This window comes from Solanum dulcamara, chromosome 8 (assembly GCF_947179165.1).
Source record: "Solanum dulcamara chromosome 8, daSolDulc1.2, whole genome shotgun sequence".
In the NCBI taxonomy this organism is placed as follows: Eukaryota; Viridiplantae; Streptophyta; class Magnoliopsida; order Solanales; family Solanaceae; genus Solanum; species Solanum dulcamara.
In genome coordinates this window covers 33,228,472-33,372,650 of record NC_077244.1, presented here as the reverse complement: position 1 = coordinate 33,372,650, position 144,179 = coordinate 33,228,472, and the positions used below count along the sequence as shown (strand labels likewise).

Sequence of the window (144,179 nt, the reverse complement as noted above, 5' to 3'; positions counted from 1 at the left end):
TCGCTAGGGTGTCCTTCATAACTGGCGTGGCAACAAATCCAAGTAAAGGCTGGGCTGGCCCCATACCCTCCGGCTAATGTAGAAAATGCTTAACCTCCACATCAGGCTCTAGTGATGATGCCCTCTCCTGACCTTAAGCTGGGGTTATAGCTCATGCCCTGCCTCAACCTCTAGGCCAACCTCGGCCTCGACCCCTAACTAAAGCTCCATCTACCAGAGCAGGAGGCTCTCACCCACCCATATATGATATCGTCCTAGGCATCCGAGAAAGAGTGAAACAAATGAAACTCAGAAATTGCTACATTCATGGATGCATGATACAAAAGAATAAGTGAATAATTCCTAACAATTCCCTATAGCCAATCCGCAAGACTCTACTAGACACTTGCTCTTGTACTGGTGAGATCAGTGAACCTAAGCTCTGATACCATTATGTCACAACCTAAAATCAATCCATGATGACGCCTACCATAATCCACTAAGTAGACAAGCCTAAAACCCAAGGACACAAGTTTGCGGAAGATAAAAATTTAAGTAAAATTAGTAATAATAATAAAAAATCAGAGGAATAACATATATAAGAAGCGGAACATATCATAAACCTGTAGTACGATATAAAATACATAAAAGAGGCCCAAAAGTGACCAGGAAGATGAACTAACACAAGAACCAACTTCCCAGATCTGGTGTCACTTATACAGGAGCTACTAAGTACAGAAAGGTCATATATACAATAGAACTCACTAAGCAAAATACAAAATATATGTTAGTATAAAAAAAGGGAAAGTAGCAAGTCTATGGATGCTAGGAGCTCACCATAATCCAAGTTGGTGATAGCTATGGGAGATTTAATGCTCAGGGATGGTGGCTCATATTAGGAGCTGCATTAGAAAGGATGCAGAAATATAGTATGAGTACCAAAATACGGGATACTCAGTACGCATCATAGGCCGACCGATCTCAAAAAGATTATATACATATATAAGCAGTAAGAAAATTATAACAAGATCTAAAGAGAAACATAATGGTAGTCCAAGCTATAAACATGTATAAAACCATAATCGAACTACAACGACAACTACCACACAATCCATAACTCACACAAAATAAGTGAAATGCATATGTGGCCAATGTAGAATAAATGCAAAAATTTCATGAGTTGTCTCACCGACTGTCTTGTAGACCCACAAGACTACTATGGACCTCGCCTCAGTTTATCAGAAATATAAAAACTTTTAATTTAATATGCGGGCTGCCGGAGCTCATCAACATATGAATAATTAGGTGAAAAAAGTATTATTTCCTCAAAACCAAGTTTCATAGGTAAAATTAGTCAAAAACCGGTATCTCGCTCCCTTGGAGCTCAAAACATGTAGAAAATATCATATATCTCAAAATATAGCTCAAAACCTTCTTATTTTTAGAAATAAAATATGAGTATGCCATGGTGATGCTTATACACCCATACAACTCAATCAATAATCTCAAAACAATCCAGCGCATGAATATAACCGGGTAGAAACATCCTCCAAAGCTCAAGGTACTAACCTGATAGTCCAAGGTCGCGTCATTAGGCCCAATAGATCCATCAAAATAGGAAACAACTAAACATAGCACAAAGGTGGCACACAACTTAAACATAATAATTGAAATACGTACGAGCTAAGTTCAACACCACCGAGGAGCAATCTAAGTATCAAAGCAACAACCAAGGCAAAAGTCACCCTAAATGAAGGTTATGAGGCTCAAACACTAAGCTAACTAACTCGAAATGGCCAATAAATATTACTAATGATCAAGCATACCAAAACCTAGTTCTAACACCATCCTAACCCTCAAATAACTCAAATATATACATAATCAACTAAGCCAAGTCTAAAATGGGTAAATTCTAACCCACCTCGAATCCAAAAATTGCACTCAAAATGTTAATAAGAACATTTTGCTATTAAAATTTCGAATTCAGAGATGAGCCAATTTCGGAGTCAAAAATTAGGATTTTATGGGGCCCTCTCTATAACACACAAAATTGACTTCAAAAATAGGTCCTAAACTCTATTCTAAGTTTATGTTCCAAAAAGGAACATATTTCACATAATAAAATCAGCTCACAACCAACATGCACCTTGCTTCTCAACTTATTCAACAAAACCACTAAAATTGTAGGGAAAAAGGAAAAGTTACCTCCCATAAAGACTCAAATCCAAGTTTTGAGCACATCACTGGAATCCCCTTGAAAAACAATGCAATTTTGCCCTTGGAATCACTTAAATAGCCCATTAAGAGAAAAATCGTATTAAAGTTTGGTGAAATAACTAAAATTTCATATTAAAACAAGACTCTGGTTTTACAAAAGAGGACACCCGTTGGTCTCTTAAGTGACCTACTCAAAGAGGCGGGCCTCTCTTAAGTGAGGACCCTGTCTTTTAAAATAGGGTCACTTTAGCGACACTCGCCCATGGGGCCTGATCACTTTAGAGACCTACTGGCTACTTTAACGAAAGTCGCTTTAGCGAGTAAGAGTCTTTTAAGTGATGGCCACAGACTTAGCTAGTGCAAAATGGACTTGACATGTCCAAATTCTCTGATGGGGTGCTCAGAATTTGTTCAAAACCTCGTGCGTGCAAAGTACATATGCTGCATATGTACTTTGCTACCCCACCAAATTCAGTGCTCCAAACTCAATGGAGCATTTGAAATTTCTTTACAAGGTCTTTTTATGAAAAGTGGGTCCTACACCCAAGTGTTATTTTGAGCCTATAACCACAACGGACCTCGGGATTAGACCGGAGGCCTCGAGAAGCAAATGAAGGGTCATTTCAAATTAAACTTAACATTCTGGAGTTAACCACACTATCAGAATTTCCATCCAAGCATGTTATCCAAGAATATTGATCGAAGTCAAATTTTAGCTAAAATATTAAAGTTAAAATGCCTAATCACACAAACTCAAAACGAAAAACCCAAAACCCGAACGAATATCATTCTAGACTAAAATGACCCTTTCAGATTTGATGGAACTGACAAAATTATCATTTGACATCAGAATCTTCGAATGTTGACTTAAGTCAATCCTTTAAGCCTTAAACCTCACAATTGCCCAAATTGCCTCAAAACTCATCTAAATGACTTGAGGAGCGTTCCACCCATCTCAACACCCCTTAAATGCTATAAGGAAGATACAAAAAGAGGATAAATGGTAAAATCATACAAAAACACAGGAATGACCATGAGGGTCATTACAATTCTTACCCAATAGCATCAATTAGGGGTTCGGCACCACCAACTAGAGGTTTAACCCTCTACAACTGGGGTCTTAGTAGGGGTCGTTTCAATAGAGATGGTCTTACCAGAGGTAGGAAAGTGGGTGATGATCCATCACAGCAGAGTGGTAGAGGAGTTGCCCATATAGGTGGCAGATGGAGAGCTTATTTCTATGTTTTTCTTGGTAAACCCGAGGCTGAGGCCTCTGATTTAGATATCAAAGGTTTCCAGTCTGCCATCACTCCGTATCAATGTTACTTAATCCTACTCCACTTATTCATATATGTTTGCATGTTTCTACCCTAGTAGGAGAGCCTTTAGTAGTAGATCAGGTGTACCAATTCTGTCTTGTATCCTTGGCAGGTTATGAGATGTGGGTGGATATGATTATCCTTGACATGGTTGACTTTACTGAAATTTTTGGGTATGGATTGGTTATCTCGATATCATGCTATTCTTGATTGTTATGTCAAGACTGTGACCTTAGCTATGCTTGGTAGGCCGAGGATAGAGTGGAAAGGTTTAAGTGGTTCTTATCCTAGCAAGGTTATTTCGCACATTCGGGCCCAAGAATTAATTGATAGAGATTGTTTAGATTATTTGACATTTATTGAGATACCATTGTTGAGCCACCTTCTATGGAGTCTATTCCTATAGTTTAAGAGTTCATGGATGTATTTCTTATCGATCTTCCAGGGGTTCCATCTGATAGGGATATTGACTTTGCTATTGACCTTGAGCCGGGCACCAAGCCCATTTCTATTTTTCCTTATCACATGGCTCTAGTCAAATTGAAGGAGAAGCTTTAGGATCTATTAAGTAAGGGGTTTATTAACCCTTGTATTTTGCCTTGGGGTACCCCGATCTTATTTGTGAAGAAGAAAGATGGGTCCATGAGGATGTGTATCGACTATAGACAGTTAAACAAGGTGACTGTCAAGAACAAATACCCTTTTCCCCATATCAATGATTTGTTTGATCAACTTCATGAAGCAACCTTATTCTCTAAGATTGATTTAAGATTCGGGTATCATTATTTGAGGATCCGTCCTTCAGATATTCCTAAGAACACCTTCTAGATCAGATATAGCCACTATGAGTTTCTTGTTATGTATTTTGGGATGACTAACGCCCCAACAACATTTATGGAGTTGATGAATAGGGTATTTCATCTGTATCTGGATTCATTAGTGATTACCTTTATTGATGATATCTTATTTTACTCCAAGACTAAGGGAGATCATGTGCAAAACTTGCGGATTGTGCTCTAGAGGCTTAGGGAGAAGAAGGTTAATGTCAAGTTCTCCAAGTGTGAGTTTTAGTTGAGTTCGATGGCGTTTTTAGGGTATGTGGTGTCCAATGAGGGCATTAGGGTCGATCCAGCTAAGATTGAGGCGGTTCGAGGATGGAGTAGACCCACCTCAACTACAGAGATTTACAGGTTTGTAGGCTTGGCTAAATATTATCATTATTTCATGTAGGGCTTCTTTACGATAGCAGCTCCATTGACTAGGCTCACTCAGAAAAATGTGGCATTTTATTGGTTGGATGAGTATAAGGAAAGCTTCCGAAAGCTCAAGGTATTATTGACTACCACACCTGTAATGACCTTGCCTGAGAAGGGTGTTGACTTCACCGTATATTGAGATGCGTTGGGGGTGGGTTTAGGTGGAGTGTTGATGCAAAAGGAGAAGGTGATTGCCTATGCTTCGAGGTAGTTGAAAACTCATGAAATGAATTATCCCACCCATGACTTAGAGTTGGCAGCGGTTATCTTTGTTTTGAATTAATGGCAGCATTATTTGTATGGAGTTCATTGTGAGATATTCACTGATCACCAAAGTCTATTATTATACTCGATAAAATCACCAAACTTATTTGTATGGTGTTCATTGTGAGATGTTCATAGGTTGTGTGTTAAAGTAGAGGGGAAAAATGATAGCTTATGCTTCTACACAGATTAAGAAACATGAGAGAAATTACACAACTCATGATCTTGAGCTTGCAGCTATGGTATTTGCCCTTAAAATTTGGCACTACTATTCGTATAGAGTGCATGTTGATGTGTTCACCAATCACAAGAGACTGCAATATGTCTTCACTTAGAGGGAGCTCAACCTGAGGTACAGGAGATGGCTAGAGTTGCTCAAAGATTATGACATGAGAATTCTTTACCATCCAGGTAAAGTTAATGTTGTTGCAGATGCTCTTAGTAGGTTGTCTATGGGTAGAACTGCCCATATAGAGGAGGGAAAGAAAGCATTAGCTAAAGAGGTGCATAGATTAACTCGATTGGGAGTTCAACTCGAGGAGAATAATAAATGAGAAGTTAATGTTTGGAATGGATCTGCATCATACCTTGTGGCATAGGTGAAAGAGAGGCAAGATCAAGATCCTGTCCTTCTTCAATTGAAAAAAGCTGTGTATAAACAGAAGGTGATGGTTTTCTCTAAAGGAGGAGATAGTGTGTTGAGATATCAGGATAAATTGTGTGTCCCAAATGTTGATGATGTTCGAGAAAGGATTATGGCCAAAGCTCACAATTCCAGATACTATATTTATCCTAGTTCCAAAAAGATATACCATGACTTGAGTGAATTCTATTGGTGGAGCAGAGTGTAGAGATATTATTGAGTTTGATTCCAAGTGCCCGAATTGTCAATAGGTAAAAATTGAGCATCAAAGTCCATGTGGGTTAGATCAGAATATAGAGATTCTAGAGTGGATGTCGGAGATGATTAATATGGACTTTATTATAGGTTTATCGAGGTACCGAAAGCAACATGATTTGATTTAGGTGATTATGGATAGAATGACTAAATCAGCCCACTTCTTGGCAGTCAAGACTACAGACACTGCAAAGGACCATGCAAGATTGTATATACAGAGATTGTCAGACTGTATAGGTTTCCTTGTCTATCATCTCAGACATAGGAACCCAATTCACTTCCCAATTTTGGAGATCCTTTTAGAAAGGACTAGGTTCAAAGGTGAATATTAGTACATCCTTTCATCCCTAGACAGATGGCCAGGTAGAATGCACCATTCAGACATTAGAGGATATGTTGAGGGAATATATACTTGATTTTAAAGGTAATTGGGATGACCACTTACCTCTTATTGATTTTGCATACAATAATAGCTATCAAGACAATATTCAAATATCTCCCCATGAAGCTTTGCATCGGAGGAGATGTAGATCACCAATTAGGTGGTTTGAAGTTGGTGAAAGTGAGTTAATGGGACCAGATTTTGTTGACCAAGCTTTGGAGAAGTGAAGGTTATCTAAGAGAGGCTAAAGACAACCAAAAGTCGCTCGAAATTATATACTGATATGAGAAGGAGAGACTTAGAGTTTGAGGTGAATGATTGGGTGTACCTAGAAGTGTCATCCATGAAGGGTGTCATGGGGTTTGGGAAGAAGGAAAAGCTTAGTCCCTGATACATTGGTCCTTATCAGATTGTGAGGAGGATTGGAAGTATCGCTTATGAGTTGGAGTTATCTTATGAGTTAACCGTTAAAGAAGTATTTGGGAGATCCTTCATTGGTAGTTCCCATTAATAGTATTGGAGTTAAAGATAGTCTATCCTACGAGGAAATTCTGGTTCAAATTCTTGATCGTCAAGTTCACAAATTGAGAACCAAAGAGATTGCCTCAGTCAAAGTCTAATGGAGAAATCAATTTGTTGAGGAAGCCATGTGGGAAGATGAGGATGACATGAAAGCTAAATACCCGTATCTATTCGTGCCTAATGATGAGAGTGATGAAGGTAATATCTCTACTCTTAACTTGAACTGATTTGTCTATTCTTAAGTCTAAATAGTTGATTGTCTAGATTGTTTGATTGGATTGATTGAGCGATTTAATTGAGTCTTGATTGTTATTCATGCCTTGAGTCCATTTATAATGGCTCTTTATTCGAGGATGAATGATTCTAAGAGGGAGATAATGTTATACTCGATAAAATTACCAAAATACCCCTAAACTAAAAGAAACTCGCATAACATACCTTTCTTAACTTTTTCGATTAATCCGAGGCTGGAATATCGATCAAGGAAAAATATTATCTGGGTAAATGGTCTTGGTTGAATTTTGGTCCAAACAAATCGAAAGATAAATTTTTAGAGTGAAATGACAGAAAGCAGAGGAGGCAGACCTGACTCGGACTCACACTTAATCTTATTCTGGTTATTTCTATGGGGTTAGAATTTAATCAAAAAAATTTTAGAAAAAAATGCACTATGATGGAACAAGTCTGCATCGTGAACTTGTTCCCCCACAGACTAATTTTTCTACCCATTTTTAATTTTAAGAAGGGGCATTCCATTTTTTTTCCGGCTCATCCTATACTTAACCCACGACTGATATAGGTTATTTTCTACCTTAAAGGATTTTCTAAATGCATTCCTAAGTCTTTTACGCTAAGTTAACTTAAGAGCTAGGGCTAAGAAGTGGAGAAGAGGCTAGGGTTCAGAAGATTCAAGAAAATTCTTGCTAGATTGATTGTCTTGTCTTCATCCCATATATGTAAGGCTAAACTAAAGCATGAACTTTGTTCTTCCATGTGACCCATTATTGTGATAGGTTGATTTGTAAATGAATTGAGTACCCATGATAGTGTTTTATGAGAATTTTGTTAAAGTTAACATATTTTTACACGGTATTGCGTAATTGATGTTTTTCTACGAACTTATTTCTTGAAAAAATAATTTAAAACTATTTACTTTATGAACCCTTATAAGATTTTGACTAATATTGGATGTATAAGCCTACAGATTGAGTCTAGAGCTTGAACTTGTGAGTGCATGATTGTGATTGGGATGTAAGCATGATGACAGTTTTGATGAAATGATAGTCCTTTATATCTTTATAATTGAACTGTAATGACTGGTCTTAACTGAATGTTGTCATAAATGAATTTCAAAAAACTACTCTTAAATAAATGATTGGGAATGATTGTATAATTGATTGGTTGAAAGGATTGATTAGATAGAACTCTAAACTGATAAGAGTCCATATGAGACTTATTAATTGATTTGGTTAGGATTGATTGTCTTATGAGCATTGAGTCTTGGGAGGAGTATTGAACATCAAATTGGGTAAGAGTATAGTCACTACTTGAATCCCATGAACTACGTAGCCAACGTAGGATGGAGGGTTAAACCCCTTAAGTCTCAAAATGATGGACTTTGCTAGATTGTGGATCCAATGATAGTGATTCGTCCCTTACCCTGGTAAAGTATTGGCCGGGTGTGACAATGACACCACTTTGTTGTATATCTCCAGCTCATAGGTGATGTTTTTCGCTTAGAGAAACTCCCAATTAGGATATGATCTTGCTTTATAGGATTGCTTGATTGAGATTGTGAGTGATTGTGTCGAATTTGTAAAGTTTTACTATATTATAAATTTACCTATCCTTGAGTTGAGCCCTTTGAGTTGATTGAGGAATGCGTTGTTGATTGTTCCTCCTTCCTGTCATTTTATGTACTCGTACATTCTATGTACTGATGCCTTTTGGCCTGTATCATTTTATAATGCAGATATAGGTGCTAGAGATCATCAACAGGCACTCCATTGAAGATTTACTTCTTTCCTAAGAGTGGTGAGACCTTTTTGCTATTCAAAGGGATCATATTTATTTCATCTTTATTTTAGTAATTTCTTTTGGGTAGCCATGAACTTGTCATTGGCACCATCTGGATAGTAATAGAGGCTGCATAGACAGATAGATGATAATGTCGAGTAGATGTTTTGAGTTTTAAAACTATCCTTATGATATAAAGTTAATTTGAGATTTGTTTTAAATACAATATCTCCTCTTGAAATATTGATTCTGTTTGCCCACTTGAATATCTTTTAAAGTTATTTTGAGTATTCTACTGAGTGATTGAATGTGTGATTGGACCAAGTAGTTTAGTTGGAGGTAGCAATGGTCTTCGAGTGTCGGTCATTCCTATGGTACCCTCTTAGGGCGTGACATCTACAATATATCTTCCGCCAGTATGACTTGAATTTGAGGCAAAGAAGGTGGATTGAGCTTCTGAAAGATTATGACTTGACTATTCTATATCACCCTATGAAGACCAATATGGAGGTGGATACATTGAGTAGGAAGACTTCTAGCATGGGAAGTCTTGTAGCTATTCGAGCAGAGGTGCAACCTTTGACTAGAGATGTTCAGAGATTGGCCAATGGGTTGGTGAGATTGTGGTTTTCTGATGAGGGCAGCTGATTACTTGCTTTTATAGAGGCCTACTCTTCTTTGATAGATCAGATCTGTGAGAGGTAGTCTGAGGATGAGAAGTTGTGCCTTATTCGAGATAAGGCGATGAGAGGTGAAGCTAAAGAAGTAGTACTTGATTCTGATCGCATTTTCAGGATTGGAGGTCATATTTATTTTCCTAGGGTGTGATTTGATCAGATTAATACTTGAGGAGGTACATTGCACTCGATATTCTATTCATCCTGGGACAACAAAGATGTATCACGACTTGAGTCAATATTTTGGTAGTGTGGTATTAAGAAGGATATCACCGAGTTTGTGTCCAAGTGTTTGATATGTTAGTAGATTAAGTATAAGCACCAAAGGCTCGGGGTGAGTTTCAAAAGATGTCCATTCCTACTTGGAAGTGAGAGAGGATCACTATGAATTTTTTGGTATGTTTGCCCACTACCATGGGAGGATTTGATTCCATTTGGGTTGTGGTTGACCGATTAACCAAAGCTGCTTATTTCATTCTGGTTAAGGATAAGTTCATGATGAAGAGGTTGGCTCAGCTCTATATTAGTTAGATTGTTAGACTTCACAGAGTTTGTATTTCTATTATATTTGATTGGGGTTCATTGTTCACATCTCACTACTAAAAGGCGCTGCAACATGGGTCAGACACTTGATTAGATTTGAGTATCGCATTCCACCAACAGACGGATGGACATTTTGAGAGGAAAATTCAGGTGCTTGAGGATATGTTACGGGTATGTATGGTTGATTTTGGTGCTCAATGTGATCAACACTTTCCTTTGGCGGAGTTTACTTACAACAACCGTTACCATTCCAACATCCAAATGGCTCCTTTTGAGGCCTTGTCTAGCCAGAGATGTAGGTACCCCATTAGATGGTTTGATTTTGTGGTGGTGGATATCCTAGACACTGATTTGCTCAGAGGTTCTATGGAGCAGGTCCGGTTGATTCTGGGTAGGTTATTGACAGCTCAGAGTCACTAAAAGATCTATGCTGGTAGCTATTTTGACCTTTTGTGTTCATGGTCGGTGATCGAGTATGGTTGAGGATCTCTCCCTTGAATGGTATCATGAAGTTTAGGAAGAAGTGCAAGCTCAACCCTAGGTATATTGATTCTTTTGAGATGCTATATCGAGTGGGAAAGGTGGCCTACAGACTTGAGTTGCTACCTATTCTATCTGCTATTCCATGTTTCTATGCTGCGGCATTATATCCCGAATGAGACTCATGTGATTTCCCTTGATTTTGTGGAGATGAGTCCAAGTTTGACCTATGAGAAGGAATCGGTGGTTATTCTGGACGGACAGGTCAGGAAGCTGGGGACTTAGGAGATATCTTCGGTGAAGGTTTAGTGGCGACATCGGCCCATGGGAGAGGCTACTTACGAGATAGAGTCAGACATGTGGGCCCATTATCCCTATCTTTTTGAGACTCCAGGTATGTTCCTTGCTTGATGTTCGAGGAAAAACATAATTTTTGGTAGTGGATGATGTAATGACCCTGAAGGTTATTTACCCCTCCTATTAGTTTTTCCGAGTCACTTTTGGTTGGGTCTCAAAGTTGGTTTTTTGAAAATCTTGTGAATATTTGAGGTTTTGCTAAAGAAATGAGTTTTAAATGCTTAAATTGTCAATTTTTGAGTTTCAGAGTCATTTGAAGTTTTGAGTCTCAGAATGAAATTCCATTAATTTCATAAGTTTCAGAATATAGAAATTGTTCTAGAAGATTGTCGAAATCAGATTTGGAGTTGAAACATAGATTTTAGGTCCGAAGTTGGATATTGAGTTAAAGTTGGATCCAAATTTGACTTTGGTTAACCTTAGGGTTCGGGTGCTTGGATTGTATTTTTGATGGTCCCAATGGATTCGGGGAGTTATTCTAATGCTAGAAATGACTTCTTTGTAATTTTTAGATGTTCCAAGGGTATTGTGGGTATTTCAAGTGTCGAAACTAGTTTAGTTGTGGCTTATTGTATTTTGGGACAAGGAGACCTCGAATTCAAATTTTCACCATTTGATTGAGTTTAAAACATTGAATATAGTAGGATTACATAATTGGTTTGTGTTCACGGGGTTCCGAACGAATCATGTGGGTTTGTATAGAGAATTAGGCCTTGTGGAATTTTGCTTTCATTTGGTGCTAGATAAGCCTTCGCGTTCGTGGTATTGTGCACGACGTTCGCAAAGGACGGTGAGGGAGACTTCTACGTTTGCGGTCTTGGGGCCCACATTCGTGAAAGAGAGTCAAATTAGACCCCCGTGATTGCGGCTCAGTCCCCGCATTCGTGAAGGGCAAAGTATGTTAACCTCCGTTATCGCGGAACTAGGCCTACGTTCGCGGAGAGTAGATTTAACCCGACATGTGAAAAGTGATTCAGTTCTAGGATTTCACCATTTTCACCATTTTAATGTTTTAAAGCATGGGTTGGGCAATTTCTTCAAGGGTATTCACAACAAAACTTTTGGGTAACGTATTTCTAACTATTTTCTTGAATTCTCATTGATTATTTATGGATTTGGTTTTAAAAGAACTGACCTTACCCAAGGATCTCACTCCTCGTGGCGGTCAGGGGTTGAGCCACACACCCCTAAGCCTTATCATAAATAAAAATAGAAAAATACATGGAGAGGGGAATAAACCTAACCACCAATCCTATGGTGGTTCATAAGTCAGCCATCCTTCTAAGGTCATCCAACTCATCCCCGATACAAGAAAATAAAACCTAAAAACTATGCACCTAAAGGAGAGGACTCCTTTTGATATAAAGAGACTTGGAAAACATAAATAAGGGAGACTCTCCCTTTACGTCATAAGGAAAAATCTAAACAAAATAACGAGGGTGAAACCTCATAAAAGCTATAATTACAAACAAGAATAGCTAGAACAAGGAGCACAAAGTAACATCACAAAAAAAGAAAAACATTGATGGGAACTGCATAAGCTGCAACTGGGTGCTCAATCTAAAGATGCAACAAAACATAAGAGATCATGGAGGCTTCTTGATGTGTTTGGTCTTCCTCTGTTTGAAACTAGTCAGGCCTACTCTATCTAGCATGTAGTATCCTCAAGCACCATAGTGTAATTGATGGAGAGTAGTGTAGTGGCCTAGAGTGGTGAGGGTGTGGGTATGCTTGGAGAGATCATCCGCAGTGTAGTTAGCTTCCCTATAGACGTGCCTGCAAGAAAAGAAGTGAAATAATCTAGAAATATAAATAAGATCATGAGCAACTCCGAGTCAACTTCTAGAATAACATGTTGGAAACCCCGTTGAATACACCATCTTAGTCCATAAATGGCTGCCTCTAGTTCTGCTTGATTGTTGGTTCCTGCGTAAGCTAATATGAATTTGCCAATATGGTATCTTAAGATGCCTCCCCCTCTGATGACCCTTGGATTACCCAAAGTGATACCTTCAGTATTTAGCTTAACAAAACCAAGCTTGGCTAAATTCACGAGACTTGGGTAATTTTCATCTCATGGGTACACTCATCCATGCAAGAAATAGTGTGATCCCAGTTTGAGGGCCAATGAATATAGGGAAAGGCAACTCTAAGAAGATTAGAGATATCCTTGAACACTACGAACAATCATTAAGGCAGTCTCTAATCTCGCTCGGCAAATTTCAATCTAGCAAAGTTAGAACTCTTTCCCCCGTATTTGCTCACGCACCTATTCTTCCATAAATTTCAACATATAAATATTGGGGTGGAGTGAAGGATAAGTTTGTGAGCTTCTGTGCGATACTTGCGTAGACACCAGCCCATAATAAGGGGTTTGAAGGGTGTTATTTCATGTCTTATGCCAAGAGGATCTGAGAAGTAGCGCTGAATATTTCTAGCAAAATGCCCTATGCTGAAAATATGTTCAATGGTGTCTGGCCCTAGATTGTGGAAGCAATAACATGAGGTGGAATCATGGCTGAATGCAGTGATTTATTCATCCGTTGGTGGCTTGCCTCTAAACTCTCTCCACAGCAAAAACGAGCATTTAAAGGGGATGTTTTTGTGCCAAGTGTAGTGATCGAAAAGGGTCTTGGTCCTGTGATTCCTCACAAGCGGCCATGCCGAAGAACAAGTGAAGTTTCCATTGGTATTCAGCTTCCAAATAAGCTAATCCGGTGTGTTTTCTTAAAGCTGAAGTCTAGTAGAGACTATAAGAGGAGTGAACTGCGCTGGAGCCAACTGATTAATCATATCGATGTTTCATTGTCCATCTATAAGAAAATCTGCCACTCAAGCATTGTTTTCTCTTTCCAACTCCTATCTATAGTTAGCTAACGGGCCAATTCCAAGCCAATCATCCCACCAAAAATAACAGGAACCCGAGTGTAGTCTCTATTGAATATGAGGTTCAACAATGTGTTTGTTGTGCATCATATGTTTCCACACAAACGACTGTCCAGTATCAAATTTTTTGATGATGGGATTGGCTCTCTGGCAATATTTGGCTTGAAGGAAAGCACCCCATAAAGTCGGTTTAGCTCTAAAGATCCACAATTGCAGGACCTAGAGATATTTGCACACATCTATGATTTGCCTCATCCCAATACCACCTTCGTCATAAGGGTAGTAAATATTTTTCCATGAAGACCAATGATATTTTTTCTTTTTATCCTTCCAACTCCAGGAAAAATCAGTAGTAACTCTCTCTATTTGTTTAAGAGTAGTGCTTGGAGGAGTAATAGCCAATAGAAGATGAATAGGGAGCAACTGAAGGACATATCTCACAAGTTTATCTTTACCACCATAACTGAGGATTTTAGAATGCCACCCTCTAATTCTGCTAACAACCTTTGAGACCATGTATGAGTAGTACATAACTCTTTATCAGCCAATGTAAAAGGGCCATCATAAGTAAGTAATGAGACTATGCTTCTAACTAAGCCTGTGATCTGTTTGAACGTATCCACGTTGTCTTAGAGTGCATCAGAAATCATCATGAAATGACTCTTGTCCTTGTTTATAAGCTGCCCCGAAGTCCTTTCATATAGAGTCAAGGTCTTCATGATAATCTGAAGGATTTTCTTTCTACCGGAGGAGAAGATAATAATATCATCTGAAAGGTCAAGTGATTAATTTGTGGGCCTTTTTTCTCCATATAAAAACCATGGTAGAAGTGATAATTATGAAGACTATTTAGTATTTGGGATAGTACCTCCGCTCCTAAAATAAATAGGGCGGGAGCAAGTGGATCACCCTATTTGAGCCCTCTGATCGAGTGGAAAAATCCATTCCTAGAACCATTAACAATGACGGAGTACCAATTATTAGCCATGATTCGCCAAATCATATCAATAATGGTCTCATCGAACCCCACTCTTCTTATTACCAGGCAGGTATAGGACCACGAGACTCTATCGTATGCTTTAGCCATATCTAACTTGATAACCATATTCTCTCTAATAGTAGGTTTCCTGATATCATGAATAATCTCCTATGCTAGCATTATATTTTTTGAGATGCTTCTTCCTTTTACAAACCCCAACTGATTCGGGGAAATGAGACCAGGAAGAATAGGGGCGGCCTGAGGCAAATAAGCTTTGATATGATCTTGTTGGTAAAGTTACTGAGGCTCATTGGTCTATAGTCAGAGAGTGTATTCGAGTGATCTACTTTTTGGAGTATGACCAAATAAGCATGAGAGAAGAATTTAGGCATAGAATGACCACAGAAGAATGAGTTACCACTACTAGGAGGTCCACCACAATAATTTCCTAGCAAGCTTGGAATATTTTTCCATTCATACCATCCGGATCGGCTACAGAATTTGGATTCATGAAGAAGACCACATGTTTCAGTTCCTCAAGGCTAGGCATGGCTTGGAGACTATCATTCTGAACATCTGTAACCATTCTAGGAATGTAGTTTAAAATATTCTCTAGAATTGGAGACTTTTCACTGGTAAATATTTTCTGAAAATGGTGACAAACGGCTCGAGCAATCAGTTTATCACCCTAAATCCAATCTCCCTCCTCATTGGTAACCTTGTGAACAAATAACTGTCTTCTTCTACCTCTAATTAAGGAATGGAAATACTTAGTGTTAGCATCCTCATCCTTAAACCAATGGAGCTAAGTTTTTTGCTTGAGGATATTTTTTTCTAATTTAAGAAATGTGATGTATCGGCATTGAGAGAATGCAATTTCATTTGTTCTCCTTATTATTGGACACTATCAGATTATCTTCAGCACTTTTCACCAAATCTTCACACTCTTTAACCTTGGCAAAAATATTGCCAAATTCTGCTCTCGACCATTTACTAAGGGTGGAGGATAACCTTTTTATTTTTGGTGGAAGGACCACATTGGATTCTCCGTCACTTATCTATCCCAACAAGACCTTACAGTTTCAAGAAAAGTAGGGTGATCCACCCAACAATTCAACAATTTAAAATATTTTATAGCGGAGTCTTGTCTAGCATTCATCTCTAGTAGCAAGGAATTATGATCGGAACCAGTATAATGGAGGTGAGTAACTGAAGTGTGAGTCATAGTAGATAACCAATTGTCTGACACCATAGCTCTATCAAGTCGCTTCTAGATTCTTTTATTTATATCCCGCTGATTACTCCAAGTGAAGTCTGAGCCATGATATGCCAAATCCATAAGACCACAAGCTACAATAATGTTAATAAATTCTAAACTTTTCCGCATATTGTATGGGATTCCACCTAATTTCTCAGTAGTAGAGGTAATGCCATTGAAGTCCCCAACTGTGCACCAATGGAGATTAGAGGAGGCATGATGTAGTAACCTATCCCAAAGTGGTCTTCTAAGAGTGTCTTTGCATTTTCCATAAACAAATGTCATGAGAAATGCATTTTGATATTCTACATATTTCATCTAACAAGTGATCTTCTGGTCGTCAACATCAATAACTCGACAATCAACATCATGAGTCCAGAAGATTCAAATCTTACCATTAGGATTTCAAGCGAATTTATCCATGGCAAGTTAAATTCTAAAACTTTGAAGATGTGCATTGTTGGAAAATAGTTCAAGAATGGAAATAATGGAAGTTTAGCTTAACACCTTTGGTATTGATACCTGTAGCATTCCATACAATTGTGTTAATCATTGATTGGATCTGAGGTTGTGGAGCCTAGTGTTTGGTTTTCTAGCAGGAGCAGGAATGTTTGCAATTTTTGGGTTATGGTGAATGCCTCCAGGAGATAGACCTTGCTTACCAGCTAACTGATTCATCTCATCATTCGTAATAGTAGTAGTGATTTTGGTGGGTGCAAATGCCCTAGTGAATTGTTCAGCATTCTCTTCCTCACCTTCCTGTTCAACTTCTTCTTGAAACTCTTTATCAAATTCATCTTCCGAATGTATAATACCATACTCATCAAGTTCATTTTCTAAAGTAGGAGTAGTATTTCGGGTACAGATAATGACATCGTCTTGCTATGGTTTCATAATAGGGCCTGACTGAATGTTTAAAGGAGTAACAGTTATAGGGTCTTCAGTATTAAAATTTGGGCTTCTGATTGGAGTAATCTGATCAAGTAAAACAAACTTTGAACAAGAAATAACAACTACATGACCAAAATTATTCTTTTTACTTGCGTAATCAACACTAATATCAGTGGTGGCTGCAATAGCTTGATGTTGTTTCCTCTTTCTAGCTTCCTTTCTTTTTATAATCCTAGAGTTAACGGTCTGATTGGAGTTACTTGAATCAGCTTGAGCACTTGGAGAGTGTTCCCCTCCACAATTACAGCACATATGTTGGTCGTTAGTAGCCTCCTTAGTAGATTCTATAACTTGTTCATTTTTATTCCCAAACTGGACTGAATCAACCTTCGAATCAGTAGCACCCTGTTGAGTTTTGGACGCAAAATTCGCATCAGAAATTTGAGTTAAAGATTCATAAAAGGCCTGCAGTTTAGTAGAGTTAAAGGTGGTACTAAGGCCATGCTAATCCACCCTTGTACCAGCCTGTTGAGGCATATTTTGGGGATGATTTTGCCCTAAATCCAAACTGTAAATCTGCTGCTCCTCAAGCCTCAAATCAAATTTGGAAACCAAAGGCTGCTGCTCACAAATTTTTTCATTTCCAAACCTCTCAATGTGTTCTACATCTTGCTTTTGGTGCTGAAATAAAAGTGGTTTATGGGCCACAGATTCGATGATTTGAATTGGTTGCCTAATCCAAAATTCTATCAAAATTGGGATTGTGAACTCTTTTTAATCCCGTTTTTGAAATGGTTTTCACAATTAGCTTTCTAATTACTTGAGGAACATTTTCATTCAAGAATTTTTAGATTTGAACCTCAATTTTTGGTGTCCAATTTTTTGACCATTTTATCCTTTTTGCCAGAATTAATTGATGTTGCTGTTATTTGCTTTGAAATATAATTGTAAGTCTATATTTGATTAGATTATGGTGATTTGGAGTATCGATGGAGAGGAAAATCTTTGGATTTAAGTTGACCATGACCTTGACTAAGTCAAGTGGACTTCTAACATTTTGTTAAGTATGTTGAACCTTGTATTTTCCTATGTGTGGGGTTATGGTGTATTTTGGGGTAGTAGATTGAGTATGATTCATTTATTATGAGGCGCTGATTGTGTTGTTTGGGTATGGATAATTGTCTAAGTGTTGAAAATTCCTGGGTTATTAATTGTTTGTGTGATTGTGGACTATACGATACTATATAATGACTATTTACTATATATTCACTCATTAATTATGCATATATCTATATGTGATGGATGCGAAAGTGATATGATTAAAATACTATATACTGGGACTAAGGTTTCTATTGGTCAAGGTGATTTACCGAGGTTTCTTTCGACAGCCGAGGTCTTTTTTGGTAGATATTATGGCCGAGGTCTCTTCCGACAATGATGATAGATACATGGTCTATGTGAGACCCCCATGAGTTCCGGTCTGAGGTGATTAGTGTATGTGTATTGTAGGACAAACATGCATCACGATTATTTGATATTGCATTTGTATCTATTTCATCTTGTTGTTTTATATGATTGAGATTTCCTATGTATGCATGAGTATGGTGATGAGAACATATATGTATTTTCTCCTTGTGGACTGTTTAGTATTTCCGAGATAATTACTATATAAACTGTATAGACTGGATAGTTTGAGCGCAGGTGTGTAATTGTGGCGGTATGTGGTTGGGATGTCAGGATTACCTGTGTTACCGCATTTCTTTACTTAGGGTTTAGTTCCATTTGCTGAGTACCATGTGGTTTGGTTCTAACCCCTTGCTTCTACATATGTATAGGATCTGAGCCTGGTGCCTCCTATTTTTAAAATTCTAGTTGATTGGAACAAGTTTCTGGACGCGTGAGAGGTAGAAACTTGTCTTCTTCCACAAACTCTCGCCGCCCATTTATCTTATGTTTTGTTCTACTTGAGGACTGAGACATTTGGACTTGTATGTTTTCATTTCTTTTGAGATACTGGCTTGTACATGTGAAACCAAGTCTCGTGTGGTTTAGAACCTATTTTTCTGATTATCCTTGTTTATATTGTATTAGACTTTACTCTTCCACTTCCATTTTTTTTATTGGCTTGTTTGGACTCTTAGGCTGACTTGTCTTTGGTGGGTTAGAAAAATTTCCATCACACCTGATTTTCGATTGTGACACTACCATCTGACCTTTATATTACTTCCCATAATGTTTTAGGATAATATAATGGCTAATGAACGAAACCATTAGACATTAAAGCTAACAACTTTCAAGTTAGAAGTTCAATCCAGTTCACAACCTGTATACCTATACCATCTAAGGATTACATAATTAGCTCCATCTTAGGGTGAGAAAGGATAAAGTACTCATAGTCATAGTCCAGCAGAGAGAAGTGATATCTTTTCTGCACTTTCAAAGTTGAATGCTCTAATTAGTTCTACATATTACTTGATCAGAATATTTATTTATCAGGTCAGGAGAAAAATATAATAGAGTTGTTATTAGTTTCTTAAAAAAAATTTAAAACATCTAGAAAATTCCATAACAAAAGAAAGAAAAAAAGAAGCACGACATATTTAAAAATTAGAAGACTTCATCTGTCCCCGGACCCTGCGCATAGCGGGAGCTTAAGTGCACCGGGCTGCCCTTTTTATTCTATTTCTTCAAATGTGCATTTTTCAGTTCTAACAATAAGGTGTAAGCTTCACTAACCTTTATACATAGTGTAGAGTTTTCTTGTATCTATTATGGGAAGGAATTTGGTGGCCTTTTAGGTTTAGTAGATCTTTCTTCTGAAGGATAGAGAATTTAGGATTTCTTTTGAATGCATTTCGAATGATCTCCTCTTACACAATATAATATGTAGAATGATCATCTGTATCTTCTATTGTAGGCGGAAGTAAGTATTAATAATTTGACATTTTTTGGAGTTGGAATGTCAGCAATGACTTTTGAGACATTTGATTTGGTTCTATCTCTTCTACCAGTTGGAACTTTCTAAAATGGACCTCTCAATCATGTGATATCAAAAAAAACACAAAAATAATTAAATGAATAGAAGGCAGAATACCTAAAGACCATCCTAAAGATGATGCATTTAATTCACTTCTCTTTAACTATTATTAGTCTTAATTATCCCCAAAATTTGATTATTCAAGAAAGAAGTAATTTGTTTTATCGAGTTTTACACTTACTATAACCACAATTGCCTTTAGGAACCAACGCGATAATGAGCCCGTTTGGATTGGCTTTAAGTTGGTCAAACCAACTTAAAGTCTCTTTTCAGCTTTTGGACGTGTTTGCCTAATGCTAACTTTAAGCTAGAAAGTTCTTAAAGTCAATCAAAAATGAAAAGTTAGGATTCCTAACTTTTTTTTTTCTATGTGCTTAAAGTCATTTTCTTTGACCATGGAAATTACTTTTATATCCCTTATATTTTAACTACATTCCCAAACTACCCTTTTTATTCTTTTTACCCTAAAATTCACATAATTTTCCTCATTTAAGCACTTTTATCCTAACACTCAACTGCTTATTTATAAAAATAACTTTCAACACTTTAAAGTTCTAAAAGCACTTCATACATAAAAGTTATTTTTTTTTAAGCACATCCAAACGGGCTCAATATCAACACAAGAAACAACTTCAGGGCATTCAACTTCAAGTAATATCTTTACATCATCAATGAATGAAAAGACTCTCAATGCAAGATTAGAATTGGCTTGCTTTTCAATCTGATTTCCAATACTTGAAGTGAAATTAAGAAGAACAAATTCATCATAACCCTGCAAAGACCAAACTTAAATAGAAAGAAGCAAAACAGAATCAGGAACAAAGCAAATTCAACAATCATATATGTGAATTAAGGCAAAAGTCATTACTCCCTCCATTTTATTTTATGTGTCATGGTTGGTCTGGATACTTAGTTCAAGAAAATAAGGACGGCTTTCAAATCGTATGATCTTAAACTAAATGTGTATGTAATACATTAAAATATCATTTGAATCTTGTGGTCTTAAACAGATCGCATAGGAGGTCTGAATTTAAGAGTTAGTTAATATAGAAAGAGATATTTTTTTTTGATTTCAAAAAGACTAAAAAGGAAAGTAAAACACATAAACTGAAATTGAGGGAGTAATACTCACCCAAACAAAGAAATCATGAAAATGCATTCTGAGTATGGCTGTTGCAGTATTTGGAGCCTTTGGAACTTGCTGCTGAACACAGTCTTTAATAATTTTCTATGCTTTTGGACATCTTTTGCCATAGAAATTAAGCTCAAATAAATTTCACCTCTTAGACAACTGAACCTTACTAGTCAAGAATAAAAGTTAATGGGCTCAATAACGTGTAGTAACTGAAATTAGAGACAAAAAGGGTGAGAATAAGACTTACTGCTATAATTTTTTTTCTTTTCAGAACTTACAACTTGAAAGGGAAAAAAAGTTGATTTAGGCATACTATCAAACAACACCAACTTCTTCATCAAAGAACCCATCCACCCTAAAAGAGTTTTTATTTTTTTTAACAAAAAAATAATTATCGATGCACCCAATTTCAAGAAGGTGAACAAACTCACTAGTTTCAATCTTGAGAAGAAGATTAGCAGCAACCATATGAAAAATTAGAAAGAGAGATGCATTCTAGACGAAAAAGAGGGAAGAAAACTTGAAGATGTAGATTCAACAATAAAAAAACAAAGAAGCGAAAGAAGCATAAAAAATTGAGAAACTTACCCCAAGAGCACGGAAGGAGAGAGAATTGGAGGAGATGATAATTTGATATGCATATACAGATGTATTGAATTCTGAAAGCTCCGAGAAAGAAAGAGACGAAGGAATGGTTTGCTAAAAATTAGTCATATATAATTACCATTTTACCCTTACTTGTAGTCAGATTTTCTAATCTGCCAGTGGCCATCTTTGCCTTCATGCTTTAATATAATAGAGTCTAGAAAAGGTCCCTTCTTAGAGAACTTTACGTGAGACTTCCGCCTCTATTTTTCTTCTTGTTCATCAATCAGAATCATGACGAAACTTTCCTCTTTCATTGCTTGTACCTTATCACATAGGATGAACATCTAAACTTCTCGACCAGGCTCCAACAAATGGGAAGAAAACTCGAAGATATAGATTCAAGAATAAGAAAACAAGGAAGCGAAAGAAGCACAAAATAAATCGAGAAACTTACCCAGAGAGTACAGAAGGAGAGAGAATTGGAGGAGATGATAATTTGATATGCATATACAGATGTATTGAATTCTGGAAGCTCCGGGAAGGAAAAGAGATGAAGGAATGGTTTGCTAAAAATCAGTCATATATAATTACTATTTTAGGAGGTTAAGGGTGTTGTTTATAGGTTGCGTTGGGGAAGAGTGAGCGGACCTGACGAGATTCCTAGGAAATTTTAGAAGAGCGCGAGCTCAGTATATTTGGACTGGCTGACTAGGTTATTTAATATCATATTTGAGATGGCAATGATGTCCGAAGAATGGAGTTCGAGCGTAATGACCCCTCTATATAAAAACAAGAGAGATATCCAGAGCTGCAACAACTATAGAGGTATGAAGCTTCTAAGCCATACTATGAAAGTGTGGGAAAGAGTGGTGGAGATGAGGGTCAGGAGAGGCGTTTCTATTTTAGAGAACCAGTTCGGATTTATGCCGAGACAATCAAATACAGAATCCATCCATCTTATGAGGAGATTGGTGGAGAAGTATAAGGAGAGGATGAGGGACTTGCATATGGTATTCATCGACCTAGAAAAGGCTTATGATAAAGTCCCACGAGAGATACTATAAAGATGTTTGGAGGCTAAAGGTGTACCTGTGGCATACATTAGGGTGATCGAGGACATATATGAGGGTGACAAAACTAGGGTAAGGACAGTAGGAGGGGACTCAGAGCATTTTCCTATTGGGATGGAGTTGCATTAAGGATCAGCTCTCAGTCCATTTTTATTTGCCTTGGTGATGGATGGATTAACACAAAAAATTCAAGGTGAGGTGCCATGGTGTATGCTTTTCGGGGATGACATAGTCCTGATCGATGAGACTTGTAGTGGAGTTAATGCTAAGCTGGAGGATTGGAGACATACCTTGGAGTCGAAAGGGTTTAAGTTGATTAGAACCAAAACAGAGTACTTAGAGTGCAAATTCAGTGAGACACCTCAGGACATTAGCGTAGAAGTAAGGCTTGGTAACTAGGACATCCAAAAGAAAAGTAGTTTCAAGTACCTTGGGTCTATCATGCAAGGCAGTGGGGAGATTGACAATGATGTCACACACCGTATTGGGGCAGGGTGGATGAAATAGAGGCTCGCTTTCGGTGTGCTATGTGATCAGAAGGTTCCACCAAAACTTAAGGATAAGTTCTAAAAAGTGGTGGTTAGACCGCCTATATTATATGGGGCGGAGTGTTGGCCGGGTAAGGTCTTTCACATTCAAAAGATGAAAGTTGCCAAGATGAGAATATTGAGATGGATGTGTGGGCACACTAGGAGCGACAAAATTATAAACAAGGCTATTTGAAATAATGTAGGAGTGGCCTCGGTGGAAGACAAGATGCAGAAAATATGACTGAAATGGTTTGGGCATGTGTAGAGGAGAGACACAGATGCCCCAGTGTGGAGGTGTGAGAGGATGACCATGAATGGTTTCAGGAGAGGTAGGGGAGGCTGAAGAAATATTGGGGAGAGGTGATTTTATAAGACATGGCGCAATTACAGCTTACCGAGGACATGACCCTAGATGGGAGGGTCTGGAGGACCCACATTAGGGTAGAAGGCTAGTACATAGTCTTGTTATTCCTCCTTATTAGTAGGCACATTAGAACATTATAATTTCTTGCGCTCTGATTTATGTTATTATCTATTACTTTCTATACTTTGATTAATCTATTTTATCCCTGTCGTTCTCATTATTTGTTTTCTCGTATATGCCTTATCTAACCTCTTTTATGCTTTTATGCTTTTATTGAGCCGAGGATCTTTTGAAAATAGTCGTCCTACTTTTGTAGGAGTCAGGTCTGCATACACTTTACCCTCTCCAGACTTCACATTATAGAATTTCACTGGGTTGTTGTTGTTTACATAATTACTATTTTACCCTTACTTGAAGATAGATTTTCTAACATGCCAATAGTCGTCCTTGCCTTCATTCTTCTATTTAATAGAAAAATATAAATGTAAATATAATTTTTTTTTTAAAAAATACAAACTTTAAAAATCATAAAACTTCTAAGACACTAGGTGTACTTAAAGTGTATTTAGTAGTCGCTTGTTCATCTTTTTTTCAGTATTCTTGTTCATATCTATAGGATTACAAAAAGAAGTAACCTTGAACAATGATAACAAAGATATATGATAAAAACTTATTATATATTAAAGGATAAAGGGTCAAAAATACTTTTATACTTCCATTTATCAGTTAAACTAGTATATTGGTCCTCGCTTCCCGCGATTATAAGAAAGGATTAAATATATATTTTTAAATAATTAATGTCACTATTTGATAAAATATTTTAATAAATAATGTAATAAAAGAAAGAAATACAAATTAAGTTACGATTTTGATATTGCCTATTCACAAAAAATGTGAAAGAAGAAAATTCTCATGCGACAATTTCAATTTTAAATTGCTCATAAAAAAGAAAAAAGCATAAAAGTTGATATGAAAAGCTTCAGTTAATTGACATTCTATTATCATAGTTTCATACTAAATTCAAAGATTTTATGGCCATATTATTAGTTCAACAAACAATATTAAATCTACTCGACCATAATTTATGTGACTTTCTTTTATTTTAAATGAATCTATATTAAAATAAATAAATAAAGATATGTTTGTGGTAAATCATGATGAGAAAAAAATACTTGAATTATATTTGAACATAGTTATGCACGAAATTTAAAAGTTAGAGAGATTTTTTTTGTATTCGATACTCGAACCGACACTCATCTAATGCATATTTGTGTCACATAAGAACCATTGATATTAAAGTTTTTATATTTGAACTCTCATTCTTAGAGAGAGCTTGTGAGAAGAGAGACTCAAAACATTACTGTTGAGGTTATACTTTTACAATAGAAAATTTAAGAAAAAATAAAACACATAATGTAAATGAGATGTAAACTCATGATATCATTTAGTGACTTGGTGATACTTACCTACTCCAATCATATAGAGATTATTAGAGAGTGGCAAAGAAATAATTTATTTAAAAAGCAAATGTGTATATTTAGGACAATGAAATGTTTGACAATATTAATACAATTATTGCTACAAGAGAAATATTTTTTGGCTTTAATAATGAAACATTTAACACACATTAATCATAGATTAATATCTATTATGGTAGAAAAAAAACAAAAAAAATATGAATCTTTGTTATCCCTATTCACACCTCATTTATGTTGTTAGAAAGAAAATAATTTTTATATATAATCTTTCTTTAATACCTTTAACATAAATTAGTTATTAAGGGAATTAAATGATAGAATTTAAAGATTTTTTTTGAATAAATAAGAGAGTTAAAAAAATTGTTTTTTCATTAATATATTCTCCCATCAGGGAAAAATATCTAAAAGTAGTATGTAAATACTAAGAAAAGATCTGATTAAAGATTTTCTTATGTAATATTTTCATGAAATAAAAGTTTGTTTGTATAACTCTTGTCTACTTCAATTATAGACATAAAAGAAGGTTGCGATCTTCTGCCTTGAAGGAGGAAAGATATGGTAGAAGTGGTGTCGCTAATGGTGAAATTATCTTTCATAGCCCCAAGGAAAACTACTGCGGTAGTGATACATCTATTATATGGAGGAATCAAGAGGTATACACATAAACTTTATATATCATGAAAATATTAATATATATGGTTTAAGTCCTATAAAGTACATTTTTCTACTATAGGATCAAATGACCATATTGTGACAACCCTCCAAATTATCACATCACGTAAGTACAACATGGTACAAAATTTCCCATGTGGAGGGCTTACATAAGAGAAAGACCAGTCTTTGCGGATGATTCTAGAGAATTATGGAGATTTCTCATAAAAGATAATAGAATTGAATAAAAGGTCCCTAGAATATTCTAAGCATGTACAGAGTTCTAGAGAGAAGACCTAAATGTAATTATGTATAAACTTATGTAAAAATTATTATTTACACTTTAGCCCCTAAATGAGTAGCATAAATAGAAGGACATCCATTTGAAAATTCATCAAACAAAAATCAGAGATATGTACAATACAACCTTACCTAGAAATCTTCTTGTGTTCTCTCTACCATTCTCTTATTCCTGTCTTAGGCTTACTTGGCCTAGAAAAATCGTGAGCAAATTTTCAAGTGTCTCACGTGTTTTTAGTAGAAGACTAAGTGACAACATGGTAACATAGCAAGTTTGCAGCTAAGGGAATATCAAACGACAGAGAAATCAATGCTTCTAACATCCAAGCCAACGTCACCCAAGATGCTACCAATAAGAAAGTTTATAGCAAAAAGAGGAATTTGGCTAACAAGAACCATGAGGTGTCGCTCGAGGTTGAGCCAAATGTAGGGCTTATATCTCAAGAACCTTCTACCACTGAGGCAAGTTAGGATGATGTAGATGTCTTGACCGAGAAAGTCTCCCTCAATAGAGACTTTACACGAAGGTTAATGTGGGGATGGATGCAGTCAAGATATACCACCAACACTTGGGGAAAGTAGAGGACACTCTGTCACGAACCAATTTTTTAAGTTATGATGACACCTACTATAACCCACTAATAGGTAAGACAACCCATAAACCAGAATGACAAGTAATGGATGTGAGGGCAAAAACTAATCAAGAATGGAAAATTCTAAAATAAATAGAATAGATAAGATGAAGCAAATCAAAACATGATATATACAACTAAAGATTCCTCCCAGAACTTGGAAGTCACACGTACAGAGCTACTACAAAATAAAAAACGAGTACAAGTCCCAAAAGTTAACCAAAATATATACAAAAATTAGCTAGTCTCAAAAAGGCAAAAGACAGGCCATCTATATTGAAGGACACAAAAATGATCTCAAAATGTCAAGTGCTCACCCTAGTCTCCGAAGCTGACTGCAACAAGCTTAATTTATCCACGATGGTAGCTGGTGCTCCATCCTGCATCAAGACAACAGGTACCTAGTAGGCATCATAGGCCGACAGAGTAGGAAAGGTAAAAAACAATATGACAAAAAGGAATAAGCCTAAATAGGAATCATAATAAGCATTTAAAGTGAAAAGGGTACCATCTAAGAGAACTATAGCTAATTATACCCAACTAGACCCCCATAAGACTAGCTTGGACACTCATGCACAAGTTTAAATAAAAATCCGAATGAACCCCTATAAGCCCGTCGGGTACACAGAGTAGCTACAACTAATGAGGCCAGGAATCAAGAATTTGTGATACCAAGAATTGAAGAACCATGCCGTGTCCGAACCAAAATCTCTAAGAATTGAAGAACCAAGAATGCTCTAGGGATCGAGGCTGGAACTGACTACCTAGGTGCTCGCCTGAGTTCCTAATGTGGTCAAGATTGGGGCAGGAACTTGGATGCTTCCCTGAGATGTTAAGGTGGTCAAGGCTGGGCCTGAAACCCGGACACTTTCCTAAATTCATTGGTACAGTCGAGGCTGAGATTGGGTACTCGGATGATTGCTATACTAGCAGGTCAGCAGAGGCCGAGACTGGTTACTCAGATACTCCCCAATGAAATCTTAGTACGGAGGCCAAGACTGGGTACTCAGATCTTCATAGATAATTTATTCGAGGGTGCCGATCATTCTCCTCTCCAACTACTTGCCAATACTTACAAAAAATCTCCTCCCAGTGCATCTACCGATACACCACCAAAGCATGAACTAGAGCCGAAATAGAAAAATGACAAACTCTAGTATTGTGATGCATATTGAAAGTTGCAATCATAACGAGCTATGGGTAAGGGTAATGATAAGAGCAAGGTTACCTCCTAGCTAAGGACAAACTACCAGGCACCAACCTACTACATTGCACCAGCCTACTACATCATTCTATAAGGATCTAAGCCCGTCGGAGCAACGTCGGGGAACCTAAAGCAAGTTTAAAACCTATACTAAGGCCAACATGCTCCACAATACCAACATCATATGCATTCAACTCCTCCGACAATACTAAGAAATAACGAAAAAGATCATATGCTTCTAATTACCCGAAGGACCCAATGAAAGCCTAAAACATGGTTTCTAACTCCTAAGATATAAAAATAAGCTACCCAACCCAAATTCCAACAATCTCAACATTCTTTCACATATTCCATCTCAATCTAAGAAGGGAAAGTCGTTACCTACCCGTAGGCTGAACACGCGCGCTCTAAATCATTATATTGAAGCTTTTCCTTTCCGAACGGCCTCAGAACACTACCATGCTGCCAAAAAAAGAATCACAACGTCATTATGGTCGTTTAGATACTAATTTTATAATTTTCAGACATGGACCAATTTCAGGGTATAAAACAAAAAATATGGGACCCACGTCCGAAATTCCAAGATTGACTCCAAAAATAGGTTCTAAATACTACCCACAACTTATGTTCCATAAAGGGGACACAATTCACACACAAAATCCGATAAACACTACACATGCAACACAAGCCCAAGATTAAGCTAGAAAATAAAAAGGAACAATATTTAGGGACGGAGAATTACCAAAAATGAAGCTCCCACGATCCAAACAAATTACACCATGATGTTCCTTGTGAAAAACCCTACAACTTAGCCCCAAGAATCATTAAAAAAAGAGCTAAAACGATTACAAACTAGCATTCAAAATCCAAAGAATTCTTAATTCAAAAATGTTAAGGACAACGGCTAAATCACCAAATTTACCTCCAAACAAGCTTCTATCGCCCTCCCCAATCTCACCAACACATTTCCCTGTAACTATTCTTGAACATAGACCCTTAAATCGCCAATTTTGAGCTGCTATTAAGAGAGATTTTAGCAATTGAACTTCCAAGTCCAAATCTAATCGCATCTGGTCTTTTAAATAAAGACCAGATGGAGTTGCTAATCGCGATCGCAAAAGAGGGAGTCGCGATCGCAACCTTCTGGGAAAAGTTCCCTCGCAATTATAGAGGTTGGACCTCACGATTGCAATGACCAAAAAGTGGTCAACATGGCCACTCCTCTTCGCAATCGCAAGAGGCTACAATGTGATCGCGATGGGAAAGGTACCAGACCCTTGCGAACGAGGCCAAAGGCCTTGCGAACGCGTAGGCCATGGTGTCCTGCACTAGCATTAGCTGCAACAACTGATTTTCACCAAGTTCATATACTCTGATAGGGTTCTCGAAATTCATTCGGAAAATTGTGCGTGCAAACAAGATATGCTACCCCACCAAATTCAATATTGCAAACTCAATGGCACCTTCAAAATTCCCAAATGAGGTCATTTTAATGAAAAGTGGGTCTCACACCCAAGTGCCATTTTGAGCCTAATTCCATTATGGGCCTCAAAATTAGATCGGAAGCCTCGGAAAGTGAACGAATAATTGTTCTAGACCAAACTAGACAATTTGAAACTAACCACACTGTCAGAATTTTTATTCGAGTGCATATTCCAAGAATGTTGAACAAAGTCAACCATAAGCCAAATTTCGAAGGAAAAATCGCCAAATGGTCCCACACTCATATCGATTGCTTTGATACTCATACCGACTATGCTACTAGCCTAATCTGGCCATTTTAGAGCTAATGGAATTGTTAGAATTTCGTTCTGAAGCCATTTCCCTAAATTTATGACCAAACTCAACTTTTCAAGTTATAAAGGCTTCAAAACAGAAAAATTGGGCTAAAACCCAAACGAATGACCAGGCGTCCGAGCAACCAGTGCCAGTAGGTCACAAGTAACCTGGGAAGCAGTATTAGGAAAATAACCTGGAGGGTCATTACAACATATACTACCAAAAGAACTTTCGTCTGCAAAAGTAAGGACAAGGATATACCTGAAGGCTCAAATAAGCTGGGGAACTGCTCTTGCAACTCCTCTCGGACTCTAGGTAGCCTCCTTGATCAGACGGGGTGCCACTGGACCTTAACCACATGTATGGACTTAGAACGAAGCGGGCGGACATCTCTGGATAGAATAACAATTGGCTCCTTAACAAAAGTCAGACAATCATCCAACTCAACAGAATCATACTGAAGTATATGGGACTCATCTGGGATGTACCAGCACAACATAAAAATATGGAAAATAGGGTGTATAGTTGAAAATCCTAGAGGCAAAGCCAGTTCATAAGCAACCTCTCCAACTCTCCTAAGAATATCAAAAGGCCTAATATACCTCGAGATAAGCTTACCCCGCCTGCCGAATCTCATTATTCCCTTCAAAGGCGATACCTGTAAGAACACTCTATCTCCAATGTCAAAGTGCAATGGATGGTGCTTATAATCAGCATAATTCTTAACCTATCATGAATAACCTAGACGAAGGTTAAGTTATTCGGAAGTAAATCTGTACTGTTGGCCCAGGATCTGAAGACTCAAACCAACCAACTGGAGTGAGACAACGCCTACCATTTAAGGCCTCAAACGGGGCCATATGAATACTAGAGTGGTTGTTGTTTTTGTATGTAAACTTTTCCAAAGGCAAGTACTGCTTCTAATAACCCTCAAACTCCAATACACAAGCTTACTGCATATCCTTCCTAACCTAAATAGTACTCTCTGACTGGCCATTGGTTTATGGATGAAATGCCATGCTAAGATCAACCTGGCTGCCCAACTCTCTCCGAAAGTCTCTCCAGAAACTAGACATAAACTGAGGTCCCCTATCTGATATAATGGAAACCAACACCCCATAAAGATGGACCACCTCTTAAATATAGATCCGAGCTAGGCGCTCTGCAGTAAAAGTGGACCGCACTAGCAGAAAGTGTGCTGACTTGGTCAATCGATCAATAATGACCCAAATACCATCATTACCTATGGGTTCCGGGGTAATCTATCACGAACTCTATGGTAATCGTCTCTAATTTTCACTCAGAGAATAGATAATCTTTAAAATACTCCACTAGGTCGTTGATGCTCTGCCTTAACCTGCTGTCAACTCAAATAATAGGAGATATACTCAGCTATATCTCTCCTCCTGCCACACCATCAATAATGCTCTCGCAAATCCTGATACATCTTTGAGATGCCCCAATGAATAGAGTACATGAAATTGTGGGACTCGCATAGAATTAACTGAATAAAGTCTTTAACTCTGGGAACACAAAAGCGACCATCAAACCATAGTACCCCATTTGAATCAATAGAATCTTTTTGACTCTCGCCTCGCAATACCAACTCTCGAAGCTCTACCAATGCTCCATCCTCAAATTATCTGCCACGAATCTGATCTAATAGATATGACTAAGCTCCCACAAAAGCCGAAATCGGTCTAGAATCTAAGAGGTCCAACTTGACAATCGTATTAGCCAAAGACTAGATGTCCAAGGCTAGGGGTCGCTCATAGTAGACAAGTAAGCTAAACTACCTATACTCTGTGCCTTTTGGCTCAAGGCATATGTTACTACATTCGCCTTGCCCGGAGGTAGATGATAGAAATGTTATAATCCGCTAAGAGCTTAATCTAGCGCCGCTGTCTAAAATGAAGGTCCTTCTGACTCATAATACTATAGGCTGCGGTGATCTGTATATATCTCACAATGGACCCTGTATAAGTAGTGCCTCTACGTCTTGAGCATGAAAACTATCACCGCCAACTTTAAATCATGAGTAGGGTAGTTGTGCTTGTGTACTCTCAAATATCTTGAAGCATAAGTAATAACTTAGTCTTGCTGCATCAGAACATACCCAATACCTACACCCAAAGCATCACAATATACTAAAAAGCTCTCGCCCTCAACTGGAAGAGTCAGTATATGAGAGCTGGTAAGCAACTCCTTGAGCTTTTGAAAAATCATCTCACACTTCTAAAATCATACAAAGGGAACATCTTGATGAGTCAAATGGGTTAATGGGGCTGCAATGGTGGAGAAACCCTCGATGAAGTGCCTGTAATAACTAGCCAATCCGATGAAGCTCCGAGTCTCTATAATAGAAGTGGACCTAGCCGAACTACAAATAACCTCAATCTTTATTGAATCTACCATGATACCTTTATTGGATACCACATGTTACAGAAATACCACAGACTCAAATGAAAACTTGCACTTTAAGAATTTAGCATAAAACTGTTGATCTTTCAAAGTTTGGAGCACAACCTCAAATGATACGCGTGCTTCTCTCTACTCCGCGAGTATACTTGTATATCATTGATGAACACAGTCATAAAAGAGTCAAGATAAGGCCTAAATACTCAAGTCATAAGTTTCATAAAGGTTGTGGGGTCATTTGAAAGGCCAAAAGATAGCATAAATAACTCATAATGGCCATTTTAAGTCTGAAAAGCCGTGTTAGGAATGTCGGCAGTTCTAATATGCAATTGGTGGTAGCCGAACCTTAGTCAATCTTAGAAAACACGGCGATACCCTAAAGATGGTCAAATAGGTCATCAATATGAGGCATGAGTTAATGGTTTTTCACCGTTACCTTGTTCTGCTACCTATAATCAACATACATCTGCATAGTTCCATCTTTCTTCTTAACAAAAAGTATGAGTTCATCTTATGGAGACACACTCGAATGAATAAAGCCCTTACCTAGGAGATCCTAAAGCTGCACACTGAGCTGCTTGAGCTCTGCGGGGGCAATATGGTAAGGTGGTATAGATATGGGCTTGGCGCCTGACTTCAATTCTATGGCAAAGTCAATATCCCTTTCTGGGGTTTGGATAGGTAGGTCAGTAGGGAAGATATCAATAATCTTTCAAACTATAAGAACTGAATTGACAGAAGGGGACTCGTTGGACACATCACAAACATATGCTAAGTACACCAAATAGTTGGACGCAACTAGCCACCGGTCTTGCATAAAGGATATGATCTAGTTGGTGAGCGACTATAAGCACCCTGCCACAAGACCGGGGGAATGTCAGGCATGACTAATGTAACAGTCTTGGCATCACAATTTAAAATTATATGGTAAGGAGATAGCTAATCCATGCCTAGAATAACATTGAAGTCTAATATATCAAGTAAAATAAGATCTGTCCGGGTCTCATGCCCCTAAATAGTCACCACACAGGATCTACAAAACTGATCCACTACTAAAGAATCCCCTATCGAGGTCGAAACATGCAATGACACCTCAATTGACTCATAAACAATACCTAGAAGGGGCGCAAAATATATAGACACATAAGGATATGGGAACCTATATTAAATAAAGTTGAAGCAATCTGCTGACAAATAAGGATAGTACCTATGATGGCATCATCTGATGCCTCGGCCTCTGCCCTCGCTGGAGTAGCATAGAAATGACCTTGTCGTCCTCCCCTACGTCCATCTGGCCTACCACCTAACCTACCTCCCTAGGGACCTCCCAAAACACTCTGTTGGCCATCACCATGGCATTGACCCTGATATCCACCTTTAGGTAGAGGTGGTACTGCTGTGAACTATCTAGCCCAATTGGGGCACTCTCTAGACTAGTGCCCCAGTGAGCCATAATCAAAACAACCTGAAGCTGAGTGACCTGTGATAACTCATCCTTGATAGAAATAAAGCAGACCTAATCCCCTTGTGCATTACCCTGTGGTGGAACCCCCAAAATGGGGCTGACTAGCTTCAGCTATTGGCAGGGCGGCCTAAACCGGTCAAATAGACTAACCCTGCTAGTACCTATTTTACTAGAATCGCTAGCGGGCCTTTCATAACTATCATGGCCACTAGATTGGGACCCACTTTAGCTACCTTAATGATTGGGTCTCTTATCGCTGCCTCTTTGAGCCTGACGATGAATAATCTCTATAGTATGGGCATGATCTACACATTTAGAAAAGAGCAGCTCGCAGTTAGGGCCTCAATCAATGCACAAAAAAGTGTACCCATTCCTCCTCAGTGGGTAGAATCATTGTAGCATGCCGGGATAGCTAGTTAAATATGGTCTCATACTCGACGACTGTCAGCTGACCATACTCTGATCGAGTAAATTAATTCAGAGTCGGTCCCTGATGCTCCTGTAGATGTATCGAGCCAAAAAGACCATTGAGAATTGAGCCCATAACAGCGGAGGTGACCCATATGGCTTGGTTTGTAAATAAGAATGCCACCACTGCTTGGTTGACCCACAGAAATAGTAAGTAGTGCAGTTAGTGCCTACAGACTCCACAAGACCTAAGTAGTGGAGCTGCTCCTCGAAAGTAGTCAAATACTCCATGGCTCTTGAAATTGTGAGGGGTGATATCCTCTGAAAGACCCCCAAGATCTTCTACTCCTGTAATGACATAACACCCTTAGAAACTACTGGCGGTGGTGCAATAATTGGTGGAGGTAGATCCCGTAGTATTGGCATTTCCGTCGCTAGAGTTAGAGCTTGTGACCCTAAAGCCGTGAAGAGCTGAACAATTGCTACCTGTAATGCTGGGGTCACAATTGGTGTGGCTGGAGGCTGGGATATTGATAATGGCCCCTCTGGCTGATGAGGAATAGGGGCGTACTGATGTCCCTCTATATGCTCAGAATCTATATCTAGATCGGGAGCTAGTGCTACTCCCCTACCTATGCTATATGTCCAACCTCTAGGCCTGCCCAGCCCTAGTGGATCATCGCCACTGGTGGTACCGCGCATATGAACCATCCTTATGAAAGAGTGGAACAATTGAGTTTTTAGGGAACCAATAAGACACAAAACTTCATAAAATGATACAATCATAGAGATCGTTCTTAATGACATCTTGTGGCCTCCCAAAGATAAGTTACAGAAGTCTCCGCCCCTATTTGTGAGACTCTACTAGAAGTTAGTTTTGTACAAGTGAGACTGACAAACCGAGGCTCTAATACCAACTTATCATGACTCGATTTCTCAGGTAATAATGGCACCTACTTTAACAAACCAGTAGGTAAGCCAACCCATAAACTCGGAATGACAAGTAATGGGATTGAAGGCAAAAATTGATCAAGAATGAAAAAATCTAAAATAAACAGCATAGATAAGAGGAAGCAAATCAAAAGATGATATATATGACTAAAGATCCCTCCCAAAACCTGAAAGTCACAAGTATAGAGATACTACAAAATAAAAGACGAGTACAAGTCCCTAAAGTAGAAAAAAATATATACAACAACTGGCTAGTCTCGAAAAGGCAAAAGACAGGTCATCCATACTGAAGGACACAAAAATGATCCCAAAACGTCAAGTGCTCATCCTAGTCTTCGAAGCTAACTGCAACAAGCTTGATTTATCCATAATAGTAGATGTCACTCCGTCCTACATCACGAAACTAGATGAGAAGTATAGTATGAGTACCAAGACAATAGGTACCTAGTAGGCATCATAGGACAACAGAGCAGGAAAGGTAAAAAACAATATAAAAAGAGGAATAAGCCTAAATAGGAATCATAATAAGTATCTAAAGTGAAAAGGGTACCATCTAAGAGCACTACAACTAACTATACCCAATTGGGCTCCCATAAGCCCAGCCAAGACACTCTTGCAGAAGTTTAAATAAAAACCCGAATGAACCCCCATAAGCCTATCCGATATATAGAGTATCTATAACTACCGAGGCTAGGAATTAAGAATCTGTTATGGCAAGAACTAAAGAACCATGTCATGTCGAAACCAAAATCTCCAAGAATTAAAGAACGAAGAATGCTCTAGGGATCGAGGCCGGGACTAGCTATCCAGATGCTCGCTCGAGTTCCAAATGTGGTCCTAGAACCCGGATGTTTGCCTGAAATGTCAAGGTTATTAAGGTCGGGCCTGGAAGACAGATGCTTTCCTAAATTCATCGATACAGTCAAGTCTAGGATTGGGTACCCTAATGCTTTCCATAATAGCAGGTCGGTAGAGGCTGAGACTGGGTATCCAAATAATCCCCAATGAAATCTCAGTATAGAGGCCTGGAATGGGACCCAGATTCTTAGATAATTTATCCGAGGTTGCCGATCATTCTCCTCTCCAACTAGATGCCAATATTTACTGAAAATATCATCATAGTGAATCAATCGATAAATCGCCAAAGCTTTAACCAAAGCTGAAATAGAACAATCACAAAGTCTTGTATCACCGACGTATCTCAAAAGTCACAATCATATCGAGTTATGGGTAAAGGTAATCATATAAGCAAGGTTACCGCCAAGCTAAGGCCAAACTACTGGGCACTAGCCTACTACACCATTCTATAAGGATCTAAGCCTGTCAGAGAGATGCTGGGGAACCTAAAGTAAATTTACAACCGATTCAAAGGCCAACATGCTCCAAAATACCAACATCATAGGCATTCAACTCCTCCGACAATACTAACAAATAATGGAAAGGATCATAAGCTTCCAATTTCTCAAAAACTCAATGAAAGCCTAAAACATGGTTTTAACACCTAAGATATAAAAATAAGCTACCAACCCAAATTCCAACAATCTGAATATGCTTTCACACATTCCAGCTCAATCTAAAGAAGGGAAAGTGGTAGCCTACATGTAGGCTGGACACGCCCACTCCAAATCATTATGCCGAAGTTTTTCCTTTCCAAGAGGCCTCAAAACCTTTCCACGCTATAGAAAATAGAATCACAATATTTTTACGGTCGTTTAAACACTAATTTCATAATTTTCGGAGATGGACTAATTTCGAGGTCCAAAATGAGAAATGTGGGACCCGCATATAGAATTTGAGAATTGACTCTAAAAATAGGTTCTAAATACTATCCACATCTTATGTTTCACAAAGGAGACACAATTCACACACAAAAATCCGATAAACACCACACATGGAACATATGCCCAAGTTTAAAATGAAAAGGAACAACATTTAGGGATGGCAAATTACCAAAAATAAAGCTCCCACGATCTAAAAAAATTCTACCATAATGTTCCTTGCAAAAAACCTTACAACTTAGCCCCAAGAATCACCGAAAACGGAGCTAAAACAATTAAAAACTAGCACTTCAAAATACAAAGAATTCTTACTTTGAAAATATTAAGGATAGCAAAATCACCAAATTTACCTCCAACGAAGCTTCTACTGCCCTCCCCATGGTCACCAAGACTTTCCCCTCAAAATTCTCTTGAACTTAGTTCCATAAATTGCCAATTTTGAGCCGCTATTGAGAGATATAAGCAATTGGACTTCTAAGTCCAAATCTGATCGAGTCTGGTCTTTTAAATAAAGACCAGACGAAGTTGCTAATCATGATCATGTAAGGGGGATTTGCGATCACAACCTGCTGGGAATAAGTCCCACGCAATTGTGAAGGTCAAACCTCCGTGATCGTGATGACCAAAAAGTGGTCAATATGGCCACTCCGCTTTAAGATTGCGAGAAGCTACCATATGATTGTGATGGGAAAAGGACTATACCCTCGCGATCGTGGCCAAAGGCCTCATGAAAGCGAAGGCCATGTGGCTTGCACTAGCATCAACTGCAACAATTAATTTTCACCAAGTTAAAATACACCGACGGGTGCTCAAAATTCATTCTAAATCCTGTGTGTGCAAAGGAGATATGCTTTCCCACCATATTTGATCTTCTGAACTCAATGGCACATTTGAAATTTCCATACGAGGTCATTTTAAGAAAAAAAGTGGGTCTCACTCCCAAGTGCTTTTTTGATCCTAATTCCACAATGGACCTCGGGATTAGACTAAAAGTCTCGAAAAGCGAACAAAGGGTCATTTTAGACCAAAATCGATATTCTAGAACTAATTGCACTATCAAAATTTTCATTCGAGTGCCTTTACCAAGAATGTTGACCGATGTCAACTATGGAACAAATTTCAAAGGCAAAAGCACCAAATGGTCCCAAACTCATATTGATTTCCTCGATACTTATGCAGAATATACTACTAACTTAATTTGGCCATTATGGAGATGATGGAACCGTCAAAATTTCATTATAAGGATATTTTCCTAATGTTATAAGAGTTTCAATACTGGGAAACATGTCTCAAACTCAAATGAATGACCAGGCGACCAAGCTACCGGCACCAGTAGGTCTAAAATGACTTGGGGTTGCTATAAGAATTCTCTAAATGATGAAACAGAAGCAGTATTAGGAAAATGACCCACACTCTAAGTGTTCTTGATGTACATACTTTTTAGGAGATCGAGATCATCCAAAATGACTTGGATGAGCGTATACAAATTGAGATAGAGATGAGGCAAACCATTGTGGCATTAGAGTGTAGAATCATAGAAGTATTGATCACTATAGATGCTATAAAAGCAAAGATAGAGGAACTTGAAGAGAAAGTCAATGATGGCATGACTGGGGATGCCAGGAATATTGTCGTGATGATGGAGGTGAAGATCAAGGCTTCCAAGATACCAGTGTTCAAAGGAGTTCGTGATGTACAAGAAGTAGAAAACTTTCTTAGGCAATTAGAGAACTAATTCTAACATGGAAATATAAGGGAAGACAAAGCCAACATCAATAACATAGTGTTGTAATTGTCAGAGACTCCTCTTAATGGTGGTAACCAAAATCGACTGATGCCTAGAGAGGTCTATGCATAATTAGAATGCAGGATTAATTTAAGGCCAAGCTCAAGCGACAGTTCTTCCCAAATAATGTCTTGTATGAGGCAAGGCACAAACTTTGGGAGTTGAAGTAGACAGGGAGCATACGGGACTGAGTCAAGGAGTTCAGGACCCTTATTCTTCAAATCTCCAACCTCACTAACAATTAATTTTTGTTCCAATTTATGGAAGGGTTGCAAAATTAGGCTAAGAAAAATTTTTAACGCCGATGAGTCACTGATGTAGATCAAGCCATAGTGGAAGTCAAGTCTTTGATGGATTTTAGGAATGAGAAGTATGAAAAAGATTGAGGCAATAAGTTAGAAAATGGCATTGCTAAGGGTGGACTAGTCTGTAGTAAAAAGAAGGAAGTACATCAACAACACTAGAAAACTCAAGATACAAGTCAACAAAAAGAAGTCAATTATTTGTCAGAGCTACACGAAAAAGAAAGCACAAGTTGAGAGGAAGGGATGTTACATATGTAGAGGGCCACATATCTTTGTGGATTGTCCCAACATAAAGAGTCTTAGTGCTATAGTGTGTAAACAGAAGAAGCAGGCCTAAGGAGCGTAACCCTAAATCTATTCTTTTGGTCGTGTATTTGTGAAGTAACCCTGTTCCTAAAGAGGATCATACTATTTCCAAATCAGAGTTGTTCATAAATCAAGTCAAGCCTGTCAGCCTTCTTTTGAGTTCCCAAATGATTGATTTTCTAAGTTAAATGTGAGTAAAGAGCTTGAGTCTATTATGAGTTTTATAAGCCTAAATAGTCGTGCAAAAGTTGAATGAAGTCAGAGGATATTCTTTAAGCTCTTTAAATTATTTATGAACATCCTCAAATTTATGTTTCCTTTCTAAAGTTGAGTTAGATGTTCAAGTTTATTCAAAAAACATATGAGGTTCCATGAGATATTTACATGTTATACAAAAGTGATAACAAGATTATGAAAATAAGGTACCAAAGAGCCAAGATTGGCTAAGCTCTTGTTGATTTACTATGTGCATTCAAATTTCATATCATACATAGGGGTGTTGTCTCAACTGAGGTTTGGTAAGTTCCATGCTTCCTGGAGTTATTGGTTATCTACAGGTTTTGCACACTTGAGCATAGTATATGGTTGTTGGTATTGTTAGGGACTTTTCTCAACCTGTTGGGTTGTACTATTCGTAGAGACTTGTGGACATACCTTGTTAGGTCTTCTAAGTTCCATGTGCAGCCTTGTTGTCACAACCCAAAAATTGAGGTTATGATGGCACACATCCCAAACCTCATCCCAATGTGTAAGCCTAAAATTAAAACCATACGAGACTCCCAAAGTGAAGTCAAACCACAAATAGACAAACCTACCTCAATAGCCAAAACCGCACTCGAACATCTCCTTCGGTCGATCGCCTCTCAAATTCAATGTCCAAAATGACAACTCACTATAAAGAATGAAACATACGTGTCATAAGGAGTTCAAATGACACCCGTATTGATAGGTCTCAAAAGTGGGGTAAAATAGTCCAAATATTGATTAATTTCAAAATAGGTCAAATCTGGAAATTTTGTTCAAAAACACATTCTACTCATTCAGGGGAGTGTGTGGGTTAAAAATCTATATAAGTAGGCCAAGAAACAAGGTAGAAATTAATGAAAACCAAATTTGAAATTCAAGAACAAAACCCCCAAAATCTCAATTAACAACTAGACTTTTCAATAATCTAGGAATGTGAAACTGATAGGAAATGATTTAGAATAGAAAAAGGAACTTACCCGAAATGATTTTCTCTAAAAACCTCATCAAAATCACCTCCCACAATCTTCAAGAGTTTGAAAATGGTGGAAATGAAGAAATCGGACCTTTTCCATGAAGTTATTGTTCAAGGATCCCAGATTACTCATCGCGATCATGAGTCATTAAATTTCGCGATCGCGAATCATAAAAGAGTTTCCCTATCGCAATCGCATAGCCCCTCTCGCGATTGCGAAGAGATCTAGAATAGGAAACCCTTTACGATGGCGGATCCCACCCTCACAATCGCGAAGGCCACAAACCCAGTAGATCATGATTGCATGACCCCATGTCGCGATCATGATGAAAATAATGTACAGCACCAGAAACAAGATCACAGCAGATTGCTAAGTCTAAAAATGCTTTGGTTTGACCCTCGAAAATAATTTGTGGTCCGATAAAAATAAATCGGATATGCTACTGTACTGAATTCGACATTCTGGACTCAATAGAATCATCAGATATCTGAAAAGATGTCATTTTGACCAAATTACCCTCCTTGACCCCTTACTGTCCTAAAACTCAACTTTTGGCCTAAAAACTCAAAATGACGATTAAGGTCCCAGGGTTTTATGTCAATGTTCAATTAGACCAAACTCAACTTTTTGGATGCAAGAAAACTGATTGAATTCTTATCCGATGCTCAGAGCTCAAAATGTTGACCAAGGTCAAATCAACTCATTTAAAACCACACTTTTCAACTTAAGACCTCAAATTCATATATCAACCCCAAATCTGATTCCAACGACTCTCCTAGACCAATTTCTACATATCAGAACTGTTGAAATTGACAAAATTCCATTCGAAGACTTGAAAATCCGAATGGTATAAAATCTCACTTTTAGAATCACTTAAGCCTTACAAATCAAGAACTTGCATAATTCACAATCTAATATGATCAAACAATTCCAACTACACAAATTGATCAGATAACACTCAGAGGTACTAAAGATAGGGGTAAAAAGGTAATTTCATAAAAATTCCAAAAATGACCCTCAAGGTCATTACAACATCCATCACTAAAAATGACATTCGTCCTCAAATATAAGATAAATGAAAGTACATGGAGTCTAAAAAAGCTGAGGGTACCGGACCCACATATCTAACTCTAACTCCCAAGTCGCCTCCTCAATAGGCTGATGCCGCCACTGCACCTTGGCTGAAGCGATCTACTTGGTCTTGAGCCTATAAAGTTGCTTGTTTAAGATAGCTACCGGCTCCTCCTCCTAAGTCAAATCTGGAACCAACTCTACCACATCATAAGAAATCACATAGGACTCATCCTATATATACTTGTGAAGCATGGAGACATGAAACACAGAATGAACAACTGAAAATCTAGGGGGTAAGGTTAACTTATAAGATACCCCACCCACTCTCCTCAGAATTATAAAATAGGCCAACAAACCTCAGTCTAAGCTTCCCCTGCTTCCCAAATCTCATCACACCCTTTATGGATGATATTTTAAGCCACACACAATCCACCTACCATAAACTCTAAGGGACGAACCCTTCTATCAGTATAGCTCTTCTAATAACTCTAGGCTATCAATACTCGACTATGAATTAAGCGTACTTTTTCCATAGCATCACTGAGTAAGTTAGTATCTAATGCATCAACTGCAACTGAATAAAACCACCCAATGGGTGATCAACACTGACGACCATACAATGCCTCAAACGATGCCATCTGAATGCTGGAGTGAAAACTATTATTATAGGAAAACTTCACTAAGAACAAGTGTTGGTCCCATTGGAAAGCAAAATCAATCACACAGGCTTTAGGCATATCCTCCAACACCTGAATAGTCCGCTTGGACTGGTAATCAGTTTGGGGATGAAATGATGAACTCATGTCTAGTCGCATACCCAAGCCACACTGCAATGCCTCCCAAAAATGAGAAGTAAACACGAAACCCCGATCCAACATAATAGATATAGGCACCCTATGCAACCTAACAATCTCTAGAAGGTAGATCCTAGCTAACTACTTCGCGTTGTAGCTAGTTTTCATCAGAAAGAAATGGACTGATTTGGTTAATCGGTCCACAATCAACCAAATAGAGTCATACTTACCCAAGGCCATAGGTAATTCGAACACGAAATCCATGGTGATATGATCCCACTTCCACTTGGGAATGGGCATCCTTTGCATTGGACCACCTATTTTTTGATTGTCATACTTCACCTGTTGGAAATACAGATACTTAGCCACAAAATCAGCAATGTCCCTCTTCATGATACACCACCAATAGTGTTGTTTAAAGTTATGAAACATCATTGCCGCTCTTGAGTGAATCAAATACTTGGAATAATAAGCCTTTCTCTATTATCAGACGTACCTAATGACCAATCTTGGGCACACAAATGCGACCATTAATCCTCAAAACTCTATCCGGATCAAGAAAGGCTGAATTTGCTTTATCACTCAATATTTTTCTCGAATGGCCCATGTATGAATCTAGTCCATCAGAGTAGACCTAGCCATCACAAAGGCCAAAATGCTATGATGGGAAGAAATATCAAGTTAGACCAATTGCCTAGACAATAAATGAACCTCCAAAGCCAAAGACCTCTCATTTTCCTTAAAGAAGGCCAAACTACCCATAGTAGATGCTTTATGACTCAAGGCATCCGCTACCATATTAAGTTTGCCTGGATGATAAAAAATGGTGATGTCATAGACTTTCAATAACTCTAACCACCTATGTTGTCTCATGTTCAGATTCGACTGAGAAAATATATACTTAAGGCTATAGTGCTTAGTAAAGACCTCACAATGCACACCATAGATAATGCTTTCACAACTTTAGAAAAAACACCACCACCACTAACTCTAAGTCATTGGTAGGATAGTTCTTCTCATGTACCTTCAACTGTCAAGAACCATAAGATATAACTCTATCCTTTTGCATCAATAGGCCACCCAAGCCGACTCCCGAAGCATCAAAAACACATTAAAGGCAACACCCTCCTCGAGTAAGGCTAAAATAGGTGTTGAAGTCAATAACTCCTTGAGCTTTTGAAATATCGCCTCACACTAATCAGTCCACTGAAATACCATGATCTTTTGAGTTATCCTAGTCAATAGGGCCGTAATAAAAGAGAAGCCCTAGATGGACCGATGATAATAGCCTACTGACCTAATAAAACTCTGAATCTTGGTAATTAAAGTAGACCTAACCCAATCACAAACCACTACAACCTTAGCGGATCGACTATAATACCATTCTTGGTCACCACATGACCCAAGAATGCCATGGACTTGAGCCAAAACTCACATTTAGAGAATTTTGCATACAACGTTTCCTCTCTCAATCTCTAAAGGATGGTCCTCAAGTGACTAATATGATTCGCCTCATTATTGGAATAAACCAAGATATAATCAATAAACACAATCACAAATTTGTTCAAATAAGGCCAGAATACCCAGTTCATCAACTCCATAAAACTAGTCGGGGCATAAGTAAACCCAAAGGACATAACCACAAACTCAAAATGCCCATAACAAGTCCTAAATGCAGTCTTCGAGATATCAGATTCACAAACACTCAACCAATGGCAACCTGACCTCAAATTGATTTTAGAGAACACCAATGCACCCTGAAGCTGGTCAAATAATCATAAATATGAGAAAGAGGATAGTTTTTCTTGATGGTGACTTTATTCAATAGTCAATACTCAATATACATCCTCATAATACCATCTTTCTTCTTTAAAAATAAGACCGGTACACCCATGGCAATACACTTGGCCTAATAATCCCCTTCTTCAACAAATCTTTCGATTGTTCTTTCAACTCCTTACATTTTTCTGGAGCCATCCTATAAGGAGAAATAGAGATGGGCTTAGTTCCAGTCTGCAAATCAATCACAATATCAATATCGCGGTCAGGAGAAACACATGGGAAGTTTGTAAGAAACACATCTATAAACTCTCTCACTACCCTTGTATTTTCTAATGGAGATGACTCCGTAGTGAGATCACATACTTGATCCAAATAAGATAAAAAACTCTTATCAATCAGAGAACGAGTACGAATATAAGATATCACCCCCTTAGAATACGAAATCAGATTATCCTTCCACACTAAGCTAGGCATACCGAGATAAGCTAAGGTCATGGTATTTGCATAACAGTCTAATATAGAATGATAAGGAGATAACTAGTTCATACCCAATATCACATCAAAATTAAGAATGTGTAATAAAATCAAGTCTGCATGGGTCTCTCTACTACAAAATATAACCAAACACCCCCGATATACTCGATCCACACTAAGGACTCACCTACATGGTTAGAAATAGTAATAGGCACAGTAAGAGTCTCATACACATAATCACTACATATATCAAAATAGGTTGATATATAAGAGTATGTAGACCTTGGATCAAATAATACTGAAGCAGAATGCTGGCAAACCGGAACAATACTTATAATAAATGCATCGTAGAACTCCGCCTCAGATCTACCTGGTATAGCATAGCATAGCATATCTGACGGTCACCTCTCGCCTGTGAACCACCAGAAGTGCCACTGCTAGCTTAACCTTTCGTTCCACCTATAGTGCCCTATGTAGTACCTCGAATGGCTATGGCGAGAGTAGAATGAACAACTGGTTTTCCAGGCTATCTGGTAGAAGGAGCACATATAGGGAAATCTTAGGACTTATGCCTAACTTCATCACACATAAAATAACCTTGAGGACCTGAACCCTACGAACCCCGTGAAGGATAACCATAAATGTCAATACATCCTCCGAAGCCTAAAGAACCACTATAACCAGTCTTACCCGATCTAGATCTACCTGTACCATCTGAGTCCTGAATAGCTCCTTTGGCTAGTCTTCCTTGATAACCATGGTACCTTAACCCGAATACTCCTTGCCTCTGGAGGAATGACCACAAAACTGACTCTGCCGATAGAACCTCTTGGCCTCGCCCTGTTTAGTATGTCTGATACTTTTTATCATCCTGGAGTGATCAATAACACTCTGAAAGCTACCACTAGCACAAAGAAGGATATAGACTCCTAACAATAACCCACGAATCTATTCAACAGCTTGCGAACCCGCTCAAACTTAGTGGGAATACTCGACAAAGAATAATAAGGCAACTCATGAAAGTGAGTCTCGTACTCAGATACAAATAGGGAGACCTGCTCTAGTTTGTCAAACTCATCTCTACACTAATCATGGAGGATATATGGAACAAACCTATCAAGAAATACCTCTAAAAATTGCTCCTAACTTATTATAAGGGAATCAGTAGGTGTATAAGCAATAACCAATCTCTACCACTACTTGGCCAGTCCTGTAAACTGATATGAAGTGTAAGCTACTCCATGTTCCTCAAGAATACAAGGGTTGAACAACTTGTCTTGGTTCTCAGTCAAAAAATCATTGTCCTTCTCTCCAGTCGTACCATCAAATCTAGGAGGTACCAACCGAATAAATATCTCAAAGCTCTTCTGCTCAGCAACTGAGATGGCTGCACTAACAAAAACTGGCAAAGATATAAATATAAGAGGTATGATAGAAGGGATAGAAGAAGAACCTCGAGTTTTAAATCCAACACTAAGACCTTGAAATGGTGGTGTAGTACCAACTACGATAGGAGAGCCTGAAGTACCTGCAAGAACACTAGGAGTCAGAGCACCATCCAACTAAGTCAATAGTCTCACTAGAAAATCTTGAAGCATCGGAGCACTATTAAAAACCGCAGGAGGCTGGGCTGGCCTTTGCTCCTTAGTCTGATGCTCATAATCTTTCTCGTGCTCATGCATGGGCTCAGGTGATGATTCTCTAGCTCGTCCATAAGCAGGTACTGCTACCATCACTCGACCTCATCCCTTGAATCTACCGTGTCATCTACCTTACTAGCGAACTAGGGTTCGAGCAGTAGATGAAGCCTCACCCTTAGTGACTTCTCTAGTCTAAATAATTAGCAAGAAAGAAATCTAAAGAAAATTTCTCCTAATAAGTATCTTGTAGCCCCTCAAAGATAAGTACAGATGTCTACATACCAATCTACAAAACTCTACTAGACATCTTGCTCTTTAACTTATGAAACCAGTGAATATAGCGCTCTGATATCAATTTGTTACGACATAAAACCTGAGGTATTAATAGCACACATCCCAAAATCCATCATGATGTGTAAGACTAAAAGTAAAACCATACGAGACTCCAAAAGGGAAGTCAGACCATAAATAAATATACTAAAAGGACAACAACAAAATTATCCCAAAACCTGGTATTATAAGATTAAGAGAATCTAATACAACTTTGACTCTGAATACATAATATAAGTCTCTAAAAATATAGTAAAGACTGGAAATGAAAGATAAACTAGAGGAGATATGGATTCCAAGGTCTCACCACTGATGTGAAGATGATGTATCCTCTAGAATCAACTATAGTGTAGGACACCCTGACTAGTATTTGCATCAAAAGGGACACAAAAGTAGGGTGAGTACAATCCACATGTACTGAGTAGGTTTAATTGATTGAGTATAAGAAATTAATCAAAAACTATGAATAAACTAAGGAAGGATTCCACCTACACATAGAAAATTCCCACTCCGGCTCCACTGCTTCCAATTTAAATAGAATGACACAATTAAAGTAAACACATAAATACAATTCAATATCATAGTTAAACATATATGTAAAGTATCACAGGTATTATTGCAATGTAGTGCAATATGATGATGTAATGATATAATGATATGGTGGGATCAGGGTTGTTGCACAATCTACCATATACACCTGGCGAGCTGTGTGTCATGACCCAACCCAGGGCCTAGTCATAACAAGGTGATCGAAAACCCGAAGGGCTCCAACCAAGACTATTTTACATATCAGAATCATACATAAGGAAAAATATAAAAGCAGAAACATCATAAGAGAGTCTAAAATCATGAATAGAAATCTGAAAATATCTTATGACAACATAAACTCAAACATATGTCAAACTATATGCCTCTAAACATGAGTATGGGTGGGGTCTAACACATATCCCTAGCTCATCCTCAATATACAATATAAGTAAAAGTGTTTTGAAAAGAAAATAGTAACAAACTTAAAAATAGTCCCTAGTCAATGAGGACTCACCACAATACCGCCGGATAGTGAATGCCTACTAGTTATATGGACGATTAGGATCTTCAACCTTAACCCCTACATTATGAGACAATGTAGGCAAAAAGTATGCATTAGTAAGTTGGAATGTACTAAGTATGAGGGAGTAACATGCAACGTAAATCATGGAATACAAAGGTCAAGTAAATCACATTATAAGTTGGAATACGTAAAGTCATGAGAAAATCATATTGACCAAAGCATTTAAAAAATATAAATTCAAAATCATAACATACTTAAGAGATCATACATATGTGGGATAGGAACCATAACCGACAATAAGACCATGAGAGCTATTATATGGAATCCGATGATCACCATATCGGGAAGGGGAGGTTACTTTGCCAAGGTAGACTCCTAATCATGAACATGTGCTATTCTTGGATCCACTAGCTAGGCAATAAAGGAAATCCTATGGTGACACGTAGTTATGAGACAAGAGACTTTATATAAGGACCCCTTGCTTCGAGCCCCTACCTCAAGTCCACATTCGGTGCTAAGTCAAATCCCATGGAATACATACATAACATACGATCATAATTTCATATATCATAGTCATGAACATAGACTTAAATCATAGAGTAGCTCATTTTTATAACGTACTTGTAATGTGAGAATTTGCCCTTTTATCATTACAATCATATTTGCATAATTTATATTGTTAGGCCTTAGGTTGTCTTACTTCATAACTTGCATGAAAAACCATAATTTGAGACATACTTATAATTCATGATTATAATGGAAATACATAGTCATAATTCATACTTTGAAAATTCATAACCATAGCTTGGACTTGAAATTAGGGTATGACATGAATGCATGATCAATTTACTTAAAAATCATGAAATTTACCTGAAAATATGCATGAGCATAAACTTTATATCAACCCATACATAATTCATATAGATAATATCCTTTAGTAGTATAAATAAAAATACTCATAATTTACGTCATCAACCATAGAAATTAAAATAGGAGAATTATGGAAAAACTATTCAATTTAATTCAATAACCATCAATTTATATCAAAATAAACTCATGATCATATTTTATGTCAAAATTCATGAAATAGGAATAGAGATCATAAAACCCATAAAATGCCATACTTTAATTTGATAGAAAACCTGGAGAAATTGATTGAGATTCATGGATGAAAGGATCCATGAATCAATAGTCAAATACCTTAAGTGAGAACACCAATTAATTTGGAAGAACTTGAGAATTTTGATGAAGAAATTGAGTGAATTTTCTTGAAGTCTTTAATGGAAACCCTTGAGAGCGTTTTTGTAGAGAGAGAAATATTTGATAGGTGAATTATAGAAGAATGAATAGAATTAGAGGTTTAGGTTAATTTATAGAGTTGAATTAGGTCCTAAAAATATCTAGGTTCATTAACTAATAATTTGGAAAAAGTCTAAAACATCCCTTTAAGAAAACTCAGTCGGCCAAAACTGCTTCCCATATCCGCGATGCGGACCTGTCGCGACCAACTCAATTGGAAAAACTATCCCCACGTCTACGACACCGTCTTGCCGCGGGCCACACTATTTTGTGGATTCTTCAAAAATTATTCTTTAGATCTATGAATCCCAAAAATCCACCAAGACTATTTTCCCGGAGGTTTTGCCCCCTGATCAATATTCTAAATTTAGATTTTCCAAAAATATTAAGCATAATGCGTCACATGAGCGGCCTATTTTCAAGGCATTTTTAAGTCACTTATGAGAATTTTGTAAGTATTATTTTTTGATTTTTGAGGGATGTTACAATATCTCTCCCTTGAGAACATTCATCCTCGAATGAGATTCAACTAATACAGGAAAAACATGGAAAAAGGATTTAGAAACCTGACACGGACATGAGGACACTTTGAAAAATGCATAGAACGTGTAAAAATCATACTTAAAGAAAAACATAGTCCTTGAGAGAAATCATTTTCATGAATCATGCATGCATATGAATGACATATGGAACTGAAGCGTAGAAGTTTAATCGATTTGATCATGAGCAACTTAGTGCCTTTAGGCTTGAGTGAAAGGAAAGAGGTAAGGATATCGCTTCATCATGTCTAATTCCTCTTCCCACATAGCACTCTCTACTTGTTGATTCCTCCACAACACTTTGATAGATACAACATCTTTATTTCTCAGCCTCTTCACTTGGCGGTCTAAAATCTCAATCGGTACTTTCTCATAAGTCAAATTCTCTTTAATACTCATGTTCTCCCTTGGTACAATTGAATTTGGATCACCCACAAACTTTCTTAACATCGACACATGAAATACTGAATGAATCAAAGCAAACTCAAGTGGCAAGTCTAACTCATATGCTACCTTACCAATGCGCTTCAATATCCTATACGATCCTATATATCTAGGGCTCAACTTCCCTTTCTTACGAAATTGGATTACCCCTTTTATAGGTAAAATCTTCAAATACACCATATAATCCACATCAAATTCAAGCTCTCTCCTCCAAGTGTCGGAATAGAACTTTTGACGACTTTGAGCTATTTTCAATCTTTATCTTATAAGCCTTACTTTCTCTATTGCATCAATTACCAAATCTAGACCAATCAACACCATCTCACAAACTTCAAACCACCCCACCGGAGACCTACATCTTCTCCCGTACAAGGCTTCAAAAGGAGCCATTTGTATGCTAGAGTGATAACTATTATTATAAGCGAACTCAATCAATGGAAAATGGTCATCCCAACTTCCTCTAAGGTCAATCATGCATGTCCTTAACATATCCTCCAAGGTTTGAATTGTTCTCTTGGCTTGCCCATCGGTTTGAGGATGAAAAATGGTACTTAGCTTGAATTTAGTGCCAAGACCTTTTTGAAATGATTTCTAAAAATGTGAACTAAAGTGAGTACCTATATCCACTATAATCGACAAAGGAACACCATAAAGTTTCACAAGTTTACAAATGTACAACTTAGCATAGTCTTCGGCACCATAAGAAGTTTTGACTGGTAAAAAATACACCGATTTGTTCATTCGGTCTACAATGACCCAAATAGAATTATGTTGTCTTCTAGTACGAGGCAAAGCCGTGACAAAGTCCATATTCATATCTTACCATTTCCATATAGGAATTTTCATTTCTTGAGCTAGACCTCTCAGCCTTTGATGTTCAACTTTCACTTGTTGGCAATTACGACACTTAGCCATGAATTCCTCTATGTCCTTCTTCATGCCATTCCACCAATACACTTCCCTCAAGTCACGATACATCTTGGTAGATCCCAGATGAAATGAATATCGAGAACTATGGGCCTCATTCAATATCAACTCTCTTACTCCATCAATATTTGAAACATACAACCAACCTTGGTAATGTAGTACTCCATCTTCTCCTAGGGAGAAAGCCTAAACGAACTTTTTGGCAACCGACTTCTTCAATTCGACCAAAGTTGGATCACTGTCTTGCTTGGCCTTGACTTTTGCCGTAAGAGATGATTCCAAAACATTATGTATAAGAATGCCTGCATTATTGTAATCAACCAAACGCACACCGAAACATGCCAATCTATGGACCTTTTTGACCAATTCCCTTTTACCTTCCTGAACATGTACGACATTACCCATAGATAACCGACTAAGAGCATCGGCTACAATATTTGCCTAACTTAAATGGTAGAATACGCTCATGTCATAGTCTTTTAGGAGTTCAAGCCACCTCTTTTGCCTAAGGTTTAAGTCTTTTTGACTAAACACATATTACAAGCTTTTGTGGTCGGTAAACACATCAACATGTACCCCATAAAGATAATGGCGCCAAATTTCAATACAAACACAACCACCGCAAGTTTAAGATCATGGGTTGGATAGTTTCTCTCATGTACTTTTTAAATTTCCTAGAGGCATAGGCTATAAACTTACCGTGTTGCATCAAGACATAACCCAAAACAACACGTGAAGCATCACAATAAACAACAAACCCATCTGAACCTTTGGGTAATGTCAAAATAGGAGCTGACATAAGATGATCTTTCAATATTTGAAAACTTTTCTCACATTCTTCCGACCATTTAAATTTTGCCTTCTTTTGGGTCAACTTAGTTAAAGGCGAAGAAATAGATGAGAACCCTTCAACAAACCTTCTGTAGTATCTGTCTAAGCCCAAAAAGCTTCAAATGTCCAAAGGAGATAATGGTCTAGGCCAATTTTTAACTGCCTCCATTTTCTTTGGATCTACTTTAATCCCATCACCGGACACCACATGGCCAAGAAATGCAACCTCTCTTAGCAAAAATTCGAATTTAGTAAATTTAGCGAATAGTTTCTTTTACCTCAATGTTTGTAACACAATCCTCAAGTGACCATATGATCTTCCTCATTTCGAGAGTAAATCAAGATATCATCAATAAATACCACTACAAATATATCCAAATATGGCTTCAAAATGCAATTCATCAAGTCCATGAATATAGATGGAGCATTTGTCAACCCAAATGACATTACTACAAATTCGAAATGACCATACCTTGTCAGAAAGGCCATCTTGGGAACATCACACTTCCTTACCCTCAATTGATGATAATCGAAACGGAGATCAATCTTAGAAAAATAGCTTGCTCCTTGTAATTGATCAAACAAGTCATCTATCCTTGGGATTAGATATTTATTCTTTATGCTGACCTTATTCAATTATCGTTAGTCTATACACATTCGGAGTGACCAATTTTTCTTCCTAACAAATAACACAGGAACACCCAAGTTGAAATACTTGGTCTTATAAAACCCATATATAACAAATTCTTCAATTGTTCTTTCAACTCCTTAAGTTTTTCCAGAGCCATATGGTAAGGAGGAATAGAGATAGGTTGGGTATCGAGAAGGAGATCTATACCAAAGTCAATCTCTCTTTCGGGAGGAATACCGAGCAAATCATCGGGAAGCACATTAGAAAACTCATTAACTATAGGGACCAACTCAAGAGTAGGAGTTTTGGAATCAATGTCCCTAACTCGCACAATATGATAAATGCACCTTTTGGAAATCATTTTCTGGGCCTTAATACATGAGACGAATCGACCCTTAACCACTGAATTATTACCTTTCCATTCAAGAATAAGCTCATTAGGGAAGTGAAACTTAACTACATGAGTTCTACAATATATAGATACGTAAGCGACATGAAACCAATCTATACCAAGAATGATGTCAAAATAAATCATATCAAATTCAACAAGGTTACATGGAATAACATCGTGCAAGACCCATACGGGATAATTTCTATAAGCTCTCTTGGCTAATACCGAACCACCAATGAGAGTATAAATCGAGAAAGGTTATATTAACACTTCGGGGCACACATCAAACGTCATAGCAATGTAAGGAGTAACAAAAGACAAGTCGGCACCCGGATCAACCAATGTATATACATTAAAGTTAAAGACTCATAACATACCCGTGACCACATCGGGAGACTCATCAACCTCTTGCCTAGCATGAAGAGAATAAAATCGGTTGTTGCATTGGCCATTCTTAGGTTGAGTTTGGGCGCGTTATTGTACTTGGCCTCCTAAAGGACAACCATATCCACCCTTGTTGGCTATAAGAGGGCACTGGATCACTTATGGACCATCTTTCCACATCCATAGCAACCATTCATTCCCATTAAGCACCTTCTTCCATGACGCTTTCCACACTTTGCACACCTTGGAATAGAAGGGTTACTAGCATTTGCACCTCCTTTTCCTTTAGCTTTAGGGTATGGCACCCTATCCTTAGCAAACTTCTTTCCCGAGCTTTGTCCTTGATAAGAGTATCCACTGCTACCAATGGTCCTCGTATTAGAGAACCAACCTTCATACCATCCCCTCTTAGAATCCCTCATCCTCATTTACTTGATCTTTTTCTACTTTAATTTATTTGGCAAAAGTCATGAGACGAGATATGTCCATCTCCTTAATATGCAAAGCAGTGCGACATTCCTTAGCAACCAAGTCGGACACCCCCGATATCAATTTACTCATTTAGGCATGTAGATCGGTAACTATGGAAGGAGCATACTTGGATAGCTTAGTAAAATTAAGGGCATAGTCCCTCATCCCCATATTACCTTGTTGAAGATTTATAAACTCAAACAATTTAGCCTTATTTAACTCAAGAAGGAAAAAGTGATCAAGGAAAGCAAGTTTGAAAGCTTCCCATTCGACAAGGCCTTCATCCACTCTCTTCAACTTCCATTGAGTGTACCATATTTGAGAAACACCTTTGAGTTGATAAGCCGCCAACTCCACTTTTTCTTCTGAAGTCACCCCCATAATACTCACTATCTTGTAGACCTCATCAATGAACTCTTGAGAATCCTCATCAGCCTTTGAGCCATGAAATTTTGGAGGATTCATTCGTGCAAACTCCCTTACTCTTGAGGATAGAGTAGGAACATTAGGAGAAGCCACGACACCTTGGTTGGTCACTACTCTAGCTAGCATAGTGATAGAGGTTCGGAACTTCACATTAGTCACTTGGTCTGGTAGAGAACCATTGTCTTGAGGAGTCGGAGGAGCTTGGGCTTTATTAATATTCTCTCCTCTTTGAAATGTGGTATTCTTGGATCCATTTGTTTTCCTAAAAATCTCAAAGAAAGACTATCAGGGAAAAAAGTCTTAACATAAACTCTATAGCACAACATGGATTAAGAAAGAAGTGAGAATTTCTAAATGCCTCATAGCCTCCTATTCATAAGTGTGGCTCTCTTCACACCCATGAATAAAACTCTACTTGACGCGGCATGTTGGACACCTTAGGACACTTGGAAAACCTTGTGCTTTGGTACCAAGTTTGTCATGACACGACCTAGGACCTAGTCATAACACGGCAATCGAAACCCCAAAAGGCTCCAACCAAGCCTCTTGTACATATCATAAACATATATAAGGAAAAATATAAAAGCAAAAACATCATAAGACAGTCTAAAACCATGAATAGAAATTTGAAAATGTCTTATGACAATATATACTCAAACATATGTCCAACTAGATACTTCTAAACATGAGTATGGGCGGGGGCAAAGACATATGCCTAGTTCACCCTCAATATACAACATAAGCAAAAGTATTTTGAAAAGAAAATAGTAACCAACTTGAAACTAGTCTCCAGTCAATGAGGACTCACCACAACACCGCCGGATAGTGAATACCTACTAGTTACGTGGACGATTAGGATCTTCAACCTCAAACCCTACATTATGAAACAATGTAGGCAAAAAGTATGCAGTAGTACGTTGGAATGTACTAAGTATGAGGGCTTGACATGTAATGTAAATCATGGAATGCAAGGGTCAAGTAAATTACATGAGAAGTTGGAATACATAAAGTTATGAGAAAATTATATTGACCAAAGCATTTAAAAAACATAAATTCAAAATTATAACATACTTAAGAGATCATACATATGTGGGATAGGAACCATAACCGACAATAAGACCATGTGAGTTATAACATGGAATCCGATGATCCCCACATCGAGAAGGAGAGGCTACTTTGCCAAGGTAGACTCCTAATTATGAACATGTGCTATTTGTGGATCCACTAGCTAGGCAATAAAGGCAATCCTACGGTGGCACATAGTTATGAGATGAGAGACTTTATATAAGGACTCCTTGATTCGAGCCCCCACCTCAAGTCCACATTCGGTGCTAAGTCAAACCCCACAGAATACATACATAACATAAGATCATAATTTCATATATCATAGTCATGATCATAGGTTTAAAATAATAGAGTAGCTTATTTTTATAACATACTTGTAATGTGAAAATTTTCCCTTTCATCATTACAATCATATTTGCATAATTTATATTGTTAGGCCTTAGGTCTCCTTATTTCATAACTTGCATGAAAAACCATAATTTGAGACATACTTATAATTCATGATCATAATGGAAATATATAGTCATAATTCATACTTTAAAAATTCATAACCATAGCTTGGACTTGAAGACATGTATGATCATAAACTTTATATCAACCCATACATAATTCATATAGATAATATCCTTTAAAGTATAAATGAAAATACTCATAATTTACATCATGAACCCTAGAAATGAAAATAGGAGAATTTATGAAAAAACTCTTTAATTTAATTCAATAACCATCAATTTATATCAAAATAGACTCATGATCATATTTTAAACCAAAATTCATTCTATAGGAATAGAGATAATAAAACCCATAAAATACCATACTTTAATTTGATAGAAAACCTTGAGAAATTGATTAGGCTTCATGGAAGAAAGGATCCATGAATCAATATCCATATTTCTTGAGTGAGAACACCAATTAATTTGGAAGAACTTGAGAATTTTAATGGAGAAATTGAGTGAATTTGCTTGAAGTGTTCAATGGAAACCCTTGAGAGCCTTTTTGTAGAGATAGAAATATTTGATAGATGAATTGTAGAAGAATGAATAGAATTAAATGTTTAGATTAATTTATAGAGTTGAATTAGATCCATAAAGCGTCTAGGTTCATTAACTAATAATTTGGAAAAAGTCTAAAATAACCCTTTAAAAAACTCAATTCGGCCAGAACTGTTTCCTAGGTCCGCGTCGCGGACCTGTCGAAAGCAACTCGGCCAGAAAACTATCCCCAGGTCCGCAACGCTGTTCTGTCGCGGACCACACTATTTTGTGGATTCATTGAAAATCCTTCTTCCGATCTACGTGTCCTAAAAATCCACCAAGACTCTTTTCCCACAGTTTTTGACCCCTTGATCAATATTCTGAACTCGGATTTTCTAAGAAGATTAAGAATAATACGTTACGTGAGAGGCTTATTTTCAAGGCATTCTTAAGATAGTTATGACCATTTTGTGAGAATTGTTTATTAATTTTTGAGGGATTTACACTGTGCTACTAAACAGGACTCATAGGGGTCTCGTAGACCATATACCTCATTACAATCTAAATGTATCAACTACGTTGGTTGGCCAATGACTCATGATACTAATATCTCATCCATTTTCCACCTATCTCGTGGTCAAGGATATAAAATGTGTCACATTTTTTTTCTCAAAAAGAATTTCCACAGTTTTCAACTTCTCAATGATCAATGATAATATGAATGAGGATGAATACAATCACAACATATAAGGCATGGAGGCAATATTCAACTCAACATGTGATACAAAGGTCAAAGTTCTCAAAACTTAACTTAAACATGATATTCACCCTCAATAGACTGTAATACGAAGGAAATTCCTCAAATTAATTGTTCACCCATTTTCTACAATATTTCAATACTCATGTATGCTCAGAACACCTATCTTAACCCCTCATGCGGGTATCTCAAGTCAAATAGCCATTTCACATCTATAATCTAGTTATGTCATAGATTACACAGTCTCAACACAAATAAGATATCAAACAAGGCTTCCACATAGGCTACACAACATATATAAGCCCCCATACATGCATCACAATATAAATAAGCTCCCACACGGGCATCTCAAAGTAATTTAACAGTATTAATTTACACTACGACCCCGTCTCAAAGTCTACAACATAGAATTTGACTAATCACCCAACTCAGCCCCAAAAAGGATAGACAAACCTACCTCAATAGTCAAAACTGCACTCGAGCACCTCTACAGGTCGATTAACTCTCTAATTCAATGACCAGAATGACAACCCACTATCAAGAATGAAATATTCATGTCATAAGGAGTCCAATGACACCCATATTTATAGGTTTCAAAACTGAAGGTAAAATAGTCCAAAAATCGATTAATTTTGAAAAGGGTCAAATATGGAAATTTCTTTCAAAAATAGGTTCTACTCATTGAGGGGAGTTTGTGGGTTAGAAACCTACATAAAAGGCCAAGAAATAAGATAGAAATTAATAAAAATCGAATTTGAAATTCAAGAACAAAACTCCTAAAATCTCAATTGACAACTAGACTTTCCAATGATTTAGGAATGTGAAACTGATAGGAAATGAATTAGAATGAAAAAAGGAACTTACCCCAAAAATATTTCTCCAAAAACCTCATCAAAATAGCCTCCCAGAAGCTTCAAGAGTTTGAAAATGGTGGAAATAAAGAAATTGGATGTTTTTCCCGAAGTTACTATTCAGGGATCCCAAATTATTCATCGCAATCATAAGTCTTAAATCTTGCAATCACGAAGAATAAAAGAGTTCCCCTATCGCAATCGCGTATCCCCCCTCACGATCTCGAAGAGCACTGGTATAGGAAAACCCTTTGCCATTGCAGAGCCTACCCTTGAGATCGCGAAGCCTATGATCCCAGTATATCATGATCGCGTGACCTCACATTGCGATCGTGATGAAGAAAATGTACAACACAAGAAACCAGAACACAGCAGATTGCTAAGTCCAAAAGTACTCTCGGTTGGACCCTCAAAAATCATTCGGGGTCCGATAAAAATAAACCAGATATTCTAATATACTAAATTCGACATTTCGGACTCAATGGAAATGTAAAAGTTTTGAAAAGAGGTCATTGTGACAAAAATACCCTCCGAGACCCCTTTTTTATTTAAAACTCAACTTTTGGCTTAAAACCTCAAAACGATGATTAAGGTACCAGTACTCTAAGTCAATATTAAATTAGACCAAACTCGACATTTCAAACATAATGGAACTGACTAAATTCTCATTCGATGCTCGGATCTTAAAATATTAACCAAGGTCCAACAAACTCATTTAAAACCACAATTTTCAACTTAAGACCTCAAATTCGCGTATCAACCCCAAATATGATTCTGATGACTCTGCTAGACCAATTTCCACATATTGAAAATAGATGAAATTTCATTCTGGGACTTGAAACTTTGAATGATATAAAATCTCACTTTTAAATCCACTTAAGACTTAAAATTCAAGAACTTGCACAATTCACAATCTAATATCACTCAAGCAATTCCAACTATACAAGCTGATCAAATAACACTCGGGGGAACTGAAGGTATGGGTCAAATTGTAATTTTGTAAAAATTTCTAAAAATGACCCTCAAGTTCATTACACTTGTTTGCTTATTGTGTATATGATTTTAGTTGCAGCCTTGTCGTCTTGCTATTTATTTATCAGTTAAATTTATATTGTTGTGACCTCGTCTGTCTAGTTATCTTATTTTTGCAGATTATTATAGAGGCATTGTTGTCCTTCATGGATTTATTTCTTTTATGTATCTATTGGTTTTCTCGATCAAGTGAGGCATCGGGTGCCTGTTGCGCCTCACCTACTTTGGGGCTTGACAACTGTGATATCAGAGCAGGTCATGTCCTTGGCAGTCCATGAGTTATGTCTAGTAGAGACTTACTTTTGGGGGTGTTGTGCACCACACTTATAATAAGGAGACTAGGAGACATTTATATATAGTTACTATTCTTTCTTCACTTAAATCATGCGATAAAGCCAATTTATAGAAATTTACTTCTAACTCACACTCTAATTAAGTGTGGTATAAATTTTATCTATTAAAGTAGACCTTATATTAGGCTTAAAAGGACAAATAGTAGTTTTGCCAAGTAGGCAGTTCCCAAATCATAACCCTAGTCATATGAATGAGTTTTATAAATGCTTTTATTCGAATATCCTGATTAGAAAATGACTTATGTAATTCCTTCCATAGGTACTCAATTCAGGAGTGAGTATTTTAATTTTTTTGTAAGGATGTATATGTAAGGATTTATCTTATTAATTTTTTGTAAGGTTAAAAAAGATTACAATGTGATTAAAGGATAGCGTCATTGAGGGGTTATACATAAGTTAAATAATTAAATTAATAAAGGATATAGTATCAATTAATTGTCATAGGGAATCACGTAGTTACTTTTGGGATGCATAATAATGTTATATGAATCAGTTGAATTATATATGTATATATTTATATGTATGTGGGTGAGTGGAAATGAAATTCTCTTTTAGGGTTTGACTCTTCTAAGGGATAAAGGAATGGTTGCATAATTTATAAAAATACTAGTTATCAAGTGAGTTTAGTCAATATAAGTTCATATGTGCATCTGCTACAATACACTTTTTTATGGATTTATATATGGTACGCACCTTATATATTAACTATTACTTGTCACTTTATTCATAAGTTGTTAATTATATGATACTTTTCTTTTTATTCTGGAGATCATTTGTTTTACAAAAATTATATTATAACTAATTTTTCTGTGAGAAAGATACCACATTGGACCAACTTGTTACATATCGTGAGTTCTATAAAGAAAAAGCCTATATCCTATATATGCCCGCATGTTATATTAATTTACATGCTAGATATGCTATGGATTATGAACCATGACAAAGCTGGCCCATTGAATGCTTATAGTTGGTCATAATAATGGATACATATAAGAGTAACAAATCAAAAAAATTATATATAAATATGTTAAAGTGTGCTTATATACGCTACGTGTTTTATGATGTATATATGATACTATTTTAATAGGTTCACTAGCTTACCTTCTAAGAGCCCTTTTAACACATTTACACATTATTTATACCACGAACCCCTTGTTTGCAATTATAGGTTGTATGATAATTAACTAAATACCACTTTTTATAAAGAATTTGCTTAACTATTGTATGTCACATGAAATATTGGTTCAACATGAATTTTGTTGCATAAGTGTTCTTCAAGAAAGCATAAAGAAATATTTGTCATAATTATTTTATTCACATTGTTGACTATAGATCTTGACATATTTCTTCACCTTATGAATTTGAGTTGTCAATCATGATTAGTATTCTTGATTTTTGGTAAAATTCTAGTTTGAAAAAATTGAAAAAAAATCAAATCATTGTCATATTGTTTTTGATAATTTTAAAATTGATAAGTATTTGTAACTCCTAATATTGTAAAAGAAAGTGAGTGATAAGTTAGTTTATAAGTTGTTAAGTACCATTTGTCTCTTAATGCTATAAGGATCAAGTTTCTAGTATGTGTTCAGTTTTGAGTTTATACAAAAAAAGGGATAGTTAGAGTTCATTTTGTAAAAGTTTGATAGGTTTCATGTTGTGTATTTGATGTCTGTTGATTATTTTGTGTTATAATGTGTACAGGGTTAACAAATCTCTCTAGATCCACTTCAGGTATCTTATTTCCTCTAACGTCTATTTGATTTGTTTTCTTAAGTAGTCGTATCGAAAATGTTATGTGAGAACCATCTCATGAGAACATATTTTATAAAGTCTTTGACATAATATAGTAGTATTATTTGAATAATTATGTGATACGAAGAATCTTTCGAAATTAATAAGGAAAGTAGAAAGAATTGTTTAAGCTAAGTAGGTACATGTATACAAGAATTACCGCGATTGTAGTATGAGCCATAACCATACATATTTGAGAGATATTTTATTTACTGGCCTATCAAGTTTTTTTTGTGTTATTCGTTGAGGCTTATTTGTCATTTTCTATGAATTTATTTGTAAATTTATCATAAATTAATTGCTAACCCACAAAGATTTACCTACTTATTTGTGAGACTTAATAATGTGCTATGCGAACTAATTATTTATATGTTATCTGTTTAGTAAGATAAGAACTTATATGATTACGTGCTTCATAGGTTAATATCTTATATATTACTCGTTTTAAGGAAGACTCAATCACCTGATTGTGTGCATACATGCTATGGATAATATGTCCATATATCATACGCTGTCTACATGTTGTAAATCCTACAAACTATTTATTTTTAGGTATAATGACCCTTCAGGTCATTTTTTAAATTTAAGCATTCATTCCATCGCTTGAAGAATTCCTGTAGCGACCCCAAGCAATTTATGACTTGCTGGCACTGACTGTTTGGTCTTCTGGTCGTTTGTTTGGATTTTAGACCCGTTTTCCTGTTTTGGAGCTTTTATAACTTGAAAAGTTGACTTCGGCCATAAATTTAGGAAAATGACCTCAGAACGGAATTCTTACAGTTCCAGCAACTCCAGAATGGCCAAATTACACTGGTAGCATGGTCAACACAAGTACCAAGGCAATCGGTACGATTTCAAGACCATTTGGCACTGTTGCCTTTGAAATTTAGCCTATAGTTGACTTTTATTAACATTCTTGGAAAATGTTACCAAATACAAATTCTAACAACGCAGTTAGTTTTCCAGACTTCTGTTCTAATCTCGAGGCCTGTTGTGGAATTTGACTCAAAATGGCCCTTGGGTATGGGACTCATTTTCAGTTGTAACTACTTCATATGCAAATTTTGACTGCGCCTTTACATCCGAAACATTGAATTTTATAGGGTAGCGTATCTCGTTTGAGCACACAAAATCCCAGATAAATTTTGAGTAACCCGTCAAATATTTAATCTTGGTGAAAAATTAGCTTTTTGCTGATATATGGTCCAGCACAAATCTGTCTCCATGATCATGGTCCTTTGTCCGCATTTGCGGAGGCCCATGAGGTTGTTCTTAGCGATCGTGGAGACGTGGCTACCTTCGCGGATGTCCATGAAGTTGGTCTCCACATTCATGAAGCCTTGGCCACATTCGTGGAGGCTTAAGTCCTTTTCCTTCAGGATCGTGGGCCTCTGGCGTCATTTATGAAGGTCAAGTTTCTTGACCTCGTATTCGCGGAGCGGTGTAGCCGCATTAGCGGAGCACTGGCCAATGTCCTGGTCTTTTAATAAAGACCAAGGACAATTTTCAACATTTCATTCAAAGTTCAAGGCTCGATAAATCCTTCATTCTAAGCTCAAATTAGGTGATTCAGAGGTCCAAATTTAATAGATTTTTGTGGAAAATCTAGTGGTGAGCTCGAAAATTTAAGATAAAGGTGCATGTGAGGTAATAATTCAAATTTAGCTACTGGTTTAGTGAATTTTAGTGTGAAATTTTGTTGAAATTATGGAGGTTGTATCTCGATCATATGAACTCTATTTTTAGTCTAAATTGTGGAGATTGTATCTCGATCATATTAACTCCATCATGGTGTAATTTGTTTGGATTGAGAGAGTCTTGTGTTTTTAGAATTCACTGATCAAGCAAATTCCATTTTCATCTTCTACTTCAAATTTTGTGAATTTTCATTGCATGCTCGTTTTGCATAGTCTCCCAATCCCATACTATTTATTAAATTAATTTGTTAGCTTAGGGAGATGTTTAGAACCTATTTTTGGGGTCAATTTCGAAATACTGAATGCGGGTCCCATATTTCCCTTGTAGACCTTGAAATTGTTGCATCTCTGAATTTGATAATTCTAGTGTTATTACGATCGTATTAACTTTCTAATTCCATTTTTGATAGCATGACAGCATTTGAAGGTTGCTTGGAAGGGAAAAGCTCCAATTTCTTGAGTTGGAGTGCACGTGGTCGGCCATCAGGTAGGCTATGATTTTCCCTTTATAAGACTGAGCATGTTTAGGCAATTATATGTTGATTTGTATTAGTTTGGACGGGTTTGGGTGTGGAGCATGCTAAATTCCTAGAATCCATGTCCTAGGGCTTATTTTATGTTATTATTGAACTGTGTAAGCATGACTCATGTGGTTGTTGGTTGTTCCTATCCTACAATGAATGCTATGCCTGTGGTTAGACGTTTGGTAGCATGTTTGGCCTTAGTCTAGGCTTAGACTAGTGTTTCCTTAGACTTGTACGATTTTGGTACTATTGGGCCTTAGACCATCTCCGACATCATTCTGGATGGTGAGCTCTCTATAGACTGATATAACATATTTGAGTCTGACAGTCTGAGCCTTGGCTAGGCAGTAATTCAGCTTGTAACCTTACATCCATAATGACCTATTCTAATATTGGTCTTATATCGTTCGATTCTTGATTTTTGGATGTTTTCTTAGTGATTTAATTTTTATTTGGTTTGGGCCGGAGCAATGGATTGATGACACTCGATTTGGGGGTACTCCTCATGACAAATGGTTGGTCACTGATTCTAATTTGATCTGATCCCTTAGATACAGATACCTAGTCATATTACGTGGTCCAGCTTAATTGTGTTCGGCACCTTAGCTACAGATACCTAGTTAAAGTCTGCGGTCTAGCTTACTTGTGTCCAAGCCTCCTAGCTATAGATACCCAGTTAAAGTCCGCAATCTAGCTTGCCCGTGCTCTACCTTTGGCTACAGTTACCTGGTTAAAGTCCGTGGTCTAGCCTACTCATGTTGACTCACTAGATACATTTACCTAGCTACAGTCCGTGACCCAGTTTTCACATGGTTAAATTCCTAATTCCTTGATGAATTTTTGGGTTAAGTCTTCATTTACTCTCGGCTGTAGGTTGGGGTGTAGAGTTTGGAAAAGGTTCGATTTAAGTTTGAGAAATGGTGATTTTATTGAAATCCTTTTTGTTCCATTTATTTTCTTTCAGCTATTCTTGCATCTGTCGAGCTTATAGGAGTTCGTGTAGGCTATTACACTTTATTTATGCACGAGCATACCAGTCGGGTTTTTGGGTGCCCGATGGAGCTAGTTAGATTCTTTCTGTTTTTTTGCTAGTACGATCATGTACATACCTACATTTACTTCTTGTCCTTCCTTTTGATTGTGTTCATTTAACCGCATTTCAGTTTACTTTTATTTATCTTGCTGGATCATCCTATGATGCCCACTGGGTACCTATTGTTTTGGTACTCATGCTACACTCTGCATCTATTTCCATGATGCATGTCCGAGTACTAGCTACCGATATTGATTTAAGCCAGCTAAGGTGGTGATCGAAGGCGAGGGTGAGAACATTTTCATCCTAGATTTACCTATCTCCTTCTATACATATTTTGCATATCTTTTACTTTTTGAGACTGCTCTATTTCTGTGGTCCACTTTTGGGACTTGTACTCTTTTATTAGGAGCTCTATAATGTAACTTCCTAGTTCTGTGAAGGATCCTTTTTTTGTATATATATTTAGTTTCTTTCGCCCGTTGATTGTGTGCTCCTATTATTGCATTACTATTTTAGATTAGATTATTGGTCATCTACCTTGACATCTCATTACTTGCAGTTCTAGGATATGGGTTGGCTTTTCTACTGGTGGGTCATAGTAGGCCCCATCATGGCTTGAGAAATTAGGTCGTGACAAGTTTGTATCAGATCCCTAGGTTCATCGATCTCACTTATATAGGGCTAGCATCGATTAGAGTCCTATGGATTGGCATAAAGACGTTCGTGTCTTCTCCTTGGGAGTCTATAGGATGTCTTTAGGAATGTATCTCTTTTGTATCGCTGTCGTGCAGTGTGTGTCTTATTGGCTTCTAGAAATCTCAATTGTTCCACTCTTTTACAATGATTGCTCGCACGCGTGCTGGATGTAGAGGCCGACAAAGGAGTCATGCTTAGGGCTGTATCACCAGCCCAGGACCGAGAGAAGACTCTGGAGCCAGAGGTGGAGCAACTAGTAGCTCTAGTACATCAATAGCTAGCCATCGCCCGAGCCAGCCAAAACTCCAGGTTTATAGGTGACATTTTCCTAGATTTTAGCTGCTATTAAGGGTATGCAGCAAGCCCTAGTTACCACTGCTCTAGTAATCTAGGACTAGCCTGCACCAGCAATACTGATTGTTCAGTAGGTACCATCATTGGCCGCTCAACTTGAGGATTTGGAAGGCGTTATGCCACTCTGGGAGCAAAAGATGCTCAGGGTTTTCTTTAGACTATCACCGCCAAGATTTTCTAGGGCTGTGGGTGAAGATGACCATAAGTTTCTACCTACTTACCGCGAGAGGCTGCATACCTTGGGTTTAGTAGAGTCGAAAGGAGATGACTTCACCTTTTATCAGCTAGACAGTCCCGCCAGGTAGTGGTGGCATACATACTTAGAGACTAGGCTAGCTGCGTCTCCACCAGTTACATGGCTTTAATTTTTACAGGCCTTCTTAGCCCGATTAATCCCAGGATAATCAGATATCAGCTCCAAGATCTCTCTTCACTATTAGAGTAGGACTCCAACATAGTATCAGAGTACGAGGCCCAATTCTATGAGCTCTCTAGGCATGCCCGCCATTATATTACCTAGTGAGGAGGAGAGATTTCAGTGCTTCGTCAGGGGATTGAGGCTCTAGTAATGGATTGAGACTCAGTATTTAGTCTCAATGGGCCGCACATTTTTGTAGGTGGTAGAACATGCCCAAACACTCAAGTAGCTTCATTGCGAGGTCCAAGAGTGCTGTGGTAAGAGAGCTAGACAAGAGAATAAACATGATGGGTGCCTCTTTAGACCCCGAGAGTACTATGATAGATCTTGCCAGAGATTTTAGTTGAGTCAGTCCAGCCACCCCTTTCAATCCTCTCTTCAGACTTTGGAGGGTGATCAACACCGTCAGATTATTCTAGTGCCAATCTATGATCGGGCTAAGGTGGTTCATAGATGGGTTCTTTAAGGCGGGGTGGCTGACCTCTATCTTTCAGCGGATATTCCCAAGGATTCTATATATGTGGGGAGCTAGATCATTGGTTCTGCGAGTGCCCTCAGTGCCAGCTAGACTTGCCAGCTTCATAGTCAGGTAGACCCGCACCAACACTAGCACCTCTAGTTAGAGGTAGAGGTCAGATCCAAGACCATAGGGGTATTCATTAGGATGCATAAGGAGGTACCCAAGGAGGCAATTTAGGAGGAAGCGTCGATGCATAGGGTAGAGGAGCCCAAGCCCATTTCTATACAACTCTAGCTAGAGTAGAGGCTAAGGCCTTAGATGATGTTATCACAGGTACAATTTTACTATGCCATTAGCCCTCATCTGTTTTATTTGATCCAAATTCCATATATTCTTATGTATTTATTTATTGTTTCCCTAGGCTGAGTATGAGCTCAGAGCTATTAGTTAAGCCATTGCGCGTTTTGACCCAGTAGGTCATTCTTTAGTAGTAGATCAGGTCTTTAGATCCTATGTGGTAACTATTCAGGGGAGTGACACTAGAGTTAATCTCATTTTAATTAATATGATGAATTTTGATTTGATTTTAGGCATGGACTGGTTATTCCCTCAGCGTTCGGTCTTAGATTGCTATGCCAAAATAGTTACCTTAGCCATGCCTAGTATTCCTTCAGTGGTGTGGCAAGGCTTTTATAGTCGCATACCGATTTGGGTGATGTCTTTTGGTTGGGACCATAGGTTAGTGGCTAGCGGGTGTTTGGTATATTTGGATTTCATTAGAGATGTAAGTAGGGGAGGCCCTACAATTGATTCAGTACCTACCGTCTGAGAGTTTGAAGATGTGTTTCCTGCCGATCTACTTGGCCTCCCTCCTGACTGCGATATTGACTTTGCTATTGATGTAGAGCTGGGTACTCATCCTATTTCAATCCCATTATACTGTATGGCCCCCGCAGAGCTCAAGGAGCTCAGTGGTCAGCTTCAGGATCTCTTGGATAAAGGATTCATTCGGCCTAGTATATCGCCTTGGGGTTCCCTAGTCCTGTTCATTAAGAAGAAGGACGGTACTATGCGAATGTGCATCGATTATAAGAATTTGAACAAGGTGACAGTGAAGAACCGTTACCCCATGCCTAGTATTGATGACCTATTCGACTAACTTTTGGGTGCCATGGTGTTTTGTAAGATCGATTTAAGATTCATCTACCACCAGTTGAGGATCAAGGCACATTTAGAACTTGTTATAGCCACTATGAATTCCTAGTGATGTCTTTTAGGTTGAATAACACCCCTGCCATGTTCATGGACTTGATGACTTGGGTATTTAGGCTGTACTTGGACTCATTTTTCATATTCTTTATCGATGACATTCTAGTATACTCAAGGAGCTGGGAAGAGCATCAGCAACATTAAAGAGTGGTGCTCTAGACTTTGTGAGATTAGAAGCTTTATGCTAAGTTCTCAAAGTATGAGTTTTGGCTAGATTCCCTAGCATTCTTGTGGCACGTGGTGTCTATAGATGACATTATGGTAGATCCGATGAAGATTGAGGCTATTCGTGGTTGGCTAGACCCACCTCTATGACTGAGATTCATAGCTTTCGCTGGATTCGCAGGGTACTACTAGCATTTTGTTGAGGGTTTTTCTACTATAGAAGCTCTGAATCGGTTGACTTACTAGGATGTCCCGTTTGCATAGTCGGAGGAGTTTGAGAGAAGATTTTTGAGGCTCAAGGAGTTGGTGACCATCTCTCCTATATCGACTCTTCTAGTTGAGGGTGAGGGATTCACTATTTATATTGACACATCCGGCATTGGTTTGGGTTGTGTGCTGATGCAGCAGGATCGAGTTATTGCTTATGCATTGAGGAAGCTTAAGCTACATGAGAGCAACTACCTCACTCATTACTTAGAATTGGCAGCAATAGTTTTTGCGCTTAAGATTTGGAGGCACTACCTGTATGGAGTTTGATGCGAGATTTACACTGTTCATAGTAGCCTTCAGTACATTCTGAGCCATAGGGATCTTAATACAAGGCAACACTATCTGAAGGACTATGACCTCTCTATTCTCTACTATCCGAGCAAAGCAAATATAGTAGCGGATGCCTTGAGTTGGAAAGCAGTGAGTATGGGTAGACTGGCCTTCCTTTCTACTGAGGAGTGACGTTTTGCTTTGGACACCTGTCCTTAGCTAATCGGATGATTTGACTTAATATTTTTAATTCCCAATGCATATTAACTTATGTGGGAGCTCATTCATCTCTGTTGGACTTGATTTACAGCCGCCTATTTGAGGAGGAGTTAGTTACACTTCGAGATCGGGTTTTGGGATATGATGCTGGCCTGGCTACATTAAATTTAGATGGGGTTTTGAGGTTTGGTGGTTGATATTTTGTTCCAAGTTTTGGGAGTTTAACCCAGTTGATCATTAGAAAGGCCCATGGTTCCAGATATTCCATCCATCTGGGCATTACTAAGATGTTTCATGAGTTGAGCCAGCACTACTGGTGGAGTAGCATGAGGAAATATATTTATATGTCACATTTTTTGTGTTGTCAACAGGTTAAGGCTGAGCATTTAAGGCCTGGTGGCGAGCTTCAGAGATTACCTATTTATGGGATCACCATGGATTTCATTATGGGGTTGTCTCGCACTTCTCATGGTCTCGAAAGCATTTGGGTCATCTTGGATTGATTGAACAAGTCAACATACTTCCTTCCCATTCATACATTCTACAGTGCTGAGAGGTTGGCCCGTATTTACTTTAGAGATGTGGTTCATCTTCATCGTGTGCTGGTTTCTATTATCTCAAATCGGGGTTCGCAGTTCACATCTAGATTTTTCAAGACTTTTTCAGGAGGAGCTGGGTACCCATGTCGACCGTAGCACAACTTTTCACCCACTAACTAATGGTCAGTCGAAGCACACTATACAGATTCTCGAGGACATGTTGGAAGCTTGTGTTATGGATTTTGGGGATCAGTGGGATCAGTTTTTACCTTTGGCAGAGTTTGCATACAACAACAACTACCACTCTAGTATTCATATGGCTACGTTAGAGACCTTATATGGTAGGTGTTGGCGCTCTCTAGTTGGTTGGTTTGAGTCTATGGATCCCAAGCTGCACGCTACAGACATGATGTAAGAGGCCTTAGATCATGTGAGGGTGATTCAGGATAGGTCAGGACAGCTTAGAGTACACACCAGAGCTATGCGGATCATAAGTGTCGATCATTAAAGTTTGCAGTTGGTGATAGATTATTGCTACGTGTATGGCCCATAAAAGGGCGTGATGAAATTTGCGAGGCGGGGCAAGTTTAGTGTCATGACCCAAGCCTAGTTCCTACACGCGACACGGTGAATGTACTACCCGGAGGCACCTAACTCAAGCCTCTTAGCATTTTTTAAGCATTTCATCGGTATTGATAAACAAAAACAGAAATAAAAAGGGGAAACGGGACTAACGGAAATATCATAGAACAAGAGTCATTAACGATTTCAAAACATTATCCATTTGTGTCCAAACATACCTCTACTAATAGACTTGGCTGGGTTAAGATATGTCCCTAGCTCACCCTCAAAATAATTGTAAAAAAATGCCTTGATAGAATTCTTACTTTTCTACATAACATAATCTAGAATAAAAAAGGATGTTGTTCCTGAAATATGGGAACTCACCACAAGCAATCTTCAAACGAATCTGAGCTAGCCACACGGAGGAGGTCGAGGAGGAACACAGGTCCCTACATAGTGATATCATGTAGGAAAAAGTATGCAGTAGTACTTTGAATGTACTAAGTATGTGAGCAATGCATAACTATAAATAACCAATAAGACATTAGCATAATATGAAACATAATGCAACGTATGCATAATCAATCATGTAAATAATATTTGAAACCTTTATTTGTAGAGAGATGACCATAAATGACAGTTAAGACCATGCGAACTATTATATGGAATACAACAGATTCCCCTACGTTGGCATGGGGAGACTACCTTCCAAGTAGAACTTCGATCAACTTTAAACATTCTTTAATTTTAACTTTAATATTTTATGGCTACAAAGCACTAGCCGACAAGGGATCCTATGGTGGCATATAGTTAATGCAACATGATACTTTACTTAAGAACCCATTCGGTCGAGTCTCCATCTACATGCTACATTTGGAGCTAGGTCAAATCCCATGAAATAATATTTAAACATCAATATAACATAAGTATTATATAACTTTCACATTAAAACATCAAATGCTAGAATAACTCATTAAAAGCTTTGGTTTATAATATCATCATAGATGACATACCCTATTTACCATTCTACTAATGAACCGTGATTTATAAGAAAATTAGGTCTATAATACGTGATGGTATTCGAGGTACCATGCTAATCGGACCTACCCTTTGGAAAAATGTTCAAAAGCATTGATGGCATATAGGAATATCATACATGTCATATCATAATCTTAAACATTTTATTTGATTTAATGTGAGGATTGTCCTTTCACATTGAAACCTTACTCTGGCTAAGAAGCCCTTCATCAATCAATCATTTTATAAAGACTCCCTTTCATAAGCATTTAATTCATAACATTCATTTGGAGTCTAACTTTATTTCAACCTTACTTTATCATAAGAAACTAGGTGGGTTCATTTCCTTTAAAGAATTTTTGCATGAATGAGAGTAATGGAAATGCATAAAATACACATTCTTAAAGCAACCCACCATATATGTCTTAAAACTCTTTCTAAGACTCATATAGGCACTTTAATAACATCATAACTTTATGAAATAAAGAGTCAATATACATCAATATATGTAAGAAAACTTTAAATATATCATAATCCATGCATTTAAAGTCATCATGTAAAATCCTATATCATTTAAAATTGAAAACCTAGTTTGAGAAAACATTTGGGCTCCATGGATGGAAGGACCTTTGGATGAAATCCCACATACCTTGAGGAGTCAACTCTTTAATGCAAAACTTAAAAAGAAATGGAGGCTTGATCTTCTTGGATTGAAACCCTAGAACCTTTATTAGAGATGGAGTAAAAATCTTGAGAGGTTAGGATTTGGGTATTAGAATTTTGAGTAACAGTAAATGAGTATGGTAAGGCTTTAGGTCTTTTAGATAGGTGAATGAAACCACTTTGTGTTAAAACACAGGAAAAGACTAAAATACTCCTTTTAAAACTGGATGAAACTGGAATTCATAGGGGACCTTCATGGTACGTTATGCCCACCAAGGACTGTGGTGGGGTCCCATGTTAAAAGACATGGAAAATATATTTTGGAACATGTTTCAGAGAAGTCTCTGAACCTTCTTCACAGACGCCCACTAGGGACCATACTGAGCTTCATGGAAGACTTCCACGGGTCGTGCTGCTCACTAATAATCCCAGGACCTAAACTAGTTGAAAAAGTGGCTTTAACAGACGGCTACTATGGAGTATACTGCGTTTCATAGAAGGCCACAACGCGTCGTGGTCATCTCTTTTCAGAGCAGCTTCACTAAAATATCTATAACTTTTTACTCCAAACTCCAAATAAGAAAAACTTAGTGGCATTGGAAAGAGGATTCAGAGATCTTTGATTTGATAGGTTATGGGACATTTGATTCTATATATTAAATGAGATATGATTCCTTAAAGTTAACCTATGTGAAATCTTATATCGAAACTCAATCGGTAAGGGAGCTTTCAACTTAAATTTGTGCCAAAGGATTCTTGGGACCTTAAAATATCTCCAAATCTATTCCCAAACTAAACAATTAACCTTAAAACTCCTAAGATAAAATTAATAGATCCCTGGATGGACCATCTTCACAGTCCGTGAAAAGCTCTACGGGCTGTGGGGTTATCCGTGAAGATTACCTTGGTCAAGCTTGGTGAAGGAATCTTTTATGAAAGTGGACCATGGACTATGCTTAACTCGATGGGTTGTATTGTTCCTCGTGAAGCTTACCCATTTCACAGTTTTGAGTGTTGGCTCCCACAGACCACTTGATGGTCCATGATCATTACTATGGGTCGTGAAAGGTGGTCCTGGTGCAGGTCCTACATAAGGCCTATAAAGTGGCCACCATGGGGACACACCATGGTTCGTGGAGGTTTACACAATCCATGGAGGTCCTCCATAGGCCTTACCTTGGGAAATTTCCTAAGGGTCTTGAGGAGGGATCACCACAGAGGGTTTCACGATTTGTGGTTCTCACCACGGTCCATGGTCTTTCATCGTGGTTTTTCCTCTCCAATTCTGAGTCTCTGAATATCTACCACAACTTCTCACCGTGATATGTGATGATTACCACGGCTCGTGATGGCTTTCGTGATCAGCTCCCAGTGATAGTTTGCTGCACTTTTTGAAACTTCATCCTTTGTTCCTTGGTTTGGGACCTTCCATATTTTTGGGGTCTTACACTTAACCCAGGTATATTGTTCCATTTTAGATATAGAGGACAGTTGTGTTCCAAAGCCATTCCTGTGGTTAATATCTATTTGAGGTATCATCGAGTCGAAGAGCCTACCTAGGAGACCAAGCATAAGATAGGGGTAGATTTCCCTAGCTTATTTGAGCCTTTAGGTATTTCTTGACTCTTACTTTCACGGATGAAAGTTCTTTTAGTAGTGGATGTTGTAATGACCCTCCAAGTCATTTTTGAATTCAAGCATTCATTTCGTAGTTTGGAGCATTTCTGTAGCGACCCCTACTCATTTATGACTTGCTGGCACTGACTGTTCGATTGCTTGGTCGTTCGTTTGGGTTTTTAGGCCTATTTTCCTACTTTGGAGCTTTTATAACTTAAAAAGTTGACTTTGGTCATAACTTCAAGAAAACGACCTTAGAATAAAATTCTGATGGTTCCATCAACTTTAGAATGGCCAAATTACCCCTATACTTGAGTTTTATAGGCCTAAATGGTCATGTAAAGTTAAATGAAGTTACGAGGACATTTTTTATGCTCCTTAAATTCTTTATGAACATCCAAAGTATTGTGTTTCCTTTCTAAAGTCGAGTTAACGGTTCAAGTTTATTCGAAAAGCATATGAGGTTCAATAAGACATTTATATGTTATACAAAAGTGATTACGAGATTATGAAAATAAAGGTACCAAAGAGCCATGATTGTCTAAGATCTTGTTGAACTACTATGTGACATGGCATGTTATGCATGGACTCCGAGTTATAATCGGAGTTATGGGGTCTGTTTTCCCCAAAAACTATGTATATGGCACAAATGGCCACAGGTTGGCAATATGATATCGATTACCTACTGGAAAAGACCGCCATTGCTAGCATTTTATTGGGTATGTAATGTATTTGCATGTATATCTATATCTATATCTATCTCTATATATATATATATATATATATATATATATATATATCCATGTTATAAGATTACACTAGCATACCATGCATATTTGAATATTATAAGGTCAGATGTCTGCTATGAAGGCTATTTGAGTTTCAGTTTCAGGTGGTATCTCTATAACCCTTTTTACTGTGGTTATTTATTATTCTACTTTCCACCTTTCATACCAGTACATTTTCATTTGTACTGATATCCCATTGCCTGTGGGCATTGTATTTGTTCTGCAGTTTCATACAGAGTTTGTGATCGGCCTTTGCAATAAGGATGTCGTCTCAGTTGAGGATTGGTAAGCTTTATGCTTCCTAGAGCTATTGGTTGTCTGTAGGTTTTTAACACTTGAGCATAGTATATAGTTGTTGGTATTTTTATCTTCCACATGCAGCCTTTCAGCTTATTGTGTATATGATTTCAGTTGTAGCTTTGTCGGCTTATTTTTTGTTTATCAGTTAAGTTGGTTTTGCCGACCCTTTCATTATCTCATTGATACTGTTGTGACCTCGTTAGTCTTGTTATCTTATTTTAGTAGGTTATTGTGGTAGCCATGTCGACTATCATGGTTTTATTTCTTTTATGTATATATTGGTTCGCTCGATCGAGTGATACACTGGGTGCCTGTTGCACCTTACCTACTTTAGAGCATGACAGTTATGGACCGTAGATGTGATCTTGGAGTGAAACAATAAAATCACCCCCTTAGTATACTTCTATGACCACCCCTTATAACTCGTAGAAGGGTATACGGATTATAAAAGGTCCCAAAGACCCAACATCAGAGGACCCAGTCTCAATACCTTTTCTACAGATATGCAAGATGGTCCATAGAAAACACTATGACCCATTAAAGGGTCCATAGGTCCAAACATCAGAAACTTTAAAGTCTTTGGCACTTTTATGAGAGGTCTTCTATGGACCGTAAAGACTTCTACGGTCCATAGATCGACCCGTAGACAACCCTAATTAGTTTTTAATGAGGGTTATTTCTATCTTTTACTACCCTTTCTAAGTCCAAGTCTCGATGTTTTGGGAGACAATTAAGCCCCATATAAGTGTCATTCGACGCTCTCCTCTTATAGACATGCTCAAGACTTCGAGCAAGGTTACAAAAGGAGAAAATCTAGGGTTCAAGCATCTTCTTCAAATTCTTCAAGAATTTAGTTCATCCAGGTATGTAAGGCTATTCATAGGGTTGGGCTAAGTTCGTTGTTCCACCCCATACTTTGGTACCTTGGAATGCTTCTTAAGCTTCTTAAGTTTCTGGGAAGGCTCTTAAGTTTCGTAGAAGTCGTCATGTGAGTCGGATAATCTATAACGCTATCAAATAATCCTAAGAAAAGGAGAAGGAGATACTCCATAATAGAGAAGATTCAAAATAGGGTCATAAGAAATCAGAAGAAGTTGGAAGTCAAGTACTAAGTCGTAGGACTTGACTTACTTGTGAAAGCTATTACATGGGACATTTTACATACTAAGCTACTTGAGTATACGCCGAGCTTAAGTAGCAAGGAATACATAGGCTCTTGAAGTAAGACGAGATTACGAGCTCACGAAACAGAAATAAGGAAACAACGTGCCTACTCAAAGCAAGTAGGTGATGCACCTACTTAAACAAGAAGGTGATGCACCTACTTAGGGTTAAGTAGGTGATGCAGCAGCTTGGGTGGACCCCATGCTGCCGTGGCAGCTTTGGATTGGATGCATTATTGAGGTGGAGACCTAGAGGGATGCCACGTGTCACCCCTAGGGGATGCCACGTTTCCCCACTTAAGGACACATATATATACATGTGTATTGATAGATCAACTCACTTTTCAGCATCTTTACACTTAAAACAAATCGGAGAAAAACTTGGAGAACATGGACAGAGAGCTACGGATTTGGTTAAGCAAAGTGAGCCCTCTGATTTCATTCCGTGAATTAATTATTTAAGGTATTCTTCGGTTAAGAAATGGTGTTTAACAACATAAAATTTATAGTTGGGGTTTTGAGGAGGTTCTCGTTCTTGTCAACAAACCCGTTTTTGGAATGAGACTATTGTTAGTAATAATAGTATAACTCCTTATGTAAAGCTTCGTTTCTAGTGATTCAAGATGTTTTGGAAATATATTTCATAGGGATATAACTTTTATTTATACTATAAAACCCAGTTTTTCTTTTATCTTCTTGAAAAAGGATGATGAAGTATAGGTGAGGTGCTGCCCAGATTTCGTTTCAGAAATCCTACATGGTCTGCTGTTGGTATTTTCCGCATATCTTTTGGTATAGAGTTTCTGTAGGGTTGATTCAAAATTGTATGCGACCCTAAGACACATGTATATAACTTTAATTGAGGCCAAAAATCTTGTTTCCCTCAATTACGCCTTCGAAACTAAGAGACAATACAAGATAGTAGGCTGTCCAGAATTCATGTTTTGATAGTTTTGGCGAGTTCGATGAGTTTAGGTTAAGGTAAGGGTTTTTCTTTCAATTTGGAGTTTATGGTGTTGTTATTAAGTGTATTACACATTGTGTAAGTGGTTGGAAATATGAAAATTCCATAAATATGCTCGACGTTCGAAACAAATCAAATTGGAGTCGCTATAGTTAAATTGTAGTTTAAGCAAGGTGTTGTGCTTGTGGTGTGTGTCTGCAGGTGTGTGGTGTGTGTTTAAGGGCCTAAATTTGTCCTAAAATAGATGGGGTAGCTTCTGGTTATATCCACACGATACCCCCGCTTTGTACGGTTAAAGGTTTTGCAAAACGGAAACTAGAAACCTTATTTTGGTATCGTGGTTTCGAGCGAGTCATTTAGAGTTTATGTGGTATAAGATAGATTTTAATTGTATATATATATGATGCAGGTTATTGTTGTTGGTTTTCTGTAGATATTAGGAGTATAATTGGAAATTCGGATAGGGCACATTATAGGGCAAATGCTACCAGATTTTCGTTAACTCTTTAACTAGTTAGGGAACTAGTCGAGAAGGCGAGCGAGGGGATGAGTTCTACAAAACATTGTGTGTAGCCTAAGGTGATGGAAAGACAAGGGTTGTTAATACTCATATTGCTTTTATGTTACTTAGGTTTAAAGGACGACGAGACGAACGGGATAAAACGTAATCCGTAACAGGTATGTAAATCTAACTTTTTCTTCTTTTGTCATGTTTTGGCATACGTATGTAAGGCTTATACTTTCTTTTAGCATGTCTTTGGCATAAGTATGTAAATATTATTCCTTCTCTTAGCATGATTTGACATAAGTATACAAAGCTAATCTCCCTTTTTGGGATGGTTTTTACGAAGCAAATATATGACTTTCATATGATTCCAAAGATGTTCCTATTCTTAAAGCCACTAGGATGGCCAATTTCTTGACTTCCAAAAGATATTTTGTTATGCCTTGATACATATATATGATTCCTAGAAGTTCTATTTTGATATAGTCCATAGTGACTTTCAAAAGGTACTTGATATGACTTTTCTCTCGATTTTGAACAAAAGCTCATTTTGATTATTCCGTCGAGTCTCAAATATGATTTAAATTGCATATAGTTTCTCACTACTCCACTTGTGGATGCCTCAATATTTCCTTAATTTGTTATCATACGTACTTCTCTGCATTGTTCGTCGTGCCCCGACATGAGGGGGCTGGTACGACTTGTACATGGGATTTGTAGAGTTATGATATGCCATGTACACATATGATATGACATGATCTGATATGATATGATCTGTTATGGAGATATTCCCTACTCTTGATGTATGCTGTGCTGTGGCGCCAGTGATGGGGTGGTAACCATATTTTGTTCACCGCATCCCATAATGGGGCCGGATATGGCATATGTTTATCTGCATACATTATTAGTGGTTATGAAAAACATTTTGATATTCTGGATATTTAGCTCACTTTTGCACCTTCTGTTCTGGTAATGACCTTACTTGTTACAGTCCATGCTTTACATACTCAGTACATATGTCGTACTGACCCTCCTTTCTTCGGGGGACTACATTTCATGCCTGCAGGTACAGATGTTAACTTTGGAGATCTGCCAGCTTAGGGTTTCCACTCAACAATGTTGGAAGTGCTCCACTGTTCCAGAGCCTAACTTTTGATACTGATCATTTGATATAAATGTTTGTTTATTAAGGGGTACGATGGGGCCCTGTCCCATCATATGACTAGGCTAGCATTCTGTAGAGGTCTGTAGACTTGTGATGTGGGTTCTGTATATTATGTTTTGGGCTTTATGTTCCGTGATGGCCTTAACGGCCTTCGTATGCTACATCTATTTTCATGTGATCTCTAGCAATTTTTGTTGATTTCCTCATATGTTTATTCGGCTAACATACTCAGTGGGGCTAAGGGTACGTATGGGTGCCCTAATCGGACACCAGTCACGACCTACAGAGTTGGGTCATGATATTCGTCATCACGCCCTATATTTAAATTCAGTCATTAATAGATTAATCTAGGGTTCTAACCCAAGTTTTCTTCAATTTTTGAATGGGACTTCTTTACTTCTATTATATATAGAGTATTATCATTGAGTGTATGTTTTTTGAACCAAACTATGATAAAGTATTTTGCATTATTAACTAGAAAGAGTTTTAAGGCAATTGAAGTATTCCAAATGTATTACTTGTATTGAGAAAACATGTCTATTTTAAAGAGAGTAAATAGTTTCAAAAGCAGTTTCAGTCAGTTAAAGAGAAGTTTAGTATAGCTTAAGATGTATTTTGAGAATTGATTCAACATAGACAATATTACTATTATGAGCATTATTGCATTATTTTTGGGAGTAGTATTGATCATCAATTTGGATAAGAGTTAAGATAACGCAAACCCCATAAACTGCATAGCCACCGAAAATAAGATCATACAGTTTATTCAGGAGGCTCATCACCAGTGTCGTTGAGGACTTTTATATGGATCAATAAGTCATGTTGCATCCCTTACCTCTGGAAAGGTATCGGCCGACTCTAGCAACATGGGAAGTACGTTATATCATCATGAGGTTTATAGTGATGGTTGTTGGTTAGAGAAACTCCCCAAGAATTAAAGTAATTATATTCAAATTATATGTATATATTGCCTTGTCTCAGTTGTGAAGCTTTACATGTTTTAATTTACATTCATGCTTTACATTTCCACCAAGTTACATCACCAGGTATTCCATTGAGATCATACTTTGTTAGCTTTTATTGAGACCTCTTTTCTTTCGAAGGACTCCTTTTAAGTTATTACTTTATAATATTATTCGTTCTTTAATATAGTTGTGGTCCTTCCCCAATACCTATTTTTAGTGATTTGAGGCTTCATGGACAAAGATAAAGTTTGAGTCTGTTTATTTTTTTCAGTTGATGTTTTTAAAACACTTTTTAGATTATATTTAGTTATTTTGTGAATGATGCTTGAGTTGTACTTAAAAGTATTTAGTTTCTCATCTTTTTAAGTTTTTGCATTTGAGTTTAGTCTTCTTTTTAGCAGTCAGCTAGGCCAAGGGTTCACTTGAGAGAAACAAGTGTAGTTTGTGTCGGGCAGATGAGGTAAGTCCATTTTCATACTGTTGATATTGGGCGCCCTGTATGGCTGTGATATGATATGATCTGAATATATATACATGCGTGCCCTGTGAGGCACTGTTGGCATTTTATGCATGCAGGTGTTGAGATAGTAAGAAATATAAAGGAAACTCTGTCCAAATTTTTCTAGAAATAAGAAGAGAATGAGATACAAGGCTGTAGTATGTCTTGAAAGGTTGTGACCACAACAATAATGAGATTTTATTAAACTATGAGTATGGATGACCTCGAGAAATGAGTTAATTGCTAAATTGATGGCAATAGAAACTAGGAGGTTGATAATGGTATAGTAGAACGAAATTGGAAAAGACTTATAAGCCAAAGAAGATGATTTAGAGAAGATTGATAGATTGGGATAAAATGATATATTAAGGCATCACCTAAATTGATACACAGGGATAAACGATGATGAGTTATAGTTGAAAGAAGTAACAGTATGATTAACACAAGAGTACAAGGGAAAAAGAATTGTGATGCTAGTGAAGTGTTAATAAGACATCTTGTGATATATTAAGGATAAGAATAACTAAAAGGGTAAGTAACCCATACTAAGAATCGTGAAGAAGGTCAAGCAGTGTTATACTATGGGACTGAATGCGAACATGATACCATGTGAATATAACGAATGTCATTATGAGAATAAGTAAGAAATAATAAGGAAGTTCTAACAGAGGCACCCAAGATAGACATAAGTAACTGAATACGAGGACGGAGCAAAAGGAGAATGTATAGTCATAGATTTACTAGGGTAGTATAACAATATGGTGTCAAGGTAAACCTAGTATTAAGTTAAGCTCGATATGCTATTGAGAAAGTGAGCATTGGGTGCACGACAAAGATGAAAGCTCATGAAGCATAAAGATATATTATGTATACGTGACTCGAGTACCAATGATTAGATTGGATTAGCACCTCATGAGTATTTAAGATGTCGTACATGGGAAAATAAATGTATGGGTGGTATAAAGAAAGATATAGATAGGGTGCGGTATACCAAAGGTATTGGAAATGAATCTTACATATTCGAAAATTGGAAATAAGGGCATAAGGTATAACATAAACAAACAATGACATGGATACACCCTAAAGGGGGGAACTAGAATAGAGAAGAACAAGTGTAAGAGAAAATCAACTGACGCTATCATATGTAAATGGGAACGCTTAAACTTCAAACGAGATCCCATAAAGGATGGATGCGATCATACTAGCACTAACGCACCGGATCCCATCAGAACTCTAAAGTTAAGCGTGCTTGGGTGAGTCGTATAATCTATAACGCTATCAAATAATCCTAAGGAAAGGAGAAGAAGATACTCCATAATAGAGAAGATTGGAAATAGGGTCATAAAAAACCAGAAGAAGTTGGAGGTCAAGTAGTAAGTCGTAGGACTTGACTTACTTGTGAAAGCTATTACTTGGGACATTTTACATACTAAGCTACTTGAGTATACGTCGAGCTTAAGTAGCAAGGAATACATAGTCTCTTGAAGTAAGACGAGATTACGAGCTCACAAAAGGGAAATAAGGAAACGAAGCGCCTACTCGAAGCAAGTAGGTGATGCACCTACTTGGACAAGCAGGTGATGCACCTACTTAGGGTCAAGTAGGTGATGCAACAACTTGGGTGGACCCCATGCTGCCACGTAGCATATTTGGATTGGATGCATAATTGAGGTGGTGCCCTAGGGGGCTGCCACATGTCCCCACTTAAGGACACATATATATACATGTGTATTGCTGGATCAACTCACTTTTCAGCATCTTTACACTTACAAAAAATTAGAGAAAAACTTGGAGAACATGGGGAGAGAGCTACGGATTTGGTTAAGCAAGGTAAGCCCTCCAATTTCATTCCGTAAATTAATTATTTAAGATATTCTTTGGTTAAGAAACGGTGTTTAACAACATAAAATTTATAGTTGGGGTTTCGAGGAGGTTCTCGTTCTTGTCAACAAACCCATTTTTGGAATGAGACTGTTGTTAGTAATAGTAGTATAACACCTTCTGTAAAGCTTCATTTCGAGTGATTCAAGATGTTTTGGAAAGATATTTCATTGGTATAAAACTTTTATTTATACTATAAAACCCAGTTTTGCTTTTATATTCTCGAAAAAGGATGATGAAGAATAGGAGAGGTGCTGCCTAGATTTCATTTCGGAAATCCTACATGGGCTACTGTTGGTATTTTGGGCATATATTTTGGTATAGAATTGTTGTAGGGTTGATTTAAAATTTTATGCGACTCTAAGACACATGTATATAACTTTATTTGAGGCCACAAATCTTGTTTCCCTCAATTACCCCTTCAAAACTAAGAGACAATACAAGACAGTAGATTGTCCAGAATTCACATTTTGATAGTTTTGGCACGAGTTTGACGAGTTTAGGTTAAGGTAAGGGTTTTCCTTCAATTTGGAGTTTATGGTGTTGTTATGAAGTGTATTACACGTTGTTTAAGTGGATGAAAATATGAAAATTCCATAAATATACTCGACGTTCGAAACAAACCAAATTGGAATCGCTATAGTTAAATTGTAGTCGAAGCAAGGTGTTGTGCTTGTGGTGTATTGCTGAAGGTGTGTGGTGTGTGTTTTAGGGCCTAAATGTTTCCTAAAAGACGTGGGGTAGCTTCTGGTTGTATCCACACGATACTCCCTCTTCGTACGGTTAACGGTTTTGCAAAACGGAAACTAGAAACCTTATTTTGGTATCGTGATTTCGAGTGAGTCATTTAGAGTTTATGTGGTATAAGATTGATGTGAATTGTATATATATATTCTGCAATTTATTGTTGTTGGTTGGATGTAGCTATTAGGAGTATAATTCAAAATTCGGATAGGGCACATTATAGGGGAAATGCTGCCCGATTTTTGTTAACTCTTTAACTAGTTAGGGAACTAGTCGAGAAGGCGAGCGAGGGGATGAGTTCTACAAACACTCGTGTGTAGCCTAAGGTGATGGAAGAACAAGGGTTGTTAATACTCATATTGCTTTTATGTTACCTAGGTTTAATGGACGACGAGATGAATGGGATAAAAAGTAACCCGTAACAGGTATGTAAAGATAACGTTTTCTTCTTTTGGCATGTTTTGGCATACGTATGTAAGGCTTATACTTTATTTTAACATGTCTTTGGCATAAGTATGTAAATATTATTCCTTCTCTTAGCATGATTTGACATAAGTATACAAAGCTAATCTCCCTTTTTGACATGGTTTTTATGATGCAAATATATGACTTTCATAGGATTCCAAAGATGTTCCTATTCTTAAAGCCACTAGGATGGCCAATTTATCGACTTCCAAAAGATATTTTATTATGCCTTGATACATATATATGATTCCTAGAAGTTCTATTTTGATATAGTCCATAGTGACTTTCAAAAGGTACTTGATATGACTTTTGTCTCGATTTTGAACGAAAGCTCATTTTGATTATTCCATCGAGTCTCAAATATGATTTAAATTGCATATAGTTTCTCACTACTCCACTCGTAGATGCCTCAATGTTTCCTTCATTTGTTATCGTGCGTACTTCTCCATATTGTTTATCGTTCCCCGACATGAGGGGGCTGGTACGACCTGTACATGGGATTTGTGGAGTTGTGATATTCTATGTACACATATGATATGACATGATCTGATATGATATGATCTGTTATGGAGATATTCCCTACTCTTAATGTATGCTGTGCTGTGGCGCCAGTGAAGGGGTGGCGACCATATTTTGTTCACCGCGTCCCATAATGGGGCCGGATATGGCATATGTTTATCTGTATACATTATTTGTGTTTATGAAAAACATTTTGATATTCTGGATACTTAGCTCACTTTTGCACCTTCTATTCTGGTAATGACCTTACTTGTTACAGTTCATGCTTTACATACTTAGTACATATGTCGTACTGACCCTCCTTTCTTCGGGGGGCTGCATTTCATGCCTGCAGGTACAAATGTTAACTTTGGAGATCTGCCAGCTTAGGGTTTCCACTCAGCAATGTTGGAAGTGCTCCACTGTTCCGGAGCCTAACTTTTGATACTGGTCATTTGATATAAATGTTTGTTTATTAAAGGGTATGATAGGGCCCTGTCTCATCATATGACTAGGCTAGCATTCTATAGAGGTCTGTAGACTTGTGATGTGGGTTCTGTATATATATTTTGGGCTTTATGTTCTTTGATGGCCTTAACGGCCTTCGTTTGCTACATCTATTTTCATGTGCTCTCTAGCGATTTTTGTTGATTTCCTCATATGTTTATTCGACTAACATACTCAGTGGGGCTAAGGGTACGTATTGGTGCCCTAATCGGACACCAGTCACGACCTACAGAGTTTGGTCGTGATATTCGTCATCACGCCCTATATTTAAATTCAGTCATTAATAGATTAATCTAGGGTTCTAACCCAAGTTTTCTTCGATTTTTGAATGGAACTTCTTTACTTCTATTATATATAGAGTATTATAATTGAGTGTATGTTTTTTGAACCAAACTATGATAAAGTATTTTGCATTATTAACTAGAAAGAGTTTTAAGGGAATTGAAGTATTCCAAATGTATTACTTGTATTGAGAAAACATGTCTATTTTAAAGAGAGTAAATAGTTTCAAAAGCAGTTTCAGTCAGTTAAAGAGAAGTTTAGTATAACTTAAGATGTATTTTGAGAATTTATTCAACATAGACAATATTACTATTATGAGTATTATTGCATTGTTTTTGGGAGTAGTATTGATCATCAATTTGGATAAGAATTAAGATAACGCAAACCCCATAAAATGCATAGCCACCGAAAATAAGATCATACCATTTATTCAGGTGGCTCATCAGCAGTCTCGTTGAGGACTTTTAGATGGATCAATAAGTCATGTTGCATCCCTTACCTCTGGAAAGGTATCGGCCGACTCTAGCAACATGGGAAGTACGTTATATCATCATGAGGTTTATAGTGATGGTTGTTGGTTAGAGAAACTCCCCAAGAATTAAAGTAATTATATTCAAATTATATGTATACATTGCCTTGTCTCAGTTGTGAAGCTTTACATGTTTTAATTTACATTCATGCTTTACATTTCCACCAAGTTATTTTCAGTGTTTCATTTCAGTTCAATTATCATTTCTTTAGACTATATTACATACTGTACATTCAATGTATTGACTTCTTTCGACACTGCATCATTTTATGATTTAGAAGCAGATACTCAGGATCATCAGCAGGTATTCCATTGAGATCATACTTTGTTAGCTTTTATTGAGACCTCTTTTCTTTTGAAGGACTCCTTTTAAGTTATTACTTTATAATATTATTTGTTCTTTAATATAGTTGTGGTCCTTCCCCAATACCTATTTTTAGTGATTTGAGGCTTCATGGACAAAGATAAAGTTTGAGTCTGTTTATTTTTTTAGTTGATGTTTTTAAAACACTTTTTTAGATTATATTTAGTTATTTTGTGAATGATGCTTGAGTTGTACTTAAAAGTATTTAGTTTCTCATCTTTTTAAGTTTTTGCATTTGAGTTTAGTCTTCTTTTTAGCAGTCAGCTAGGCCAAGGGTTCACTTGAGAGAAACAATGGATTTCGATGGCTAGTCAAGCCTTGGATGTAGACTTGGGGTGTGACAAATTTGGTATCAGAGCATATAGTTCAAATGTCCTAAGATGTCTATTATCACGACCCAACCCCGCGAGCTGCGACTGGGGTCCGACCTGGACCCCCGTGTACCTATCTATCGACTATAGTCAAATTGGACTATGTATAATGTGATACTGCTCATAAAAACCTCAATGGGTTAAAAAGATTTCATGTTCATATAGCCTCCTAGATATAGGAACCAAACACATGTACCTAGTGGGTGATAAAATATTCATACATGTGTAGTAGCCTCTTTCATTTGCATCCTGTCATAAAAGGGAAAGGCAGCCGATAAGGCTGCCACAACATAATAGCTTTTACAACATATCACATAGTCATAACTAAAATAAACTCCTAAACAACCCACACACATATGTCTACAGACCTCTAAGAATAGGAACGACAACATATGGCGGGATAAGGCCCCCACCGTACCCCTGAGTAACCAAATATATAAATCGGAGGTTTGGTACCAAAACTTGGCTCCGAATCAATGGAGCTTCTTCTAAACTTACTGTGGAATCCTGAGCTGGTGGACTCCCAAAGCCTGTATTGTACCTACGGGTATGAAACGCAGCCCCCCCGAAAAGAGGGGGTCAGTACGACATATGTAATGAGTATGTAAATTATAAAACATCATAAAGAGGGCATAACTAATATAAGGATGCAGAAAATCAATCATATCATTTAATAGGGTACTGTACCCGCACCTCACCAAATAAAGTCATGTATACCTTTATCACGTACTATATCCAGCTCGCTCGGGAACTCGGTATTACAAATACATCATCTATCATAATAGGCATATGCATATTATTAGCACTGTGGAACGTATAGCCTGATTCATATATATAGCAAGCACATGCCGAGGAATGATGGCCCAATCCACATATCATGTAATAATGCCAAAGAATGACGGACCGATCCATATATCTCATGATAATGCCGAGGTACGACGGCCCGATCCGTATCTCATATATTAGTGCCGAGGAACGACGACCCAATCCATATACATGCATATCATATAATAATGTCGAGGAACGATGGCCCGATCCACATATCATATAACAATGCATATATGTGCCTATAAGACTTGGTAACATGTCAAACATCCCTCAGGTATCACCATAAAATATATTCCAGAGCCCCTAGGTATAGGAGCTTACACATTCCATCACTATTCAGCCTATAGACGGCTCGAGGGTCATAGTTCAACTACTTTAAGACCCTTATCATTCAAGAGTGAGTACAAGTCATGAGTCACATCCAGATCCTATAAATGGAACTGTCTCTAACTCATATCATACATCGTTTCACTTACATTAAGCCATTTCAAGAGAAAGAAGGCATAAGCTTCACGTGTACTACTCTTAGTCATGTATAAGACTTACAAGTCCATAACTCAACTATTGCAGGAGTTCTAATATCGAGAAATGAATAAGAGCCTTAACTCACACTCGGAGTTTTAAGAGTGGAATAACTTCAACTTCATATACACAATACTTACACCTAAGTCATGCCAAAAGAGAGAAAGAATAACTTTACATACACTACTTCTCAGCATATAGAAGACTTGAGGAATGGAAGCTTAACTACTTTAAGAGTCTTAACATTCAACAGTGAACACAAATTATGAATTATGAATCATGTTCAGAGCTCATGAATAGAATTACCCCATGCTTCATACACATATCATTTGTCACTTAAATCTAAGATATGCCCAAAGAAAGAAAAGATAGGCTTTACATACTTATGCCAAAACATGCCAAAAGAAGGAAACGTTAGCTTTACATACTTATGCCAAAACATGCCAAAAGAAAGAATAACTTTACATACCTTTTACGTACTTCTATTAAACGCGTTCACGTCGTCATCCTCCAAACCTATTTAACATGGAATAAATACGAATATCAACCACCTTAGACTTTTCCAGCATCTTATATTACCTATGAGTATTCACAACATTCATTTCCTCGCTCGCCTTCTCGACTAGTTCCTTAACTAGTTAAGGAGTTAACGGAAATCGGGCAGCACCTCCCCTATAATATATCCTATCCAAATTTCCAATTACACTCCTAATAACTACAGACAACCAACAACAACAATCTTCATCACATGTATAAGCAGTTCACACAAACATAATACAACACAAACTGCAAATGACTCGCTTGAAATCACGATACCAAAATAGGGTTTCTAGTTTCCATTTTGCAAAACCTTTAACTATACAAAATGGGGGGTCGGGTGGATACAAACAGAAGCTCCCACACCCCTTTTAGTATACTTTTAGGCCCTGCAACACAACACCACAACCTGCAGCACCACACCACAAGCACAACACCTTGCTTCGACTACAATTCAACTATAGCGACTCCAATTTAGTTTGTTTTTAACGTCCAGCACTTTTATGAAGTTCTTACACTTACAGCAGAATAAAAGATTTATAAAACACCCTATTATAACACCATAAACTTCAAATTGAAAGGAAAGACCTTACCTTCCCCGAAATTAGCCAAAACCTAGCCTCGGAAGTTCCTTAGAGTGCTGAAAAGTAGTGGACTGTTTGTGTCACGTTTTTGCTACTCCAAATTGAAATATTTTTCTATTAAACACCATCATATAACCGTAGAATACCTTAAATAATTAATTTACGGAACAAAATCAGACCTTACCTCTTTCTTGGCTCAAACTCGTAGCTAGTCTCTGTTTTCTCTAGCTTTGTCTAGATTTTTTTTGCTAAGTATAGATGCTGCAATGAACAATTAGTCAGCAATATATACTTATATACACCTCCTTAGAAGGTGACACATGGAATCCCCTAAGGGTGACACGTGGCAGCCCCATAGGGTGCCACCTCAATCATGCACCCAATCCAAAACTGCCACGTGGCAGCATGGCCCCACCTCAAGTAGGTGTGTCACCTACTTGGTCAAAGTAGGTGCATCACCTACTTGCTTCCGAGTAGGTGCTACGCCTTCTTCTGCCTCTTCTGTGGGTTCGTAATCTCGTCTTACTTTAGGAGCCTATGTAATCCTTGCTACGTAAGCTCAACATGTACTCCAGTAGCTTAGTTATGTAAGTCGTCCAAGTTGGTAGCTTACATAAGTAAGTCGAGTCCTACGACTTGTTATTTTTGACTCCAACTAATTTCAAATCTTTATAGACCTATTTCCAACCTTCACTCTTACGGGGCATCACGTCCTCCCTTCCTTAGAGTGATTTAATCATGTTATAGATAATCTAGGTCATGGGACAACTTTTAAGATGCTTAAGAAGACATTCCGAAGCATAAAGGTACGGGGTATAACATCTATAAAGTCATATCTATAAAATTCCTTCTTATCGGTGAGAAGTGTGCCACATCTATAATAGGGAGGCTACAGGACATTAGGAATATCACCATTCTTTAATACTCCAAATTCGTGCGATGGAGTTTAACTCTATAAAAGTTTCTTCTATCTCGTGCGTTCACAGATTTTTAGATCACACCTCCAAAATGCACTGTTAGTTAGAGAAACTGTAATATCCCTCAAAATGCTCGCATGTGCCTTAAAAAATTCCTTGGGAATAGGCCGCTCATGTAATGCATTATCCTTAATCTTTTTAGAAACTTCGAGTTTGGAATATCGATCAGGGATGAAAACCTGTGGGAAAATAGTCTCGGTGAAATTTTAGAACCCATAGATTGAAAGATAGATTTTTCAAAGAAACTGCGCAAACAGAAAGATCTGCACCAAGTCTGCGTCGTAGACCTGACAAGGGTTTTCTGGCCGAGTTAGGTTTTTAGTAAGTGTATTTCAGACTTTTCCCAAATTGTTAGCTAATGAACCTAGATGTTTTTAGGAAATAATTCAACTCTTTAAATTGACCTAAACCTCTAACTCTATTCATTCTTTTACAATTCACCTACTCAAATATTTCTCTTTCTACAAAACACTCTCAAGGGATCCATTGAAGACTTCAAGTAAATTCACTAAAACTCTCCATCAAAACTCTCAAGTTCTTCCAAATTATTTGATTTTCTCACTTAAGGTATGTGGGTATTGATTCATGGATTCTTTCATCCATGAAACTCAATTAATTTTTCAAGGTTTTCTATCAAATTAAAATATGATATTTTATGAGTTTTATGATCTCTATTCCTATTGCATGAATTATGATTCATGAGTTTTTTTTGATATAAATTGATGGTTATTGCATTAAATTAAAGAGTTTTTCTATAAATTCTCCTATTTTGATCTCTAGGGTTCATGATATAAATTATGAGTATGTGAATTATACTTCCAAGGGATATTGTCTATATGAATTATATATGGACTGATATAAAATTTATGATCATGCATGTTTTCAAGTTAATTACATGATTTTCAAAGTCAATTGATTATGCAATTGAGTTCTACTCTAAGTTTAAGGTACGAATTTTATGCAAGTTATGAAGTAAAGTGACTTAGGACCGTATGTAGTAACCTAAGGCCTAAAAGGTTACTTTGGGCCCTATGTGGTGACCTTAGCCCTAAAAGGTGACTTAGGGCCCTATGTGGTGACCTTAGCCCAACGATATGAATTTATGCAAATATGATTGTATTGATGAAAGGACAATTCTCACATTACAAGTATGTTATGAAAATGAGCTATTCTATAATTTCAAATCTATGATCATGACTATGATATATGTAATTATGATTTCTATGCTATATATGTATTCCGTGAGATTTGACTTAGCACCGAGTGGACTTGAGGTGGGAGCCCTACCAAAAGCCTTAGCAACAGCCTCATGTCCCATAAACTACATGCCACCATAGGTTGCCTTCATGGCCTAGCTTTTGGATCCACATATAGCATATGTATGACCTGCTTAGCGGGGTAGACTCTACATTGGCAAGTAGATTCCCCTTTTTATTCATTGTATGGGGAGACAAAGGGATTCCATGTTATAGCTTGCATCATCTTATTATCGGTTATGGTTTCTATCCCACATATGTATGATCTCTTATGTATGCTATGATTTTAAATTATGCTTTTTAAATACCTTGGTCAATATGATCTTCTCATGACTTTACTTAACTCATCTTACTATGTGATTTACTTGACCATTGCATTCTATAATTTACGTTGCATGTCACGCCCTCATACTTAGTACATTCCTAGGTACTAATGCATACTTTTTGCCTACATTATCTCTTAATGTAGGGGTTGAGGTTGAAGATCATAATCATTTATGTGGCTGGTTAAGCTTTCCTATCTAGCGGTGGTTGTGATGAGTCCTTATTTATCAGGGACTAGTTATCATGTTAGTTATTATTTTCAAAGCGTTTTGCTATATTTTATGTTGAGGGTGAGGTAGAGATATGTATTATCCCCTGCTCATATTCATGAGTAGAGGCATCTAGTTGGATAAATGTTTTGAGTATATATTGTCATGTGACGTTCTTAAATTTTTATTCATAATTTACACTGTCTTATGCGGTTTTCACTTTTGCTTTACCTTATGTATGCTTATTATATGTACAAAGGGCTTTGTTGGATCCCTTCGGGGTTTCAATCATCGTGTTATGATTAGGCCCTAGGTTGGGTCGTGACCGGAACATAGCCAGCACTGAGGTCCTAGTGACTTGTATGCCTCCACCTTTAAGGATTAGACTAGGAATGGAACTTACTTAACTTAGTAGGGTAATGATATTGAGACATAATTCAAGACCCAAGAATTTAGAAACTCAGAAAATGAGGATCAAAACATGAAAATTTTGGAAACCTACAATTTTGGCACCAGGTGATGACCACGGAAGACCATCACGGGTTGTGGTGATCACCATGCCTTATGGTGAGCCACTGTGGTGGTAATACTGAGGCTTAGTCCTACATGATGAGGCCCACGCCCTATGTGGTGACCCCTCCCTTAATACCTCAGAACATGACTCCAAGGCTAGGACCACAATTGGCCATCATAAGTCATGTAGCTTTTCACATACTGTGGTGGGTTCCATGGTGGTCACTCCTGCAGATCCACCTGCAGTCCTTTACTTTGCCCATGTTTTATGGGACGTAAAGCACTCCATGGATCGTGAAGGGTTCCATGAAGGAAGTTCTAAAACTCTTCCGTGCTACTCCAAAAAATCTCTTTCGTGCTACTCCAAAAATTCTAAGTCCATGTTAATCATCATGGAAACCACCATGGGCCGTGATGAGCATCACGGACCATGATGGGTCCTCCCTAGTGAGTTCTAATTCAAGTTAAATAAAGGGTATTTTAGTCATTTCCCTATTCTATGAATTATGAAGTTTATGAATAAGTTTTGATATATGCTAAGTATGTTCACTATGCTATGTATTTCATGGGATTTGACTTAGCAATGAGCGGACTTGAGGTGGGGTCCACCAAAAGCTTAGTAGAAACCTCTTATCTCCTAAACTACGTGCCTCTATAGGTTTCTTTCATGGCTTAGCTAGTGGACCCACATATAGCGTATGTACATGGTCTGCCTAGGGGGTTAGAGTCTACCTTGGCAAGTAGATTCCCCTTTCTTTCATTGTATGGGGAGACATTGAGATCCCATGATTTTATTGTCAGTTATGGTTCTATCTCATATATGTATGACTTCTTATGTACTTTTAAGATTTCAACTATGCCTTTCAAATTATTTGATCATTATGGTTTTCTCTTGACTTTACTTATCGTTTTTATCATGTACTCAATTAATCATTGCATCTTATGACTTATGTTACATGTCATGCCCTCATACTGAGTACATTCAAATGTACTAATGCATATTTTTGCCTACGTTGTTTAATAAAATAGGGGTTGAGGATGACATTCCCATGCTTAGGTAGTAGAGCTTAGTCCAGTGAAGTTTTTGGTAAGTCCTCATCCATCGAGGACTAGTAATGACTTATCTATTATTTTAAAGATGTTCATTATTTCATGTTGAGGTCAAGTTAGGGACATGTCTTAGCCCTAGAAATTTTCATGTAGTAGAGGCATTTGCTGGACCTGTGTCATGTAGTCTATGTATTCAAGTTACTCTTCTTTCTATGATCATGTTTAGACCCTTCTTATGCTATTTTCCATACTTACTTTTCCATATATATGCTTTAAGATATGTTAAGAGTCTTGGTTAGATCCCTTCGGGGTTTCGATCGCTGTGTTATGACTAGGCCTAGGTCGGGTTTGTGACACTTAAGAGGTGCCTACTTGCACTATAGGGTTCAACAAACTAGCTCCTCAACCTCCAATCACTTTAGAGGCAGAGTTCATGTGAGAAATTACTATGCCCGCTCAGTTGATGCTACTCAGTTAGGCCGTCAGAACACCCAGTGTGTATCTCTAGCCTCCAAGAATTGTCACCTATGACTAGGATTAGGGATTTTTTAGGGATGAATCTGCTAATATTAACTGGGTCCAATGTAGATAGGGATCCTCAAAATTTCATTGATGTAATGTGGAAGATTTAGAAGGCTATCCGTGATACTGAGATTGAGGGAGTTGAACTTGTTTCTTATTAACTCAAGGATGTAGCCAACATCTAGTACAACCAGTAGGAGAAGAGACATAGTGCAGATGATGAGCTACCAGCTTAGGATGATTTTGAGCAAGCATTCTTGGATCACTTCTTTCCTCGAGAGCTAAGGGAGACAAAAGTAGAAGAGTTTGTGAATTTAAAGCAGGAAGGGTTGACAGTAAAATAGTATAGTCTCAAGTCCATTCAGTTATTCAGTTATGCTCTAGAGAGGGTTCCAGATATGAGGTCCAAGATGAGAAAGTTTGTCTCTTGATTAGAAAAACATGTGAAGAAGAAGTGCAAAGCTAGTTTGTCTCTTGATTAGAAAAACATGTGAAGAAGAAGTGCAAAGCTACACGTCTGATTTCATACATGGATATCTCTGCATTATAATTATGCTCAGTAGGTTGAGAAAGATAAGAAAAGGGATAGAGAGGAACATCAGGGCAGGCAGGCAAAGTCGATAGGAGACAATCCAGTTGAAAATTTGTCTTTTGTGAATTCCTATATATCTATGAAGTTTGGATTGATCCCAAACACCTTCTAGAACCTTTCAGTGTATCTACTCCAGTTGGTGAGTCCATTCTTTCTAAGAGAGTCTATAGAGATTACACCATCTCAGTCTATCATTAAAACACCATATCTGACTTAGTTGAGTTAGACATGGTGGAATTGATGTCATTCTAGGAGTGGATTAGCTTCATTCTTTTTATTCCTTAATTGATTATAGAACTCGAGTAGTTAAGAATTTAGTTTCCTACTGAGCCATTCTTAGAATGGAAGAGTAGTCCAGCAGTGCCTAAGGGTCATTTCATCTCATACCTTAAGGTTATAAAGTTAGTTTCCAAGGGTTATATCCATCACATTGTTTGAGTTAGAGACTCTAGTGTGCACACATCATCCTTCCAATAAGTTCTAGTTGTAAATGAATTTCTAGAAGTCTTTTTTGATGATTTACCTAGAGTCCCTCTCGATAGGTAGAAACACTTTGGGATAGATGTTCTTTTGGATATGAAACCTATCTCTATTCTTCCATGTAGAATGGCTCCAGCTGAGTTGAAGAAGTTAAAAGAACAATTGAAAGTTTTTTTAGATAAGGGTTTTATTAGGACAAGTTTTTCTCCTTGAGGCGCTCCTGTCCTATTAGTGCAAAAGAAAGATGGTTCCCTTCGGATTTGTATCAAATATCCTCAATTGAGCAAGGTCACCATAAATAAAAAATATCCTCTTCTCAAAATTGATGACCTATTTGACCAACTTCAGGGTGCCACTTGTTTCTCTAAGATAAAACTCAGATCTGGCTATAATCAGTTGAAGGTGAGAGAAAGTGAGATTCTGAAGATAAGTTTTAGAATCTTTTATAGTCACTATGAGTTCCTTGTTATGTCTTTTGTGTGACTAATGCTCCTACACTATTTATGTATCTCACAAAAAATATTTAAGTATTCTCTAAATATGTTTGTTATTGTGTTCATCCAGGACATCTTGATCTACACCCGAAATGAAGAAGATCATGCCAACCATCTCAAAATTATAGTCCAGACTCTCAAGGATCGGGAGTTATATTCTAAATTTTCAAAGTGTGAGTTTTGATTGGCATCCGTGGCATATCTAGGCCACATAGTATCTAGTGAAGGTATCCAAGTTTATTTGCAAAAGATTGAGGCAGTAAAGAATTGGCCTAGATCCATACCCCAACTGACTTAAGGACTTTCTTGGGTTGGGATGGTTACTATAGAAGCTTTGTGGAAGGATTCTATCTATTTTCTCTCCATTGACTAAGTTGACCAAGAAGAAGATTAAGTTTCAATGGTCTGAAGCTTGTGAGAAAAGCTTTCAGGAATTGAAGATCTGACTGATTACTACTCTAGTGTAGACCTTATGAAAGAATACATAGAATTTTCTTGTTTATTTCTATGCGTCTAGAGTTAGAATTGGTTATGTTCTTATACAAAAAGGTAATGTTATAGCTTATGCCTCCAGATAACTTAATATCCATGAGAGGAACTACCGACTCATGACCTCGAGTTGGCGGCAATTGTTCTTGCCTTGAAAATTTGGCCATATGGATATGTTCACTGACCACGAAAGTATTCGATATTGCTTCAATCAGAAAGAGCTTAACCTTAGGCAAAAAAGATAGTTTGAGTTACTCAAAGACTATGATATGAGCATTCTCTACCATCCATGTAAGTGTGATATTATTGTTGATTCTCTTAGTAGATTATCCATGGGGAGTACTGCTAATGTTGAAGAAGGGAAAAAAGAGTTGTCTAAGGTATTGCATAGACTTGGATGCTTGGGAGTTCACCTTGTGAACTCAGATAAAGGTGGTGTTATTATTCAGAATGAGGCTAAAACATCATTAGTGGTTGAAGTGACGGAAAAGAAAGACAAAAACCCCATTCTACTTCAATTAAGGGAAGATGTTCATAAGTAGAAAGTGATGGTCTTTGATCCGGGGAAGGGGGGGATGGAGTAATGAGGTTCCAAAGAAGATTGTGTGTTCCTAATATTGATGGTCTCAGCAAAAGGATCATGGCAAAGGACTATATCTCTAAATATTCTATGTATCCGGGCTCTACAAAAATGTACCATGACTTGAGAGAAGTCTATTGGTGGAGTGGTATTAAGAGAGATATTGGAGATTTGGTTTCCAAGTGCCTGGATTGTTAGCAAGTCAAAGTTGAGCACTAGAGGTCATGTGGTGTGGATGAAATTATAGAGCTTCCAAAATGGAAATTGAAGATGATCAATATGGATTTCATTATAGCCATATTGCGATCTCCCCAACAACATTATTCGATTTGGGTGATTGTTGATTAGATGATCTCCACATCGAAAAGGGGGAGCTACCATCTAATTATTATCGTCATGTGCTTTATGTGGATCCACTAGCTAAGTCATATTGGCAAACCTACAGTGGTAATGTAGTTTAAGAGACTAGAAGTTGCTACTAGAGCTTAGGTCAATCCCCCACCTCAAAGTCTACTCGGTGCTAAGTAAATCATCCTACAAAATACATATCATTTCATAATCAAAATTCATACTTGTAATAATCATAAGCCTTTCATAATTAAAATTCACAATCTTGTTCATAGGAATAGCTCATTATCATGTGATTCATGTAATATGAGTGTAGGCCTTCCATCATTACAAATATTTTTTATTTAAAATAATTATCATGAGAGTCTTAATTCACCTTGGTCATCAAAGATCTTAAGTCACTCCTTCATTAGAGTCCTAAGTCACCTTCAAGGATCTCAAGTCACCCTTTCTCATATTTTGTTTGAAATATCATTAAAATATTACTCATAAACTTCTGTGCATAAAGCATCTTTAATTAATAGCTTAAAGATTTCATAGAATATAACTTGAAAATCATGATCATATCTCATAAATCATACTTGGAACTAGTATATAACATGGGTCATTAAAATTCTACTTTAAATTATAAAATATTATGTGAATTATGCATAATTAGGCTAATAATATTGAGGAATATCATAATTGAGAAGACCCAATGCAAATCATGAAATCCGGGATTTTAATTGAAGAAATCATAAGAGAATCAAGAACAAATCTTTGGGATTCCATGGGTTTACAATTGATGAAGTCCCACATACCTTGACCTTGATTTGCCCTAAATTGGAAAGAATGGAAGCTTGACCTTGAAGAAATACCTTGAATTTCTTGAGGAAGAAGAAGACTCTAGAGAGAACCTTATAAAGAATATTTTGTGAACTCTAGAGAGAACCTTGGAGAGAATATTTTGTGAATTTGGGAATTATGGAGAGAATGATAGGGTTAGAAGACTACATGGTAGTTCATTGTTAGAAATTTAGTCTCTAAAACCATTCACATTCATTAATGAGATATAGGAAAATACTAAAATAACCTTCATTAAAGCTGAGAACTAGGGATCTATGAAGGATCCACCATGGTCCGTGAAACTCACCACGACTTGTGGTTGTATCCGTGGTGAATGTGTTGGACCTTGATAAAAGGGGAAATCTTCAGGACCTCCTTCATGGAGACCATGATGGTCCATGAAGGTCACCATAGCCCATGGTAGGGGTTATGGTGAGGATCCTGATAGAGGGGTCTACAGGGGTTACCACTACGGAGCCCACCATGGTCTAAAAAGTCACTACAACTCGTGGTGGTCAAGCGTGGTCCCTGCCTTGGAAATAATTTGGAGGGCCTCAGGGGAAAGGTCACCCTAGCTCTAGGTGCTCACCACGGCCCATGGTCACTTATCCTGGTCCCTTCCCTATGGGACTGAGTTTCAGAATCCTGACCATAGTGGCTCACCATGAACCGTGGTCAGTAGTACGGTCTATGATGGCCCTCATGGTCATCAGCTGATGCCAAAAAGCTGAGATTTTGGGGAAATCCTCCTTTAAACCTCATTTTAGGATTTTCCAACTTTCGGGATCATACAATATCTCCCCCTTTGGAAAATTCATCCTCTATTGGGACTCAAGATAGCATGAATAGAATAGGAAAGGAACATAACATCCCAACATGAATGCAAAATATCTCGATAATTCATAAAACATGATATCTTTAATCTCATGCTCAAACATTACTTTAGAACTCATTTCATGAACATGAATACATATGAAATTATGAGAATAATTGAAACACATTGTTTGGGCTGATTGGATCATGAAGGAACTAAATACCTCAACGAGGCAGGGAAGGAAATATATCGGGACATCATATTGGCTTCAGCCTCCCATATAGCACCCTCAACCTCTTGATTCCTCCATATCATTTTAACTAAAGCTGTTTCTTTGTTTCTCAACTATCTTACTTGTCGGTCCAAGATCTCAACCGGAACCTCTGCATAAGAAAGACTCTCTTTAACCTCAATGTTGTTTAATGGCACAATGGAGCTAGGATCACCTACAAACTTCCTCAGGAATGACATATGGAACACTGGATGCATCGATGCCAAATTTGAAGGCAAATCCAACTCATAAACCACCTTACCAATTCGCCTCAAAATCTGATATGGGCCTACATAATGGGGACTTAGCTTCCCTTTCTTACCTAAACACATCACACCCCTCATAGGTGAAAATTTTAAGCAAACCTAATCATTAACTTCAAACTCAAGTAACCTTCCCCTGACATCTAACTAGGAATTTTGGTGACTTTGGGCTATTTTCATCCTTTCTCTAATGATTCTAACCTTATACATAGCCTTAACTACCAAATCATGTCCTATCAAAGCAAATTCACCTGCCTCAAGCCAACCGATAGGGGATCTACACCGCCTGCCATATAAAACCTCGAATGGAGCCATCTCAATTCTAGTATGATAATTGTTATTGTAAGTGAACTCTATCAAAGGAAAATAATCATCCCAATTTCCTTTAAAATCAATTACACACACTCTCAACATGTCCTCTAATGTCAGAATGGTATGCTTGGCTTGACTATCCATCTAGGGTGAAATATTGTACTAAGTTTCACTTGACTACCAAGACACTTTTGGAAGTATCACCAAAATTGAGATGCAAACTCAATACCTCAATCGGAAATGATAGACAATGGAACACCATGAAGGACAAACAGATCTTGTATATACAGCCTAGCATAGTCTTTAGCTGAATATAAATTCTTAATAGGAAGAAAATGAGCTGACTTAGTCATTTGGTCAATAATTACCCAAATAGAGTCATGTTGCCTATTAGTACGAGACAAACCCATAACAAAGTCCATATTCAAGGCTTCCTACTTTCAAGTAGGAATCTCAATTTCTTGAGCCAAACCTCTCAGTTTTTGATGCTCAACTTTCACTTGTTGACAATTTGGACACTTAACCATGAATTCCGAAATATCCCTTTTTATGCCATTCCACAAATACAGTTCCCTTAAATCTCAATAAATCTTTATGGAATCGAGATGAATAGAATACTGCAAACTATGAGGTTCAAACAGTATCATATATTTCGATCCACCAATATTCAAAATACAAAATCAACCTTGATATCTCAAAACTCCAACTCCCACTTGGGAGAAAGCCTCAATGGATTTTTTGGCAATTTCCTTCTTTAATTCAACCAATGTAGGATCACTATCTTGTTTTGCATTTACATCTTCCACAACAGATGATTTGGAACTACTTTCGCACTACAACACCACCATCTTTAGAATCAAATAATTGAACACCTAAACGGGCTATTCTATGCACATCTTGAACTAGCTCTTTCTTCTCATACTCAATATGGGTAACACTATTCATGGACAACCTGCTAAGAGCGTTGAAAACCACATTTGTCTTTCTTGGATGGTATAGCACACTCATATCATAGTCCTTCAAGAACTCAATCATCTTATTTGTCGAAGGTTCAAGTCTTTTTGAGTTAATACTTATTGCAAACTCTTGCTATTGGTGAAAACCTCCACATGGACACCATAGAGATAGTTTCTCCATAACTTCAAAGCAAATACCACCACTGCCAACTCTAAGTCATGAGTTGGGTAATTCTTCTTATGTAACTTGAGGTGCCTTGATGCATAAGCTATTAGTTTACCATTTTCCATTAAAACATAACTAATACCACCTCATGAAGCATCATGATACACAACAAACCCATTCAAAACCTTCTGATAAAGTTAATATCGGAGAATAGGTAAGCCTATCCTTTAACTCTTGGAAGCTTTTCTCACATATCTTGGACAAATGTAACTTTACCTTCTTTTAAGTCAAAGTACTTAAGGGAGATGCAATGGAAGAGAAACCTTCCAAAAACCATCTGTAACAATTGGCTAGGCCTAACAAACTCCAAATATCATAAGGAGTCAATGGTTTATGCCAATTCTCAACTGCCTCGGTCTTCTTTGGATCAACCATAATTATTTCTCCTAAAAAATATGACTAGGAATGCAACTAACCTTAACCAAAATTTACATTTGCTAAACTTTCCATACAACTGACGGTCCTTGAGAATTTACTACACAATCCTCAAATGATTGGCATGCTTTTCCTTACTCTATGAGCAAATAAAAATATCATCAATGAAGACAACCACAAACATATCCAACTATTGCTTGAACACCCTCTTTATCAAATCCATAAAAGCTACAGGGCATTTGTTAGTCCAAAAGACATAACCAAATATTTGAAGTGACCATACCGAGTTCTAAAAGCCGTCTTTGGAATGTCATATCCTCTTAGTCGTAGTTGATGATAACCTGATAGAAGATAAATCTTTAAAAAGTAGCTTGCTCCTTGAAGTTGATCAAACAAGTCATCAATCCTTAGAATGAGATACTTATTCTTAATTGTGACTTTGTTCAATTGCTGATAGTCCATACATATACAGGAAGAACCATCTTTCTTCCTAATAAAGAGAACTGGAGCACCCCATGGAGAGATACTCAATGAAACCCATATCTAGTAAATCCTTAAACTGATCCTTTAACTCTTTAAATTCTACGAGAGCCATGTAGTAAAGGGGAACAAAAAAAGGTTGAGTATCAGGATGATGATCAATACACATTTCTATTTCCCTTTCGGAAGAAATACTTATGAGATCATCGGGGAAAAGTTCTGAAAACTCACTTACAACTAAAACTTACTCAAGAGTAGGTGTTTTAGAGTTAGTATCTCTAATTCAAACTAAATGATAGATGCAATCTTTGGAAATCATTTTTCGAGATTTAAACATGAGATGAATTTACCCTTAAACACGGAATTGCTAACTTTCAATTCTAGGACTAGCTCATTAGGAAACTGAAACATAACCACACTGGTTCTACAAAATATAGAGGCATAATATGCATGAATCCAATCTACACTGAGACTAACCACAAAATTGATCATATCAAGCTCTACAAGATCAAGAGAGATGACTTTATGAAAAATTGAAACTATATAATTTTTATAGACTCTTTTAGCCAAAACTGAATCACCAGCCGGAGTATAGATCAAAAAAAGGCTCTAGTAAGATCTCAGGACTAAGAATGAATCTCACAGCAAGATAAGGAGTAACATATGATAGAGTATCACCTGGATTTAACAATTCATAAACATCAAAGTCAAATACTTTCAGCATACCCATGACCATATAAGAAGACTTCTTAACTTCTTGCCTAAATTGAAGGGAATATAACCTATTCTGGTGTGGGCCGCCACCTTGTCGATTTTGTCCACCTTGAGTAGTTTGACTTTGAGGAAGCCCTTATTCTCCCTTGTTAGGAAATTCGGAAATATTTTTGGAAATGATCATTACCACCACTGGATTTTTTGTGAGAAAACCCACCTTCATACTGAGCCCTTTTGTACTCCCTTGCACTCCTCTCCTTAAGCTTTTGTCCTTAAATTTTCATGGCATAAGTCATGAGACTAGAGATGTCCATCTCCTTGATAAGCATAGTGGTTCAGAATTCTTTCATAACTAAGTCCGACATTCCCAAAACAAACTCACTAATTCGAGCATGAGAGTCGTTTACCAAGAAAGGAGCATATTTAGACAACTTGGTGAACTTTAGGGCATACTACCTCATACTCATGTTTCCTTGCTTGAGGTTGAGAAATTCCAAATCCTTTTCCTCCCTCAGCTCAAGTGGGAAGAAATGATCAAGAAAAACAGCTTTGAACTTATCTGAACCTATGGGACCATTCTCAACCCTTTCGGCCTTCCATTGGTTGTACCAAACCTAAGCAACACCTTTAAGTTGGTTGGCCACCAATTCCTCCTTCTCTTTTGAAGACACTCTAATAATATCCACAATCTTGTACAAATCATCCACAAAGTCTTAAGGATCCTTATCAACCTTGGATCCATGAAACTCGTGAGGGTTCTTTCTTTTGAAATCCCTAAACCTCGAAGCTAGAGTAGTCACAACATGGGAAACGTATACCCCTCGATTCACTTGAGTAGTCACGGTTTGGGCTAGATTTTGGAAAGAGGCTTGATCATTCAATAGAGAATTTGGAGCTTTTGGATCTTTTTTAACATTTCTTCAAATGAGAGTTCTTCATGGAGGCAAGATTTTATAATCTTAAAGAGAAAGCGTTAGAGGAGGAAACCTTAGAGTTCAACTCCATCTCAAGATGAGATCATGAAAGAAGTGAAGTGTTTCCTAAGATTCTATATAGCATCCGATTCATAGATATGGAACGCTTCACAATGATGAACAAGACTCTATTTACGTGTCATGTTAGACTCTCTAAGATACTTGAACCTTGTGCACTGATACCAAGTTTGTCACGACCCAACCTTGGGCCTAGTAATAACCCAATAATTAGAATCCCAAAGGACTCCAACGAAGCCTCTTAGCATAACATTTATGAGCATAAATAAGGTACATGAAATAAATAAACAAGAATCAAGATACAGAAGCAAAATCTCAAATAAATCATATGTTATACCCCGTACTTTTGTACCTTGGAAGGTTCTCAAGCTTCTTAAGTTTCTTGAACCTCTTAAGCTTCTTAAGTTTCTTGAACCTCTTAAGCTTCTTAAGTTTCTTGAAAAGATCATAAGCTTCTTATAAGTTGTCATGTGAGACGGATAATATATAACTCTATCAAATAACTCTAAGTAAGGGAGAATGTGACACCCCATAGAAGGGAAGATTGGAAACATTGTTATGAGAATCTGGAAGGAATTGGAGGCCAAGTAATGAATCGTAGGACTCGACTTACTTACGTAAGCTACCAATTTGGAAATCTTATGTACTTAAACTACTTGAGTATATACCAAACTTATGTGGCAAGGATTACATAGGTTCATAAAGAAAGACGAGATTATGAACCCATGAGGAGGAAAAGAAAGAGACACGTAGTAGCCCATGAGGGAGTGACATATGGCAGCATGAGGGAGTGCCATAGGGAAACAGCTGGAGCAAGGGCGGTGGACCCCCACATTCCACGTGGCAGCCTGTGATTGGAGGAAATGGATGTGTTGTCCAAATGAGAGCTTGACATATGTCACCACTTAGGGCTTGACATATGTCACGACTTAGGGGATGACATGTGTCCCCCTTAAAGTAGCCTATATATATATATATATGTTGATGAGTTTTATTCATCCTTATCCCTTAATTTATTACTTCATCCAAATCTTCTAGAAAAGAGAAGAAGAGGAGAGAAACCGTCAAGCTAGAGAGAGTTTCGAATTTGAGGAAAAAAAAGGTTAAGCTTCCAATTTCGTTCTGTGAATTAATTGTCTAAGGTTCACCGCGATGTTATGAAGATTTTAGTAATGAAAATTTATGGTTTGGATCTGCCCAAAATGTTACAAACAGCCAAGAAGTTTTAGGCGCGCTAAAGGAAGTTCTGAGGCAAGTTTCGATGAGGTTGACGAGTTCCAGGAAAAGTAAGAGTTTCTCTTTCGAACTGGAGTTTATGATGATTTTATGAGGTATATTACATGTATTAAATGATGCTGGAAGTGGAAAAATTTCACAAGGATGCTTGACGTTAAAAACAAGCTAAATTAAAGTCGTAGTAGCTAAATAGAAGTCGCGTAGTGTGTTGTCATTGTGGTGCTGCGGATGCAGATGGTGGGGTTGCGTGTTGCAGGGACATAAAGTGTTTTAAAAAGGGTGTGAGTTCTTCTGGTTTCATCCACACGACCCTCCGTTTGGTATGGTTAAAGATTTTGCAAAATAAAGATTAAAAATTCTATTTTGGTATCATATTCTGGAGCTAGTTGTTTTGAGCTTGTATTGTGCAATGTTGAAGTGATTTACTTGCAAATATGCTGATGGTTGTTGTTGTTGGTATGTTTGTTGATATTTTGGCTGAGTCAAAATCTCGGAGACGTTGAAGTTATAGGAGAAATGTTGTCCGATTTTTGGTAGCTTCAGAAATAATAACAAACTAGCCGAGGGTAATGGATAGGAAATGACTCCTAATAGTACTTGGTTTTAGAGTGGTATATTGGAAAGTGAAAATCTATTAACCTTTGTAATACTTTTATGTCAAATAGGTTAAGGAGGTATCAAGACAAGATGGATTTTAATTAATCCCTAAACTGGTATGTAAAACCCTTCTTTCTCTTGGCATGTTTTTGGTACAAGTTGGTAAAGCTATTAACCTTCGTAATACTTTCATGTCAAATAGGTTAAGGAGGTATCAAGACAATATGGATTTTAATTAATCCCTAAACTGGTATGGAAATCCCTTCTATCTCTTGGCATGTTTTTGGTAGAAGTTGATAAAGCTACCCTTCTTCCCTCTTGACATGTCTTTAAAATAAGTACGATGTTATAATGCTATGACTACTCACTGAGTCCCATCATGGGTCGGGTACGTTATGTGATGGTATGGTAAAGAAATGAGAAGGTTATGATACCGAGCTCATGACTCTATAAGGTAAAGTAGAGGGTATGTAAAGCTTATTCTATTTCTTCTTTTGGCATGACCCATAGAAAGACAACTGACGAAGATTGTGCAAAAGTCTACATGAAGCTCCTATTCTTAAGTACACTAGGATGACCAACATTTTTTTATTTCCTAGAACGTATGTCCTTTTTCCTCGATTTATATGAAAGTGTCCGACCATCCTAAGTTGGTATAATTTATGTTATGGTATAAGGCATGACTCTCATTCACTCCTTTAAGCTAGAACACTTCCAATAATTGAACTATGGCTTCTCAAGTTTTTCTATACCTTAGGAAGGAGTAAGTAGGTAAAGTAGATCTTTTTTTTGGCATGAACTTTATGAAACGAATAGACGATGTATATGTGATCCCAAGGAGGTCCCCATTCTAAAATCCACTACGATGGCCATTTTCTTGAATTTCAAAAGATGTTTTATTACGCCTTGATACGAGTAGATAATTTCAAAAGTGCTACCTTAATGCAAACTGTAATGACACTCCAAAGGTACTTTTATGGCTATTTTCCTAATTTTCAAACGATAGTTCATTTTGATTATTTAAAAAAACTCCAATGATGGTTTAAATTGCATATGGTTACTCACTACTCTACTTGTGTATATTGTAATACTTCTTTCACCGATTCCCAGGCTGGGAAAGTAATAGTGCACAGTTCACTGCATTATCCATCGAGTCCCTCACTAATGGACTGGGTACGCTATATGAGGAAATGATAATGCAATGACATGAACAACTCATGGAGTCCCTCAATAGAGGGCTAAGAACGTATATATATATATATATATATATATATATATATATATATATATATATATATATATATATATATGATGATGTGATGTGATATGATAAGGTGATGATGGCGGTGGGCCCTATGATGGTCCTATAGATATATGTTTCACTGAGTCCCTGAAGGGGCCGACTATATTGTATAATATGAGCATGCATGTGTTATGATTCACAAGGTACAGTTATAGTGTTTTCTCAAGTAACGAATTTATCCCCCTGGCTCTTTTTATTTCAGATATGTTTCGAGTTATGCTTTACATATTCAGTACATATGTCGTACTGACCCCCCTTTATTTGGGGACTGTGTTCATGCCCGCATGTACAGATGCACGTTTTTGAGACCCACCACCTTAGGACTCCTACCAGCAAGTTTGGGAAAAGATTCATTGTATTGGAGCCTAGTTGTTGTACTGGTCTTTTGATTTGTACACTCGTTTTGTTTATTCAGGGGTACGACAGGGGCCTTGTCCCGCCTTATGTTATCATTGTACTCTTAGAGGTCTATAGATATATATGTGGATTGTATATGGGTTATATACGCACGTATGCACAGTTGTGCTGCTATGGTTTATGTTTTGGGGGATGTTTTCACCTGTCGTGCTAGTCATGCCGGCTGAGGTGTTAACTAGTATATTTGTCTATTGTGACTCAAATAGGGGACAGGTTTGCTTATATCTAGCAAGGGTAAATGCGAGTGTCCAGTTTGGGCACCCGACACAGCCTACGAGATTGGGTCATGACAAAAATGGTATCAGAGCGGTCTTTTCTTGGAATGTCTATAGACTGTGTCTAGTAGAGTCTTGTTTATCGGTGTGTTGTGTACCACATATATAAATAGAAGGATACAAGACATTTAGGATATTATCTTTCTTTCTTGTCTTAGATCGTGCGATAAATCTATTCTATTAGGATAATCTCTCCTTAACGGATTACTAGGGGTACAGTAATACCTCTAAGGGAAACTTATTTCTGACCGTTTTTCTTATAGGTGGGTACACGTTGAGGTGAAAAATGAAGAGACCAGCTCTAGACAGTAGAGGGGGTGCGGAGAAGGGCCCTAGGGTACACAAGGGACCTCAGGCTCCAAGACCGAGCAGGCAGAGCCCCAGTTATTCGATTGAGACTGATCCCTCCAACGATCCTGATTATGTTATAAAGACTGATCCCTTGGAGTGCCCAATGATAGAGTCCTCAGAGAATTTGACAACCAAGGAAGTGGCTCCAGAAGCCATACAAGCTGCTATCATGATAGAGAACTATGCCCGGACGGCTTCTATGGCAAGTGTCGTGGCATATTTGAGCCCTTTATCTTGGTCATCGGTGAACTAGGAATTACTTGGCTATCTATGTCTTTCCGATTCAAGCAAGGAAGACGATGAGGGACAAAAAAGAAGGTGGCAATCGGATGGAGATGGGGAGTACACTTCACCTCCTAGGTCACCGAGTCGAACTGGGGACTGATCGACTACAGGTTTAGGAGGGTGATAAGTATAGTTTTGTTGTCTATATGGGGAAATTTGTTCGTTTTGGTTCGGTTTAATGTAGGAAGCCCCATGTGGCTGTAAACTGAGATGCTATAAACACATGTACATATTGGCCTTGTGAGGCATTACGGTTGTGATATAGTATGATATAGATGTATATATACGTTGGCCTTGCATGGCATTGTTGGTATTTCCTGAGTGCAGGTTTGGGATAGGAAGGAATATAGAGGAAACTCTGCCGAATTTGTTTTAGGAATAGAAAGGAATGAGATGCAAGTTCATCATATGATCTGGAAGTTGATACAAAGTAAGTTATTATGAGGAATTAAAGCTATAGGGGTACCCTCCGTGTTGTTGGGAATGGGGCCCATGTTTATTTAGAAAGTCTTAAGTTGAAAGAAAACTCCCGTTGGAGGGCAAGGTGTCCATCAATTGGGTTCCACTTTGGTAGGCAAAGGAAAGAGCCCTCAACCACTAGTGGTGAATGGGATAGGTTGTTCATGACTAAAGAGTGAACCTAGAGGGAAACCATACGAGTTAGGTACTAAATAGTATTATGGTGCTTATTGGATCTTAATTTCCTTCTGGTAGTGGTTAGAGGATGCTTTATAGCAACCTTTTATTGGATATTAAGTGACTAAAATAACTTGTGGACGGAAGACAGGAACTTATGGCTGTCCAGAATCATGTGCTTCATATATTGGATAACATACTAGAAGGATTCAGAAGTGTTGGTCATACCAAGGAATGATCTTCCCAAGGAATATAGGGGTAACATGAAACTCCTCGGGCACAAAAATGGCTATGGAACAAAAGAATAGAAGGACTACTACAGGAAGTACTTAAGATAGACGTGATGAATTAAGTATGAGTATCAGATGAAAAAGGGAATAGATAGCTAAGAACTGAAGGTGTAGTATGAAAAGGCGAGAAGATAAGACCAGTATTAAAGTAAAAATTGACATGAGACTGAGGAGAATTAGAAGTTAACCTCGAGTATCCAACAAGGATAAAAGCTTATGAGATATAAAGAAGTATTGTGGATATGTGATTGCGTTGTGGAAAATATAAAGACCCCTCAAGGATGAGGGAGGTAGCTCTCCAAAACTATTGATGCGTTGCGAGTCCATTAAGGGGAACAAGTGGTATCCACTGGGTTGAAGATAGTGTTATAGCAGAGCTAGAAACACGGGTCACTAGAGTACAAGTACTTCCAAATAGAGAAGTTGAAACGATTATGAGCGCTAGCTAATCACTGGTGGGGAAGAAAGGAATGTGGCTCTAGAGAAACTACTACATTAATTATATGGCTCTACTACCCGTACTTGGACTAGATTAGGTACTAGTTATCGAGAATTCTAAGCACCCCATGGTTGTATTAAGGTTTCTTACAGGTGAAACCTAAAGTATAGATGATCTAATAGAAGGTGTAGCTATGGTGAAGTATATCAAATGTGTTGGAACAGAATCATATGCGTATGAACAGTTGAAAATAAACAAAGGATGACATGGGTACACCCTAAAGAGGGGAAGTGGATAAGATAAATATAAGTGTGAGATAAAGTCGACTGACACTATCACATTTCAACGAGAATGCTTAAACTTCAAGCGAGATCCCATGTTGGCTCGAGTTAGCAAGGACTAAATGCCAGCGATAAATGGGTAGAAGCCATGATATCTGAGACGGTGTAGAGAACCATTAGCAGAGACCCTAATGTATGAGTGCTTACAAAAAAGGGCAAACACAATAAGAGAGTAACATAGAGTGATCTAAGGACCATGTAAAGGGTAGTAAGGTCATGGTTGAGTAAAGATTAAGACATGGCAATAGAGTTGTTGGCTGTCGGGATATGACATACAGATAGCAAGGAGAAAGAATAGAAAACCTCATACGGTAAGGAAATGAGGAGACCAAGGAGTACGTAAAGGAAAAAAAGAAGAGAAAAAGGGGTAGGATAGAATAGCATTAGCGAAAGCAAGCTCTGGTGTGGAAGTGATATGTAAAGAAAGATAGACTAGGAAACAAAAAGACTGCATCTACCTCATACCAGTTGTATAAAAGTAGTTGTGCAACTTACGAATATATATATACAACATAAGACTAAGCGGAAGAGTACATGAGGAAAAAGGGGTTATGATATTTTGGACACGTTACAGAGAAATACAAAGAGAAGTTAAATTAAATGACCAAAAAGGACATGGTCATGGTGGAACTAAAGACCTACCCTGATACCAGTTTTAAGATAAAAGAGGAAAGGGCAAGGCAAAATGTGAAGACTAGCGAGACAACACTAAGGTAAATCTTGGGATAAGTTGAGTGCCTTGCATATTATTGCAAGGATTGCAATGAAACGTGACATGAGGACTTCTCGGGAGGGTCACTCATCCTAGTACTACTCTCGGCCAAGCACGCTTAACTTTGAAATTTTGGTGGGATCTAGTGCATTAGTACTGCTATGATCGCACGAGATGGAGGAATTCAAACTAGCGGCGAGGCAACGACATAAGATTATGTACCTAGAGTGTTATAAGTTACGTTAAGGGAATTGTAAAAAGGGATTAAGCAAAACAAACAGGATTAGCTGATTACTAACAGATGACGCACTTGTATGCCACAGTTCTTCAACATAATACCTGTTAATGATAGGCAAACCACGGAATGGCTATATAGGCCATTGTGTGAGGGAATTTTGACACCACTTGGTAGCCCACTTTGATGGGCAAAAAGAAAAACCCAAAGGTAAAGGTATGAGATGATGTCTTCTAAAGAAAGCAAGAGGTAATACACGAGGTCAAAGATTCCACAACACGACCTTGGCTATAAGACTATTTTGCACTCCATAGACGGATGATGGTATATGGAATGTCATCCGCAGAGTAACAATATCATCCCGTGTTCCATCAATCAAGGACTACCTGCTCAGCTGAGATTGTGTGAAATTATAGATCAAGAGAATAGTGAAATCTTATAGAGTTCACATAGCTATTGTCTCAGATGAAAGAGCCCTAGTTATAGCTAACTACTGAAGATCAGCCCAGAAAGAGATTGGGAACACATATATGTCTTCGTACACTATTGTATCCTCAGACCGATGGACACACTAAGCTTACTAGCTAAACACTAGGAGATATGTTGCGGCCCTATACGGTTAACTCCAAAGTTAGCTCGGATAATTGCCTACTACCTGTCAAGATTACTTATGATATTAACTATCATTCTAGTCTCCGGATGGCCCCGTATAAGACTTTGTATGACAAAAAGTGTAGGTCGCCATTGGTTAGTCTAATGTTGGCAAAACATGACTAATAGGCCCAGACATGGTCCAACAGGCTGTGGAGAAGGTAAAGCCTATTCAGGAGAGATTATTAGTTGCCTAAGGTCAATAAAAGCTATATGCAGACAATCGACATCGATCTTTGAAATTTCAACTAAGCGATTGAGTGGTTTTGAATGTGTCGCCCATGAAAGGAGTAATGAGGTTTAGCAAGAAAGGGAAACCGAGTTTGAGATATATTGGTCCTTACCATATCCTTCTCCGAATAGGCAAGGTTGCTTATGAGCTAGACCTACTGGCGGATCTGGAAGCAGTACATCTAGCATTCCATGTATTAATTCTTCGCAAGTGCGTTGGCGATCCATCTCGAGTATATCCTATAAATAATATCTAGGTCACAAAGGAGTTATCCTTCGAAGAGCAACCTATCGCCATCCTAGATCGATAGAGTAGAAGATTGTGAACTAAGGATGTAGCTTCCATCAAGGTGTTGTGGAGAAGTGAGAATTGCGAAAAAATGCCCTGGGAAGCTGAAGAGGAAATGAAACACAAGTATCCGTACCTATTGCATATGTCTATAGGAAATTCCAACTTCTGAAACTCTTAAGGTGATAAAAGTATGTGTTATTGCAATAGAGGGGAATTTTTCCTATAGTCTGCATAAGATTTCGAAGAAGGTTTGTTTAACATTCGAGGATGAATTTTCTAAAGGGGGGAAGGATGTTATACCCCGTACTTTTATACCTTGGAAGGTTTTCAAGCTTCTTAAGTTTCTTGAACCTCTTAAGCTTCTTAAGTTTTATTTAAGATTCTTAAGTTTCTTGAAAGGATTGTAAGCTTCTTATAAGTTGTCATGTGAGCCGGATAATATATGACGCTATCAAACAACTCTAAGGAAGGGAGAATGTGACACCGCATAGAAGGGAAGATTGGAAACATTGTTATGAGAATCTGGTAGGAATTGGATGCCAAGTAATGAATCGTAAGACTCGACTTACTTACGTAAGCTACAAATTTGGAAGTCTTACGTACTTAAACTACTTGAGTACATACCAAGCTTACGTGGTAAGGATTACATAGGTTCATAAAGTAAGACGAGATTATGAACCCATGAGGAGAAAAAGAAAGAGACACGTGGTAGCCCATGAGGGAGTGACATGTGGCAGCATGAGGGAGTGCCATGGGGAAGCAGCTGCAGTAAGGGCGGTGGACCCCCACATTCCACGTGGCAGCCTGTGATTGGAGGAAAGGGATATGTTGGCCAAATGAGGGCTTGACATGTGTCACTACTTAGAGGATGACATGTGTCCCCCTTAAAGTAGCCTATATATATGTTGATGAGTTTTTTGCATCCTTATCCCTTAATTTATTACTTCATCCAAATATTCTAGAAAAGAGAAGAAGAGGAGAGAAACCCTCAAGCTAGAGAGAGTTTCGGATTTGAGGAAAAAAAAAAGTTAAGCTTCCGATTTCGTTCTATGAATTAATTGTCTAAGGTTCACCACGATGTTATGAAGGTTTTATTAATGAAAATTTATGGTTTTGATCTTCCCAAAGCGTTACAAACAACCAAGAACTTTTAGGCGCGCTAAAGGAACTTCTGAGGCAAGTTTCGATGAGGTTGACGAGTTTCAAGAAAGGTAAGAGTTTCTCTTTTGAACTGGAGTTTCTAATGATTTTATGAGGTATATTACATGTATTAAATAATGCTGGAAGTGGAAAAATTTCACAAGGATGCTTGACGTTAAAAACAAGCTAAATTAAAGTCGTAGTAGCTATATCGAAGTCGCATAGTGTGTTATCGTTGTGGTGCTGCGGGAGCAGCTAGTTGGGTTGTATGTTGAAGGGATTTAAAGTTTTTTAAAAATGGTGTGGGTTATGCTGGTTGATGACAAACGACCCTCCGTTTGGTATTGTTAAAGATTTTGCAAAATAAAGATTAAAAACTCTATTTTTGTATCCTATTCTGGAGCTAGTTGTTTGGAGCTTGTATTGTACAATGTTGAAGAGATTTACTTGTAAGTATTTGCTGGTATTTATTTTTGGTATGGTTGTTGATATTTTGGCCGAGTCGAAATCTCGGGGATGTTGAAGTTGTGGGGGAAATGCTATCTGATTTTTGGTAGCTTCGGAACTAATAACAAACTAGTCGAGAGTAATGGATAGGAAATGACTCCTATTAGTACTTGGTTGTAGAGTGGGATATTGGAAAGTGAAAAGATATTAACCTTTGTAATACTTTTATTTCAAATAGGTTAAGGAGGTATCAATACAAGCTGGATTTTAATTAATCCCTAAACTGGTATGTAAAACCCTTCTTTCTCTTGGCATGTTTTTGTTACAAGTTGGTAAAGCTTCCCTTCTTCCCTCTTGACATGTCTTTGACATAAGTACGATGTTATAATGCTATAACTACTCACCGAGTCCCATCATGGGCCGAGTACGTTATGTGATGGTATGGTAAAGCAATGAGAAGGTTATTATACCGAGCTCATGATGGGCCGGGTACGATATATGTATAAACTGACTCTATGAGGTAAAGTAGAGGGTATGTAAATCTTATTCTACTCCTTCGTTTGGCCTGACCCATAGAAAGCCAACGAACGAAGAATATGTAAAGTCTACAACAAGCTCTTATTCTTAAGTACACTAGGATGACCAATGTTTTTAATTTCCTAGAACGTATGTCCTTTTGCCTCTATTCATGTGAAAGTGTCCGACCATCCTAAGTTGGTATAATTTATGTTGTGGTATAAGGCATGAATCTCATTCAATCCTTTAAGCTAGAACTCTTCCAATAATTGAATTATGGCTTCTCAAGTTTTTCTATACCTTGGGAAGGAGTAAGTAGGTAAAGTAAATCTCCTTTTTTTTGGCATGAACTTTATGAAACAAATAGACGAATTATATGTGATCCCAAGGAGGTCCCCATTCTCAAAGACACTAAGATGGCCATTTTCTTGACTTCCAAAAGATATTTTACTACGCCTTGATACGAGTAGATGATTTTAAAAGTGCTACCTTGATGTAAACCGTAATGACACTGCAAAGGTACTTGTTATGGCTATTGTCCTAATTTTCCAATGATAGTTCATTTTGATTATTTCAACAAGTCTCCAATGATGGTTTAAATTGCATATGGTTACTCACTACTCTACTTATGTATACTGTAACCCTTCTTTCACTGATTCCCAGGCCGGGAACATAATCGTGCACAATTTACTGCATTATCCACCGAGACCCTGACTAAAGAGCTGGGTACGCTATATGAGGAAATAATAATGCAATGACATCAAAAACTCACTGAGTCCCTCTCTAGAGGGCTAGGAATGTATGTATATATATATGATGATGTGATGTGATATGATAAGGTGATGATGGAGCCAGGCCCTATGATGGTCCTATAGATATATCTTTCACCGAGTCCTTAAAGGGGCCGGCTATATTGTATAATATGAGCATGCATGATTTATGATTCACAAGGTACAGTTACAGTGTTTTCTTAAGTAACAAATTTATCCGCTTGGCTCTTTTTATTTCAGATATGTTTTCAGTTATGCTTTACATACTCACTACATATGTCGTAATGACCCCCCTTTCTTCGGAGGGCTGCGTTCATGCCCACAGGTATAGATGCATGTTTTGGAGACCCACCAGCTTAGGACTCCTACCAATAATTTCAGGAAAAGCTCCATTGTATCAGAGCCTAGTTGTGGTACTGGTCTCTTAATTTGTACACTCGTTTTGTTTATTCAGTGCTACAGCGAGGGCCTTATCCCGCCTTATGTTATCATTGTACTCTTAGAGGTCTGTAGATATGTATGTGAGTTGTATATGGGTTATATACGCATGTATGCATAGTTGTACTGATATGGTTTATGTTTTGGGGGACATTTTCCCCTGTCATGATAGTTGTGCCGGCTGAGGTGTTATCTCGTATATTTGTATACTGTGACTCAAATAGGAGATAGGTTTGCTTATAACTATCAAAGGTATACACGAGTATCCAGTTCGGGTACCCATCACGGCCTATAGGGTTGGGTCATCACATCAGAAGTCTCAAAATTTGGAAACAAGAGACAACATAGATATAATGAATATCTAACATGCCTCTACTAGTCTAGATAGGGGCATACAACAATCTCTGAGCTCACCCAATAAAAAAGGTAAAGAAGTCATATGCTCATAAGAAATAAAATATCTTTTACTAGGAATACGAGGACTCACCAATGGTACACAAGTTCTATCTTGTAAGACCTCTCAATTTGAAAAGTTGGAAAATGAGGATCAAAACATGAAATTACTGAGAACCTGCAATTATGGCACCAGCTGATAACTATGGAAGGCCATCATGGGCAGTGGAGATCCACCATGGTGGTAACCTTGAGGTTTAGTCCTACAGTGTGAGGTTCATGATAGGGCACCATACACCGTGGTGAGCTCTATGGGCCGTGAAGTCCTTAGTAGTGACCCCTGCCCTGAGGCCTCAAAAAGAAGGATTCCAAGTCTAGAACCACACCTCACCACCATGGGTCGTGTAGCCCTTAACGGACCATTGTGGGTTCTATGGTGGTCATTCCTACAGACCAACCTGTTGGGCCTGCACCACGCCCCTGTTTCACGGGTCGTAATGCATTACATGGATCATGAAGACTTCTGTGGAGGAAATTCTAAAACTCTTCCCTCAAACTCCCAAAAATCCAATTACTAGTTAATCATCACGGACACCACCACGGGCCGTGATAAGCATAATGGACCTTGACGGGTCTACCACAGTGAGTCCCATTTCTAATTAAATGAGTGGCAATTCAATCAATTTCCTATTCTTTCATTAAAGTATGTGGACATTTTTGGGACTAGATTCATTATGAAAATATCCTAAATTCTTATAAGTCTATTCTTCTCTCATTAACTCCCAAACAACTTTAAGACTTCTCTCTCAAGTATCATTCGAGGGTTGATCTTCTTCATTAATTTTTCTAAGGTTTCTTTAAGAATAAGTCTCCTTTTTAAATTCCAAGGTCAAATTCAATCAAGGTATGAAGGGATATATCCATGGGTCACTTTCACCCATTGAGTCCCAAGATTTCTACTAAAAATCTCATGAAATTTCAATTTGGTTTGTAACCCTAGTTTGATGAATTGCATTGGGCTAGTTAAAATTATATTATAAATCATTATAGATGATTTTGCTACATTAATTACTTGATTTTAAGTTGAATTATGATTTCCCATGCATGAAACCTATTTCCAATGATGATATTATGAAGTATGATTATGAATCCAATAATTTAAAGGTATTATCACGACTTTCATTTAAATTGATATGTCCACGAGCTTTACTCTAAATTCAAGTGTGAATAATGATCATAAATTATAAGTATGTTCAAGTGATGAAACTCATACAAGTTATGAAAGAATGTGACTTAGGGTCATATGTGGTTACCTAGAACCTAATTATATGAATTATACAAGTATGACTTTGTAATGGTGAAAGGAAAATACTCACATTGAAATTATGTTATGAAATGAGCTATTCTATGAAGTATGAAGTTTATGGAAAAGTTATGGTATATGCTAAGTTTGTTTACTATGTTACGTATTCCATGAGATTTGACTTAGAACCATGTGGACCTGAGGTGGGGGCCCTACCAAAAGCCTTAATAGCAACCTCGGGTCTCTTAAACTACTTTTCACCCTAGGTTTCCATCATGACTTAGCTAGTGGATACATATATAGCCTATGTACATGACTCGCCTAGCGGGGTAGAGTCTACCATGGCAAGTACATTCCCCTTTCATTCATTGTATGGGGAGATATCAGGATTCCTTGGTATAGCTCATATAGTCTTATTGTCGGTTATGGTTGTATCCCACATATGTAAGGCTTCTTATGTACTTTCATGATTTCAACTATACTTTTCACATTATTTGATCATTATAGTTTCCTCTTGACTTTACTTATCCTCTTTATCATGTACTCAAGTGATCATTATAACTTATGATTTATATTGTATATCATGCCCTCATACTTAGTACATTAATACGTACTAACACATATTATTGCCTACATTATTTAATAATATTGAGGTTGAAGATCACATTCCTACGCGTGGCTAGTAGAGCTTTATTCGGTGAATTTTTTGGTGAGTCCTCTTCCATCGAGTACTAGTTATGAGTTGTTTTTTTCTTTCAAAGAAGTTGAATTCTTTCAGGTTAAGGGAGAGCTAGAGAAATGTCTTAAACTCTATCGTTTTTATGTAGTAGAGGCATTTATCTGACTTATGTTTAGAGTCAATGTTGTCAAATTCTCATATTCTTTATGATTCATGATCTAGACTCGTTTTATGTTATTTTCTAGATTTACTATACCTTATGAATGATTTATGATATGTCAACAGTCTTGGTTGAAGCCCTTTAGGGTTTTGATTGTTGTGTTACGACTAAACCCTAGGCCGGGTCATGTTAAACCTATTAATAGAGCACAAGGTTTAAGATGTCCTAGGGTTTCCAACATGCCACGTTAAGTAAAGTCTTATTCATAGATGTGGAGCGTGCCACAATAATGAATAGGGGGCTACAAGGCATTTTAGGAAACTCCTACTTCTTTCATGCTCTATGTGGTGCTATAGAGTTTACCCTAAGACTTTCATTCCCTAACGATCTTTCTTTGCGATTTTCAGAAAATGCCTCCAAGAAGACAAGTTCCTCAAGACAATGGTCCTCTACCTGACCAAGTTACTAATGCAGAGTTCTAGACCACTATTACGGTGCTAGCTAAGTAGTGTCCAATCAAGGGGTGGCAGGTCCACCCAATGCTTTTACTCTGGTTGCTAGGGTGAGGGACTGTGCAAAAATAACCTCCGAAGTTCCATGGATTGAAAGTTGATGAGGATCCTCAAGAATTTATTAATGAGGTTTACAAGATAGTGAGCATTATGGGGGTGTCATCGAAAGAGAAAGTGGGGTTGGCAACTTACCAACTCAAGGGTGTTACTCAAGTTTGGTACACTCAATGAAGAATAGAGAGGATGGATAAAGACATATTGAATGGGAAGCCTTCAAACTTGCTTTCATTGATCACTTTTTCCCTATTGATCTAAGGGAAACCAATGTGTTAGAGTTCATCAATCATCGACAAGGCAATATGAAAATGAGGGAATATGCCCTCAAAGTCACCAATCTCTCTAAATATGCTCTATCATTAGTTGTTGATCCATGTGCCTGAATAAGTTAATTCATATCAGGAGTATCCAACTTGTTTTCTAAATAATGTCGTACCACCATGCTTATCAAGGAAATGGACATATCTCAAATTAGGACCTTTCCTAATAAATTGAGGAAGAGATACTTAAAGAGATGAGAATTAGAGATTCCAAGAGAACCTGGTATAAAGGTGGGCTCTCAAATGCTAGGTCCGGTGGTGGTAGTATCCATTCTCAACAAGGCCAAGGTTCAGAAAAGATGCTTGTTAACGATAGGGTGCCATATCCCAAGGATGAAGGAGGAGGTGTGATTGTTAGTAGTCCTTCATTCCCCAAATATCCAAAATATGGGAAAAACATCATTGAGGGAGATGTTTGATGGGAATGAGTGCTTGGTTTTGATGTGTCAAGATGTGCCATAGGCAATCCGAGTGTCCTTATGTTTCTAACTATGGTAGAAAAGGTCTCCCTCAAGGCCAAGTTGCTCAAAGTAGCCAAGCTACACAAGGTGCCCAATCTCAACCTAAGGGTGGTCAATGCAACAACCTATTTTATACTCTTCATGGTAGAAAAGAGTTGGAGGATTGTCACGATCCAAGCCTAGGGCCTAGACATGACATGGGGAATGAGGAACCCTAAAGTACCTCAAAAACGCCTGTTAGCATTCTTTTATACTTTCATAGGTAATGACAATAAATAAACAAGCAGAAATCATAATAGTAAATCTTCAACTTACATATGTCCAAAATACCTCTAACTTTTATATTTAACGGGGCTAAGACAAGTCCCTAGCTCACCCTCACTCATAATAAAAAGAAATACCATAGTAAGTGTCTAAAGATCTCAACTTATCATAAGCTGGAAATATAAAAGAGTATTGTTCCCGGAACATGGGAACTCACCAAAAGTAGTCTTCAAGCAAAATCTCAACTATCCACGTGGAGGATAACGAGGAGGAGCACCGATCTCTACATGGTGATATCATGTAGGCAAAAGAGTATGCGTTAGTACTTTGAATGTACTAAGTATGTAAGCATGCATCAACATTGAGGAAACATTAAAATATTTATGTAAAATGAAACATAATTCAATACATGCATAATCAATCATATAGATATGCTTTAAAACATTTATTTTGTCGGAAGATGACCATAACCGATATTTAAGACCATGCGAGCTATTACATGGAATCCAACATAACCCCCTATATTGGCTAAGGAGACTATTTCTGGGTAGAACTCCATCAACTTCATTCATTTCTGTAACTTTAACTTTAAGAACTTTCATGGATCCATTAGCCTAAGCCTACAAGGGCTCCTATGTCGCCACAAAGTTAATGAGACAAGAAGTTGCTATTAGGATTTCCTTATCGAATCCCACCTCAATGACCCATTCGGTGCTAAGTCAATCCCACAGAATAGTTTAATACTTCAAAATATTCATAGCATATACCTGAGAATTCAAAACATGATATTCGGTAGATTATCTCATTAAAACATTTGGTAATTCAAATATGCAGAAATTATCCTTATTGCATAAAGAATCAATCATTCATATTATTTCATCATTCTTTCATATCATAAGACTCCCTTTTGATATATATATTGTTTTCATAAATATTCATTTGGAGTCAAAGCTTTCAAGTCAAACTTTATTGAAAATATAGTAAAACTAAGTGGGTTCAAATCATTTCAAATTTCAAGCAAGTATGCAAATGAAATTATGTATAAAAACTTTGAAATTTATCAATAAAAAATAATGATTTAAATAACCCATCATGAATTTCAAGAACTTTTAAAGAGCTAAATAGAGAAAATACTTACAAACCATCAATCCATACCTATAAAATTATTTTGCATTAAAATAGACTAATAATCATTAGTTTCACCATGATTCATGTTATTAAGTAAAAATAAAAATTATCCATAAGAAAATCTTACTTGAAATCAAGAGATTTAGTTAAAAGAGTTTTGGACTACATGGTTAGAAGAACCCATGGATAAACACCCACATAACTTAGAGTAAAGCTTAAGAAAAATAAACATAATCTATCATATAATCAAAATACATTAGGCATGAGAGTGAAAGGGATACTCTCATTGAAGACTTACATATGCTAATATAAGATAGGTAATTAAAATTCAAATACTTAATAATCTATGCATTTGGAATCATGATTTGAAAATCCATAAAGTTTCATATTTGAATAAAATAGAAGACTTTGATAATTTATGCATTTGAAAGGAATCCATGAATCAATATCCACATACCTTAGAGTAAAACTTAAAGAAACTAAACATAATTTATCATATAATAAAAATACTTTAGTCATGAGAGTGGAAGGAATACTCTCATTAAAGACTTACATAGGCTAATATAAGATAGGTAATTAAACTTCAAATACTTAGTAATCTATGCATTTGGAATCATGATATGAAAACTCATAAAGTTTCATACTTGAATTAAATATAAGACTTTGATAATTCATTTGACCTTCATGGATGAAAGGATCTATAAATCAATACCCAAATACCTTAGAGTAAATTTAAAGAAAATAAATATAATTTATCATATAATCAAAATAATTTAGGCATGAGAGTGGAAGTAATAATCTTATTGAAGTCTTACAAACCTGAAATTCTAAGCTTTACTCAGAATCGAAGTACTTAATGAATACTCTTGAGTCCTAGCCTTTTCTCCTCACCGAAATATTTTGTGTATTATCCGGAGTATATGAATCACCGGAATAGTATTTCTACACTACTAAGAACTAAAATTATATTTTAAGAATGAGTAAAGAAGTGTATAGAGAGAAGAGTTGCTTGAGAAAGCTTGATGAACAAAATGATAAAATAAGGTTGGTATTTATAGGTGTGAAGGAGGGATCTAACAATAATTAAAATAATTATAAAGAAATCTGAAAATTTAGTGGAATATTGTGATTTTATGGGTGATATGAAATGGATCTAGATCTTTCCATTGTTGGTGAGATGAACCTTCTTTTAATGTAATATCCTTTTTCAGAGCTGTGTTAGAAAAATATAACTTCTTTATTAGGATTTGATGTCTACATATGAATTGTTTCTCTAGAAGTCTACTTTCATTTCGTTCAATCATAAACTGATTTAGCGCATCCTTCAATGAGATATGATTTTTCTTCTATAAATACTCTATTTCTTCATAGCACCATGTCTTACAGTAATTAATTTATTTGACCTACTTAACTTCCAAAACTTAAAATATGGTCTCACAAAAGTTGTAGGTAATGGTGTTAGAGTTATTCTGAAATTTTAATCACCTAATTTAGACCATCCTATTAAAAGTTATCCCCAAATACAGAAGCAATATCATTTTTATCGAGAATTGGAACATCACATACAATATTTTTAGGGGGTATTACAAAGATACTCCCAATATTGTTATCGGTATGTTATGGGTCTTTCACTATGATGTTTATGCCTTGCTTGATTCTGGTGCAAATTTGTCTTTTGTTGCTCCTTATGTGGCTATAAGCTTTGATGTTAGCCCCAAAGTATTGACAAAACCTTTTTCCATTTATACTCTCGTAGGTGAGTTGGTTATGGATAAAAGAGTCTATAGAAATTTCCCTGTGTCGATTTTGTACAAACTTATCCGTTGTGATCTTGTTGAACTTGATATGACTGATTTTAACATTATTCTTGGTATGGATTGGTTACATGCCTCTTATGCATCCATTGATTGTAGAATCCGTAGAGTTAAGTTTATATTTCCAAATGAGCCTACTCTTGAATGGAAGGGTAATGATTTGTGGTTAAGGATCGATTCATTTCAGGTCTTAAGACCCCAAAAAAATAATTTCCAAGGGTTGGATCTACCATCGTGTACGAGTTAGGAATTTTTATTTCGAGACTCTTATTCTTGAGTCAGTTTCAATTGTAAATAAATTTCTAAAAGTTTTCCCTGAAGATCTTTTGGATATTCCTCCCGAAAGGAAAATAGACTTTGGTATTGATCTCCTACCCAATACCAACCTATCTCTATACCTCCGTATCATATGGTTCCATAGGAACTTAAGGAATTAAAAGAACAGTTGAAGGATCTGTTGGATAAGGATTTTATAAGACCATGTATTTCACCTTGGGGTGCTCTCGTGTTATTTTTTAGGAAGAAAGATGGGTCACTCCTAATGTATATAGATTACTGGCAATCGAACAAGGTCACTATAAGGAAAAAATATCTGATTCTAAGGATAACTGATTTGTTTGATCGATTACAAGGGTCCAATTACTTTTCAGTGATTGATCTCCATTCAGGTTATCACCAATTAAGGGTAAGGGAGTGTGATATTTCCAAAACGGCATTTCAAACTTGGTATGGTCACTTTGAATTTTACATTATGTCTTTTGGATTAACAATTGCCCCTATAGCATTTATGGATTTGATGAACAGGTTATTTAGGAAATGTTTGGATATGTTTATGATTGTCTTTATTGATTATATTTTGGTTTACTCACGGAGTGAGAAAGAGAATGTCCATTATTTGATGATTTTGTTGCAAATTCTCAAGGACCACCAACTATATGCAAACTTTAGCAAATGTCAATTTTGGCTAAGGTCAATTTCTTTCCTTGGTCTCATTATTTTTGGAGAAGAATTACCCACCCATGAATTTGAATTGGAGGCGGTGGTATTTTCTTTGAAATTGTGGAGACATTATCTTTATGGTGTCTATGTAGATATTTTCACGATCACAAGAGTTTGCAATATATGTTCACCCATAGAGACTTGAATGTTTGACAAAGGAGGTGGCTTGAACTGTAGGAATGATTATGACATGAGTGTACTATACCATCCGGGTAAGGCAAATATGGTTGTCGACGCTCTTAGTAGATTGTCCATGAACATTGTTTCTCATATTGAGGATGAAAAGGGAGAGTTAGTTTGGGATGTGCATCGATTAGCCTAGTTTGGTCTTTTATTGGTTGATTCCAATGATGATGGTGTTGTTGTGCAAAATGGTTTTGATTCGTCTCTAGTGGAGGATGTAAAGGTAAAAAAGGATGGTGATCCCCCTCTGGTTGAATTGAAGAAAATGGTGACCGAACAAGCTATAGGCTTCTCCCAAGAGGGAGATGACATTTTGAGATATCAAGGCCAATTGTGTGTTCGAATGTTGATAATTTGAAAGACATTATAATTTATGAAGCTCATAGTTTGTGGTATTCTATTCATGCCATTTCCACAAAGATGTATCGAGATTTGAGAGAAGTATATTGATGGAATGGCATGAAAAGGGATATTGCAAAAAATTTGGTTGTCTCCTAATTGTCAACAAGTGAAAGTTGAGCATCAAAAACTGGGAGGTTTGGCTTAAGACATTGATATTCCAACTTGGAAGTGGGAAGCCTTTAATATGGACTTTGTTACTGAAATGACCTATTAGGTCGTTTAGACAACTAGAGCTTTTTATTTAATAAAAGACTCATCCCGTAAAATTTTAGATGAAATTTTGGACTATTCGATAACTACGGTTATTTAGTTGATGGGTAAATTTAAACCTTAATTTAATTAGAGGGATAAATTAATAATTTATTTAATACCTTATACCACTTTAATTATTAAAATAAGTTAAAAGGGGTTATTATTATTTATTTAGTTATAATATAAATCAATTAGGGCTCAAACCTTCAGATGAAAGAAGAGGGAGAGAACTCATAGTTAGCGACAAAAACTGCTTCAGGTAAGCTTAAACAAACTCTAGTGTTGTTTTTTATATATATCTATATATATTATGCACGTGTTGGGTGAAAATTCTTTAGTATGATATTTTGGTGTTGAATGAACTAGATTTCAAATTCTTTTCTCATTTGGTCAAATAATTTAAAGGCTAATCTAAGAATTTTGACACGTAGATATGTATTGCAAACAATCCAGGTTGATTAGAAGCCTCAACTTCTCACACAAAAATCAATTTGTGTTACAGTGGAGATCCTTTTAAGCTTTACTAGGTCCACAAATTTTATCTTCCACAATAAGGTAAGAGGCTTTGAGAGGATATTCACTTCATGTAGGTTCTTAAAACTGTGAAGACAAATTCTATTGTTAATTATTATTAAGTATTGATTAATAAGATTCTAGGATAATCATGGATAATGATTGGGAGAGGATGGTTGGAGTGATTGAATTGGTGGCGGTGGTAACATTCTGCAATTGGTCTTCTTGGTATGTTATTAGTTCGAATCAGTTATCTCCCATTTTTGAAATATGTTCTTTTAAATTATCACATTATAATTTATATTTGATATACTGAGATAGGTAATTAAATATTAGGTGTATTGTATTATATAAAATTTATGATATTTGAGGAATTGAGGCTTAATCTTACGCTTGAATTTTACGGAATTGATTATAGAGTTGGGCGAGTTGTTGGGGCTAGGTTAAACATATATATATATATATATATATATATTATTGGTGTGTATGGACTCGTTTTTTTAAGAAACTTGTATACTTGATAGATTGGAAACGTTCCAAGGCATTGAAGAAAGGAATAATATTAGTAAATTAGCTTGCTTGTCTTCGGTTGAGGTAGGTTATGATTTATTCTATATAATAGATAGACTCTTAATAGTGATTTATAGCCATTGAGTAATGTGTGAAGTTTACTATGCATTTAATTATTGTGGTTTGGATGGTTGGTATGTTGTTGTGATTGGTCTGAAATCCTAAGACCGTGAAATCCATAATCTTGAACTTGCCCTATCAAATAAAGAAAGCGTGATGAAATATTATTAATGAAGTGAAATGTACTAATAAGGAGTGATAAATTAATTATATTTGGATTGGGTGTCACATTCCGACACGGTATATTTAGATTGGGTGTCACGTTTCGGCATGGTAATATTAAAGGAAAATAAATTAAAATAACATAATGCTACCCAATCTCCAATAACTTATTTTCCCAAAAGAGCGTGATGTGGAGGCCTAAGTCCTCATGTGTGATCTTAATATTGTTGATTGGTTATGTAATTGTTCATTGTGTTAGCACTTGATCTTGATCTTGTTGGTAGTCACTTGTTAAGTGTTATCGTTGATTTCCTGCTATTACTTTATGCATATTAATTTCTATTTTTAGTCGGCCGATGATACCTACTAAGTATATGTTGTCCTGTATTTACTCTTACTTGTATTTTTCTTTATTTTATTTTATAGAGTTCAGCGAGTGTTCCATCGACTTCGACTCAACCTCAATCTATTCAGTGTCCAGCACATCAGGTTCCAGAGTGAGCTATTCTTTCTAGCTCGTGTTGGATTCTCTCGGGCATGGCATGATGTCCCTAGTTTTTGGACACATTAAGTAATTTATTTATTGTGGTGTTTGATATTTTCAGACTTGAAGTGTTGACTTTTAGATTTTGGGAACGAGATGTAATAGACCCTAGTGGTTTGTTATTTCTTACTTCCGTAAGTTGGGCTTCCGCATTATTATCGTATTTCATAAGTTGAACAACTAATATAATTTGGGGTTGTATCGTTGGTTCTCCTACCTAGGAGGTTAAGTATGGGTGTCACTCATAGCCCATTTTGGGTCAGGATAGTTACATATTCGCCACGTACTCATAGGCAACATAATTCTATTTGGGTTATTGTGGACCAAATGACTAAGTCAACTCATTTCCTTCCTGTTAAGACTTCATATTTAGCTGAGAACTATTCTAGGTTGTATATCCAAGAGTTTACTAAGCTTCATGGTGTTCCATTGTCTATGATTTGTGATCGAGATACCCAGTTTACATCTAAGTTTTGGAGATCATTCCAAAAGCGTTTAGGTACCCAAGTAAAGCTTAATACTCTTTTTCACCCACAAATGAATGGTCAGGCTGAGCGCACCATTCACACATTAGAGGATATGTTTACAGAATGTGTAATCGATTTTAAGAGAAATTTGGATGAGCATTTTCCATTAATAGAGTTTCCTTAGAACAACAATTATCACTCTAGAATTGAGATGGTTCTATCTGAGGTTTTGTACAGTAGGCGGTGTAGATCTCCAATCGGTTGGTTTGTGGTAGGTGAAGTTACTTTGATAGGACCCGAAATGTTTTTTTAGGCTTAGGAGAAACTTAGACTCATTAGAGAAAGATTGAAAATGCCCCAAAGTCGACAAAAGTCCTATTCAGATGTAAGTATAAGGGCACCTGAATTTGAAGTTACTAATTGGGTTTACTTGAAAGTTACACCCATGAAGGGTGTGATGTGTTTTGTTAAAAAGGGGAAGCTAAGTCCCCGTTATGTTGGCCCATATCAGATTTTGAGGCAATTTGATAATATGGCTTATGAGTTAGATTTGCCTTCAAATTTAGCATCGGTGCATCCGGTGTTCCATGTGTCATTAATGAGGAATTTTATAGGTTATCCTAGCTCCAGTGTGCAATTAAACAACATTGAGGTCAAAGAGAGTCTTTCTTTTGAAGAGGTTCCGATTGATATATTGGACTAGTAAGTAAGAATGTTGAGAAACAAAGAAATAGCTTCAGTTAAAGTGTTATGGAGGAATCAAGATGTTGAGGGTGCTACATGGGAGGCCAAAGCTGATATGATGTCCCAATATCCTCATGTATTTCCTTACATGCATAGTTGAGGTATTTAGCTCCTGCATAATCCAACCAGCCCAAATTATGCATTTTAATTATTTTCATGGTCTCATATGCATTCATGTTCATTAAATGAGTTTTAAATTTATGTTTTTGCTTGAGATTAAATATTACATGTTTTTATGCATTATTGAGATGTTTTGCATTCATGTTAGGTTGTTATGTTCCTTTCCTATTCCATTCATTCTATCTTGAGTGCCATTCGAGGAGGAATGTTCCTAAGGGGAGATATTATAAGACCCAGAATTTGGAATGTCAGAAAACGAGGATGAAAATATGAAATTTCTGAGAACCTGCATTTTTGGCACTAGGTGATGACTACGGAAGGCCATCACGGGCTGTGGTGAGCCACCATGGTAGTGACCCTGAGGTTCAGTTAGGCAAAGTGAGGTCCATGACAGGGCACCACAGATTATTGTGAGCATCACGGGCTGTGAAGCCCTCCTTGGTGACTCCTTCCCTAAGTCCTCAAAAAAAGCATTCCAAGGTTATAACCATGCCTCACTACCATGGGTCGCGTAGCCTCTCATGGACCGTGGTGGGTACCGTGGTGACCAACCTATAGGGCCTGCACTATGCCCATGTTTCATGGGTCGTAATGCATTACACGGACTGTGAAGGGTTCCGTGGAGGAAGTTCTAAAACTCTTCCCTTTAACTCCCAAAAATACAAGTCTAAGTTAATGGTCACGGACACCACCATGGGTCTTGATGAGTATCACGGACCATGATGGGTCCTCATTCAAGGGTTCATCTTCTTCATCAAGATTGGCTAGGGTTTCTTCAAGAACAAGTCTCCTTTTTAATTTCTAAGGTCAAATTCAATCAAGGTATGTAGGGATTGATCTATGGGTCTCTTTCACCCATAGAGTCCTAAGGTTTCTACTCAAAATTTCATGAAATTTCAATTGGGTTTGTAACCCTAATTTGATGAATTGCATTCTGATGTTTAAAATTATGTTTTATATTATTATAGATGATTATTATAAGTACGTTCCTATAGGAATTACATGATTTAAGTTGAATTATTATTGCCCATGCATGAAGCCTATTTTCAATGATGATATTATGAAGTATGATTATGAATCCAATAATTTCAAGGTATAATCATGACTTTCATTCAAATTGATATGTATATGAGCTTTACTCTAATTCAATAGTGAATTATGATCATGAATTTAGGTATGTTCAATTTATGAAATTCATGCAACTTATGAAAGAAGGTGACTTAGAGCCCTATGTGGTGACCTGATGTCATGACCTAACTCCATAGGCCGCGATTGGGGACCGAGATGGACCCCCGTATACATAACTATCAGCTATAGTCAAGTTGAACTGTGTGTGATGTGGTACTATACATAAAAACCCCAATGGGTCAAAACTTTTTCAGGTACATGTAGCCTCTTTCATTCGTACCATATCATGAAAGGGCACGCAAGCCGATAAGGCTTCTGTAACATAAAAACATTTACAACGCGACATACATGCATAGCTGAAATAAACTTATAAACAACCCATATACACATGTCTATAGACCTCTAAGAATTATGAACGGTAATATATGGTGGGACAAGGACCCCACCATACCCCTGAATAAACAAATGCCAATATCAAATAACCAGCACTAAGAGCTAGGCTCCAGAACAGTGGAGCCCTTCCAACATAGCTGAGCAGAAATCCTAAGCTGGAGGATTTCCGAAATGAACATCTGTACCTACGGGCATGAAATGTAGCCCCCAGATAATGGGGGGTCAGTATGATATATATATATTGAGTATGTAAAGCATAACACATCATAACTGAGATAACAACTGAAGCAGGGATGCAGGAAACAAATATAACATTTAACAACTCACTGTACCTGCATCTTAGGACATGTAATTATGTACATTCTCATACACTGTACCCGTCCCTCTAGTAAACTCGGTGTCCTAATAATTTTATCATCTTAACATGTCATCATATCATCATGTATCATACCCGACCCTTTATGGAACTCAGTCATACCCGACCCTTTATGGGACTCGGTCGTACCCGACCCTTTATGGGACTCGATCGTACTCGACCCTTTATGGGACTCGGTGAATGCTTATATCATCATATATCATATCTGGCCCTTTATAGGTCTCGATCATACCCGGCCCTTTATGGGACTTGGTAAATAAATATCATCGTATATCGTACCCGGCCCTTTATGGGACTGTGTCATAACCGGGCCTTTATGGGACTTGATGAAAGATGTATTAACAGCATGCACGAGTAGAATAGTGAGTAACAATATGCAATTAACTCATCATCTGAGACTCGATATAACAATCGTCATGAACTATCATTTGAGGATCAAAATGATCATCATCTCAAGTCTCCTCTAAATTCCATTAGGGGCCATATCAAATGGAGTCTCAAGAAACATAGACTTTTATTAAGATAATTCCAAATGGCTTATGAAATCAGAAACACTTATCATCAGAAAGTCTTTAGAAATAGGAGCTTACGTACTTAGTCACTACTCAACATATAGAAGGTCCGAGGGTAGTAGTTTAACTACTTTAGGACTTCTAGCATTCAGGAGTGAACATGAGTCATGAGTTATGTCCAAAACTTATGGACGAAACTCCCTCCAACCTCATATCATATATCAATTCCCTTACATTTAAGACATTCCAAAAGAAAGGAGAGATAGGCTTTACATGTACTACTTTTCATCACATAGAAGATTTAAAGGCAACAACTCAGCTATTGCAGGAGTTCTAACATCAAGAAGTGGACAAGACTTATGAATCATACTTGGAGTTTTATTAGTGGAATTATCCTCACATTTCATATACATATCAATCGTAACTTACATCTAAGACATGCCAAAGAAAAGAAGGGATAACCTTACATACGTATTATGGGTTAATCGCATCCAGACTCACTTTGTTCTCCTTTAACCTATTTAACATGAAATTAATACTAAAATTAGTGACCTTCAACCTTCCAGCTTAAAATTCTACCACCAATTACCATAGGAACCAATTCCTTATTCCCATTTCTTGACGAGTCTCGATTAGTCTATTAGTTAGTTAGAAGTTAACAAACTTTGGGCAGCATCTCCTCTATAACTTACCATATACAAACTTTCAATTTAACCCCCAAATCTTAGAAAAAAACCAAAAATAACAATCAGCAGCATGCCACCTCAACGTTACACTAAACAAGTCCCAAATAGTCCGCTTAAATCTACGACTCCAAAATACGGTTTTTAATCTTTATTTCATAAAATCTTAACCACACGAAATGGGGTGTCACATGGCTAAAACCAGAAGCATGTACAGTTATTTTTAGTTGTTCTCCTACCCTGCAACATAGGTAAATCGCCTCCAAACACAACACCATGCTAACGACAACACTAGCCAAACTTTAACTCATTAGAATAGTGTCAAAATAGTCCGTACACGACCTGCAACATCCTTCAGCCATAACATGCATATTTTTATGTTTCCTACTCATATTTATACACCCATAACATGCTTAAAAACTTGCCAAAATGTGGGAAGAGTGAATCAAACCTTACCTTATTGAAAATTTCCCTTGAAAGCTCCTTAACGCGTTGAAAACTTATGGGCTATTCGTCACCCTATCTTTTTGCCCCAAAAATTCAATTTACGCTATTAAACACCGTTATGTAACTGTAGGATACCTTAAATAATTAAATCATGGAACAATATCAGAGGGCTTACCTTCTTTGTCCCTTGGCCGCCACTACTTTCTCTAGTTCCTAGGGTTTTCTTTTCTTTTCTCTTAAGTTTAAGATGCTGAAATGTAGCCTTAGTCATAAAAAGACTTGTATATATTATTGCTTAAAGGGTGACACATGGCATCCCCTAGGGGTGACATGTGACATCCCCTCTAGGGCACCACCTCATCCATGCGGCCAACCACATGCTGCCACGTGGCAGTGTGGTGTCCACCCCAAGTAGGTGGGTCACCTTCTTAACCCAAGTAGGTGCATCACCTACTTGTCACCTGCTTGCTTTGTTTCCATGTGTTTGTAATCTAGTCTTACTTTAAGAGCCTATGTATTATTTGCTACTTAAGCTCGACATGTACTCAAGTAGCTTAATTACGTAGGACATCCAAGTTGGTAGGTTACGCAAGTAGATTAGATCCTACGACTCATTACTTGGCCTCCAACTCCTTCTAGATTCTTATATTCCTATTTCCAATCTTTCTTACTTGAGGTATCTCATTTTGCTTTCCTTAGGGTTATTTGATAGCATGGTAGATAATCTAGGTCACGTGGCAACTTTTAAGAAGCTTAAGAAAGCGTTCCGAAGTACAAAAGTACTAGACATAACACCTGGGATCTAATTATATAAATTTTATAAATATGATTTGTAATGGTGAAAGGACAATACTTACATTGTAATTATGTTATGAAATGAGCTATTCTATGAAGTATGAAGTTTATGAATAATTTACGGTATATGCTAAGTATGTTTACTACGTTATAGATTCCATGGGATTTGACTTAGCACCGAGTGTACTTGAGGTGGGGGACCTACCAAAAGCCTTAGTAGATGACTTAAGTCTCTCAAACTACATGCCACCGTAGATTGCCTTATGGCTTTCTAATGAAACCACATATACCGTATCTACATGACCCGCCTAGTAGGGTAGAGGCTACCTTGGCAAGTGGATTCCCCTTTCTTCTATTGTAATGAGAGACACCGGGATTCCATGATATAACTTGCATGGTCTTATTTTTTCTTATGCTTCTATCCTACATATGTATTACTTCTTATATACTTTCATGATTTCAACTATGCCTTTCATATGATTTGACCATTATGGCTTTCTCATGACTTTACTTATCCTCTTTATCACGTACTCAAGTGATCATTGCATGTTATAATTTATATTACATGTCATTTCCTCATACATAGTACATTCAAACATACTAACACATATTATTTCCTACATTGTTTAATAATGTAGGGGTTGAGGATCACATTCCCACATGTGGCTAGTAGAGCTTTATTCGGTAATTTTTTTGGTGAGTCCTCATCATCGAGGACTAGTGATGAGTTAGTTCTTCCTTTAAAAATGTTTAGTTCTTTTAGGTTGAGGGTGAGGTTTGGACATGTCTTATCCCTCACCATTTTCATGTAGTAGGGCATTTGTTGGACATATCTTTAGAGTCTATATATTTAAATTCTCGTACTCTTTATGATTCATGATGTAGAGTACTTATGTTATTTTCCTTATTTACTTTATCTTATGCATGCTTTATGATATGTCCAGAGACCAGGTTGGAGACCTTTAGAGTTTTGATCTCCGTGTTACGACTAGGCCCTAGATCGAGTTATGACATAACTTTAGCCATGATGGGAGGAGGAAGAACTGATTATCGGACCCTACATTATGATATAATGTATGTAAGAAGTATACGTGAGTATATGGAATGCACTAAGTATGTGAGAATATGTATGAACAATAAACATAGTACATAATCAATACGAATTATGGTTTGCAAGACCAATATCTTTTAAAACATGAGTAAATATGAAAATGTTAGAAATATTTATCTCATTGGTCAATGAATTAAAAGAATCTCATAAACATCATAGTGAGATACATATGTGGGAGATAACTGTAACTGACATATCATGTCATAATCAAAATCCACTTGGTGCTAAGTAAATCATTCCGAAGAATACATATCATGGCATAATGAAAATTCAAACTTGTAATAATCATAAGCCTTTCATAATCATACTTCATAAACTTGTTCATAGAAATAACTCATTATCATGTGATTCATGTAATGTGGGTGAAGTCCTTCCATAATTATGAATCTTTTTTATATAAAAACAATTATCATTAGAATCTTAAGTAACCTTGTTCATCAAGGACCTTAAGTCACTCTTTCATTAGAGTTTTGAGTCACCTTCAAGAATCTCAAATCACCCTTTCTCATAAAATTTCTTGAAACAACATTAAAGCATTACTCGTAAACCTCTTTGCATAAAATATCTTTAATTCATAGCATAAATCTTATATACTATATAACTTGAAAATCATGATCATCTCTCATAAATCATACTTGAAACTAGTATATAGCACGAGTCATTAAAATTCAACTTGAAATCATGAAATATGATGTGAATTATTCAAAATTAGACTAATAGCATTAAAGAATATCATAATTGAGAAGACCCAATGCAAATCATGAAATTAGGGCATTTAATTGACAAAATCATAAGAGAATCGAGAAAAAATCTTTGGGATTCCATTGGTGAAAGGTAACCATGGATGAAGTCCCACATACCTTAATCTTGATAATCCCTATATTCGGAAGAATGAAAGCTTGACCTTGATGAAATCACCTGAATTGCTTGAGAAAGAAGAAGCCTCTAGAGAGAAAACCTTGAAAAGAATATTTTGTGATTTTGGGAATTATGAAGAGAATGATAGGGTTAGAAGACTTTAGGTTAGTTAATAATTAGGAATTTAATCCCTAAAACTGTCAACATTCATTAATCAGATATAGGGAAAAAACTAAAATAACCTTTATTAAAATTGAGAACTCGGGTTCCACGGAGGACCTACCACGGTCGGTGAAACTCACCACGGCCTATCATAGGCCGCAACTGGGGTCCGTCCTGGACCCCCGTATACATATGTATCAGTTGTGGTCAAGTCGAACTATAGACATGCAGTACATATAAATCAAGTGTAGTCAAATTGGACTACAAACAACACAATGCCATGCATTAGAGTCCTATTGGGCGATAACATTTTTATAAACCTGTAGCCTCTTTCATTTGCATCATAACATGGAAGGGCACGTAAGCCGACAAGGATTCTATAACATAATAACAGATATCATATATCATGTAGACCCAGCTGAATCAAACTGACATACATAACTCATATATACATGTTTTTTGACCTCTAAAAATATTAACGACAATATATGGTAGGACAGGGCCCCCGCCATACCCCTGAATAGACAACACAATTTTGTATAATAGTGGTCAATATCAAAAACTAGGTTCCGATACAATGGAGCCTCTTCCAGCTAAGCTGTGCGGAATCCTAAGCTAACAGACTCCTAAAACCTGTATCTGTACCTATGGGGCATGAAACACAGCCCCCCAAAGAAAGGGGGTTAGTACGATATATTTACTTAGTATGTAAAACATAACATAATATAACTAGAAGCATATCTGAGATAAAGGAATAGTGGATAAAATATCAAATCAGAAATATGTACCTAAACTCTGTGAATTATAAAAGCATGCATGTCTAAATTATACCATATAGCCGGCCCTACCAGTGATCTAGTGAATACATCTATTAAACCATCATAGGCCCCATGTCATCACCACCTTATTACAACACATCATCATATATATACATATGTACCCGGCCCTCTAGTGAGGGGCTCGGTGGACAATGCAGTGAATTGTGCATGATAACGTACCTGACTCAAGACTCAGTAAAAGAAGGGTTACAGTATACACGAGTAGAGTAGTGAGTAACTATATGTAATTTAAATTATTATCAGAGACTCGACAAAGTAATAAAGTTAAGCTTTTGTTTGAGGACCCGAGTAATAGTGTAGTCATTTCAAGTATCCTCTAAATACCATTATGGGCTACCTCAAAATTAATCTCGGGGACCCTATTCATGTAGTAACATAGGGCCAAATCATTTATGGAATCAAAACACTTAGTCTCGTATAGTCTTTAAGACTTGGAGCCTGTATATTTGGTACCTCTTTAACATATAGAAGTTTCTAGGAAAATAGTTCAACTACTATCAGAGTTCAATATTCAAAAGTAAATAGGATATGTTAAGAATGGAGTTACTCTGGAGCTCACATTATATTTAACTTACAACTAAGACATGCCAGAAAAAAAAGAGAGTAAACTCTATATAGTCTGTACTTTCCTTCAGGTGGTCATTATATAGATATCTCGTACCCGGCCCATCATGGGGCTCGGTGAACAACTCTGGCATCATAATCTCATTTTCATACCAAGTGCATATCAAGAGAAAGGAAAGATAGTTTCCCATACACTACTCTTTAGCACGTAGAAGCCTTATCAGGCAATGCTCAATTCTTGTAGGGGTGTTAACACCTAACTATAGTTAGGGATTATGAGGTGTACCTGGAGTTCTAGGAATAGAATTATCCCAACATTCCACATATAATTCACTTAATTCTAAGACTTGCCAAAAGAAAAGAAAGATAGTTGTACGTATTTATACCAAAATATGCCAAGAGAAAGCTTTACATACCTCGTATGACTCCCTCTTTATCACATTTACCTCATCATCCTTTGAACCTATTCAACATGAAAGTAATATGAATATCAACCACTCTTGACTTTCCAGCACCTTCAGTTGCACCTTAGTATTCATGGAATCTATTTCCTTGTTCATTTTCTCGACTAGTTCTTTAATTAGTTAAGGCGTTAACAAAAATTGGCCAGCACCTCTCCTATAACATGCCCTATCCAAATTTCAAATCACACCCCTAATAACTACAGCCACCAACAAAAACAACCTGCAACATATATACAAGCAATCCACACCATTATTACACAATACAAACCCCAAACAACTTATTCCAAACTATAAAAACGTGAATTCTGGATAGCTTACTGTCTTGCATTATTGCTTTATTTCGAACGGATAATTGAGGGAAATAGGGTTTATCCATGAAATTTATAGATATGTGTCTTAGGGTCGCATACAATTTCGAATTACCCCTACATCAATTCTGTACAAAAAGATATGTCCAATATACCAACAGCAGTCCGTGTAAGATATCCCAAAACCAAAATATGGGCAGTACCTCCTGTATATTTCATCACCCTTTTTCGAGAAGATAAAGCAAAACTGGATTTTAAAGGCTAAATGAAAGTTATATACCTATTAAATACCTTTCCAAAACATATTAAATCACTCAAAATAAATATGTACAATAGAAGTTATACTAATATTACTAACAATAGTTCCATTCAAAAATGGGTTTGTTAACTAGCTCTTAATGTTTTTCTCTCTTTGTTCTTTCAACTTTCTCTCAAGTTTCCAAGTGTAAGGCTGAAGTAATGACTCATTATTCATCCTAATACACATATATACACCTCCACGTGTCTAAGGAACACCTTAGATAATTAATTCACGGAGAAAAATTGAAGAACTTACCTTTAATTTCTCAAAACCATGGCTGCCTTGTTCCTTTCTTTCTTCACGTTTTTCCTCTTCTTTTGTTTGCTGGAGTTTCAGATACAAATAGAATAAGAATGAATTAGTAGTCATCCAAATACACATATATACACCTCTTTAGAAGGTTCCATGTGGCAGCCCTCTAGGGTGCCACCTCAACTTGTTCGGCCAATCACACGCTGCCATGTGGCAGTGGGGTCCACTCCAAGCTGCTGCGTTACCTACTTGACCCCAAATAGGTGCATCACCTTCTTGTCCAAGTAGGTGCATCACCTTCTTGCTTCGAGTAGGTGCGTCATTTCCTTATTTATCTTTCGTGAGCTCGTAATCTCGTCTTACTTCAAGAGCCTATACACTCCTTGCTAATTAATCTCTACGTGTGCTCAAGTAGCTTAAGTGTGTATGACTTCTAAGTTAGTAGCTTACGTAGGTAATTCAAGTCCTATGACTCATCATTTGGCCTCCAATTCCTTCCGAATTCTTACAACTCTATTTCCAACCTTCTCTACTATGGGGTATCATATTCTCCCTTCCTTAGAATCGTTTGATAGTGTCGTAGCGTATCCAACTCACATGATAATGTGTAAGGAACTTACAAGACATTCCGAGTTTAAAAGTGTGGGGTGTAACATCTTTTCCCCTTTAGAACATTCATCCACGAATGTTAAACAAAACTTCCCTTAGCACTTTATACAAATCGTAGGGGGATTCTTTACTATCTCCATAACACATACTTCTATCCAAGTACTTAATATACGATTTTCAGGAGTTGGGGTTACCTGCATATATTGGGAATAGGTGTGAATACTTGTGTTTCATGTTCTCTTCAGATTTCTCGGTCATCCTCTTTCTGGTTTTGGTTTTTCAATAATATCTTGACAGAAGGCACATCTTTAGTCTACAATCTTCTAGTTTGCCGATCTAAGATGGCGATAGGTTGTTCCTTGCAGGATTTCATTTTCTAGACATCATCTATCGAACATACTTTGGGTGGCTCACCAGTACCTTTGTAAAACATCCTTATCTAATAGATTGTGCGTATAGATTTCCAATCAAGTGGTAAGCTTAACTTACTGGCAACTTTTCCCACCTTATGAGCAACTTGACAAGATCCAATGTATTTTGGGTTAAGTTTCTTTTTTAGGTGACCCTATTATGAACATCCAATCATCAATTTGAACTCTGTATATCAATGGCGATTACCTGTATATAATTTCCTTGACTCTGGGCTGCTAATCCTTAGCTTGCTCAATCATGTCGGTGCCTTTTAGCTTAGTTTCTCTAACATCACCCCATCTAGTAGGGGACTTACACATCTTGCTCTACCAGTCTTATACGAGGCCATTGGGATACTAGAGTAGTAGCCATTATGGTAGGCAACTTGATGAGTGATGGATAATCATCCCGGCTACCTACGAAGTTAATCTCCTGGTTTGCGACATATCTTCTAGCATTTAATAGTGCATTCCATCTGTTTAACAGCTCGAGGGAAAAATGCAGTACTAAGACCCGTCTGTGCTCCTGATCTCTTCTTGGACTGATCTCAAGATGTTAATTATAATTAAAGTCCCTCTATCTGAGATATTAGCTGAGGAAGCCTCACGGAACCTTACTACCTCCTTGTCCTATAACATCACCTAGTTCCAGCTGCATAGGTGGTCTTTCTTTAAGGCAAATGGGCTGATTCATTAACCTTCTCACAATAACCCGTATAGCACCCTACTCTTAAAGAGTATAGCATAGGTGCATAATGACATTGATAATTTGGGAATCCTTAGCCTCATATAGTCCTTCTAATTTTTTTCCAAACATTAACTCGCACTCCATCCTTTAGATTTTGCTTCTCAATACTTAAAGTTGCCTGCCAGATAGTGTCGAAATTTCCTCGCCCACTGGCCCATATAGCCTTTCTGTGGTTTACCTCTCCTTAAATGGTACTATGTTGAAGAACTATGGCATTCGAGTGCATCGTCAGTTAGCAATTAGCTAACACTTCTTGTCTTTCATAAATCCTTTTTACAATACCCTCAATGTAATTTATAGTACTCTAGGAACATAATCTCATGTCATTTCTCTGACGCGAGTTCAGATTCTTCCATCTCGTGTGACCACACTCACACTATTGCATTAAATTCCACCAGAATTTAGAAGTTAACCATGCTTGGGCGAGAGAAATACTGGGATGGGTGACCTCCTTAGGAAGTCCTCATGTCGCGTTTTATCGTAATCCTTGCAATAATGTGTGGGGCACTCAATTTAGCCCAATATTTATCTTAGCGTCGTCTCACTAGTCTTTGTTGTTGCCTTGCCCTTTCCTCGTTCATCTTGCAACTGGTATAGGGGTAGATCTTTAGTTCCACTACGACCATGTCCCTTTTTGGTCATTTTGTTTTAACTCCTCCTATTGTATTCCCCCTTTTATGTACGCACCCATTCCTTGGGGTTGGCTACTGAGTAGCGCTAAAGTTCATTCATATAGTGACCTTTAGATCCACTTTGAGTTCTGTCTATCATTAGCTGGCATAGTTTTAAAGGAATTTGACATATAAGCTTGACAATCCTATAGTAACCAGCTAGTCCTGTCCGTCTTATTTAAACCATTTCATAATTGTTTCCTCACCCCTGCTTGTAACCTTCCTAATATATTCTCATTTTATTTTTTACCTATACAAGAATATGAGAGAGTGAAAGAAATACCTTGTCGCACTTCTTTCTATTTCCTTATTTATTCCTTGCTCATCTGCTACCATAGGATGTTTTCTATTCATTTGTCCTTGGTTATATATCTATCGTAACATCATTTGCAACCAACTCTATAGCTAACATTTTGGCTTTTGGTCTAGCATGTTGTCATTATCATTCGTAGTGTCTCTTGAGTTATTTGGTATCATTTCACGGTTACATTCTTTTGTTTTTATACGCAACTATGTTTTAATGTTATGTCGTTTAGGGTCTCATCACAAATTTCTTAACGCCGCCTTATATAGCATTTTGGCATCAATCCAATTATTAGTGGCTTCCGGACCTTTCTAACTTGGTTCAGCAAGATATTTTATTGAAGTTTAGATGTCCATCTCAAATATATTGCTATATGAATTGCCTCCTCCTATTTTTGCCATTTTCTCTCACTTGTTTCCCCCCTTTAGAGGGTACTTATACTTTTACCTGCTTGTACCTTGCTCTATGTGTCTATGTCCGGTCTCAATTTCTTCTAATCTCTTTCTCCAATCTACTTGGTACTGCATCAGGTCCCCGTCTTCCTATATATTTTACAACCTGGTTATCCGCGTATGGAATCTTGGCTAAATTATGAAACAACAAGAACCTTTTCATACATAGTGTGACACCTAATATATTACTCTGTACTTGAGTAATGGACCCTTGGGACTACTCGTCTAAGGCCACATTCAAAATTAATTAGTACTTGTAGTCGTTCCGATTTCAATTAGGCAGTACTAGTATTCCGACGATAACTATTCCAGGTTTTCTTGAAGTAGTGGCTTTTTCCCAACCTATATCCTTTGTTTCTTGGAATGAACGTAAGTTGCATTATTTATTCCTTAAGTTTGTCGTCCTCTTCCCTTAAAGGTTCCACTATTTTTGGGGCGACGTTGTGTACACGCGTCATTCCTTTATAGCTTAAGCTCCATGCTCTTACTGGATATACTCCACGCAGGCTTTTATCTTAGTTAGCATATACCAAGTGCGCCTTATTAGCGGTTTCACTTTGTCCCCGTACTGATATACCACACGTTTAAATTCATACTCATATTCAGTTCCTGACATCTCTTTGAGGTGCTTCTATTTAGAAGTTCTTTCCCCCAATTAGTCGGTGGTGAACTATAAACTATTATCGTAAACTATTTCCCAACCATTGTTGGAAAAAACCAGAATTTCTGAAACATCACATTACTTCTTTTAATACTTGACCTACCAGGTCTTATTCCGATTTTATCCTTGAGTTATGAACAACTTATCTAATTTACAATTAGGAGTTGGCGGCTAGGTACTTTCAAAATGATTGAAGCTCAATTATTGTACATCTTACCTTTCAACCTGAGTTTCTCCTTTTTTTTCTACCACACAATTACGGCTGGAGATACTGTGGTTCGAACTGTACTGCTCAGACAAACTTTTGTTTCTCTGAAATAAACTTTTCCAAGTAAAGAGGCTATCCTTTATTGATGACATGAAGAGTACCTCTTACATCTTTAATTTGGCATAATATGGGTACTCGGTATCAATTTCCAAGACATGTTATAAAGCTATGTTTTATCCCCTTGGAAAATTTCAACAGAGTTTCCTTTATATTTCTTACTTATCCCAAACCTGCACGCAGAAAATACCAATAATGCCTCACAGGGCCAACACATATATATTCGTATCATATCACAGCCGCACAGGGCTTTTAATATCATATCATATTACAACCACATTGGGTTTTCAATGTCAATAATAATATAAAAATACTGGACTTACCTCGTATGTCCAACTTTAACCTACATCTATTGCATTTTCTCGTCTACTTTTCCCTTCAGTTTCCGACTTTACATTTCAATCACATGTCAATACCTTTCTCAACAAATATCTTTTGTGCCTTTACTTTACTTACCTGTGTGCTTCGTAACTTCCCACATCGTTAGTTACCTCTTTCTGTTGGTGTCGTCCTTCGGTTAAGATCACATGTTAGTATAAGGAATTTTCTTATAACTCGGATCTATAGAAGGATCTCAAATGTAAAAGAAAAGTAACATCCTAAATGTCCTATAGCCTTATGTTTATAGATGTGGCGCGCAATACATCAATAATCAAGACTCTACTAGACACAGTATGTAGATAATCGAAGGATGAGCTGCTTTGATATCACTTCTGTCATGACCCAACCCCGTAAGACACGATTGGGGTTCGACCAGGACCCCCGTATACATATCTATCAGCTGTGGTCAAGTCAAACTATAGACATGCAGTGCATATAAATCAAGTGTAGTCAAACCGGACTTCAAACAACACAATACCATTTAACATAGCCCTATTGGGCGATAATATTTTTATAAACCTGTAGCCTCTTTTATTTGCATCATAACATGGAAAGACACACAAGCCGATAAGGCTTCCACAACATAATAACATATATCATACATCATGTAGACCCAGCTAAATCGAACTGACATACACAACCCACATATACATGTCTGCTGACCTCTAAAAATATACAGGCCAAGTGGTTCGCTAGGTGACCAACAATGGTTTTCAAGTTTCCGGCACATCCAGGGTGTAGGCTCCGGGAGTAACAAACTTTATGTCAGAGCCCAGAGTTCAAGAGTCCTAGTGTGTCTATGAAGCTTTGTCTAGTAGAGTCCTTCTTATCGATGTGAAGCACACCACATTTATAATAGGTAGACTATAGGACTTTAGGAATTGTTTCACTTCTTTCTTACTCTATATCACGCTATATATTTTAACTCTATGAAATCTCCTCCTAATTCGTGCATTTCACAATTTATAGATCATGCCTTCAAAGAGAACATTGAGTCAAAGGAAAGTTGTTGAGAATGTGGTCCCATAACCATCTAGAATGATTACTTGGAACCGAGCCAGAGTAGTTGAGAAGGAATTGAAGAATGAGACTTAGGAAGTTCCAAAGACGCACAGTCCATGATGACTTCTAAGGCTGAATTTAAGGGAGTTATCTCTATGCTCACCTAGTTGATAGCTGCACAGGCAGGTTGTCAGAATGCCCAAATACCAAGATTTATTTTATAGAGACATCTGTTGCAAATAAGACTTGTGGTTTCCTGAGGATGAACCCATTAGTGTTCATTGGAACCAAGGTTGAGGAAGATCCATAAAACTTCATTGATGACATGTGGAAGATTTTGAAAGCCATGCATACCACAGAAATAGAGGGAGTTGAACTTGTCACCTAAGTTGAAGGTGTTGCCAATATCTGATATAATCAATGTGAAGAAATATGAGGTGATTATCTTGAGTGCACAGTTTCGAATATGTTTAAGAATGCTTTCTTAGAATACTTTTTACCATGAGAGTTCAGGGAGGAAAAAGTTGAGGAGTTCGTGAACATAGAGCAAGAAGGGATGATAGATAAGGAGTATGGACATAATTTCATTCAACTATCTAGGTTTTCTCCTGAAATTGATCCCGATGTTAAAGCCAAAATTAGGAAATTTGTTGCACCTTTGGGCAGGTATGTAAAGAAGGGTGTCAGGCAGCCTTGTTGATCTCAGATGTGGACACCTCCATACTCATGGTGTATGCATATCAAGTTGAGGAGGATAAAAAAGGTATAGTGAGGAAAATCAAAGCAAGAGATCCAAATCCGTAGGTAATGAGGGCAACCACCAAAAGAGTGGTAATGGCAACCGTTCATTCTTCCAGAAGAGGCCTTCTAGCTATGCACTATTTAAAATATGTGCAATTGTAGCCAATAATAGGAATGACTATAGGTCCTATGGTAACCATAATTTCGGAGCCCAAGGCCCTCATTCCTAGAGAAGTATGACTCTAAGTTCAGCATGCTAGCCACCTTGTGGTAAGTATAGAAGACTCCACTTGAGAGAGTTTCGACATGGCACTAATGGCTGTCATAAGTATGGCCAAATGGGTCACTTTATGAGGGATTGTCTATTAAATAGGTAGGGTAATATGGGAAATAGATCCCAATCTTCTTAAGTAGGACAATCCAAAGAGAAAATCAAAGAGGTGCTACTTCAGGGATAGGCGGGGATCCAAACCATCTGTATGCTATGGCGAACCAGCATGACCAAGAAAACTTTCCAAATATTGTCACTAGTATGGTTTGATTCTTTTCTCATGATGTCTATTCTTTACATGATCCAGGTGTTACCTTGTCTTTTGTGACTCCGTATATAACCGTTAAGTTTGGGATTCTTCCTAAATGTCAATTAGAATCATTCAATGTTTCTACTCCCGTTGGTGTGTCCATTCTAGCTAAGAGAGTCTATTGTAATTTTATAGTATCAATCTACTATAAAGACACTTCTTTAGAATTAGTTGATCTAGATATAGTTGACTTTTATGTCATTCTTGGCATTAACTGACTTTATGCTTATAATACCTTAATCGATTGTAGAACCCGAGTAGTCATGTTTTAGTTATCGAATGAGATAGTTATTGAGTTGAAGTGTAGTACATCCTTTCCTAACTGATGATTCATTTCATACCTTACATCTAGAAAGTTAGTTTCCAAAGGGTGTATATACCTCATTCTCTAAGTTAGAGATGATAGTGTGGACACACTATTCCTCCAGTCAGTTTAGGTCGTTAATGAGTTTCTGAAAGTATTTATTGATGATTTTCCTAGAGTCCCTCCCAATAGGGAGATAGATTTCATAATAGATGCTCTTCCCAATACGAAGCCTATTTCTATTCCCCATATAGAATGGCTCCTATCAAGTTAAAACAATTAAAAGAGCAGTTGAATGATTAATTAGATAAAGGATTCATTAGGCCAAGTGTCTCACCTTGGGGAGCTCGTGTCCTATTTATGAGAAACAAAGATGGGTTTCTTAAAAATATGCATTGACTATCGTCAGTTGAATAAGGCTACCATAAAGAACAAATACCCCCTTCCGAGGATCGATGATCTTTTTAACCAACTTTAGTGTGCCACTTGTTTCTCCAAAATTGACCTCAAATCAAGCTATCATTAGTTGAAATTAAGAAAATGTGACATCCCGAAGACAACCTTCAAAACTAGGTATGGTTACTATTAGTTTCTAGTCATGTCCTTTGATTTGACTAACACTCCTACAACATTTATGGACCTCATGAATAGAGTGTTCAAGCAGTATCTAGATATGTTTTTGATAGTTGATGAAATACTGATCTATTCGAGTAATGAGGAGGAACATTCCAACCATCTCAGAATTGTTCTTCAAACTCTCAATGAAAAGAAGTTATATACTAAGCTTTCAAAGTGTGATTTCAAGCTTGAATCTGTGGCATTCTTAGGGCTTATTATTTCTAGAAATGGTATTCAAGTTGATTCATAAAAGATTGAAGTCATAAAGAAATAGCCAAGACCCACATCCCCGACTGACATAAGAAGTTTCTTGGGTTTGGCTGGCTATTATAGGAGGGTGTGAAGGATTCTCATTGATATCATCTCTATTGACTAAGTTGACTTAAAAGAAGACTAAGTTCTAATGGCCCGATGTTTGTGAGAAGAGTTTTGAAGAACTGAAAAGAAGATTGACTAATGCTCCAATTTTATCCATATTCGAGGGAATAGTTGGATTTGTAATTTATTGCTATGTATCCATAGTCTGTTTGGGTTGTGTTTTGCTGTAGAAAGGCAAGGTTATTGCATATGCTTCTTGATAACTTAAGGTTCATAAGAGGAACTATCTGACTCATAATATGGAGTTGGCTGCGTAGTATTTTCACTCCAGGTTTGGCATCAGTATCTTTATGGTGTGCATGTAGACATGTTCACAAATCACAAAGTTTGTAATATGTATTAAGTCAGAAAGAACCTAAGGTAGAGAAGATGGCTTGACTTTCTCAAGGACTATGACATGAGTATCCTGTATTATCTAGGTAAAGCTAATGTTGTTGCCGATTCTCTTAGCAGGTTGTCCATGGGATGTACCACTCATGCTGAGGAGGATAATAAAGAGTTAGCCAAGGAAGTGCAGAGACTTGCACGTTTGGAAGTTTATTTTATCGACTCTGATGAGGGATGTGTTATTGTCAAGATTGGGGCTGCCTATTCATTAGTTGTTGAGGTAAAAGAAAAACAAGATTAATATCCTATTTTCTTCCAATTAAAAGATGATGTTCTTAAGAAGAAAGTAATGGTTTGCACCAATGGGGGAGATGAAGGGTTGAGATATCAAGACATATTGTGTATCCCACGTGTTGATGGTCTTCGAGATAGAATAATGGTAGAGGCCTAAAGCTCCATATATTACATCTATCCGAGTTCTACAAAGATGTAATACAACTTGAAGAAGGTCTATTGGTCGAACAATATGAAGAAAGACATAACAGAATTTATATCCAAGTGCCCGAATTGCCAAAAAGTCAAAGTTGAGCATCAAAAGCCATGTGGTGTAGCTAAGAATATAGAGTTGTCAGAATGGAAGTGGGAGATGATCAGCATGATTTTTAATACAGTCTTACTATAATCTCGCGTATAGCATGATTCAGTTTGGGTGATTGTTGATAGGATTACTACATAATTTCACTTCTTGCTTGTGCAGACTACATATTTAGCAAAAGACTATGCAAGGTTGTAGATTAGAGAGATAGTCAATATCATGCGTCGAGCCTACACCCTGGAGGTGGTGGCACTCAAAAACCATTGCGGGTCCTAAGCAAACCACTTGGCCTGGCTAACTCACTTAGTGGAAGACTTAACTCATAAAAAGGAATTCAAATAGGCACAAATAGTATATGCAAACTTAACTTCTCGAAATAAATTCTCAATACTAAAATATATATAGAATATAACTCAATGTTAAAAACATATGAATTCTGAAAATAACTAAATAACTCTGTTAGTGACTAGTCTATGAAGCCTCTAAAACTAACTCTGAAATAAGTACTGGACAGGCCCACGGCTACCACAAATTGCTAAATAAAGACTGAAAGATAAAGACTCAAGAGCGCCTCTAAATGTAAAGAGGTCTTACCAAAAGCAGGATGGAATTCTAATATCAAACAATGTGCCTGTTGAGGATTCTATCGCCTGTTCTATTTCATAAAATAATGCAGTGCCAAATGGAGTGATGGAATGTACGGTATGTAAAATAGCTGAAAGGAAACTTACTCAAAGATACTCAACTTAACTCAACTCATAGGACTCAACTCTAAAAATAGCTACTCAATATGTTAAGCAATACATGTGAACTAATGCTTTAAAAGATATGGATACGTGAACTCAAATCAGTATATAAAAATTTAATATTTTACTATTGGGGAGTTTCTCTAACCGACAACCATCACTTATAAACTACGTGATGATACATCGTCTTGCCCATGCTGCCAGAGCCGTTCTACATTGTATCCAAACATAGAACCTCTCAACTAAGTAGATCCACTAAGTACTATAAGAAAGTCATCTAAAAAGTATGAATCCTTTACTCATGTTGGCAAGATATGCTTTATGAGAAATCTGAGTTATCTAAACTCGTCATTCCCATATCGGTTCTCAATATTATTCCTAAAACATATTATACTCATACTCAATATTTGAAAATATTCTCTTTCTCAATTTGAGGTAATTACTCAAAATATCCTCTTAAAAGAGGTAAAGCTCCGGAGTATC

The 144,179-nt window shown here is 37.2% G+C and overlaps 1 long non-coding RNA gene across 1 annotated transcript; it reads right to left on the bottom strand.

The window, feature by feature from the left end:
- Positions 1-20,132: 20,132 nt before the first annotated feature.
- Positions 20,133-21,760, bottom strand: LOC129900641 (uncharacterized). Its single transcript, XR_008769657.1, has 3 exons — positions 21,685-21,760; positions 21,094-21,305; positions 20,133-20,747 (listed from the first exon to the last, which is right to left on the bottom strand). It is a non-coding gene; the product is annotated as an uncharacterized LOC129900641 (long non-coding RNA).
- Between the last annotated feature and the right edge of the window lie 122,419 nt (positions 21,761-144,179).